Source organism: Rhinopithecus roxellana, chromosome 12 (assembly GCF_007565055.1).
Source record: "Rhinopithecus roxellana isolate Shanxi Qingling chromosome 12, ASM756505v1, whole genome shotgun sequence".
NCBI lineage: Eukaryota > Metazoa > Chordata > Mammalia > Primates > Cercopithecidae > Rhinopithecus > Rhinopithecus roxellana.
The window spans coordinates 117,404,517-117,547,318 of record NC_044560.1 but is presented as its reverse complement, the minus strand read 5'-3'; the positions used below and the strand labels follow the sequence as shown (position 1 = coordinate 117,547,318).

The 142,802-nt window shown below is 45.5% G+C and overlaps 3 protein-coding genes, 1 long non-coding RNA gene and 4 pseudogenes across 10 annotated transcripts; 5 read left to right on the top strand and 3 right to left on the bottom strand.

The window, feature by feature from the left end:
* Nucleotides 1-3,115: 3,115 nt before the first annotated feature.
* Nucleotides 3,116-4,659, bottom strand: LOC104672658 (endogenous retrovirus group V member 2, envelope). The gene has a single exon (XM_010376491.2). The coding sequence runs from the start codon at nucleotides 4,487-4,489 to the stop codon at nucleotides 3,305-3,307; it is 1,185 nt and encodes a 394-aa protein (XP_010374793.2). The 5' UTR covers nucleotides 4,490-4,659; the 3' UTR covers nucleotides 3,116-3,304.
* Nucleotides 4,660-14,479: 9,820 nt separating this feature from the next.
* On the bottom strand, nucleotides 14,480-15,544 carry LOC104672716 (annotated as a pseudogene).
* Nucleotides 15,545-28,527: 12,983 nt separating this feature from the next.
* On the bottom strand, nucleotides 28,528-57,090 carry LOC104672717 (annotated as a pseudogene).
* Nucleotides 57,091-57,937: 847 nt separating this feature from the next.
* On the top strand, nucleotides 57,938-61,418 carry LOC115900703. Its single transcript, XR_004060370.1, has 3 exons — nucleotides 57,938-58,067; nucleotides 58,672-58,779; nucleotides 61,358-61,418. It is a non-coding gene; the product is annotated as an uncharacterized LOC115900703 (long non-coding RNA).
* LOC104672660 (zinc finger protein 888-like) lies at nucleotides 61,409-75,609 on the top strand. Its single transcript, XM_010376492.2, has 4 exons — nucleotides 61,409-61,476; nucleotides 62,335-62,421; nucleotides 66,792-66,918; nucleotides 73,000-75,609. The coding sequence occupies exons 2-4, from the start codon at nucleotides 62,407-62,409 to the stop codon at nucleotides 74,511-74,513; spliced, it is 1,656 nt and encodes a 551-aa protein (XP_010374794.2). The 5' UTR covers nucleotides 61,409-61,476; nucleotides 62,335-62,406; the 3' UTR covers nucleotides 74,514-75,609.
* Nucleotides 75,610-81,771: 6,162 nt separating this feature from the next.
* On the top strand, nucleotides 81,772-95,724 carry LOC104672719 (annotated as a pseudogene).
* Nucleotides 95,725-97,977: 2,253 nt separating this feature from the next.
* LOC104672720 lies at nucleotides 97,978-107,859 on the top strand (annotated as a pseudogene).
* Nucleotides 107,860-109,785: 1,926 nt separating this feature from the next.
* Nucleotides 109,786-133,741, top strand: LOC104672662 (zinc finger protein 816). Of its 7 annotated transcripts, none has more exons than XM_030942051.1 (5): nucleotides 109,812-109,937; nucleotides 123,558-123,824; nucleotides 126,134-126,211; nucleotides 130,294-130,420; nucleotides 131,598-133,741. In XM_030942051.1, exons 2-5 carry the CDS (start codon nucleotides 123,603-123,605, stop codon nucleotides 133,499-133,501), a joined length of 2,331 nt encoding a protein of 776 aa, XP_030797911.1. In that variant the 5' UTR covers nucleotides 109,812-109,937; nucleotides 123,558-123,602; the 3' UTR covers nucleotides 133,502-133,741. The 7 variants fall into 7 exon arrangements, with proteins under 7 accessions (XP_010374802.1, XP_030797911.1, XP_030797912.1 ...); XM_030942052.1 differs by having other exon boundaries at nucleotides 109,812-109,947; XM_030942049.1 differs by lacking the exon at nucleotides 109,812-109,937 and adding an exon at nucleotides 118,355-118,495.
* Nucleotides 133,742-142,802: the final 9,061 nt, after the last annotated feature.

Here is a 142,802-nt window from a genome sequence, read left to right as displayed (position 1 = left end):
AAACTACAAAAAAAAATCTAGCCGGGCGAGATGGTGGGCGCCTGTAGTCCCAGCTACTCGGGAGGCTGAGGCAGGAGAATGGTGTAAACCCGGGAGGCGGAGCTTGCAGTGAGCTGAGATCCAGCCACTGCACTCCAGCCCGGGCAACAGAGCGAGACTCTGTCTCAAAAAAAAAAAAAAGAAAGAAAAGAAAAGAATAAGCTGGTGTGGTGGCCCACACCTGCAATCCCAGCATTTTGGGAGGCCAAGGTGGGTGGATCACTTGTGGCCAGGAGTTCGAGACTAACTGGGGCAACATGGCAAAACACTGTCTCTAGTAAAAATACAAAATTTAGCTGGACGTGGTGGTGTCACCTGTAATCCCAGCTACTTGGGAGGCTGAGGCACCAGAATCGCTTAAACCCACGAGGCAGAGGTTGCAATGAGCCGATATCATGACACTGCACTCCATCTTGGGCAGCTTAGCAAGTCTGAGTTCCACCATATTATGTAATAAACATTAATAGAGGAAATGCTGTTTTCAGAGTCTAACTGTATGGGTATATTCAATTACATTTTTTAAAGCTATATCTCTAACCCATGATGATTAAAGTAAATGAATGAAAACTCCATCAGGTGTAGTGGCTTATGCCTGTAATCCCAGCACCTTGGGAGACCAAGGCAGGTTGATCATCTGAGGTCCAGAGTGCAAGACCACTCTGGCCAACAGAGTGAAATTTCATCTCTGTGAAAAATACAAAAATTAGCCAGGCAAGGTGGTGTACACCTGTAATCCCAGCTACTCAGGAGGCTGAGGCACAAGAGTCACTTGAACCCAGGAAGCAGATGTTGCAGTAAGCTGAGGTCACCCCATGGCACTTTGGCCTGTACGACAGAGCGAGACTGTCAGAAATAGAAAGAAAGGAGAGAGAGAGAGAGAGAGAGAGAGAGAGAAAGATTTATTCTATGTAATTCACACTTATTGTAAAACTGAAAATAACAATGAATTATCAATTTTACAACTACTTATGTAACATTACTTCATCTTTCAATTAGTATTGCTATAACTGTTGGTTATGGAGCAGAAGCTCGGTCTGTTTTAGGTTCAATATGGGAGAGTGGTGTCTCATTTTGTGCTAAGACTCTACAGTGGATGAGTGGAGAAAATTAGTAAATATTGAGCAACACCAAACAATTTATATGTTTCTGATAAGATTAAGAAATTCTCGGTTGGGCGCGGTGGCTCAAGCCTGTAATCCCAGCACTTTGGGAGACCAAGACGGGCAGATCACGAGGTCAGGAGATCGAGACCATCCTGGCTAATACGGTGAAACCCTGGCTCTACTGAAAAATACAAAAAAACTAGCCGGGCGACGAGGCGGGCGCCTGTAGTCCCAGCTACTCGGGAGGCTGAGGCAGGAGAATGGCGTAAACCCGGGAGGCCAAGCTTGCAGTGAGCTGAGATTCGGCCACTGCACTCCAGCCTGGGGGGCAGAGCAAGACTCCGTCTCAAAAAAAAAAAAAAAAAGAAATTCTCTATTCCTTGTCTAGAGGGCAGAGCAAAGACTAGATTCTGTGGAGTCACTTATGAGAAAAAAGAAGCTGACAGCTTCAAAACATGTATTGCTTAAGGTAGAAGCATCCACCAGCCACCAACTGGGATTCTTTATTTATTTATTTTTGTTTTTGGTGAGGATTTCCGGGTTTGGAAAAAATTATTTTGTGTTTAATTATATTTTTCCCAAGGTATAAAAAATGGAGTAAAGAGTGTTTCTTCGGTGATTTCTTGGATAATTGAGTATAGTTTGTATTTACTAGTTTAGATACACTAAATCCTCCATAGCTTCCTCAGGAGGGATTGCACAGAGACCTTTGTTACCAGGAGGGTTGTGGAGGTCCTTCAGTTTGTCTTCCTGAAGGAAAGAATTCATCCAGGAGGCACACGGAAAGAGTTAAATCATTAAGTACCCTTTATTTAAAAACAGGAGCTCGAGAAGAAACAGAACTGGCTGCCGGAGAGTGAGTCAGCTGCTAGTGACTGAGGAGGAATTCCCCGCCCCCTCCCCAGATGGAGTCACTATGTAGCCCAGGCTGGAGTGCAGTGGTGCAATCTTGGCTCACTGCAACCTCTGCCTCCTGGTTTCAAGTGATTCTCCTGCCTCAGCCTCCTGAGTAGCTGGGATTACAGGCATGCGCCACCAGGCCTGGCTAATTTTTTTGTATTTTTAGTAGAGACAGGTTTTCACCATGTTGGTCAGGCTGGTCTCAAACTCCTGACCCGTGATCTGTCTGAGGATCTACCTAAGGAAGTGCTGGGATGACAGGCCTGAGCCACCATGCCAGGCCTGGGAGGAATTTTTATGGGAGCTTTTAAAGAAACGGTACACCCTGAAAGACAGAACAGGCTGGGCTGCTCCAATGAATGAGTCTCACGAATGCTGGGGAGATGCTTCTTTTTGTTTGTTTTTTGAGATGGAGATCCCCTCTTGTTGCCCAGGCTGGAGTGCAATGGCTCGATCTTGGCTCAACACAACCTCTGCCTCCCGGGTTCAAGCGATTCTTCTGCCTCAGCCTCCCAAGTAGGTGGGATTACAGGTATGCACCGCCATGCCTAATTTTGTATTTTTAGTAGAGACAGGGTTTCTCCATGTTGGTCAGGCTGGTCTTGAACTCCCAACCTCAGGTGATCTGCCTGTCTTGTCCTTCCAAAGTGTTGGGATTACAGGCATGAGCCACTGCACCTGGCCGGGGAGATGCTTCTTATGAGAGTCTTATATGATTATTCATGAAGGGGCCTTGCAGGGGCATTACTAGTAAGCATGTTTTGGGAAGTAGTCTGGGCACACACATGCCGTGTCATTTGCATCTAAAATCTAACAAGGAATATCTGGTTAAAAAATAAAATCTCCACACAGGGGTGTTTTTTTTTTATTATTTTAATGAGCAAAATGGTTTATTAGGATGAATTATTAGAGAAGTATACATGCTCCTTAGTGGGGAATAGTTCCTACTTCGGTAACCTCTGGCTAGGCCTTGATAAGTTCCCTTCCGGAACAGAGGAGTGCAGCCACAAGGCCAGGTGTAGCCAGTGTAGCCACACTCCTCTTTTTTGCTGACTCAGCATGCAGTGTTTCCAAGGAGGACATCAGTGGGCTGCATTTCTAAAGATTCCTTTCCCAGGGGCTTCCTTGCCTGCTCATGTCTGGCTACCTGCCTACCCTAAAAATATTCCCCCTCAAGAGATGGAGACCCTGAAAAGCTTTGGGCATAAGGACGTCGTGGGTCTTCCGTAACTACTTCCTGCTGACGTGGGACGAAGAAATCATCAGGGTCTCCCTCTCTTGCTCTCTGTCAGGGAAGGAGCCCCTCCGTAGTTGCAGAATCTTTGCCCACTGGCATCCAAGGGAGAGATGTACTTGTAGGTGCTGGGGCCTCCAAGGAAGATTGGATGATCTATTTCCATTTCTAGGGGCTCTGTGTGAAATTGCCATATCCTGGAAGAGACGTATTTCATCAGTGAATTATAGAGACAAGGGCCAAAGAGGAGAAAGAAGGCTATAAGTGCAGCTGGTCCCAGAAAAGGGACAAACCATATGAGGGAGGGGAGGGCAGACTTCAGAGCCTCCCAGATGGACCCTGCTGAATCATCTTTTCCAAAGTCGTGGAGCCACGTAGCCTGGTCATAGATCCTTTTTATATCCTCCTCTATCTCCCTGCTGTTATTGACATAAACGCAACAGGTTTTATTGATCACCGCACAGACTCCACCCTGCTCTGCTAAGAGGTAATCTAAGGCCAATCTGTTGTCCATGACCACGTTTGCTAGAGAATCTATGGAGGCCTTGAGTTTAGAGATGCTATCTCCGGTACTCTTAGCTATGTTTTCTATTTGTCTGGAGAGATTTCTGAGGGTGACATCATGATAAGCGAACCCTCCCCACAGGGCGATCATTCCTACGGCCGCTCCTATCCCTGCCAGTATTAGACCCAGAGCTCTTTTCTGTCTGGGTTGGGTGGTGTTATAAATGGTCACACCTATCCCCCGTGGTCCCAAAAGTCCCACAGCACATTCCCCCGTATGTTGGATGTTATTAATGCAAGTAAAGAGGTTTGCCACGGGGGGAGTTGAATAGGTTCTCTTAGGACTTCCATCAAAGGGCAGTTTATTTTTTTGTGGTCCACATAAAAACACATAGCCAGGAGGGGTACAGGCCCACCGGGGGATGCGGCTGTCAAACCACTTGTGTAACTGCGATTTCCACACGGCTGGAATAGTTTGATTGCATGTAGGGGATAGAGGCCCTCCCAGGGGAACAGCAGTTTTTGGCCATGTGGGGACAGTGTGTGCCTTGGGAAGCGAATATAGAACCCTCCATGTGATTAGCTCTTTTCCTTCCCAAGCTGCACGGTGGTTTTGGGGTGACTTGTCTTGATAATTGTTCATTTGTTTATGGCTCGCTGGACACCAGTGAGTCAAGTTAGGTTGGCAGCCTGCTGGGGAAAAGCTCATGGGATGGATGGTGGGACTGGGGAATCCCTCCTCAGAGGTGCTCTTCCGGCCACAGCGTCCTTCAGGGCATGGACAACAGGTTTGGTTTAGAGAAGAGCCGTTGTATAAATAGAAGTTTTAGAGCTTTGATTGAAAGGTGGAGTGAGATCCAGGCAGGGGACTTGGTACGCTGAGTTAACAAGCGAAACCTGGAGTGGAACAGGTTTATGTTGCCCTTCAGGGATTCCTGAACCAAATGTTAGGTTTAAAGAAAAATTTCTTAACAAAACATATTGGTAAGATGAGGACCTGGTGATGAAGTTGTGACAGATCCAACAGTTGCTTAGATGGTTTCCCGAAGCAATTATTTTGGAAAAATTGACAAGGGAATTTTCACTCCATTGCGCCTGTGAGAGTAGGGGCGTGGGAAGGAGGGAAAGATAAAGGAACAGGAATTTCTCTGTCATAGCTGATTCTCCCTTAAGCTTTGTGAAAGCAAAAGGAAAGGGGTGAAAATAGGAGAGACAAATAATTAAATGGTTAGATGGAGTGTTTGGTGATAAAACAGGTTATCGGGACTTCAGGTGGCATGCAAGTGTGGGTCCAAATAAGGAGAATAACCAATGCCACCACAACCAAGATTACCAGTACTGAGAGACCTTTTTTTAAGGTGAAAGGAGAGAAGGCTGTACTTATCTTTTCCCTTGAAGAGGAATTGGAAGCCCTCCAGTGGCTGGCTCACAAGACTAAGATGCTGATTCTGTTGTTGGTTCTTCGAGACCTTCTCACAGTTTTACTCGGGAGTGATGTATCCAACTAGAGATTCCAGAAACTTTGATAGCTGTTGGGGTAGAAAGTATTAAAGGGGCCTTTCCATAAAGGAGAGACCCAGGCTAGTTGAGACCCAGGTGACCCATCTCTCCAGGTTTTGATGCGGACCTGTGACCTTGACTAGTGTCAGTGTTGATTCCTGGAAGGGTCAGTGGCAGACAGTGCCTTGGACCAGTGATGTTATGTATTTGGTTAATTGGGTAACTTCTGGATCTCACATTAGGTCTGCATGTGGGAAGGGTCGTCTGAATAAAATTCAGAAGGACAAAGGCATAAGTAATTTTAGGGGCGATGCTCATTCAGAGTTGCCATGGGCAGCAGTTCTAACCATGGTGTGGAGGTTTCCTGGCACACTTTGTTCAGAGTCCTTTTAGTCGTTTGATTAGTCCTTTCTACCTTGCCAGAGGATCGTATTCTCCAGGAGTGCTAGGAGTGCTTTTTTTCTAGGGCTTTTGCCACTAATTAAAGGGTGTGTGAAATGAAAACTGGGCCGTTGTCACTTTGTAAAAACAAACTAAGCCCACACTGAGGGATGACTTTTTTTTTTTTTTTTTTTTTGAGTCGAAGTCTTGCTCTGTGGCCCAGGCTGGAGTGCAGTGGGGCGAACTCAGCTCACTGCAAGCTCCGCCTCCCAGGTTCACGCCATTCTCCTGCCTCAGTCTCCTGAGTAGCTGGGACTACAGGCATCTGCCACCATGCCTGGCTAATTTTTTGTATTTTTAGTAGAGATGGAGTTTCACCGTGTTAGCCAAGATGGTCTCGATCTCCTGACCTCACGATCTGCCCACCTCGGCCTCCCAAAGTGCTGGGATTACAGGCATGAGCCACTGCGCCCGGCCTTTTTTTTTTTTTTTTTTTTTGAGATGGCATCTCGCTCAGTTGCCCAGGCTGCAGTGCAGTGGCCGGATCTCAGCTCACTACAAGCTCCGACTCCCGGGTTCACGCCATTCTCCTGCCTCAGCCTCCCAAGTAGCTGGGACTACAGGCGCCCACCACTATGCCCAGCTAATTTTTTCTATTTTTTTTTTTTTTTTTTTTTTTTTTGAGACGGAGTCTCGCTCTATCACCCAGGCTGGAGTGCAGTGGCCAGATCTCAGCTCACTGCAAGCTCCGCCTCCCTGGGTTCACGCCATTCTCCTGCCTCAGCTTCCCCAGTAGCTGGGACTACAGGCGCCGCTACCTCGCCCGGCTAGTTTTTTTTTTTGTATTTTTAGTAGAGACGGGGTTTCACCGTGTTAGCCAGGATGGTCTCGATTTCCTGAGCTCGTGATCCGCCCGTCTCGGCCTCCCAAAGTGCTGGGATTACAGGCTTGAGCCACCGCGCCCGGCTCTATTTTTTATTAGAGATGGGATTTCACCGTGTTAACCAGGATGGTCTTGATCTCCTGACCTCATGATCCGCCTGCCTCTGCCTCCCAAAGTGCTGGAATTACAGGAATGAGCCACCGTGCCTGGCCAGGATGATTTTTTTTTTTTTTAAAGAAGTACCTTGGCTGCTTCCTGGGCCTTTTCTGTTCTTGTAGGAAAGGATTTAACCCACCCAATAAAGGTGTCCACAAACACCAGAAGGTATTTATAGCCTCTACAGGCTGGCAATTGAGTGAAATGCATCTGTCAGTCTTTCCCTGGGTAAGCTCCCCGATGCTGAACTGGCTGAATTAAGCAGGCCAGGGAGCTGCATTGGCTCCAGCCAGTTGTCGTGGGGCACAAGGAGGCAAGGCTATGCGTTTGAGGCCAACCTGGGCAACATTGAACAACAACAACAAAATTTGGCTGGGCACGGTGTAATCCCAGCACTTTGGGAGGCTGAGGCGGGTGGATCACCTGAGGTTGGGAGTTCGAGACCAGCCTGACCAGCATGGAGAAACCCTGTCTCTACTAAAAATACCAAAAAAAAAAAAAAAAAATTGTTTCTGGTTTTTTTTTGGTGGCGCCTGCCTGTAATCCCAGCCACTCCAGAGGCTGAGGCTGGAGAATTGCTTGAACTTGGGAGGCAGAGATTGTGATGAGCCGAGAGTATGCCATTGCACTCCAGCCTGGGCACCAAGAGCAAAACTTGGTTTCAAAAAAAAAAAAGAAAGAAAAAAAAAAAATGCAGGGTAGCGTAGGGCCCTGGGGGCTATTACAGGCACAGGATGGACAGGCTTTTAAAGACCTAATGAATAGTCTAGTAGAGCCCTTTCCTGGAAAAGAGGTTTTTGCACACGTGCTGGAGATGATGTCTCCCGAAGTGACATGACTCATGGAGTGCTCTTACAAGTTTTTACTGGAGGGCCTAGGAAAGTAGAGAATTCCTCCTGCTGTATACCACACCTCAGGTTCCCGGGTAGATCCATATTTGATAGCCCATTCCTTTTCCTCTTGGGTTTTTGTGGGTGGGAAAGGTGTTGGGTAAAGTTGGGTTAAGGGCCATCAGGAGTTCCCTAGAGAGGGTAGTGGTCCTGGCTGCTTGATCTGCCCTCCTGTTTTGCTGGGCATTTTCTCCCTCGTCCTTTTGGTGTGCCTGGCCATAGACTACAGCTATCTCCTGTTATGGGTGTACGGCCTAGAGCAGGGCCAAGATCTCTGGTCCACATTCCGGAGGGATATCTTTTGCTGTTAAAAATCCCTATTCCTTCCAGATGGCCACATGAGCATGGAGTCCTGAGAAGGCATATTTTGAATCTGTATAAATTGCAACTGTTGGGTTTTTCCATAGTTCTGTGCCTCTAATTAAGGATATGAGCTCTGCTAGCTGTGCCAAGGTTCTTGGAGCAAGGCATTTGGCTTCTATAATGTCAAATAGAGACACTATTGCATAACTGCATGTGTCACTCCTTGTTGGATGAAACTGCCACCATCAGAAAAGCAGAGTCAATCAGGGTTCAGTAGTGGAGAATCCTTTAAATGTTTTCTACCAGTAGAATAGATTTCCTGTGTTGCAGGGAGAGTTACAGACTTTAACAGGCCATGTCTAAGGAATGGGTTAATGATAGGCCCAAGTCCTTCCGTTGCCTCTGGCCATAGCGAGTATTGTTTCTTATGAAAGAAGTGGAAGGTTTTCTTAGCCCCACTTTGACTGGGACTGCAGTTGTTGCCCTTCCTAGCGTACCAGAGGCCCATATCTCAGGGTTATTTGTGATTCCAGATTGAAATAACTCACCAGTGTCATGGGTGAGTCTTCCAAAAAAAAAAAAAAGGTCTTTCAGGGAAGTTCAGGTAAATGTGAAGGTGCCCCTAGTTTGGAGAGTATATCCCTGCCCTAAAGACAGACGTTATCAGGAACTCATAGGAAAAGATTAATTGGTCTTTTGACAATAAAGAAGGTGTAAATCTTAGGAGGAGATGCCATTTATCCTGATTACCTGACACAGGAAAGTTGCCCAGAGAAGGGTGTCAGCACCAAGCAGGCTGCTCCCAAATCCAATAGAAAATGTATTGTCCTACCTGCTATGTCCAGAGTTGCCCTTGGCTCCATCCCTTTGATGATGATGTCACATCTGGGAGCCAGCCAAGGCAGAGGGCACCCTCAGCTCAAAGTCATCATTTGTTTGGGGCCCTTTTGGCTCTTGGGACAGTCCCCTTTCTAGTAGCCGAGCTTACGGCAGAGGGGACAGGCCGTGTAGGGCTTTTCCCCCTTTGGCCCATGGGGGCAGTTTGCCTTCCAGTGGCCTGGCTTCCCGCACTGATAACAGTTCCCTGGGAGCGTATCCTTAGGGCAACCTGGAGGGGGCTGGTGGACTTGCAAAGCAGCTAATAATTGAGCCTGCCTCTCTTCTTTCTGTTTTTCCTTCTTCTCGGCCCTGTCCCTCTCCTCCAGGTCTCGATTATAAAACACTGAGGAAGCTAATTTGAGGATTTCTGACATGGGGGCACTAGTTCCCAAAGCCAGCCTCTGCAGTTTTCTCCTAATGTCTGGGGCAGCTTGTGTTAGGAAGTGATCCTTTAGGACTAGTTGTCCTTCTGGGGATCCCGGGTCTAGGTTGGTATGTTTGATAAGAGTTTCCCGGAGCCTTTCGAGAAAGGCCGTGGGATTCTCATGTGGCCCTTGGTCGATGGTTGCTAACTTATTATAATTGACAGGCTTGACTTGACTCCTTTTCATTCCCTCTATCAGGCATAGGAGCATATGATTTCTGGCGCAGATTCCTGCTGGGGTATCATAGTCCCAGTTGGGGTCCTGCAGGGGGACAGCTGTAGCTCCCACGGGGTAGTTGGCATCTGCCAAGTGGAGCTCATCCCCGCATTGACGTGCTGCCTCCCAAATGGTCTGTCTTTCTTCCAGAGAGAGGGTTTGTCCTAGGAGGATGGCGACATCCTTCCAGGTTAGTTCAAAAGTGAGGGTTAATTTACGGAAGCCCTCCAGGAATTTTCCCGGATTCTCTGAGAATTTTCCCAGGTCTTCCTTAACTTGGGACAAGTCGTGCATGGAAAAGGGGACCTGGACTTGGACTGGTCCTGTCAGTCTGCTCACCACTGGTAGCGGGCAGATTCCAGAGCGGGGGCCTGGGGGCCTAGTGTAGGTTGAGGCTGACCCATCAAGGCTAAGAGTGTGATACAAGGAGGAGGGAGCTGGGGGTGCCTGTTCCTTCTCTTTGGTCTCAGGAAGAGGAGGTTGAGGTGGGTTGACCAGGAAATCGTTGAGACCTCCTGGTTGAGGGCTCTGGAGTGGACGACTGAGGATAGCTAAAAGGGCAGGATCTATCTTGCAGCCTTTACAAAAATCGGGGTTTTCCCTCAAGATCATGAAGGTTTGCACATAAGGGACCTCTGACCATTTGCGCTGTTGTCGGCAATAGAGGTCAAGCTGGAGTATGGTATTAACATTTAAGCTTCCCCCCACTGGCCAGGCTTCCTGCCCTTCTAGTTCATATTTTGGCCAAACTGTATTGCAAAGGAAAACCAATCTTTTTCGTTTCAATGCCTGGGGATCAAACTTATCCCAGTTTCTAAGGATGCATCCAAGAGGGGAATCCTGGGGTACGGAGCTCTGGTTACCCATCTGAAAGAGAAGACAGGAAAGAACATAGGATAGAGAAGGCATCTCTACACCTATTTGGTGCCTCAGGAAGGTGAGGCGTTCCACACCTTGGCCTAGGTGACATGTCCATGCCTCTATTTACAAGGATGACGGGTTCTTCACCCTGGGGCTCCAGAATTAGCTAGCCTTAGCATTTGTACCATCCGTTGTCTCCCTGTATCTCATTTTGCTCAGAAGGGTTTCTTAGATTTCCTAGGATTCATGCCTAGCAGGTATGCCTTTCTCACCTCTGTGTGGGGTGAGGACACATGTAAGAACGTCGGACATGGGAGTAGTTCTCTTGTCTCTCATATTCCCAGTGACCTTCGTTCTGCAAGAAGTCCAGTAGTTCTGCCCCTGCTAAAGTCTGCAGAGAGGGGACTCTATAGTAAGGTCCCCTTAATGCATTATAATATTGGATTAATGCATACAGATGGTTAGAGGAATGGAGGTAAATCTGATATCTTCCCCTTCTCATAGTAGGTTCCTTGGGGATCATACAGAAAAAATGCTTAAACAGGCATGGAAGCCCCCTGGGGCTCAGAGTTAGTGGACTGGGCTGTTGATTCTGGTTTTTTACGTCCCTTATGTGATCACATAAGCAGCAAGGGGAGCGCCGGGGGCATTTTCTATCAGCCTTTTCAACATAATGCAAAAACCACCTGACTGCTGTACAGGTCTGTAACAATGGCTTTAGGAGGCGGATGAAGAACTTCCCATTGACCCACAGGAAACTCCGGTTGTAAAGAGAAACTGGGGATTGAGAAAGAGGCCCATAAATGACCATCCGGAGGAACCTGACAGCTCGCTTGAGGAGCCACAGAATGAGGCATTCTTGAAGAGTAGTCGGGCGGAGAAGGACCCGATAATAAACGAGGGATGCCCGTAAGCGAGCATCCTGCCAGTGCCGATCCCTGCAGTGAGAAAGGAGGCAACTGAAAGGACGAAGCTGGGTCTCATCTCTAGGGAAAAAATAAGTATAAACTTCCTCACAGGCCCGGGCAGGCCTCCGGCGACTGGCACTAAAGCAAATGCAGCAGGTCCCGGACAAGCAGGACATACAAGGCGCTTGCACATGAAGGAGGAATTCCAAGAAGCTCGGCGACGAGGACAGGGACAGCAAAGAGTAAGCAGAGTGACTTGGGGGATTGTTCACCAGTGGCGGCATATTGTGTCCAGGGGAATGGAGTGCCATGAACAGCACGTAGAAGAGCCGACTCAACACGGGAGAGTAGTTTTAGCTAAAAGATGTGAAGCTCCCCAGTCATTGCACAGTTAGGGCATATTCCCTGCCTTTCACAAGCCTCCTGCAGGGAGGGTCACCGAGTCTCAGATCTACTCAGTGTGGAGTTTAAAGTCCTCCCTCCTCTGCTTATCACCCCTCGGGGTAAGCTGAGAAATCAGCCAGAGGGAGCAGAGTCACAGTAGCTGAAGGGAAATGGTATGGGGCAGTTGTTAGTGAACAGAACCTGAGAGGAGAAACCCCTCCCCTTAAAGTTGCAAGAACTGCATTAGGGCAGGAGGTTCTTCAGCGCCAAAAGAAGCACAGGTCGTCAACCAGAGAATCTGGCACCAGCTTTTGGGCACTTACCCAGAAGAACAGTTCACAGGCCACCAGGGGAAGACACCAGATGTTACCAGGAGGGGCGTGGAAGTCCTCTGGGTCTCGGTCTTACCAGGAGGGGCGTGGAAGTCCTCTGGTTCTTGGTCTTCTTGAATTCAGTCAAGAGACACGCAGAAAGATTTAAGCAGGTAAGTGCCCTTTATCTAAAGGCATAGAAGCTCAGCAAGAAGGGACACCCTGAACAGTGGAACAGGGTGGGCTCCTCAAAAGAATGAGTCTGTTCCTACTAGTGCTGGGCGGAGCCTTTTTATGAGAATCTGACATGATTATTCATGAAGGGGCTGTGCAGGGATGTTCCTAGTAAGCATGTTCCGGGAAGTCCTCTGATCAGGAAAGCCCTGTGAGGGTCCATGCTGGTACACACACCACATGTCTCATTAGCATCTCAAATCTCCACCCACGGGTGTGTGTTTTAGTATCATTTTGAGCAGAAGGCTCTTCTAGGGTGAGTTATTACAGAAGTACACATGGTTGTTAATGGGGAAAACCCGCATCTCGATTATGTCCAGCTAGCCCCTGATAAGTCCTTTTCTGGGCCAGAGAAGTGCAGCCCCAAGGCCAAGTGGAGGCAATGTAGCCACTGATCTTTTTTTGCTGTCAGTGGGCAGCATCTTTAAGGAGACTCTCAGTGAGTTGCATTTCTTTTTTTTTTGAGACCGAGTCTTGCTCTGTCACCCAGGTTGGAGTGCAGTGGCGCAATCTTGGCTCACTGCAAGCTCCCCCTCCCAGGTTCACGCCATTCTCCTGCCTCAGCCTCCCGAGTAACTGGGACTACAGGCGCCCGCCACCAGGACAGCTAATTTTTTGTACTTTTAGTAGAGACGGGGTTTCACCATGTTTGCTAGGATGGTCTCAATCTCTTGACCTCGTGATTCGCCTGTCTCAGCCTCCCAAAGTGCTGGGATTACAGGCATGAACCACCGCGCCCCGTCAGTGAGTTGCATTTCTAAAGATTCCAAAATGTCAGAGACGTTTGAACCAGAGCAATTCCACCTGGAATAGGGGCTGGAGAAAATAAGCCTGAGACCTGCTGGGTTACATTCCCAGTAAGTGAAGGCATTCTTGGTGGCAGGATGAGACAGGAGGCTGCTCTGCCTATGGAGTAGCCATTCTTTATTCCTTTCCTCTCTTAATAAACTTACTTTCACTGTATGGTTCTGCATGGATTCACCTTGAATTCTTCCTTGCATGAGATCCAAGAACCCTGTCTTAGATTCTTCTGGATCAGGACCCCTTGCGGGTGACACAGGGGCTTCTTACGTGCTTATGCCTCGCTATCTGCCTACTCCAGTACTTTCTTTCACCTGGTTTGTGGATAGAAAAACTTAATTATACCTAGTTCATCCACATCTGTATGTTGTCTGTTTATAGCCAATCTGAATGGAAATTTACCTTAAGCTTTTTCCCCAGGTCACAGAAAACAACAGAGTTTTCACCTTCACTGAGTTTATTCTCATCAGCTTATTTCTCTGATAGAAAACTTCTATCAAGTGTCTCCATCAGGGCTCCATTGGTATGAAAAGGGATGTCAAGAAAATTTAGATGAATTTGAGAATGTGACGTGAATCTGACATATGAATTAGTGCTTGTATTTTCTTTTCTTTTCTTTTCTTTTTTTTTGAGAGGGAGTCTCGCTCTGTCACCCAGCAATCTCGGCTCACTGTAACCTCTGCCTCCCAGGTTCAAGGGATTCTCCTGCCTTTGTCTCCCAAGTAGCTGGGATTATGGGCACGCACCACCACGCCCAGTTAATTTTTTTTTTTTTAATTTTTGGTAGAGACGGGTTTCACCATGTTGGCCAGGCTGGTCTTGAACTCCTGACCTCAGGTGATTTACCCACCTCAGCCTCCCAAAGTGTTTCCAAAGGCGTGAGCCACAGTGCCCGGCCCCTTTTTTTAAATTTTCTTTTTCCCCGCTCTTGTTGCCCAGGCTGGAGTGCAGTGGCGCGATCTCGGCTCACTGCAACCTCCACCTCCCGGGTTCAAGCGATTCTTTTGCCTCAACCTCCCAAGTAGCTGGGATTACAGGCATGCACCACCATGCCAGGCTAATTTTGTATGTTTAGTACAGACGGGGTTTCTCCATGTTGGTCAGACTGCTCTCAAACTCCCGACCTCAGGTGATCCGCCCGCCTTGGCCTCCCAAAGTGCTGGGATTACAGGCGTGAGCCACTGCACCTGACCTAAGTGCTTGTGTTTTCTTTCTTTTTTTTTTTTTCCACATTTAGTTCTTTTATTTAGTTTTCTAGTGGACAATTTACATATCTCCCACACCCTGTCTTTTAAGTTAGTGTGACGATTTTCCGTAACAAACTGCTTAAAGGGGAGCTTTGGTCAAGAATGGAATGAAATCGCAAATAAATAAATAAATAAAATAAAATTTACTGCTTTTAAAAAACCAACACTTTCACTAATTTTATATTCAAATAAAACCACACAGCATTGGCGTGATATGTGTTTTCAGTATCTCCTTGGGTCTGGCTTCCTCGCCATCGTGCCATGGCACAGCTGCAGTTGACCACAGTTTGTCATTCTGGATGGCAAAGGCTTACTCAGCTTCACGTTATCCGGAGGACCTGGATGGAAAACTTGAGGGTCTTGAAATCCCAAATTGTCATGGCTTCATCAATGCCAGTAGTGCAAAATTTGCGACAATCTTGCTTGTCCACCTCATAGAGACTTGAGTAATGCTCTTCTGGTGCGGCGTCTCCAGGGCCGTGTTGCCGTCCTCAGTCGTGGCCCTCTTGTCCATGTTGCGGGAGCGTTCCATGGCAGACATGTTTCGTTGGATGCTGTTTTGGAATGTCTAACTTGGAGATGAAGGTTGGGCAGCCATGGGCATCATAGTTAAAGAACATTGGGCAGCAGTCATGGCCAGCAGCCACGACGCTGTTGTCCAAGACAAATGACGCACTCAGGAGCAGCAGGAACTCCATCTTCAGAGTTGAGACCTGCACACTTTTTGAGGCATCAGCAACAGACACAGTGCTGTCGTGGCTGACCCAGGCCAGGCAGCTCCTACTGGCAGAGAAGCTGACCCCGTGGACCCAGCCACCAGTGCCACTGCCACCAAACTCTGACATCAGCTGCCCAAAAGGCATCTTGCTGCCCCAGGGCATGCTGACTGGCTTTTCATCCACTTCTCTAATGTAAGCAGAAAACACTCTGCATTTGAAGTCACATGATCCTGCTGCCAGCAAAACACTGTTGGGATGCCAATCCAAGCTGAGGACTGTAAGCGAATCGGCTTTTTAATGTGCTTGCTCGGTCACCAGTCATTTCGGACTCAAAGTAACAAACAGAAATGAGTCGTGCTCCATTTCCCACAGCAAATTTGTTCCCTAGGGGGGACCACTTCACAAAAGCAGCTGCACGATTAATTCTCAGGATCATCAGGGTTGGTTTCCAGACACCATCTTTCTGACTCCAGACATGGGCATCGCGGGCTACCCCACAAGTGACGATGCGGTCGCTCTTGGGAGCCCAGTCAATACCTGTGATGTGTCCATTGTGCTCACTGAGTTCATAAGCTTTCACCCACTGGCTCCCGTACTTCTTATCGATGTGCACTTCGTGATTATTTTGGCTAAGGGCAATCTGGGTACGATCCCTGTTGCAGGCATGACAGGGGATTGACTCTAGTAAAAACCAATGCAGTGACATTAGTCTTAGTGTTTTCAAAGGAGAGAAAGTTGGGATTGGGGAAGTCCGGACGGGCTCAGAGCAGAGAATTCGCAGACCCTGGGCTGTCAACACGAACTAGTGCTTGCATTTTCTAATTGTTACCAAAGAATTGATAAAACTGTGAGAGTGTGCTTGTTCATGGTCAGCAGAGAAATGGAAAAGGGAACACCATTCTTCTTTTTCTTTTTCTTTTTTTTGGAGACAGAGTCTTGCTCTGTCACCCAGGTTGGAGTGCAATGGTGCGATCTTGGCTCACGGCAACCTCTGCCTCCCGGGTTCAAGCAATTCTCCTGCCTCAGCCTCCCGATCAGCTGGGACTACAGCCCATGCCACCACACCTGGCGAATTTTTTGTATTTTTACCTGAGATGGGGTTTCACCATGTTGCTGGGGCTGGTGTCGAGCTCCTGAACTCAGGCAATTCGCCTGCCTCAGTCTCCCAAAGTACTAGGATTACAGGCGTGAGCCATCGCGCCCAGCCCACTATTTTTCTTAATATATCTCTAGGTTTCTGTTCAATTTAACAGTTACACAGACCCCTGAATTTGGAGATTTAGAGCCATATCTTCCAATAATTACTGATGTCTCTTGTATGTGATAGGAATGAATAACACACAGCCACAATGAACACTCAAGGCCCTTTCGTTCCATTCAAAAACTGAGGTATGGGGCAATTTCACTATTGTTCCTATTATTTTCAGTTCTATTTTTCAAATAGTACACATGTATTTATTATTATTATTTTTTCTTTTGGAGACAGAGTTTCACTCTTGTTGCCTAGGCTGGAGTGCAATGGTGCGATCTCGGCTCACCATAACCTCCACCTCCTGGGTTCAAGTGATTCTCCTGCCTCAGCCTCCTGAATAGCTGGGATGACAGGCATGTGCCACCATGCCCAGCTATTTTGTATTTTTTTAGTAGAGATGGAGGTTCTCCATATTGGTGAGGCTGGTCTCGAACTCCTGACTTCCGGTCCTCTGCCCACCTCAGCCTCCCAAAGTGCTGGGATTACAGGTGTGAGCCACCACGCCCAGCCTGTATTTATTTTTTTTTTAATTTTGTTTTATGTTATATGTGGTGACAGTGTTGAAGTTTATTACAACCCTGTAAACCTAGTAAAGGGCTGAGGAAATACCAAAGACTGAAGAAACCACCAGAGGGGCACATGTTCTCCAGGCCTCTTGAGGCCTCTAGGGCAAAAGCAAAAAAATAAAACCCACCGGAAACCACTCCCCTGCCCAGTCCCTTGTTTTTGTTTTCCCTAGACACAGCTTACTTCAAAGCTTACCATCTTTGTTTACATAAGAAAAAGCTCCAAATTCCCACAGTGTGTCTCATCAAGGATTTCTTACTGATCCTGGGAACAATGCTTGTTGACTTACTCAAATCTTAGGCTTCCCTGTTTCTCCAAGCCCCTGACAGTTGGACTACTCTTGGCCATTGAAATTCAGAACAGCCTCTATTTCTCTCTCTCTTTTTTCTTTCTTTTTTGAGGCAGAGTTTCACTCTTGTTGCCCAGGCTAGAGTGCAATGGCACGATCTCGGCTCACTGCAACCTCTGCCTCCCAGGTTCAAACGATTCTCTTGCCTCAGCCTCCCGAGTAGCTGGGATGACAGGCATGCACCACTGTGCCTGGCTAATTTTGTATTTTTAGTAGAGACCGGGTTTCTCCATGTTGGTCAGGCTGGTCTCGAACTCCTGACCTCAGATGATCTACCTGCCTCGGCCTCCCAAAGTGCTGGGATTACAGGTATGAGCCACTGTGCCCAACAGGAAATATTCTTTTAAATTTCTTGTGAATCAGTATGTCCATGTTGCTTCCTTGACATTTCTAGAAGCAAAGAAACTTTACATATACAAAATGGAATAATGACTTTCAGCTATAATCAGCTTCTTGTCTACCGTTCTGAGGTTAACAAGAACTGTCACAATTTATTCTTTTTTTTTTTTTTTTTTTTTTTTTTTTTTTTTTTTGCATGGAAGCATGGAAGTCCAGGCTCAGTGTTCTTTTTTGGCTACTTAGCAATATTGCATAATACAGAATTATAATGATGTGAGAGAAAAACATACTTCCATATTACATGGTAACTTGGAGATTGCCATGGAATTATTGCCTTAAGAAATGAGGCTACTTATAAAAATTTAATAATTGAGCTGTCCTTTCTTTTTTTCTTTTTTATTTGCTCTGTCTCCAGGCCAGAATGCAGTGGTGCAATTTCGACTCACTGCAACCTCTGCCTCCCGGGTTCAAGTGATTCTCCTACCTCAGCTCCTGAGTAGCTGGGACTAGAGTGTGCACCACCATGTCCAGCTAATTTTTAGTGGAAATGGGGTTTCACCATGTTGGCCAGGATGGTCTCGATCCCTTGACCTCATGATCCGCCTGCCTCTGCCTCCCAAAGTGCTGGGATTACAGGCGTGAGCCCCTGTGCCTGGCCGAGTTGTCCTTTCTTGAGAGTTCATATGAAGGAAAATAACCTGCCTGCCATTTATCCTTAGAAATATTGCAAAATTATTTTTTCTCTAAGGGAAAATAAATCTAAATGACTTCTGAAGAGTATTTTATTGGCTTTGTTATCCACACATGACAGAACATTGAGAAACAGAAAACAGAAAATATCTAAAATACGTTACAATTTTAAAATGAAATTTAATTCTTTTATTTCAGAATGCACATGGTGATTTTGAAATTACAATATATTTAGAAATTAATGACATAGCGATATTAGTGTTGATGAAAAGAGTCAAACTCTGTAAAATACTTGAAGAGATTTATTCTCAGCCAAATATGAGTGAGCTGGTCTGTGACATAGTCCTCAGGAGGTCCTGAGAACATGTGCCAGAGGTGGTTGGGGCACAGCATGGTTTTGTACATTTTAGAGAGGCATGAAACATCATTGAAATACATTTAAGAAATACATTGGTTTGGTCCAGAAGGGTGGGGCAACTCAAAGCGGGGTGGGTTGGTTTCAGGCTATTGGTGAATGTAAACATTTTGTGGTTAACAATTGGTTGAGTGGCCGGCATAGTGGCTCACACTTGTAATCCCAACACTTTGGGAGGCCGAGGCAGGAGGATCACAAGGACAGGCATTTGAGACCAGCCAGGTCAACATGGTGAAACCCCATCTCTACTAAAAAAAATACAAAAATTAGCCAGGCATGGTGGCATGCTCCTGTAATTTCAGCTACTCGGGAGGCTGAGGCAGGAGAATTGCTTGAAGCCGGGAGGCAGAGGTTGCAGTGAGCCGAGATCGTACTACTGCACTCCGGCCTGGGCGACAGAGTAAGACTCCATCTCAAAAAAAAAAAAACAAAACAAAATATTTGGTTGAGTTTCTGTAAAGACTGCGATTCATAGAAAGGTAATGTTCAAGTTAAGATAAAAGATTGTCAGCCGGGTGTGGTGGCTGGCTGGGCGCGGTGATTCAAGTCTGTAATCCCAGCACTTTTGGAGGCAGAGGTGGTTGATCACATGAGGTGAGGAGTTCCAGACCAGCCTGACCAACATGGTGAAAACCCGTCTCTACTAAAAATACAAAATTAGCCAGGGGTGGTGGTACATACCTGTAATCCCAGTTATTTGGGAGGCTGAGGCAAGAGAATCGCTTGAACTTGGGAGGCAGAGGTTGCAGTGAGCCGAGATTGCACTCCAGTGTGGGCAACAAAAGCGAGACTCCGTCTCAGAAAAAAATAAAAAATAATAAAATAAAATAAATTAAATTAAAAAATAAAAAGATTGCAGAGACCAAAATTCTTTTTTTTTTTTTTTTTGGAGACAGAGTCTCACTGCGACACACAGGCTGGAGTGCAGCGGCACGATCTCAGCTCACTGCAACCTCTGCTTCCCAGATTCGAGCGATTTTCCTGCCTCAGCCTCCCGAGTAGCTGGGACTACAGGCGGGGGGGCCACCACACCTGGCTAATTTTTTCTTTTCTTTTTTTGAAATGGAGTCTTGCTCTGTCGCCCAGGCTAGAGTGCAGTGGCACAATCTTGGCTCACTGCAACCTCCACCTCCCAAGTTCAAGCGATTCTCCTCCTTCAGCCTCCCAAGTAGCTGGGATTACAGACGCCCACGACTGTGCCCAGCCAATTTTTGTATTTTTAGTAGAGATGGGGTTTCACCATATTGGCCATGCTGGTCTCGAACTCCTGACCTCATGATCCACCTGCCTCAGCTTCCCAAAGTGCTGGGATTACAGGCGTGAGCCACTGCCCTTGGCATAATTTTTGTATTTTTGGTAGAGATGAGGTTTCACCTTGTTGGCCAGGCTGGTCTCGAACTCCTGACCTCAAGTGAGCAGCATCAGCCTCTCAAAATGCTGGTATTACAGGCCTGGGCCACCGGGCCTGGCCCAAAATTCTTTTGAAGTTTTATAGTGGCTGCTCTTTGAGAAAATAGATGATAAATATTTCCTATTCAGAACCTAGTTAATCTCTTTAGGACTGGGAGGCTCTGGAAGAAAAAGATCTAGCTATGTTAATAGAGATTCTTTACAGATGCACATTTTCCCCCACAAAGAACAGCTTTGCAGGGCCATTTCTTTTTTCTTCTTTTTTTTGAGTTTTTTTTTTTTTTTTTTTTTGAGTTTCACTCTTGTTGCCCTGGCTGGAGTACAATGGCACGATCTCGGCTCACGGCAACCTCTACCTCCCAGTTTCAAGTGCTTCTCCTGCCTCAGCCTCCCTAGTAGATGGGATTACAAGCATGTGCCACCACACCTGGCTAATTTTGTATTTTTAGTAGAGACAGGGTTTCTCCATGTTGGTTAGGCTGGTCTCGAACTCCCCACCTCTGGTGATCCTCCCCCCTTGGCCTCCCAAAGTGCTGGGATTACAGGTATGAGCCACTGCACCTGGCCATGGGCCATTTCAAAATATGGCAAAGAAACATGTTTTGGAATAAAATATTTTGATTTTCTTTTTTGTCTCGTAGTGTTATGCCAGAGTCAGGTTGGAAAGTAAGTCACAATATATAGAGTTAAATAAAACCCATCTGATGAGAATTTATGATTTGTAGGGCATGACTCCCCAGACCCCTTTGATAGGAATTTGGGCAAGATAAAAAAAAAATCTGAGTTTAGTTCTCATTAGGATGTCAACAAAGTTCATTTCAGAAGTATTTGAGGTTAACTCATCTTGCATAGAATAAACTAACAAAAGTAACCAGGTGTGGTGGCTCTGGCCTGTAATCTCAGCACTTTGGGAGGCTGAAGTGAGAGGACTGCTTGAGGCCAACAGTTTGATACCAACCTGCCAATCAATACTCGGAGACCCCATCTGTATTTAAGAAAAAGAAAAAATAGCAGGGTGTGATTTCTCATGCCTGTAGTCCCAGCTACTCAGGAGGCTGAGGGGGGAGGATCACCTCAGCCTCTATGTTCCAGGCTGCAGTGAGCCATAATCATGTCACTGCCCTCCAGCCTGGAGGACAGAAGACTGCTTCAAATAAATAAATAGGAACAAATAAATAAATATGACAGGAGAGTGTTTCAAGTAAATAAATATGAATAACAATTACAAGGAAAAACTATGTAATTAATATCTACTTTTAAAAAGATACTGCTTCTTGGCCAGGCATGGTGGTTCACACCTGTAATCCTAGCACTTTGGGAGGCTGAGGTGGGCAGATTGCCTGAGCTCAGGAGTTCAAAACCAGCCTGGGCAACATGGTGAAACTTTGTCTCTACTAAAATACAATAAAAATCAGTGGGGCATGGTGGCATGCACCTGTAGTCCCAGCTACTTGGGAGGCTGAGGCAGGAGAATTACTTGAACCCAAGAGGCAGAGGTTGCAGTGGGCCAAGATTGCACCACTGCACTCAGCCTGGGCAACGGAGCAAGACTCCATCTCTTAAAAAAAAAAAAAAATACAGCTTATTTAAAGCATAAGTTGGTCATCTGGTCATCTAACATATCACTGAACCTGACACTGCCTTTGCAAAAATTGATAGTGAAACAATTGTTTCTAACCACAGAAGCTGTGTTTGCTCATTCTTGGGCATTGGTTTAGCTAACTATGGGAATAATTCAGTTTATAGTTATCACTTGGAAGCAAGGATGGTAATAGTCCCTTCCCAAACTGACCCTCAGGTGACGTGTACCACCTTTGTAAGACGCCTTTTACATGATGAAAGGCCACAAAGTTAGGATTATGGGAGGTACCTGAATTCTGCTAAAATGTAGGTATAAACATTAACCAGTCATATGGAGGTCACAAGATTTGTAATTTCCCTAATTGCTCCTATAGATAACATCACTTTTGTCAAAACCTAAGATTGGTCTTTGAGGTGTTTTTCAGACTTTTCCAATTGGGCAGACCAGCTCAGGCCACCTGGACTTCTTTTTTTCTTTATTATTTTTTAACCTCCAGTATTCAACCACCTGGACCTCTTCACTGGTACCAGAGAACTGGCACCACCCGATCCTGTGACCCCCCCCCCAACCCAAAAACTTATTCAGCTCCGGGATAGTTTTGGATCCTCCTATAATTTCCTCCCCAACCAATCAGCCACACCAATTTCCTAGCCCCTTGCTCCAGATTATCCTCAAAACCCCTAGTCTCCCAGCTTTTCGGGAGACGGATTTGATAATTAACTTCTTCTCTCCCTCTCCCACTTGTTTGACTTGGCTAGGCCTGAGATTATTAAACTCTTTCTTTGCTGCAAAACCCTGCTGTTTTCAGTGCACTGTCTCCTGTGCAGAGGCAAGGTGAAACCGGATGATAACAGACCTAGTTTCCCAGGCCTTGCAGCCCAGGTGTTGTCACTTCGAACGTTTCTGGGCTGGGGGCGGTGACTCACACCTGTAATCTCAGCAGTTTGGGAGGCTGAGGCCAGTGGATCACCTAAGGTCAGGAGTTTGAGACCAGCCTGACCAACATGGAGAAACCCCATCTGTATTAAAAATACAAAAAGAATAGCCAGACATGGTGGTGCCTGCCTGTAATCCCAGCTACTCCAGAGGCTGAGGTAGGAGAAATCGCTTGAACCCGGAAGGCACGCCATTGCACTCCAGCCTGGGCAACAAGAGCGAAACCTCGTCTCAAAAAAAAAATAAAAGTTTCTGGAAATGAGTACAGGGTTGACTCTGGAGTGAATGGAGACCAGAAAATAAAGGGATTTCTATTTGTTCGATGGGGTGTCAGCATGGAATTGGACTATCACTGCATGCAGAGTTTGCATTTCCCCTTCCAGTTGGCATCCCCTTCACAGACAATTCCAGGGCTTTTAAATTAAGTTACTAAACTTAATTTCGATAGCAGGAATTTTCCTGGATCCAATCGCAGACTTTGCTCCGCCCCAGGGAGATCCTGCTGAGTTGCCTCAGCCTCACTGGTAAATATCGCCTCCTTAATCCGGAAAATAGAGATGCGCTGGGAGCCAGAAGAGGAAAGCACAGGCCCCGCCCCCTCTTTTTTTCCTTTCCCAATCCGCAGCTTGCTGGGCGCGCCAAGCCCTGACTTCCGCCCTGCGCGTGCCATTTCCTTCAGACCCGGAAGCAGATCGCACGGAGTTAACCTTGGGCCGCAGCGCGTCTGTAAAGATTAAACGGGCTTCGCAGTCCTCTGGTGCTTCCGTACCCGGGATCTGCAGGTTCGTACACTCCTGAAAATAACCCCTCCCCAAGGAAATCACACATCGCCCTGAGAGCCGGGATTGTGTCAATGATTTGGGGGTAAAATCATTCTGAGTCTGAATCCGTCCTGGATCTTTCTCCCTTCAGGTCACGTAGACACGTCTTTTCGTTCAGTGTTCTCGTTTAAAACCTTTTACTGACCCCTCCTCCTGCCCTGCACCACCTAAAGCCCTCACCCACGAGGTGAATTCAGGGCTATGCGGTTCCCCAGCCTCGCCCTCGTCGGCCCCTGTAGCGCAGGGCCGCAGCAGCAGTCCCGGGGAGGCCGCGTCCTCTGCCTGGTCCTAGGATCCTGCAGACCCCACCCCGGCCTAAGGCGCCGTCGCCCCCCACCTGCCTCCTCCTCGTGCCAGGCCCTGCTCATCCCCAGGTCTCTTCGCAGTCATTGCTTGTGCGTTGGGGAGGTGCCCGGGACCTGTCCGGTTCCTGCCTGCCCAGCTCCACCCCTTGGAAATGTGCTCCTCCGGGATGCAGGCGTCTTACTCCAAACCCTCCTGTGAATGTGTGGGCTAAAAGGATCAGGAGACAGAGAAAGAGACAGAGAACTGAGAGAGAAATAGAAAAACGAGAGGAAAGAATGAAGGAAACCCGTAAACACATGGCAAAGTAGACTATGGGTGAAGAATTTGCAAAAAGAAGTTAGAAGGAAGGAGCTGAGAAAGTAACAGGGAAACAACTGGAGAAATGTAGAGAAAAGCTCGATGTCCAGCAAGATGAAGGACAGCAAGATAAGGAGAGAGCCAGCAAAGGGGAGGCCCCTCAGAGTGGGGAAGAGGAGGGATTTGGAGCCACTGAAGACAGAGCAGGATGATGGTGGGACAGCGAGAGGGGCAGCTGGTGACAAGGAGAGCAGGGGGAGGCCTGGGCATCTGCGGGTGCCAGAGAGTGAGGACAGCGGGTTATAACAGGGAAGAAGGAATTTAACAGGGAGAGCCACGGGGCAGCAGAAATAACATGTAGATTTCGGACAATGGCAAGATAGGGGAGAAAGGCGAGTATGGGGCGAAACAAGTTGCAAGAATGGAGGAGAATATATGGAATTGAAGGATTCGAGGGAAGAAGGGGAGAAAGAGCAGGAGAGGAGAGAGGCACAAAATAAGGAGCAGAAACCTGGGGGGAAACGGAAAAAAAGCTAGAGAGACACAGATGAGAACTAGAGATACCGAGTGAGGGAAGGGAACAGTAATGACGAAAGAGGGGTGCAGATGAGTGGTGGGTTGATTGTATGTGATAATTGTGACATGTTGATTTCTCGCTCATGATAAATTTAAATTTTGTTCAAATTTGAGAATAAGAATTGCAGGCTGGGCGTGGTGGCTTAGGCCTGTAATTCCAGCACTTTGGGAGGCCAAGGGGGATGGATCACAAGGTCAAGAGATCAAAACCATCCTGGCCAACATGGTGAAAAATACTCTCTACTAAAAATACAAAAATTAGCCAGCATGGTGGCAGGCGCCTGTAGTCCCAGCTACTCAGAAGGCTGAGGCAGGAGGCTGGTCTCGAACTCCTGACCTCAGGTGATCTGTCTGGCTCCATCTCCCAAAATGTTGACTTTACAGGTGTGAGCCACCATGCCTGGTCTTGATTCATTTTTTAATTTTTGTTTTTAATTTCTGTTGTTGAATTGTAAGAGTTCCTTATATTCCTAATCACATATGTAATTTCACAGTTTTTCCCTTGGAATCTTTAGTGTTTTCCACATGTAAGATGATATCTTCTGTGAACACAGAGCATTCTACTTTTCTTTTTCTGCTGCTTGGCATTTATTTCTTTTTCTTGTCTAATTTCTTTGGTCAGGATTCCAGTAATATGCTGAATAGAAATAGCAAAAGCAGGCTTCTCTTTCCTGATCTTAGAGGAAGAGATTTCAGGCTTTCACCATCAAGTATGATGGTAACTGTGAGCTATTCCTAAGTGGCCTTTATTATGTTGAGGTAGGTTTCTTGTGTTTTTTTTGTTTTTTTGTTTTTTTTTTTTTTTGAGATGGAGTCTTACTCTGTTGCCCAGGCTGGAGTGCAGTGAGGTGATCTCTGCTCACTGCAACCTCTGCCGCCCAGGTTCAAGCAATTCTCCTGCCTCATCCTCCCAAGTAGCTGGGAATACAGATGCATGCCACCGCGCCTGGCTAATTTTGTAGTTTTAGTAGAGACAGGGTTTCACCATCTTGACCAGGCTGATCTTGAACTGCTGACCTCATGATTCACCTGTCTCAGCCTCCCAAAGTGCTAGGATTACAGGGGTGAGCCACTGCACCTGACCAGATTTCTTGTATTCTTACTGTGTTGAGTGATTTTATCACAAAAGAATGTGTTCATTTTACAAATGTTTGCTGCATCAAATGAGAAAATGATGTTTGTTTACCCCTTTAATTCTCTGAATGTGGAGTATTACATGGATTGATATTCGTGTGTTTTACCATCTTTGCATTCCAGTAATAACTCACATGTCATGGTATACAACCTTTTAATATGCATTTGATTTTAACTTGCTAGTTTGGGGGAAGTGTTCTGAAAATTATTTTCCCCATCCATCGGGGATATTTTTCTATATTTTGTAGTAGCTTTGCCTTGCTTTGATGTCAAAGTAATGCTAGTCTAATAGCATGAGTTTGGAAGTATTCCCTACTTTCCCTCCCTTTCAGGGTTTGTTTGTTTGTTTGTTTGGAGACCAAGTCTTGCTGTGTCACCCAGGCTGGAGTGCAATGACGCGATCTTGGCTCACTGCAATCTCCACCTCCCAGGTTCAAGCAATTCTTCTGCCTCTGCCTCCGGATTAGCTGGGACTGCAGGCACCCACCACTATGCCTGGCTAATGTTTTTGTATTTTTAGGAGAGATGGGGTTTCACTGTGTTAGCCAGGATGGTCTCGATCTCCTGACCTCATGATCTGCCTGCCTCGGCCTCCCAAAGTGCTGGGATTACAGGTGTGAGCCACTGCGCCTGGCTTTTTGAGTTGTTTGTTTTTTTGTTTTTGTTTTTTTTTTTAAGTTTAAGGACGATTAGCTTTAATTCTTCTTAAAATGTATGGTAGACTTGGTAGAGTTCTCCACTGAAGTTACCTGGTACAAGACTTTTCTTTTGAAGAGGTTCTTGATTATTGATTCAATCTTCCTACAAGTTACAGGTCTGTATCTTTTATATTCATACTAAGTATGTGTATGTTATGTGTTTCCAGAAATCTATCCATTTCTTCTTTATTTCCTTTGTATAGAATGAGTTGTGATTCCTTTTTGATTTTAGTTTTTTAAGTCAATTTTTGTCAATTTTCTTGAATTTGTCAAAGTATCACCTGTTACTTTCACAACTTTAGTGCTTTCTATTCTCTATTTTACTTCTTTCTCTTTTAGTCTTTATTTCCTTTTTATGTATGTTTTTGTTTAGTTTTTTCTTTTTCTACTTCCTTGAGGTATAAACTTGGGTCATTGATTGGAAACTCTTATTCTGTTCTTATGTAGTCATTTTTAGTTATAAATTTCCTTATTAGGAGTGTTTTTGTTGCATCCCATGAGGTTTGGTGTGTTGTGTTTCCTTTTTCTCCACCCTCCAAGCTGATTTACAAACTATGTCACTGTTTATTTCTTTTTTTTTTTTTTCTGAGACAGCGTCTCACCCTGTCACCCAGGCTGGACTGCACTCGCATGATCAGCTCACTGCAACTTCCGCCTCCGGGGTTCAAGTGATTCTCCTGCACAACCTCCCGAGTGGCTGGGATTACAGGCACACGCCACCACGCCCGGCTAATTTTTATATTTTTAGTAGAGACGGGGTTTCACCATGTTGGCCAGGCTGGCCTCGAACTCCTAACCTCGTGATCTGCCTGCCTTGGCCTCCCAAAGTGCTGGGATTACAGGCGTGAGCCACTGCTCCTGGGCTTCACTTTTTCTTTCAATAATCCCAGTCAAAAGAGACAGAATGCAGTCTGTCATGCAAATGCCCGACAAGCCAGAACAGTGGATTTAAGTTTTATTCTTTTCTTTTGTCCCTAGAAGAAAATAATGAGAGAAGCATGCTGCCCTGTACCAGGGAGGCAGTGGGATGGAGATGAACAAATTTCCACAAACTTTCCCACCCATTCAGTCCAGTTTTGCATTGGTGTTCATTGAATACTATGGCTCCCTTACTGGTTTCCAGACCTTTTTCACGAAGATATTTTTGATGAAAAATTATTTGTTAAGTTGGTGTCTCCATGAGGATATGAGGGCCCAGCATTTGCTAGTCTGTCAACTTGCTGGCTTTACTTTTTATGTCTTATTTATTCCACAGACTGTGTTTACAGGTCCAGGGATTTATTTCAAATCATATAGGAATTAGCAAAAAAGACACCATTACTTTTATATAAGAAACAAGATTTACCCTCACATTTTTATATGGCATTGTTATTCATATTTAGCACATTATTGTTTTTCTTCACTAATAGGACCATGCACAGAACTAGGCAGCAATCTCTATCTGGCTTTGTTTTCAGAACACACATTTCTGGCTCAGCACGGTTGCTCATGTTTGTAATCCCAGCACTTTGGGAGGCTGAGATGGGTAGATCACTTGGGGCCAGGAGTTCAAGACCAGCCTGGCCAACATGGTGAAACCCCCTCTCTACTAAAACTACAAAAATTAGCCAGGTGGTGCGCGCCTATAGTCCTAGCTGCTTGGGAGGCTGAGGCATGAGAATTGCTGGAACCTGGGGGTGGAGGTTGTGCTGAGTCGAGATCACGCCCTTTCTTTCTCTTTCTCTTTTTTTTTTTTTTTTCCTCCTTCAGGAGCATGTTTATTGTGTTTGAGATGATACATCAGGTGCTCTCTGAGCTACAAAGGGTAAAAGGAAATCCTCTTATTACAGACAGACAAAGGTAAAAGGTAAAACACTTTTCACAACAGCATGAACCACATACTCAGAAATAGATCTGGGTTTAATACAAATGACATAATTCCTAGTCATCTACAGCTACTTTTATAACTTCATGTAGATAATGAATTAGGCTAAAATGCACTATAATATTTGGTAGACTTCAGGACCAGTATCCTTAGTACATCATAAAATACATTTTGATATCCCAGAGAAGCAAGACTTGCAAGTAGGCATTTTAAATATAACTAATCTATAGCTGCAAAGTTCTACTCTTGATCGCATTTACCTTTTTGGGCAGTCTCCCAGGCTCCAAAGGATAAAAGCAGAGTAGAATCACTGTAACATATACACAGAAGTTCATATCGTAAAGGCTATAAAGTTTTGCAGCACAGTGAGAAGATGCCTTCTGCTCCTTCACACTGCATACAAATTATGTGAATTATGTTGTGTATCTCTTGGTCCGCTGTCTGGCTATCCTGTCGTGTTCTGTGCTGTTAGTCAAATACTGAGTGGCTGTGCTTCCACCCGAGGATCTGCAGGGTTGCAATCTGTCAAAAGGGAACAAATGGACAGCAAAACCTTTGAAATAGTCAAAGCGGGACTCCAGTTGTCTTTAAGGATGTCCAGACAGATGACTCCCTGACTGTTGATGTTGCAGTGATAGATTCTGATGTAGAAAGTAACCTTTGGTGGCTTAAATGGATAATCTGATGAAAATGTGATATCCAGAAAAAACACACCACCTTCATATACAGAACCCGGTGGACTAAGTATAGTTGATCTCCATTCATAAATGTTATCTCCTTAGGCCCAGCACTGCAATTAGGAGAAGGATCAGGGGTTATTTGAGCTAGCTCCTTCTGAATTCTTTTAGCACCAGTGGATAACTTAGGAGTGGTTTTGCTAGAGAGTTTGGTGTTTTTCTTCTGCTGGGTGGCAGAAGGTTTTCTTTCCTCATGTTCTTCAGCCTCTGGAGCGGCTGGGTCTTGCTGGTCCGCATCTGCCACTGCTGGTGCTGGGGCTGTCACCATCGGACCTTTGCCTATCACTGGACTTCTTGGTGAAATTATTGCTTGGAAGACTCGGCCGCCCGCCTGGCCTGTTCACATGCCACTATGGTGTGGGGGAGGGAAAGAGAAAAAACCTCTTCCTTAAGGAAATGGAGGCAGCTGTGGCGGGGGAAGGGGAGAGAGGGAAAAAAGAAGCCGAGGAGGCTCTGGCCGGGGTATATGGAACACTGAAAGTCAGAGGGGGTTGTGCAGTCAGATCACACCCATTCTTTCTTAAATAATTGTACTCCTTTTGTATTCTTAAACTTTAAAGATCATGTTTGGGAAGTTTAAGTATTTTTGTGTAATATTTACACATTTCAATATTATTTACCATCTGTACTTAATTGGAAACCTATTGGTCATTATATTTTGTAGATATCTCTTCGAAAAGCATGATGGAATTCTTGTCAACAGAGCAAGGTAATACAGGAGAAGGTTTCTACATAGGGACGTTAGAAAGACATAAAAGTCATCACATTGGAGATTTTTGCTTCCCAGAAATTAAGAAAGATAATCATGACTGAGTTTTAGTGGAAAGAAGATGAAATAAATGGCCACGAAACATCCATAACAAAAACCAAAACGTTTACTGATAGTACAGAGTGATATGATCGAAGGCATGCTAGAAACAAGCCTATTAAAGATCACTTGGAGTAAGCTTTCATTCACATCTGCCTGAACCGCACATATTTCAGACCAAAAGGAAAATTGGTAATCGAGTGGAGAAGTCTATCAACAATGCCTCCTCAGTTTCAACAGCCCGAAGAATTTCTTGTAGGCTCCAAACATATTTCTAATAAGTATGGGAATAATTTCCTCCATTCTTCATTATTCACACAAAAACAGAAAGTACACGTAAGAGAAAAACCTTGCCAATGTAATGAGTTTGGCAAAGCCTTTAATTGTAGGTCACTTTGTAAATACTTCTAATGATTAGTGTTTGGCTTATTGGACACGCCTTTGAAAAACATGAGTTTATTCCTCCCATCATAACCTACCTAAAAGGTAGGTACAATAAACACATTTGATAGGTTGTTGGGAACAAGCCCCCCCCCCCAAAATCTGGCCATAAACTGGCCCCAAAACTGACCATAAACAAAATCTCTGCAGCACTGTGGCATGTTCATGATGGCCGTAACGCCCACGCTGGAAGGTTGTGGGTTTAGCGGAATGAGGGCAAGGAACACCTGGCCCACCCAGGGCAGAAAACCGCTTAAAGGCATTCTTAAATCACAAACAATAGCATGGGTGATCTGTGCCTTATGGACATGCTCCTGCTGCAGTTAACTAGCCCAACCTATTCCTTTAATTTGGCCCATCCCTTCGTTTCCCATAAGGGATACTTTTAGTTAATCGAATATCTATAGAAGCAATGCTAATGACTGGCTTGCTGTTAGTAAATACGTGGGTAAATCTCTGTTCAGGGTTCTCAGCTCTGAAGGCTGTGAGACCCCTGATTTCCCACTTCACACCTCTATATTTCTGTGTGTGTGTCTTTAATTCCTCCAGCACCGCTGGGTTAGGGTCTCCCTGACTGAGCTGGTCTCGACTATAGGTGAAATTAAAAGATGAAATTATATCAAGACAAAGAAAATTGTGGTTGAAATTCTTTGTATACTGGGAGAGGAAAAACTGGCCGTTCCATGGCACGAATCAAGAAATATTGATAAAGTAAAGATCATTAAATTGGTCTATGTAAAATTAAAAATATCAGTCAGGCACGGTGGCTCATGCCTGTAATCCCAGCACTTTGGGAGGCCAAGGTGGGTGGATCACCAGAGGTCAGGAGTTCAAATCCAGCCTTGACCAATATGGTGAAACCCCATCTCTACTAAAAATACAAAAATTAGCTGGGTATTTTGGCATCCACCTGTAATCTCAGGATTACAGAGTCAGGCAGGAGAATCAGGCAGGAGAATCGCTTGAACCCTGGAGGCAGAGGTTGCAGCGAGCCAGGATCATGCCATGGCACTCTAGTCTGGGAAACGAGAGTGAAACTCCTTCTAAAAAAGAAAAAAGAGAGAGAGATATAATGGACAGTGTTGCGGAATGAATGTGTCCATCCCAGAACATATATGTTGAAATTCTAACCCTCAATGTGATGGGATTAGGAGTTGAAGACTGTGGGAGGTGATTAGATCACTAGAAGGGAACCCTCAGGAATGGATGCACGCCCTTAACACAAGAGGCACCGAGAACTTGGTTCCTTGTCTCCCTGCTCTCTGTCTGCTTGAGGCCACAGCAGAAGATATATAACCCAGCAACATCTGGACCACATCGGCTGCAAAACACGTCGTTAACCTTGGCAAAGTAAACTTTCTTTTTTTTTTTTTTTTTTTTTTTTTGAGATGGAGTCTCGCTCTGTGGCCCGGGCTGGAGTGCAGTGGCCGGTTCTCAGCTCACTGCAAGCTCCGCCTCCCCGGTTTATGCCATTCTCCCTCCTCAGCCTCCGAGTAGCTGGGACTACAGGCGCCCGCCACCTCACCCGGCTAGTTTTTTGTGTTTTTTAGTAGAGACGGGGTTTCACCGTGTTAGCCAGGATGGTCTTGATCTCCTGACCTCGTGATCCACCCGTCTCGGCCTCCCAAAGTGCTGGGATTACAGGCTTGAGCCACCGCGCCTGGCCGGCAAAGTAAACTTTCTAAATTGAGACCTATTAGATACTTTTGGTTCACAAGCTCATGAACACAGAAGAAATCAAGATAGAAAACAAACGATCTAATGAAAAGCATAAAATAAGTTCATCAATCTGAACTCCATATATATTGAACATAGAGGAAATGGTCTTCTCAAGCTGTGTGTGTTTATGTTAGATCGCATTTTTGAAAGATATTTCTAATATTTGATTAACCATCCTATGTAGTTTTAGCCAATATAAAACTGAAAATAATGATCAATTGTATACATACATTTAACTTCCTAATATTTCCCATAGCATTGCTATTACTATTTATGTTATTGGAGTAGGTTCTCAGTCTGTCTTTGATATATTACTGGAGTGGTGTCTTCCACAATGGTGCTCAGACTTTGTGGTATACAAGTGGATAAACTATTAAGCAGGAACCTCGGAGAGCCAGGATGTCAAAGCTCAAGTCCTTTAAAACTAGGAAGACATACTCCTTACTGCACAAGTCAAGGTCATAAGATGTTAATGGTTAAGGAAAGCAGCTTATGGTATCTGCAAGGACAAACTCCTACAGAAACACAATGTCCACATGACCCAATATCCCATGACAATGTATGCTTCTAAGATAATTACAGTCATGCTTTCAAGTACTTGCACACTAAAATACCAAGGATCGCTTTGAATCAACAAAGTAGTAAGTTTTGTCACACTATCAGCCCATCGGCAGTTAGCTTAGCTTTTACGTAAACCCCTAAACAAGAAAAACTTGAAACAAGAGGCGTTCCCCCTGCTTTCTGAGGAGCCCTACTGTGTAACTAGTAGCAGTTTTTTTTTTTTTTTTTTTTTTTTGTAAAATCACTCCTGATTTTGTAAAAAAAAAAAAAAAAAAGTTTCGCTCTTGTTGCCCAGGCAGGAGTGTGATGGTGCGCTCTGGGCTCACCACAACCTTCACCTCCCGAGTTCAAGCCATTCTCCTGCCTCCGCCTCCCGAGTAGCTGGGATTACAGGTGCCCGGCTAATTTTTGTACTTTTAGTAGAAAAATGCAAAATTAGAGACCAGCCTGTTGGCCAGGCTGGTCTCTAAGTCGACCTCAGGTGCTCTGCCCTCCTCGGCCTGCGGAAGTGCTGGAATGACCTGTTTTTCTTCTTAATTTGAAAGTGGTTTAAATGCAAAGCGCCTTTTGTGAGTAGGTAAAGACGCCTGCGGCGGGGCGAGCTCCCCACAGCCTGGGGTAGCTGGGGTAGGGGGAGGGCGAGGTGGCAAGGACCTCGGTAAGGGGGTGGAGTGCGGCGCTGGTTGCAGCCAGGACCGAGATTTAGAAGGGCTTGTTTAGGTGCCAGGAGCGGTGGCTCAAGCCTGTAATCCCAGAACTTTGGGAGACCGAGGCAGGTGGATCATGAGGTCAGGAGATGGAGACCATCTTGGCTAACACGGTGAAAACCCGTTTCTACTAAAAATATAAAAAACTAGCCAGGCGCGGTGGCGGGTGCCTGTAGTCCCAGCTACTCGAGAGACTGAGGCGGGAGAATGGCTTGAACCCGGGAAGCAGAGCTTGCAGTGAGCGGGAGATCGCCCCACTGCACTCCAGCCTGGGCGACAGAGCGAGACCCGTCTCAAAAAAAAAAAAAAGAAAAAGAAAAAGAAAAAGATATACTTGTTTAAGCAAGGACCTGTGTTGTTTGAGTGGATAATGGAAAATGGAGGGTGACATGCATGTGGAACTGCCGATTGCACACTGGAGGTGAAGGACAACTTTCCCGTCCTTTCTTTTCTCAGGATATTTATTTAGAAAACTTGTAACTGTATTTTCTCTGTCTTGTTTTTTTTGTTTGTTTGTTTTTGTTTTGTTTTGTTTGTTTGTTTGTTTTTAGACGGAGTCTCGCTCTATGGCATAGGCTGGAGTGTAGTGGGGCGATCTCTGCTCACTGCAACCTCCTCCTCCCTGGTTCAAGCGATTCTCCTGTCTCAGCCTCCTGAGTAATTGGGACTACAGGCGCAAGCCACCACGGTCAGCTGATTTTTGTATTTTTAGTAGAGACGGGGTTTCACCATGATGGCCAGGTTGCTGTTGATCTCCTGACCTCGTGATCCGCCCACCTCTGCCTCCGCCTCCCAAAGTGCTGGGATTACAGGGTTGAGCCACCAGGCCCGGCCTCCTATAATTCTTAAACCGGAAATTACCCAGATAGCTAATGTCAAATAATAATCTTAGATCCTAAATTATGACAAGTTTGTTTACAAGCATGTATTCCTTTACATTTACCCGGCTAATTTTGTAGTTTACCTGGATTATTTATACTCAGAAAAAACCCTGTGCTAGCTGATGTTTAAAGTTATTGGTTTTCTTTTTTGGCCGGGCGCCGTGGCTCACGCCTGTAATCCCAGCGCTTTGGGAGGCTGAGGCCGGCGGATCAGGAGGTCAGGAGATGGAAACATGGTGAAACCCCGTCTCTACTAAAAATACAAAAAATTAGCCGGGCGTGGTGGCGCGCGCCTGTAGTCCCACCTACTGGGGAGGCTGAGGCAGGAGAATTGCTTGAATCTGGGAGGTGGAGGTTGCAGTGAGCCGAGATCTCGCCAGTGCACTCCAGCCTGGGTGACAGAGCAAGACTCCGTCTCAAAAAAAAAAAAAAAGTTGTTTCGTTTTTGCAGGAACTCTGATGAAGCAGGCATTTAGGTAAAAATGATAATTCTGACATCAGAGCAGAACTTATTGTTAGAGAAGATGGAGCCATATTCTTCTACCTATTATTAAATTGTTTTTAAATTTTAAACACCACACAATGTATATATGTGTTGTGTAGTAAAAGTCTAAAGAAAAGTGCACTTATGCGTTCCCTTTCCTGTCCAGCCTTCCACCCGTTCCCATGGCTCAATGGGCAATCACTGCTGAGAGTTCTGTGGCAAGTCAGCATAAGTCCTGCAGAAATATATTCGGACATCATTTTGAGATTTTAGAAAAAATTCTTTGATGAATGCGCCTGTCGCCCAGACTGGAGTGCAGTGGCGCAATCTCAGCACACTGCAGACTCTGGCCCCCAGGTTCAAGCGATTCTCGTGCCTCAGCGTCCCGAGTAGTTGGGGTAATTGGGACTACAGATGTGCACCACCAAGCCTGGCTAAGTTTTTTTATTTTTAGTAGAGATGGGGTTTCACCATGTTGGCCAGGGTGGTCTGGGACTCCTGGCTTCAAGTGATCCTCCCTCCTCAGCCTCCCTCCCAAAGTGCTGGGATTACAGGCGTGAGCCACTGAGCTCAGCATGAGAAATGTTTTGTTGCGGTATTTTATCCCACAAGTTTTGAAAATTTCCATGTTTTGAAGGTAGGAGACAAGAGAGCTTGCTGTTTTTCATCTTTTTTGGCGCATTCTCTGAATGAAGACACGTGAGTCCTTCCCAGTTTTTCGCTGTTACCTTGGACGCCACGCTGGCTGCCTGTGAGTGTGCTGATTTCGCTACATGTATCTGGAGGGTTCCTGCAGGGGGCGCTATTGAGAAACTGATGGCTGCTTCTAGGATGTGGCATTTCCTCTTTTCTTAGATCTGGGAAGATTCCATCCCTACTCCCAGCTGTAAAAGCGCCCTCTCTGAGAACACAGAGAGCACCATGTGTCCTGCAGCCTCTGCATTTCAGGCTCAAGCGATTCTCCCAGCTCAGCCTCCCAAGTAACTAAGACTACAGGTGTGCACCACCATGTCCAGCTAATTTTTGTATTTTTGGTAGGAACAGGTTTTCAACATGTTGCCCAGGCTTATTTTGAATTTTTGGTCTGATTATTTCTAAGTCTCTGTTTTGTTAATTTGTGTTTAATTCCTTGAGATCATCCATGTTATCTCTTTGTATATCTGGTTAAGGTCTGTTGGAACTTCAGCAGTTCAGAAATCAGCCAGCTTTCATGGTTTTTGGTGCTGACTTCAGTGAGGAAGGACACTCTCCAGTCAGGCTGGCTAGAGATTCCTGAGACCTCTCCAGATTTTTCTGTATTTTCATTTTTTAATTAATTAATTTGAGACAGAGTCTCTGTATGTCACCCAGGCTGGGGTGCAGTGGCACAATCTCAGCTCACCACAATTTCTGCCTCACAGGTTCAAGTGATTCTTCTCTCTCAGCCTCTTGAGTAGCTGGGATTACAGGTGAGCGCCACCACACCTGGCTAAGTTTTGTATCTTTAGTAGAGATGGGCTTTTACCATGTTGGCCAGGCTGGTTTCACACTCCTGACCTCAGGTGATCTGCCCACCTCGGCCTCCCAGAGTGTTGAGATTACAGGCATGAGCAACTGCACCCAGCCTTATGTTTATTTTCTTTTTTTAATTTGTTTTAATTTTTTTTTTTTTTGTTTTTGGGGACAGTCTCACTCTGTCACCCCGGTTAGAGTGCAATGGCGTGATCTCGGGTCATTGCAACTCCGCCTCCTGGGTTCATGCCATTCTCCTGCCTCAGCCTCCCGAGTAGCTGGGACTACAGGTGCCTGCCACCATGTCCGGCTAATTTTTTGTATTTTTAGTAGAGACGGTTTCACCGTGTTAGCCAGGATGGTTTTGATTCCTCAGGTAAGTGATATTCCTCAGTGGATTATTCTGTCTCTTTGCTTTCTGAAATGCCAAGTATTGTAGCCAGTCTTCTCTGAGCCTGAAGCATCCTGCCTCAGTGGCGCACACCTGCAATCCCAGCTACTCAGGAGGCTGAGGTAGGAGAATTGCTTGAATCCGGCAGGTGGAGGTTGCAGTGATCCAAGATCACAACACTGCACTCCAGCCTGGGTGACAGAGTGAGACTCTGTCTCAAAAAATAAAAAAAAAGAAATGTTTTATTTTTATAATAATTGAAATGATGTTAGGTATTTTCCATTGTCGTCAGCTATCACAATAGTGACTTAAAAGTAAGAAGAATTGGGCCAGGCATGGTGGCTCACACCTGTAATCCCAGCACTTTGGGAGGCTGAAGCGGGCAGATTACTTGAGGTCAGAAGTTCGAGACCAGCCTGGACAACATGGTAAAACCTCCTGTCTACTAAAAACAGAAATTATCTGTGGTGGCAGGCACCTGTTATCCCAACTACTGGGAAGCTGAGGCAAGAGAATCGTTGGAACCCAGGAGGCACTGGTTGCTGTGAGCTGAGATCGCATCACCACAGTCCAGCCTGGGTAACAGAGCAAGACTCTGCTTCTACCCTTGGAATTCTCTCATGTTCTCTCCACTAGGTAAAACCCTGTCAGTTTAGTTTTGAAGCTGTATCTATTATTTAGGTGGTTATATTCAAAGCTGAATCCCAGACATCTGGATTCAGGTGCTTAGGTTGACATTTTTAGCTATTTGATATGTGGCCACTTTCCCAGAGTGTATGTGAGGCCGTTCTCTCCCAGTACAAATCTTGTCTCATGGGACAGTTGTTAGTTTTCGGCTGACGACATGGGAAGCGCTTAGAAGAGTGTATATAGCACATGGGAAGCATTCACAAATGCTCGTCATGGCTATTGCTGTGATCATGACAGTTTTCCGATTTGGACATTCCTTTCTTTTTCTTTTTCCTTTTTTTTTTCTGTCTTTTTCTGCCTCCCAAAGTGCTGGGATTACAGGCACGAGCCACTGCATCCAGCCCTGACTTTCCTTTCTTTAAACCCACCGAACTTTGTTGTCTCTGAGACAGCACTTGTATTTTAGCTCATCCAGATAATGAATATCACGTGTTATGTTGAACATAGTATCTAACATATCTATAGACCCTTCGGATTGCTGCGGCTAACAGGTCGATGATTCGCCAGGCCTGGCGTTCATTCTGTTTGTGGTTTTCCTTATGGCTAACTGCGTCCCTGTTTACAAACACCTGGTTATCTATCTATCTATCTATCTATCTATCTATCTATCTATCTATCTATCTTATCTATCTATCATCTATCTATCTATCTTATCTATCATCTATCTATCTATCATCTATCTATCTATCTATCTATCTATCTATCTATTTATTTTTGAGATAGAGTCTCGCTCTGTCACCCAGGCTGGAGTGCAGTGGCATGATCTCGGCTCACTGCAAGCTCCGCCTCCCAGGTTCCCGCCATTCTCCCGCCTCAGCCTCCCGAGTAGCTGGGACTACACACGCCCGCCACCTCGCCCGGCTAGTTTTTTGTATTTTTAGCAGAGACGGGGTTTCACCGTGTTAGCCAGGACGGTCTCAATCTCCTGACCTCGTGATCCGCCCGCCTCGGCCTCTGAAAGTGCTGGGATTACAGGCGTGAACTACCGCACCTGGTCTCTGGTTAGCTATTTCTACTAACTGTGACGTATTCATCCCTGCAAACCCGGCCTGTTTCTGCAGTTTTCTTTTAATGTTTTCTGAGCTTTGACTAAAGTCATGTTAATCATGTGCTGATTTTCAGGGCTATCGGGATGGAAGGGAGTAGACATACAATAGGCCTCACACAGCCTGTCGTAGAATTGTGCTGGACTTTCTTCTTTTCCCTGGATGACCTCAGAGACCTTGTTAACATTGTGGCCTTCTGGGCTCCCTCTTTAATCCTTCCAGGAGAGCTGCCCTGTGTCGGTTCAGCCTTTGCACACCCTCTCTTTCATTTGGGTCCCAGCGGGGGTCAGTTCCTGGGAACTGGGTCCTTACATACTCTTGGGGGTTTTGGTAACCAGCCGGTGCCTGTTCCTCCAGCCACTTAGTCGCTGCTTGGAGCTCTCTCCACCTTTCATCTGTGTTAGAGAGGAACGTGAGCGTGTTCTTCCTGATGAGGTAGCGTCAGCCTGAGTGGGGTTATAGGTCAGGATGATAGTTTGGAGCAGAACAGGTAGAGCTTGTGGCTTTTCAGTATAGGACAAAGTGTTTTTCCAGTTGAGAAGGTCGGCAGAGGTAAATGGCTGGTACACAAAACACACCTCTCCACCATGTGACCATCCTCATCTATCCCAGTACACCACTGCTCTCTCAGGGGCATTTGTATCCCGGTTTTGGGTTGTAAAGGAGCTGCCAAGGGAGGGGTTTCTCCTGAGGCTTCACATCCTCTCTTGTCTACTCTGGGTGGCCTAGAGGTGTGTGTGTCTTGTGGAGGCACAAGCACTGTGGGCTCAGGAGTGGGGAGCCTCTCTCCCTGGTAAGGGGAAGGCACCACTGGGATCACTGGTGCCATCTCCTGCAATGGGTCTTCTGGTGTTGGGTCAGACAGAACTTTAGGAGTTTTTTTCCTTCAGCGGGTGGAGCAGGATCTTTCCTTGGCTATCTGTCCCTTTGCTGCTGGCACTGCTGCTGCCTGCCTTCTTAGCCACTGTGGGGGTCTAGTACCAGCTGTAACCAAGTGTCTATGTACAGGAACTGGTCTAGGTGTCCTGGCTTTCCAGTTACCTTGTGCCATTTGAAACAAGAGATCTGTCCAGGCTTCCTTCTGAGGGCCAACCCACTTCTAATGCTGGCCAATCTATCTCACACAAAGTTCTAAGTGTCTCTGGTGTCATAGTAACTCCATAGTCTCTGTTAAATCGTTTCTTGAAATTTTTCAACATAGTTCGTAGTGGAGTGGGCTTACTTTGTGTCTGACCCATTTATCCTCAAGCAAAACAACACTCACACTACAAGAACGAAAGGGTAAAAGGTCACTCACTCATCTAATTCACACTAAATCAAAATCAAAACCAAAGCCAAAGTGTCATTAAAGGCACGCCTGTTCATCAAGCAATTCAAGCCAAGTTAAAATCAAAACCAAAACCAAAGTGCCAATAAAGGCACGCCGTGGGTGATCAAGCCACACTTCCACTCAAATGGAGTGGGCAAGTTCCCAAGACCAGTCTTACTGTGTTTCAGATGACTGGGTTCCAAGTGCCAGTTCCTTCCCAGTGTTCAGCCACTGTGTTGATCCTCCACGGGGACCTGCCAGGCACTGCTCTGATGAGGTGTTCCACTGGGGCAAATGCCTACCCAGGAGCGCTCTCAGGATCCACGTCGCTCAAGCTGGCCAGAGTCCCCTGGAGGGATGCTCCACAGGGCAGGCCTAAGCTGCCTAAGGGGTTGCCTCAACCATCCGTTAATCACCTTGCTTCCCAGTCAGGGAACCAAGAAATATAGCAGGACGAGCAGAAGACAAAACCCCTCAGACACTGGGTTAAAGAAAGATGTGGCTTTATTCAGCCGGGAACATCGGTGGACTCACGTCTGAAGAACCGAGCTCTCCGAAAAAGAAATTCCTGGCACTTTTAAGGGCTTACAACTCTAAGAGGTCTACATGAAAGGGTTGTGATAGATCGAGCAAGCATGGGGAACGTGACTGGGGGCTACACGCATCAGCTAACAGAACAGAAAGTTTTGCAATGCTTCTTCACACAATGTCTAGAATTTACAGGTAACATAATAAGTAGTTTAGGTCAGGGGTTGATATTATTATTACTATTATTTTTAACCACCAGGGCCGAATGGTGGTGCCAAGGTTGTCTGGCTATTTATCTTACTTCTGTTTCTTTCTAACTTTTTGCTTTCTTCCTTTCCTCCTGTCTTGAGAACTAGGCAAGGGGGAAGGAGGAGGGCCTTCTCCTATCTCAGAATATTCTCCTATCTCAGAATAGAAAGAATGGGAATGGTCGACTTTACACCAAGACATTCCATTCCCAGGGACGAGCAGGAGACAGAAGCCTTCCCCTTATCTCAACCTCAAAGAGGCCTCCCTCTTTCACTCCTCCTCCTCAGCACAGACCCTTTATGGGTGACGGGCTGGGGGATGTAAAGTCTTTCCTTTCCCACGAGGCCATATCTCAGGCTGTCTCAGTGGGGGGAAACCTTGGACAATACCCAGACTTTCTTGAGCAAAGGTCCCTGTGGCCTTCCGCAGTGCATTGTGCCCTGGTTAATCGAGAATGGAGAATGGCGATGACCAAGCATACTGCCTGCAAACATGTTGTGAACAAGGGGCATCCTGCACAGCCCTAAATCCATTAAACTTTGATTCGATACAGCACATGTTTCTGTGAGCACAGGGTTGGGGCTAAAGTTACAGGTTAACGGCATCTCAAAACAGAAACAATTTTTCTTAGTACAGATCAAAATGAAGTTTCTTATGTCTTCCTTTTTTACATAGACACAGTAATAATCTGATCTCTCTTTCTTTTCCCCACACAGGAAATTGAGAAAGATATTCATGACTTTGAGTTTCAGTGGCAAGAAGTTGAAAGACATGCCCATGGAGCACCCATGACAAAAATAAAAAAGTTGGCTGGTAGTACAGACTGATATGATCAAAGGCATGCTGGAAACAAGCCTATTAAAGACCAGCTGGGATCAAGCTTTTATTCACATTGGTCTGAACTCCACATATTTCAGACCGAAAGGAAAATTGGTAATCAAGTTGAGAAGTCTACAAATGATGGTTCTTCAGTTTCAACGTCCCAAAGAATTTATTGTAGGCCCCAAACCCATATTTCTTATAACTATGGAAATAATTTCCTCAATTCTTCATTACTCACACAAAAACAGGAAGTACACATGAGAGAAAAGTCTTTCCAATGTAATGAAAGTGGCAAAGCCTTTCATTGTAGCTCATTGTTAAGAAAACATCGGGTGCTGACGAGTTGATGGGTGCAGCACACCAACATGGCATAAGTATACATATGTAACAAACCTGCACGTTATGCACATGTACCCTAGAACTTAAAGTATAATAAAAATAAATAAATAAATAAATAAATAAAAGAAAACATCAGATAATCCATTTAGAAGAGAAACAGTATGAAAGTGATGTATGTGGCAAGGTCTTGTTATTGCGGTGGAGATGGTATCTCACTTAGGGGAATATATTTTTGTTTGTTTTCAATTATATTTTCTCAACATTTAAAAAGTGAAGTAAAGAGTATTTCTTGGCCAGGTGCGGTGGCTCACACCTGTAATCCCAGCACTTTGGGAGGCCAAGGCGGGCAGATTATGAGGTCAAGAGTTCAAGAACAACCTGGCCAACAGTGAAACCTGGTCACTACTAAAAATACAAAAAATTATCCAGGCATGGTGGCAGGTGCCTATAATCCTAGCTACTTGGGATGTTGAGGCAGGAGAATAGCTTGAACCCGGGAGGCGGAAGTTGCAGCAAGCCAAGATCGTGCCACTGCACGGCAGCCGGGGTGACAGTGCGAGACTGTGTCTCAAAAAATAAAAAAGAGTATTTCTTGGGCCAGGCACGGTAGCTCATGCCTGTAATCTCAGCACTTTGGGAGGCTGAGGTAGGCGGATAACTTAAAGTCAGGAGTTCAAGACCAGCCTGGCCAACATGGCGAAACCCCGTCTCTACTAAAAATACAAAAAATAGCTGGGTGTGGTGGCTGGTGCCTGCAATCCCAGCTACTCAGGAGGGTGAGGAAGGAGAATCGCTTGAACCCAGAAGGCAGAGGTTGCAGTGAGTTGAGATTGCGTCACTGCACTCCAGCCTGGGTGACAGAGCGAGACTCCATCTCAAAAAAATAAATAGCTACTTCTCAAATAAGCTTTGGTGGAATTTTATGAGCTCACATCGTTTTGTTTTTGTTGTTATTGTTTTTTGTTTTTGTTTTTTTTGAGATGGAGTCTTAATCTGTTGCCCAGGCTGGAGTACAATGGCACGATCTCGGCTCACTGAAACCTCCACCTCTTGGGTTCAAGTGATTCTCCTGCCTCAGCCTCCCGAGTAGCTGGGACTACAGGTGCCCGCCACCACGCCCGGCGATTTTTTGTGTTTTTAGTAGAGACAGGGTTTCACCATATTATCCAGGCTGGTCTTAAACTCCTGACCTTGTGATCTGCCGACCTTGACTTCCCAAAGTGCTGGGATTACAGCTGTGAGCCACTGCGCCCCAGCCTCACATCATTGTTTTTTAACTATGTGTTCAAAATTTTCTCCTTTGACCCCACATTTCAAGATATATATATTTTTAACTATTTTAATATAGTTTCTCTGAAATTTATTGTGTTCAGTTTACATCGAAGACTGCATGCTTTCTAGTCTGTATCATATATTGGAAACTTTTTCTGGTACCTGATACATGATTTTAGGTTGTTTCAATGTGTACTTGATAAAGATGTCAAGGACCTACTTTCTTTCTCTCTCTCTTTTTTTTTTTGATGGAGTTTCACTCTTGTTGCCCAGGCTGGAGTGCAATGGCGTGATCTTGGCTCACCGCAACTTCCACCTCCGGGATTCAAGCAGTTCTCCTGCCTCAGCCTCCTGAGTAGTTGGGATTACAGGCACCCACCACCATGCCTGGCTAATTTTGTAATTTTAGTAGAGATGGGGTTTCTCCACGTTGGTCAGGCTGGTCTCGAATTCCTGACCTCAGGAGATCCGCCTGCCCCGGCCTCCCAAAGTGCTGAGATTTCAGGTATGAGCCACTGCACCTGGCCCTAGGACCTGTTTTCTTTACACTAACATAAAAATTTAGTTCAAGTAGCCTGTCACTCTGCTTTCTTTCCTTATGTCATCTGATAAAATGGTGAACTGTGAGCTTCTAAGTAAACGTTCCCCTCAAGTTCCTCTGGTCCATAGTATTCTTTGCAGATGTTGAAGGATGGGCTGGATTGACCTGAGACCTTCTTTCAGCAGAGCCCATGTGTTCATGAAGAAAACATTTGCTCACAGCTTAGTTCTACCGCTACCTCTATTTCAGTGTTTTAAAAACCTATAGCTATGTGTTCACAACGGTGTTTATTTTGAACGTTATTACTGTCATTTTTCTGGGAAAATAATTACATGTTTAGGATTCGTGCCAATAGAATCTTGGATGTTGAAAGGGACATTTCTTTTATATAAATGATGGTCCTGGAATTTTTTTTTCCTTTTTCTGAGACGGAGTGTCACTCTGTCACCCACGCTTGAGTGCAGTGACATGATCTTGCCTCACTGCAATCTCTGCCTCTGAGGCCCAAGTGATCCCCCCCAGTCAGCCTCCCAAATAGCTGAGACCACAGATGCATACCACCATGCGTGGCTAATTTTCTGTACTTATGTTAGAGATGGGGTTTCACCATGTTGCCAGGTTAGTCTCAAACTCCTGGGCTCAATTGATCCACTTGCTTCAGCCTTCCAAAGTGCTGGGACTACAGGAGTGAGCCACCACACATGGCCAGTCCTGGAATTTTCTAGAGGAGGATGACCCCTCCTGGCCATCACATGAAAACCAGCAACTCCTCCTTCCAAAACTCAGAGCTTCTCAGGATGACTTGGTGAAACGTCCCCTGCTGTGAACCTCAGTGAGCCCGCCTGTAACATACAGGTGAGGGAGAAGATCAGAAAAGCTCAGTCAGAGTGACACTGACCCCTGAAATGATGAGCACAATGGAGTGTGTGGCTTTTCCTGTAGGAGAGGGAGGTGCTTAGTTGTAATTTGAATTTTAAGTGGATTCTAGTCCTCCAAAAATGTAAAAAACAAAAGCACAAGAATGGGAAAAACAGGGGATTAGATTCAAATCACCTTGAACTTTATCATCTCATGGCTTCAACCCACCTACACGGCTCCATGTCCCCTGCAGGCCTCTCCCCTGAGCTCTACAATTCTGTATCCAGTTGCCTCCTCTTCTCTCTGCTGGGACATCAAACAGTCACCTCCACTTTCAGGTGTCCATAAGTGACTTCTTAAACCCCCAAACACATTCCCTTGCAGTCTTACACGTCTCAGATGAGGATGACAGTGCACTTCTGGGAGCTTAGCTGAAATTGACAGCATGTATTTTAAATATGGGAAATAAATTCCATTATTTGTAAGTGTTGTAATTTATAATGTAAAGAGAAAGTTGCGTGTATACATGAAAGGAGTGAGAAAATACATCATTTCCAAAATTCTTTTGAGATGTGAGGGAAAAATGTTTCAAGATGTCATCCTTAGGGATCTGTGCTCCCAGGACCCCTCTGACTTCATCTCCTGCCTGTGTCCTCCTCACTCCCTCTGCTCCAGCCACGCAGGCCTCTTTCCTTTTTCTGGGGCTGAGGTTGCTCCTGTCTCAGTGCCTTCACCTGGGCTGTCCCTCTGCCTGGGACTCTCTGCCCCTCAGCTGCAAGTGACAAGCAGCCTTTCTTCCCTAAGTCTTTGTTCTGACGTTACTTTCTCTATGGAAACCTTTGTGATCTCCCACAGCCCCCCATTTGACATGGCAGCCCCACCTTCACCCCCACCTCTGGTCCATGTTGCCTGTTCTGTGTGATTCTTTTTGCTCCTTCGCTGTTCACTGGATCCTGGTGGGAACAAGTCCCCAAGCAGAGAGCAGAGCCAGAAGGTGGGGCTGCGCTGGGCTGGCGCCGTCTGAATAGAGCAAAACCCTGGCTTCACATTAGGGTTCTCAAGCATTTTGCAAATACATCTTTTATGCTGTTTTATCGGAGATGGCTGTTATCATAGGATTAAACCCACCCTCAATAATTCTTACAATGACGCTGGTGATTCTCATCTGTGTCCAGCATGGAACATCATGGAAATTTCTTTCATCTTGAGAACTGAGATTAGCCTGTGATTGATCCACAGGGAGGTGAGGGGGCTGTGCTCTGCATGGGGTTTGGTTAGGGCCAGATCTGTGCCCTGAAGATCTGTGTCCTGCTTCAGCGTGTTTGTGAACTTTTCCAGGAGGGGAGCAAGATCTGAAAACGGGTCAAAATTACCCTTGTAGATCTTCCTGTGGGACTTTCTTATCTCTGCATGATCTCTGGTGCAGTGGGCAGCAGAGGACCATCTTTCTCCGGGGTGAGGTCTCCCCTGTGTGTGTGTTTTGTCACAGGAAAGGAGTGAGTGATTTCTAAACATTAAATCTCTTATTTATTTATTTATTTTTTCACATACAGGATTGATTTCCAAAGAGTCATGTTACTTGGCTTGGTGGAAGCCACCAAGAAGAGCAAAGAAAAGGATCCAGGGATGGCTCTTCCTCAGGTGAGTGATATTCCTCGGTGGATTCTGCTGTCTCTTTCCTTTCTGAAATGCCAGGCATTGTAGTAGCCAGTCTTCTCTGAGTCTGAAGCGTCCTGCCTCACACATTTGCTCGCACTCACCCAAGACTTTTCTCAGTCCTTGTCATCTTCACTTAAATTCCATCTCCTATAATCTAGTGAATGAGCTTGGGAAGAGGCGGCACTGGGCATGGGCCTGGGAAGGGCTCACACCAGACATGGATGGAGACGGGGTGAGGGTCCCGTGCTGTCAGTGATGTTGGGCGGCAGGGATTGTTCAGGGGCCACATCTGGATGCACGTTCAGTACTTTGTGGACCAGATCAGAGAAACTGTGACCAGATCGGAGAAACTGTATATGAAAGTCATACATTAATGTGCAGTAATATCTGGTAAATTCTGGAAATGGAGACAAGTTAGGGGAGATATTTTGTGTCTGATTTTGTAATGCATTTGAAGCTACACTAGTGAGTCAATATGTCTGACTTGAAACTTTCTTTTTTTTTTTTTTTTGAGACAGAGTCTCGCTGGGCTCACTGCAAGCCCCACCTCCCAGGTTCACGCCATTCTCCTGCCTCAGCCTCCTGAGTAGCTGGGGCTACGGGCGCCCGCCACCATGCCCAAGTAATCTTTCATATTTTTAGTAGAGGTGGGGTTTCACGTGTTAGCCAGGATGGTCTCGATCTCCTGACCTCATGATCCGCCCTCCTCAGCCTCCCAAAGTGCTGGGATTACAGGCATGAGCCACTGCGCCCAGCCGAAACTTTTTTTTTTAAGAGACAGGGTGTTACTCCTGGGCCCAGTCTGGAGTGCAATGGCACAATTCTAGTTTACAGCAGCCTCAGATTTGTGGACTCAAGTGATATCCACATTAGCCTCCTAAGGAGCTAGGATGACAGGCATGTGCCACCACACCTGGCTAATTCTAATTTTGGAGAAGGTGAGAATGAGAGCTACATACAGAATGAGGGAGGAAAACAGTAATGAAGACAAAGGGGGACCCTGGGTGCAGATGGATGGTGAGTTGATTGGATGTGATGATGAAGTGATGACATGTTGCTTTCTCTGTTTAGAAGGTATAAAATTTAAAATTAGTTTAAATTATACAGATGAGAATGAGAGTTGCCAAACCCCTGTGTCTAAGTGTGGTGCATTTTATAATTATGGCGGCAGAGGCGAGCTTCCCTTTGCAACCCCTCTTCAGCAAGAGGACAGTGACTTGACTCATTAGTTGTGGATCCCCCCTTCCCTTTTCGTGGATGGGGTGGGGAGTGGGGGAGTGAAGTAGGATAAGAAGTGACGGAGTCTCTGTTACTACATCGAACCTGATAAAAGAAATATTAGGCCGGGCGCGGTGGCTCAAGCCTGTAATCCCAGCACTTTGGGAGGCCGAGACGGGCGGATCACGAGGTCAGGAGATCGAGACCATCCTGGCTAACACGGTGAAACCCCGTCTCTACTAAAAATACAAAAAAACTAGCCGGGCGAGGTGGCGGGCGCCTGTAGTCCCAGTTACTCGGGAGGCTGAGGCAGGAGAATGGCGTAAACCCGGGAGGCGGAGCTTGCAGTGAGCTGAGATCTGGCCACTGCACTCCAGCCTGGGCGACAGAGTGAGACTCTGCCTCAAAAAAAAAAAAAAAAAAGAAATATTAAAAGTGTTTTTGTTCTCTTTTTGTGCTGGGTTTTCTTTTTTTCTAGTTCCTCCTCATTAGTTTTTTTTTTTTTTTTTTTTAATTTTAATTTTAATTCTTACTCTTGCCCAGGCTGGAGTGCAGTGGCAGGATCACTCCTGACTTCAGCTGTAACCTCCTGGGCTCAAGTGATTTTCCCACCTCAGCCTGCTGAGTAGCTGAGACCACAAATGTGCCCCACCATGCCTGCCTAATGTTTGTTTCGTTACTATTATGATTTTTTGAGACTCTCTTTGTCACCCAGGCTGGAGTGCAGTGGAAGGATCCAGGCTCACTGCAACTTCTGCCTCCTGGGGTCAAGCGATTCTCCTTCCTCAGCCTCTCAAGTTGCTGGGATTACAGGTGTGCACCACCATGCCTGGCTAATTTTTGTATTTTTAGTAGAGATTGGGGTTTCTCCACGTTGGCCAGGCTCGTGTCAAACTCCTGACCTGAAGTGATCTGCCCACCTTGACCTCCCAGAGTGCTGAGATTATAGGTGTGAGCCATTTAGCCCGGCCAGATATTTGTATTTTTTTGTAGATACTAGATTTTGCCATGTTGTCCATGCTGGTCTCAAACACCTAGGCTCAAAAGATCCAGCTGTATAGGTCTCTTAAACTGATGCAATTACAGGCATGAGCCACCACGTGCAGCCTGTTTTTTAATTTAAAAAAAAAATTACTTATGAAGTAAGTTTTGGTAGAATCGTTTTTTTGAGATGGAGTCGTGCTCTGTCACTCAGGCTGGGGTGTAGTTTTGCGATCTCGGCTCACTGCAACCTCCACCTCCCGGGTTCAAGCAATTCTCCTTCCTCCACCTCCTGAGTAGCTGGGACCACAGGTGCATGTCACCACGCCCAGCTAATTTTTGTATTTTTAGTAGAGACTGAGTTTCACTGTGTTGGTCAGGCTGGTCTCGACCTCATGATTTGCCCACCTCAGGCTCCCAAAGTGCTGGGATTACAGGTGTGAGCCACCGTGCCCGGCCTCTTTTTTTTTTTTTTTTTTTTTTTTTTGAGACGGAGTTTTGCTCTTGTTGCTCAGGCTGATCACGAGGTCAAGAGATCAAGACCATTCTGGCCAACATGGTGAAAACCTGTCTCTACTGAAAAAATGTAAAAATTAGTTGGGCTTGGTAGCACACGCCTGTAGTTGCAGCTACTCAAGAGGCTGAGGCAGGAGAATCGCTTGAACTCAGGAGGCAGTGGTTGCAGTGAGCCGAGATCGTGCCACTGCGTTCCAGCCTGGCAAGTTAGTGAGACTCCATCTCAACATAAATACATAAATAAATAAATAAGATGCTATAATCTAAATGTGGAGCACCGATGTTTTTCCCACAAAGAGGGAACACTGGGTCCTGGGAAGGGAGTTTGAGGGTTACAGCTCTAGTCATGGCCTGGAGATTCAGGAACTGGAGGAAGGAAAAGCCGTATTTATCCTCACAGGATGCCCCTGTGCTCAGCAGTGGGTAGAATAGATGAGCTAAGCTAATGGAGTCCCATTTAGGGAAAGGAGTTTTTCTTCAAACAGTACACACACCGTCACCCACCCTATGCACACTCCCTCCTTTCCCATTGTCTTCTCCACGATGGCAAAGTTGGTGCTTCCCCAGGTGGGTGTCTGAGGGAGAGGAGTGGTTTCTCTGCCTGTTCTTGACCCCCTCCCTCAAGTCTTCTACCTTCCTGTCCACTGGTCTATTCTGATGCTCATTGCCTACAATTCTATCAGTTTGCATCATCCCACGACCCAACCTAAGACCCAAGGATTTGAGTCTGGAAATATTTAATCCAATGTCATTGCCAAGTGAGAAGTCTTAGACCCCAGGAATTTTTCTTCATTAAGAGTCTGGTCAGCAAGAGAGCCTCTCCTCTTTCTGCAGAGTTTAGGGTCTTTAATTGCCAATGTAAGTTTGCTCAGAGTCCAGCAGTTACCCCTTGGGTCAGCCAGATGTGTTTCAGAGTGAACATACACTTGTCCTTCTTACTGATTGGGCAAGCAGAGTGGTCTGCCTGAGGGACCCTGGGCTCTCCTGCTCAGCTGTTCCTGCTCAGCTCCCTCATCACAATGAAGACCATTCCAAGGTCAAATAGGGCCCCGGCACACATGAGACCCCAGAGAGGACATACTAGTATCACTCTGTCATTCTCATTCATTCACTGACTCAGTAGCTATGGAGCCTATACTGTATGCCAGGGGACACGAATAGAGGAGCTGTCTGTATCAGGGATAAAAATGGTAAACCAGCAGACTATACCCTGCTTTCTTCAGGTTATCTTTCATTTTTATGCTGTGTTGTTGAAGTTGGTCTTGATCTCCTGGGCTCAAGAGATCCTCTTTGTCCTCCTGAGTAGCTGGAATTACAGGCCCCAACCCCCATACCTAATTATTGGTTTTTACTTTTTAAATTTTAGCGTATGTGTGTCCTTAGGGCTAATACGAGTCTTCTGTGGGCAACATGTAGTTGGTTCCTGTTGATTGAGGCAGTCTTTGCCTTCTGAATGTAGAGGTAAATATTTACATTTTAATAATTACTGATGGAGAAGACCTTACCATTGTGTTTTTGTTCTGTATTTCTTCTAGGATTTTTTTGTTCTTCATTTCTCGTTTCCTACTTTTTGGGTTTAATTGCATTTTTGTGTAGACATACGTTGATTCCCTTCTTACTTACTTTTTTTTTTTTTTTTTGACAGAGTCTCACTCTGTTGCTCAGGCTACAGTGCAGTGGTGCAATCTTGTCTAACCATAGCCTCCGTCTCCCAGGCTCAAACGATTCTTGTGCCCCAGCTTCCAAGTAGCTGCGACTACAGGTGCCCACTACCACACCTAGCTAATTTTTGTGTTTTTAATAGAGATGGGGTTTCATCATATTGGCCAGGCTGTTCTCAAACTCCTGATCTCAAGTGATCCACCTGTCTCGATTTCCCAAAGCACTGGCATTACAAGCGCGAGTCACCATGCCCAGCCATTATCATTATTTTAAATAGTTTTGTCTTTTAGTTTTTAGTAAACTTAGAAGTGGTTGAAGCATGATTCCAGTGTGAATATAACAACCACGTTAGTGTCCATCCCTTTCAGTATGAAGAACCAAAGTGTGGGCCGGGCACGGTGGCTAACATCTATAATCCCAGCACTTTGGGAGGCCGAGGCAGGCAGATCACAAGGTCAGGAGATTGAGACCATCCTGGCCAACATGGTGAAATCCCGTCTCTACTAAAATACAAAAAATTAGCCAGGCGTGGTGGTGCATGCCTGTAGTCCCAGCTAGTCGGGAGGCTGAGGCAGTGGAATTGCTTAAACCCAGAAGGCAGAGGTTGCAGTGAGCCAGATGGTGCCACTGCACTCCAGCCTGGAGACAGAGCAAGATTCTATCTCAAAAAAAAAAAAAAAAAAAAAAAAAAAAAACCAAAGCATGTTGTATAGATATTTGAGGGGAGGTTATTGTTGTAGGTATGTTAAATATCTTAAAGTTATAGCATAAAAATGAAACTTGAAATTTCCATTACCTGGCTGGGTGCAGTGGCTCACTCCTGTAACCTCAGCACCTGGGGAGGCCGAGGCAGGGCAAATCACCTGAGGTAAGGAGTTCAACACCCACCTGGCTAACATGGCAAAATTCCATCTCTACTGAAAATACGAAGCGCGATGGTGGGCACCTGTAATCGCACCTACTCAAGAGGCTAAGTTCTTTGAATTCAAGAAGTGAAGAATGCAGAAGCCGAAATGGCACCATTACACTCCAGCCTAGGCGACAGAGCAAGACTCCATCTCAAAAAAACAAAGAAAGAAAGTAACAAACAAAAATTTCCATAACCCGCAAAAACTACTGTTTCTCCAGTAGAACTCTTTGTTATTTATGTCAGAATTACTTCTGTGTATGTTGCATTTTCATTAACACATGTATAGTGTTTTTTCATGCTTTTTTCTGCTAAATAATTGGAAAAAACATTGTGTTATAAAGAAAAGATACACTTATACCGGTTTCTGTATCTGTCTGTCTATTTATTTATTTATGAGACAAAGTTTTGCTCCTGTTGCCCAGGCTGGAGTGCAATGGCGCAATCTCGGCTCATTGCAACCTCCGCCTCCTGGGTTCAAGGAATTCTTTTGCCACAGCCTCCCGAGTAGCTGGGATTACAGGTATGCACCACCACACCCGGCTAATTTTGTATTTTTAGTAGAATCAACGTTTCTCCTTGTTGGTCAAGCTGGTCTCGAACTCCCAAACTCAGGTGATCTGCCTGTCTTGGCCTCCCAAAGTGCTGAGATTTCGGGCGTGAACCACCTTTGGTGGGTGCACGGCAACATAATCAAGCTTATGTACAAGGCATTTGAGATTGAGGCATGGAAAAATACTGAGGCACTGTGTGTATGTTGTTTGTGTATGAGACTGTAACTCCTTGACCCTGAAATCAGGACAAGGAGTAGACTGTGTGATAAGGAACGCTGAAAACAGTCTCCTGTGAATGTGGTCTGAGTGCTTTTACAAGGCCATATGTGCCTCACAATCCGCCTGCAAAGAGCTCCATGGTGGACATCTCTTGTTTGTCTGAAGTGTAGTTTAAACAAGCCCTTTCAATAAACACTTGGAGGACGGATTCTGGGGCGGCACTCTCTCAGAAGTGTTGCTTCCTGCCCCACTCAGTTGGAATTATCTGAGTACTTCATTCTCTGCATTCACTGCAAGCTGTAAGCTGCATCACTGCACCCAGCCTATCTGTCCTTTTATCTACCTTTTCTGGAGAACTTTATATATGTTTTTGGGTTGGAGTTACTCTTTAGCCTTCTTTCATTTCTTTATTTTTATTTTTATTTTTATTTCGAGATGGAGTCTTGATCTGTCACCCAGGCTGGAGTGTAGTGATGCGATCTTGGCTCACTGCAACCTCTGTCTCCTGATTTTAAGGGATTCTCCTGCCTCAGCCTCCCAAGTAGCTGGGACCTCAGGCGCGTGTCACCACATCCGGCTAATTTTTTGTATTTTTTTTTTAGTAAAGACACGGTTTCCCCGTGTTAAGCAGGATGGTCTCAATCTCCTGACCTCATGATCCTCCCGCCTCAGCCTCCCAAAGTGCTGGGATTACAAGCGTGAGCCACCATGCCCTGCTTGCCTTAAGGTTTTGAAAACTTGTTAGTGCTATTAGATGGCTTCAAGTATTGCAAGTTTCATAGTACAGACTGTTAACTTCGTTTGTTTTTTTGTTTGTTTTTTTTTCTGAAACGGAGTCTCGCTCTGTTACCCAGGCTGGAGCGCAGTGGCCAGATCTCAGCTCACTGCAAGCTCTGCTCCCCGGTTTATGCCATTCTCCTGCCTCAGCCTCCCGAGTAGCTGGGACTACAGGCACCTGCCACCTCGCCCAGCATTTTTTTTTTTTTTTTTTTTTTTTTTGTATTTTTTTAGTAGAGACTGGGTTTCACCGTGTTAGCCAGGATGGTCTCGATCTCCTGACCTCGTGATCCGCCCGTCTCCGCCTCCCAAAGTGCTGCGATTACAGGCTTGAGCCACCGCGCCCGGCCATCTTCCTTTGTTTAATAAGATTTGTAAGTCTTTGGTGAGGCTGATGATGAGATGCTCCTTTTCCTGTCTCAGTCATTTCACTGTCCTGTCAAAATTAGCTTAGACTGGCCGGCCCTGGTGTCTCACGCCTCTAACCCCAGCACTTTGGGAGGCCAAGGTGGGTGGATCTCTTGAGGTCAGGAGTTTGAGACCAGTCTGGCCAATGTGAAGAAACCTTGAATCTACTAAATACAAAAAATTGGCCAGGTGTGGTGGCTCACACCTGTAATCCCTGCACTTTGGGAGGCCAAGACGGACAAATCACCTGAATTCAGGAGTTCGAGACCAGCCTGGCCAACATGGTGACTCCCTGAAAACTGCACAAACTCGCGTGGGGATTTCAACAATCCGAAACACCCAGATTCCTGGTGTGGCTGGACTCGGTGCTGGGGTCCTGCGAAGGACAGGTTTGAAGCGGAAACACACAAAAAAACACTCATTTGAGTCAGCCCCGGGCGCTGCAAAACAACCGTGGGTGGGCCCTCGACCCTGTCTGGGCCGGTTCTGGACAGTGGGCGGGGACGGAACGGGAAGGGGAAAAAAAATGTCTCCTAGGGGGCGGGGCCAGAACAGGTGCTTGGGCGGGGCAAGAGGGTGGAAGCCGCTTTGGGGACGGGGCCTGGAAGGGGACTGGGGCAGAGCAAGAGGGAGGAGGCTGCCTGGGGGCCGGGCCGGACAGCGGGAGGGGGCGGGGCCGGAGGGGGCGGTCCGGGCTCTCTCATCAGCTTGGCCCCAGATGTCGCCTGCTGTCATCCTCTTGCCCCCCAGGACTGGATCCTCCGGGTTCTGATTGGTGGATTGTTTCTGATGTGCCGTGTTATTACCCCTAATATCACAGGATGCTTCCTGCCCGTTTTAAGTTAATATTTCATATGAAGTTAATATTTCAATGGAAGGTAAAGCAACATATTGTAGTGGGCCACCGGTACCGAACGCTGAATTGTTTTTCCTTTTAAGTTGAAAATGGTTTTAATGCAAAGCGCTTTTTTTGGAGCAGGTAGAGTCCTGCAGGCGGGGCGAGCTCCCCTCAGTCTGAGGCAGGGCGGGGGGAAAAGGGCAGGAACCTCCGTAAAGGGGTGAAGTGAGGCGCTGGTTGCAGTGGGGACTGACAATTAGAACGGCTTATTAAACTAATCAAAATCATGAGTTGAGTGGATAATGGAAACTGAAAGGTGACATGCAAAACTCTCTATTACACATAGGAGGTGGAGGACAATTTTATATTTTGTTGAAATAAAGCCAGAACCCGGAGGGGTGGCTCACATCTATAATCTCAGCACTTTGAGAGGCCAATACGGGAGGACTGCTTGAGCCCAGGAGTTCGTGATCAGCCTGGGCAACATAGTGAGACCTTGACTCTACTAAAAATCAAAAAACTCAGCCAGGTGTGGTGGTGCACACCTGTGGTCCCAGCTAGCTGCTCAGGGTGCTGATGTGGGAGGATCACTTAAGCCATAGAATTGGAGGCTGCAGTCAGCCTTCTTCTCACCACCACACTCCAGTCTGAATGACAGAGCTAGACTCTGTCTCAAACAAACAAGCAAATAAATAAGAGGTATAAGTCCTCCTCTGAAAATAAGGGAAGACTTTTTTTTTCCTTTCATTTCTTTTATTAGGACATTTATTTAGAAAATTCGTAAATGCATTTTCTCTCTCTTCCAAAGTGGGTTTTTTTTATTTTTTATTTATTTATTTATTTTTTTGAGGCAGAGTCTCGCTCTGTCGCCCAGACTGGAGTGCAGTGGCACGATCTCGGCTCCCTGCAAGCTCCGCCTCCCAGGTTCAAGCCATTCTCCTGCCTCAGCCTCCCGAGGAGCTGGGACTACAGGCGCCCACCACCACGCCCGGCTAATTTTTTTGTATTTTTAGTAGAGATGGGGTTTCACCATGTTAGCCAGGATGGTCTCGATCTCCTGACCTCGTGATCCACCCACCTCGGCCTCCCAAAGTGCTGGGATTACAGGCTTGAGCCACCGCGCCCGGCCTTTTATTTTTATTTTTTTGGACAGAGTTTTGTTCTTGTTTCCCAAGCTCTAGTGCAATGGCGTGATCTCAGCCCACCACAACCTCCGTCTCCAGGGTTCAAGCAATTCTCCCTGGGATTACAGGCATGCAGCATCGTGCCCGGCTTATTTTGTATTTTTAGTAGAGACAGGGTTTCTCCATATTGGTGAGGCTGGTATTGAACTCCTGACCTCAGGCGATCCGCCTGCCTCCACTTCCCAAAGTGCGGGGATTACAGGCGTGAGTCACTGTGCCCGGCCTAAAGTACTATATTTTAGAAAGCACATATATTTTTTCAGCATAGTGACCCAGTGTGTGTGTGTGTGTGTGTGTGTGTATGTATATGTGTGTGTGTATATATATATATAAAAGTTTGAAGATGGAGTCTCACTCTGTCACCCAGGTTGGAGAGCAGTGCCACGATCTTGGTTCACTGCAGCCTTTGCCTCCCGTGTTCATGCAATTCTCCTGCTTCAGCCTCCCAAGTAGCTTGGACTACAGGTACACGCTGCCACGCCAGGCTAATTTTTTTGTATTTTAGTAGAGACAGGACTGTGTTGCTCAGGATGGTCGCGAACTCCTGAGCTCAGGCAATCCTCCTACCTCAGCCTTTCAAAGTGCTAGGATGACAGGCGTGAGTCACCCTGCCCGGCCCAGGGATGTATTTCTTAAGGATTTGGGAGCTCTCTTCGAAAGGTAAACAACAAGGAAGATACTACCTGTATCTCAGTAGGAAATTAAATAATTCAAACCTCAAAGAATTCAAATTTAAAACTATCGACTTTTAAATATTTCTGAGCCTTGAGAGGAATGTGGTCATGCAACCTGAGTCCAGTGGTATGCAGGCGCAACTTCTAAGAGTTTTCCTGTAAATAATTAGGAAGACTAAGCAGCCCCAGAGATAAGACTTCCTCGGGTCATTGTCCTTTTCTGTGGAGTGATAAAGTAACCTTCCTGGAAGTGTATCAATCCGTAATCAATCAAGTTGCAGCAACCTATGCACTGGTCTTGAAAATGTGGTGATTCTTCTCTGTCTTACCCTATGTGTGTGAAACCTTAAGGTCTCTACTTTGGAACGCTGATCCCATTCATTTGGAGTTGAAGTTTCCAGGTGGCTTTCTTCAAGCTTTGTGTTCAAATAAATTCTATACTTAATCATATATTCTAAATTGTATTGTTTACTGCTGACATCAGTTTCTGTCGGATTGTAGGAGCCTCACCAGAGAGGGCGCCTGTTGCCATGTTGTAAAACTCACACTTGTCAAAATGACATGGGTTAGGGTTTTTCCCCCTTCCTCTGCATAAAAATAATTGGCTGACAAAGATGGTCACCTCCATTACCAAGTAGAGCCATGATGAACTATGTGTCACCAAGGGTGTCGTCAAGTCCTCTTCCCTGAGGACTGATTAGTGTTGATCTTGAAAACATGTACTTAATGCATAGTATAGAACAGCGAAGTTTCTTTCTCTGTTTTCAACCTCTTAGCTGTTTGCCTCTTTTTCCCATCGCATTCTGGTCTAAGGCTTATGTATAAATAAAATTGTTTTTATTTCTCTGTTATTGTCGTGGAGATGATTTCTCATTTGGGGGAATTTTTTTGTTTTCAATTATATTTTCTCAACATTTAAAGAGTGTAGTAAACAGTATTTCTTGGGCCAGTCACGGTGGCTCACACCTGTAATCCCAGCACTTTGGGAGGCCGAGGCAGGTGGATCACTTGAAGTCAGGAGTTTGAGACCAGCCTGGCCAACATGATGAAAGCCCCTCTCAGCCAAATATACAAAAATAAGCAGGGCATGGTGGCGCCCACCTGAAATGCCTGTTGCTCCGGAGACTGAAGCAGGAGAATCACTATAACCCAGCGGGGAGGGGTTGCAGTGAGCCGAGATCTTGCCACTGAACTCCAGCCTGGGTGACAGCGAAATACTCTGTCTCAAAAAAGAAGAAAAGAAAAATATATATATAATGAAAGAAAGTAATAGATCTCTTCCACAAATGTGCTGGGACAACTAACTGGATATTCACATGGAAAAAAACGTTGCATCCCTATGTCACACCATCAAAAATTTTATTTAAAAAAGTTTTAAAAAAAGACTAGTAAGGGTAAGGGAGCCCAGCGGGAGGGGGTGTTACTTTGTCGCCCAGGCTGAACTGGACCCCCAGGCTCGGAGATCCTCGGGCCACCCGGAAGCAGATCGCCTCAGTGAAGGTCATACCGCAGGGCGTGAGTTTCGCTCTGTCTCTAGTTAAGTCGGCCCTTCGCAGGCCCCCGGCTCTGCTATACTGGAGAGGTGGGGTCCCCAGAGACCTGGACATTCCCACCTTCCTTCCTCCACACAGACCATATTGAGACATCCTTGTAGAGTCCGGGGGTCGCTTCCTTTTGAGTTTGTTTGTTTGAGACTGAGTCTCAGTCTGTCGCCCAGGCTGGAGTGCAGTGGCAGCAATCTCGGCTCACTGCGACCTCTGCCGCCCGGGTTCAAGCGATTCTCCTGCCTCAGCCTCCCGAATACCGGGATTACAGGCGCCTGCCACTTTGCCTGGTTAATTTTTGTAGTTTTTAGTGTAGATAGGGTTTCGCCATCTTGGCCAGACAGGTCTTGAAGTCCTGACCTCCTTCTCCGCCCGCCTTGGCCTCCCCAAGTGCTGGGATTACAGGCCTGAGCCACTGCGCCCAGCCTCCTTTAGGGTTTAACGTCAGTCTGAGGCTGGTCCAGTCCCCGCGCCTTCTATCGCGTAGTTCTCCTGCTCAAAACCGTTTCCTGACCCCTCCTCCTGCCCGCGCTTTTTAAAGTCCTCATCCCGGAGGTGGATTCCCGCCCTAGGCGCCTCCCAGCTTCTCCCTTGCTGGCCTCTGGAGCGCAGCGTCGCAACTCCAGTCCCCGGGAGGCCGTTCCACATAATTCCAGCGCTTTCGAATCACGCCTTAGCCTTCCTGGCGGGTCTCGCCTCCAAAGCCGGAAAAACACCGGCGCAGGGAAAAAGGCTGAGAGACGCACAGGTATCGCCCCGGCCCCGCCCTGGGCCGGTTCTAAACGGTGAGGTCTCTCCGCCTCGCGCCCAGCCTCTACCTCGCCCAGGCCCCGCCCACCTCCTCGGGGGTCCCGCCCAGGTCAGGCTTCTGCCCTGCGCGCGCAGTTTCGCGCAAACCCGGAAGCGGATCGCGTGGAGTAAAGGTCCTACAACCGCGCGTGAGTTTCGCTCTGCTTTTATCAAGTCTGCGTTTCCCAGGCCCCCGGCGCTCTTTTTTGTTTGTTTGTTTGTTTTTGTTGTTGTTTGAGGCAGAGTCTAGCTCTGTCGCCCAGGCTGGAGTGCATTGGCTCGATCTCGGCTCACTGCAAGCTCCGCCTCCTGGATTCACGCCATTCTCCTGCCTCAGCCTCCGGAGTAGCTGGGACTACCGGCGCCCGCCAGCATGCCCAGCTAATCTATTTCTGTTTTTAGTAGAGACGGGGTTTCACCATGTTAGCCAGGATGGTCTCGATCTCCTGACCTCGTGATCCGCCCTCCTCAGCCTTCCAAAGTGCTGGGATTACTGGCGTGAGCCACCGCGCCCGGCCTCCCCAGCGCTTCTTTACCTGGAATGTCAGGTCCCCCACAAACCTGGAAATTCTCGCCCGTCTTCTTTCACCGACAGCAAATTGAGACGTCCCCGTGAGAGTCCGGAGGTCTTTTCGTTTTGGGTTTAAAGTCGCCCTGAGGCTGGTCCTGTCCCTGGTCTTTCTGCTGTAGTACAAGATATACACTTCCTATCGCATAGTTTTCCTGCTCAAAACCGTTTTTTGACTCCTCCAGCCCCACACTTTTTAAAGTCCTCACCTGAGAGGTGGATTTCCGCCCTGGGCGTCTCCCAGCCTCACCCTCGCCGGACCCTGGAACGCAGCCCCGCGACCCCAGTCCCAGGTAGGCTGGGTTTTCTGCCTGGTGCTGGGATCCTGCGGACCCCACCCTTTTCCGAAGGCATCGTTGTCCCCCACCTCCCTCCTACTCAGGCTGGGCCCTGCTGCTCTCCATGTCTCCCCTCTGCTCTCCATGTCTCCCCTCTGCAGTCACCGCTTCCCCTGAGCCCGCGCTGGGGAGAGGTGCCCGGGGCCTGTCCTGTGACACGGAGGTGTTCTTGTCTGCCCAGCTCCAGTCCCTGGAAAATGCGCTTCTTCCGGTTGCAGGCGTCTTCCTCCAAACCCTCCTGTGATTGTGTGGGCCAAAGGGATCAGGAGACAGAGAGAGGGACTGAGAGAGCAGTAGAAAACCTGAGACAGAGAAAAGCAGAATGAGAAAGACCCATAACAGACGGCAAAGTAGAGGATGGGTGAGGGATTTGCCAAGAGACAGCAAAAGTGATTAAACTAAAGATAAGAAAGCAGGAGGAGAAGAGCAACTGGAGAAATGTAGAGAAAAGCTAGATGTACAGAGAGATGAAGGACAGCAAGGTAGGGAGAGGGGCAGCAAAGAGGGAGGCTCATCAGAGTGAGGGAAAGAAGGAGGAGGGATTTGGAGCCAGGGCGGACAGAGCACATTGGTGCTGGTGGCAAAGAGAACAGAGGGGGAAGGACAGCAGGGAGGACACCTGGGGATCTTAGGTGCCAGAGAGTGAGGACATGGGGGTATAACATGGAAGAGAGAATTGAACAGGGAAAGCAGAGGAGGCGCAGAGATGGGAGAAGAGGTGGAAATCTATGGAGATTGAACACGATCTAAAGATTGGGGAGAAGGAGTAAAAAGAGGTCAATGAGTTGGGAGGATGGAGTCTGGCTCATTTTTGTATTTTTAGTAGAGACAGGGTTTCACCATGTTGGCCAGGCTGGTCTCGAGCTCCTGACCTCAGGTGATCCACCTGCCTCGACCTCCCAAAGTGCTGGGATTACAGGCGCGAGCCACCGTACCTGGCCACCCATGTATTCTTTTTTTTTTTTTTTTTTTTTTTGAGACAGTCTCGCTCTGTCACACAGGCTGGAGTGCAGTGGCCGGATCTCAGCTCACTGCAAGCTCCGCCTCCTGGGCTCACGCCATTCTCCTGCCTCAGCCTCCCGAGTAGCTGGGACTACAGGCGCCCGCCACCTCGCCCGGCTAGTTTTTTGTATTTTTTAGTAGAGACAGGGTTTCACCGTGTTAGCCAGGATGGTCTCGATCTCCTGACCTCGTGATCCGCCCGTCTCGGCCTCCCAAAGTGCTGGGATTACAGGCTTGAGCCACCGCGCCCGGCCCCATGTATTCTTGATTGAAAAAATTTGCTTATGTCTTAGTTCTACAACTGACCTTCTTTTCCTGTTTTCAAGGTCAATAGCTGTGTGTTCACACTTCTGCATTTTATGAATGTTACTCTGATTTTCTTGTAAGAAATAATTGAATGTTGGGAATTAATGGCATCAGAACCTTGCAAAAGAAGTTTCTTTTTTTTTTTTCTTTTTTTTTTTTTTTTTTGAGACAGAGTCTCGCTGTGTCGCCCAGGCTGGGGTGCAGTGGCCGGATCTCAGCTCACTGCAAGCTCCGCCTCCCGGGTTTACGCCATTCTGCCTCAGCCTCCCAAGTAGCTGGGGCTACAGGCGCCGCCACCTCGCCCGGCTAGTTTTTTGTATTTTTTAGTAGAGACGGGGTTTCACCGTGTTAGCCAGGATGGTCTCGATCTCCTGACCTCGTGATCCGCCCATCTCGGCCTCCCAAAGTGCTGGGATTACAGGCTTGAGCCACCGCGCCCGGCCGCAAAAGAAGTTTCTTTAGCCCAGGTGTGTGAAAGATGCTTCCCTAATTTTCAAGGATGGGGTGATAAAGACCAACCCTTCCCATTTGCCCTTCCAGGCCCCCATGTAAGAATTCAGGCACCTTCTCACTCATCTCAGACCTTCTCAGTGTAACTCAGTGAAAATGTCCCTCCTCTGAGCCCAGTGAGCCTCCCTGCAACTTGGCGATGAGGAGCTTGACCAGAAAAGCTCAACCCGAGTGACCTTGGCCCTTGAAATGATTGGCAAAATAGAGTGTGTGTCTGGGTGTGGCTTTTCCTCTGGGAGAGGGGAGTGCCTAGTTGTAATTAGAATTTTCAATGGGATGCAGGACATCCACAGCTACATCTAAAGCAGGTTGTGTCAGTCCCTGGCAGGGAACCCTCCACCGGCTTCCCGTGTTCCCCGGGACAAAAGCTGAACTCCTCACTGTGGCTCCACAGCCCTGTGTCCAGGGCCCCTGCCAGTGTCCAGCCTCCTCCTGGGAGCTTGCCCTCATCTCCTGACTCCCTCTGCCCCAGTCACATTTGCTTTTCTCTTTTCCCAAACATCAAAACCCTTCCTGTCTCGAGTCGTTGTCCCTGCTCTTACCCTATGTCCCCTGCCCTTTCTCCTCCTTCAGGTCTGGGCTCAGAGCTGTCTCCCATGCCCTCCCACCCCCATCTGAAGTTCCCTCTGCCTGTCAGTCTCTGTCACATTACTCAGGTTTTATTATCTCTGCATCAATCACATCAGAAACGGGCTTTTTTTGTTTTTCCAAACAGGTTCTCACTCTGTCCTCCAGACTGTGAGTGCAGTCTCGTGATCTTGGCTCACTGCAACCTCTGTCTCCTGAGTTGAAGCAATTCTTATGTCTCAACTTCCCAAGCAGCTGAGATTACAGGTGTGTGCCACCACACCCGGCTAATTTTTGTATTTGTATTTCCTTTTATTTTTGAGTCTTACTCTGTTGCCCAGGCTGGAGTGCAGTGGCACAATCTCGGCTCACTGCAACCTCCACTTCCCAGGTTCAAGCGATTCTCCTACCTCAGCCTCTCGAGTAGCTGGGATTACAGATGCCCACCAAGCCCAGTTACTTTTTGTATTTTTACTGCAGATGGGGTTTCACCATGTTGTTCAGGCTGGTATCAAACTCCTGACCTCAAGTAATCCAACCCCCTTTGCCTTCCAGAGTCCTAGCATTACAGGCATGAGCCAACGTGCCTGGTCTACTTTTTGTATTTTTAGTAGAGACAGGGTCTCACCATGTTGGCCACACTGGTCTCAAACTCCTGAGCTCAAGTGATTTTCCCACCTCAGCTTCCTAAGTAGCTGGTACAACAGACACACAGGCGAGCACCACCAGACCTGGCTAAGTTTTTGTATTTTTGGTCGAGATTGGGTTTCACTGTGTTGCCCAGGCTGGTCTCAAACTCCTGAGCTCAAGCGATGTACTCACCTCGGCCTCCCAGAATGCTGGGATGACAGGCATGAGCCACTGCACCCAACCTCTGCATGGGGTTTGGTCAGGGCTGGGTCTGTGCCCTGGAGGAGAGCTCATTCCAGCCCAGCTCCCCAATCCTGCAGCGTGTGTGGAGGCTTTTCCAGGAGAGCTGGAGTTTTCCTGTAGGAGTTTATCATCCTTGCTGCAGTGGGCAGCAGAGGGGACTGTATTTCCTCAGGGTGAGGTCGCCTTTGTATGTGTCCTGCAGGGAGGGGGCGTGTTGATTCTGAGCAATAAACAACATATTCTGACATTCAGGATTGACTTCAAAGACTCTTAGTCTGTGAGGAAGAAACCCAGAAGAAAAAGAGGAAAGCAAAGGAGTCAGGGATGGCTCTTCCTCAGGTGAGATGATATTCTCGGTGGATTGTTCTGTCTCCTTCCTTTCAGAAACCCTGGGCCTTGGAGTTGGGAATCTTCTCTGAGTCTGAAGCGTCCTGCCTGACAGATTTGCTCACACTCACCCGTGCCTTCCCTCAGTCCCTCTCATCTCGCTTAGATTCTGTCTCTCCTGACCCAGTGACATGAACTTGGGAAGAGGCGGCACTGGGCATGGGCCTGGGAAGGGCTCACACCAGACATGGATGGAGACGGGGTGAGGGTCCCGTGGTGTGAGTGCTGTTGGGCAGCAGGGATTGTTTAGGGGCCACATCTGGATGCACTGTGAGCTCTCTGTAGACAAGGATTAGAGCAGCTGCTAATAGAAGTCACATATTAATGTGCACAAAGTACGTGGAATATTCTAGAATAGAACAATAACGGGAAATCTTCGGCTTAATTTCTTTTTTTAGTTTTATTTTTTCTTGAGACGGAGTTTTGCTCTTGTTTCCCAGGCTGGAGTGCAGTGGCGCGATCTTGGCTCACTGCCACTTCCACCGCCCGGGTTCAAGCGATTCTACTATTTCAGTCTCCCCAGTAGCTGGGATTACGGGCATGCGCCACCACCCCTGGCTAATTTTGTGTTTTTAGTAGAGAGGCGGTTTCTCCATGTTGGTCAGTCTGGTCTCGAACTCCTGACCTCAGGTGATCCGCCTGCCTCAGCCTCCCAAAGTGCTGGGATTACAGGTATGAGTCACTGCGCCCAGCCGATTTCTACCTGATTTTATACTACATTTTTAGGTAATTGAATGAGTTACTGTGTTTCTGACTAAGAAACTTACTAATTGGAATAGAAAGTTCTTAGATTGACATGAATGACACATGAATGATTCCGTCAGTTTTTGTTTGTTTAGTTTTTTGTGTTTTTTTTTTTTGAGACAATTTTGCTTTTGTTGCCTATGCTGGAGGACAATAGCGCAATCGTGGCTCACCACAACCTCCACCTCCCACTTTCAAGCAATTCTCCTGACTCAGCTTCCCAAGTAGCTGGGATTACAGGCATGCGCCACCACGCCCAGCTAATTTTGTATTTTTAGTAGAGACAGGTTTCTCCATGTTAATTAGACTGGTCTCGAACTCTTGATCTTAGGTGATCCACCCACCTTGGCCTCCTGAAGTGCTGGGATTACCTGCATGCACCACCGCACTCAGCTGATTCCATTATTATTTTAAGAATATGAACTCAACCTCAGTAATAGCAGGAGATTCATTCAACCATTCTTAGCCCATTTAGCTCATGGAGACTGTGGAATTGCTGTGGAGAGCCTTGTGAAACAGGTGTTTTTCATAAAAATGGTTACAATTTTTCTCAAATATGGGAGCAGTACTTTTTTGTCCTATGGGATAAAGCCATATTCTCATTCCACCTATTATTATTATTATTATTATTATTATTATTATTATTATTTCTGAAACAGAGTCTTGCTCTCTTGCCCCGGTTGGAGTACAGTGGCATCTCGGCTTACTGCAACCTCCACTTTTCGGGTTTAAATGATTCTCCTGCCTTAGCCTCCCAAGTAGCTAGGATTATAGGTGTGTGCCTGCATGCCGGGCTAATTTTTTTTTGTATTTTTAGTAAAAACGGGGTCTCACCATGTTGATCAGGCTGGCCTCGAACTCCTGACATCAGGTGATCTGCCCACCTCAGCCTCCCAGAGTGCTGGGATTGCAGGTGCACCAATTGTTATTAAATATATATTGTTATATTTAAACATCACATGATGCATGTATTTGTTTTGTGGTAAAACTCCAAGCAAAGCTGCAGCTTAGGCTCTTAGCTATAAAGCATCTCCTTTCCTTGTCACGTCCTCCACCCTCCTTCCAGCCTCACTGGGGAGCCGCTACTGTCAGTTCTGTGCCAGGTGTCAGAGCAAGTCTCGTACACGTGTATTTCTGCATTTTTATGAGACTTAAAAAAAAAAAACTGTACTAAATTTAAAAAAGAAAATTTTATATATATATATATTTTACTTTAGGTTTGAGGCTACATGTGAAGGTTTGTTACAGAGGTAAACTCATGTCATCAGGGTTTGTTGTACACATTATTTCATTACTTCAGCGTCAAGCCTAGTACCCAATAACTTTTTTTTAATTTATTTTTTTTTGAGACTGAGTTTTGCTCTTGTTGCTCAGTCTGGAGTATGATGGCATGATCTCAGCTCACTGCAACCTCCATCTCCAGGGTTCAAGTTAGTCTTCTGCCTCAGCTGGGATTACAAAAAACCTGCCACCACGCCTGGCTAATTTTTGTATTTTTAGTAGAGACAGGGTTTCAACATGTTGGCCAGGCTGATCTTGAACTCTTGACCTAAGGTGATTCACCCTCCTCAGCCTCCCAAAGTGCTGGGATTACAGGCGTGAGCCACCACGCCCGGCCCCCAATAGTTATCTTTTCTGCTCCTCTCCTTCCTCCCACTCTCCACCTTCAAGTAGACCCCAGTGTCTGTTGTTTTCTTCTTTGTGTTCCAGGACATATTTTACTTTGATATTTGATCCTGCTAGTTGTGAAAATTTACATGTTGTCATGTTAGTAAACATGGATAACTTGCTCTTTGGCATTGGAAATTGGCTGAGTGACAACCTGTGGGTCATTTGCGATTTTTCTGTGTATAAAGAGTGCCATAGTGGTGGCCTCTGTGCACGCCTGCATTCCTACAGGTATCTGAAGATTCCTCCAGGTCAGGCAGTTGAAGGAGTGATTGCTTCCTCTAGGATGAAGCATTTCCTGTTTTCTTAGATCCCACAAGATTCCCCCCTGCCCCCAACTGCCAAAGTGTCCTTTTCCAGCAAGATGAGATTCCTCTTCAGTTAAACAAAACTTGCTACTTTTTGTATTTTTAAAACTCATATATATACACACACACACAAACACATGCACATATATATACACACACACGTATATACATATATACACACACACGTATACACACACATATGTATATATATACACACACACATCCCCACACATATACACATGTATGACATACACGTACTTTAATAAACACACACGTATGTGTTTTGAAAATCTGGGACAAAGGATATAGCAGGAGGAGCCGCTGACAAAACCTTTCAGACACCGAGTTGTAGAAGGAAGGGCTTTATTCAGCTGGGAGCTTCGGCAAGCTACCGTCTTAAAATCTGAGCTCCCCGAGTGCACAATTTCTGTCCCTTTTAAGGGCTCATGACACTAAAGATTTCATATGAAAGCGTCGTGATTGAGCAATCTAGGGGATACCTGACAGGAGTTTCATGCACCGGTGGTCAGAGAGAAACAGAACAGGGCAGGGAGTTTCACAGTGTTCTTCTATACAGTGTCAGGAGTCTATGAATAACATGGGTTTCTAAGTTATGAGTTGATTTTTAACTACTGGGTTTAGGCCAGGCAGGCCCAGGCCTGGTTCCGGGCCTGGCGCGGGGCTGCCTGTCTTTGGTTTTACTTCCTTGTTTTTTTCTTAAAACAGGTGCTGAGTATAAAACAATGTACAACAATGTGAGAGGGTCTCTCTCTTTCCTCATTGATAGTGCTTTGTATTAACATCTAGTTTTTTGTCAGTCTGAGTAGGTTTTATTATTTTATAAACATATATATATATAAATGGATTTTTGTACTTTGAATAATTTTGTTTTCATGTATTTTATTTTATCCTGAGATGGGGTCTCGCTTTGTTGCCCAGGCTGGAGTGCCCTGGCACGATCGTGGCTCACTGCAACCTCCACCCTCAGGGTCAAGCTGTCCTCCCACCCCAGCCTTCCAAGTAGCTGGCACCACAGGTACCTGCCACCATGCCCGGCTAATGTTTTTTTTTCTTTTTTTTTTTTTTTGAGACCGAGTTTCTGTTGCTTAGGTTAGAGTGCAGTGAGGCGATCTGGGATCACTGCAACTTCTGCCTTCTGGAATCAAGCGATTCTCCTGCCTCAGCTTCTGGCATAGCTGGGATTACAGGCATGTTTCACCGCACCTGGCTGATCTTTTACTGCGGATGTTGTCATCTCTGAAGATATCACTCATGCTATGTCTCATCTAGATACTGAATGTCACTTGGTGTGTCAATATAAGTTTCAGACATTTCTTTAACAGGAACCCTGCTTTCATTTTTTATTTATTTCTTGTATTTTTCACAAACATAAGAAATTCATACTGAGAGGGTGCCATGACCTCTTCAAAAAGTGTAATCAAACACAACTGGGAGGACATCATGTGGTGAAAAGTCCCTTATTCGGATGTCAGAACATTCACTACAGTGAAATGCATGCTTTCCCCTCTCTCCTCTTCTCATTTTCTGTAAGGATAAGAGCTCCTCCCATAACCATTTGGTATAAATGTGTTTTCATTTCAGGGTCTGTTGACATTCAGGGATGTGGCCATAGAATTCTCTCAGGAGGAGTGGAAATGCCTGGACGCTGCTCAGAGGACTGTATACAGAGACGTGATGCTGGAGAATTATAGGAACCTGGTCTCCCTGGGTGAGGAGAACTTCCCTCCTGGAGATGTGCCCTTGTGTATCTTTGCATTTTCTCTTGTTTCTTTTGGGAGCCCCATTCTTGCTTGACTAAAATGGACACTGTGTTGAGTTTGAAGTGAAAAGCTTTATGATGTAGCATCTAGACTTTCACTGTCCCCTTTGTTTAGATGTTCTGCATTTTTCATGGTACCTCAGTGTGGGTTCCAGAACTAAAGTAGGCACAAAACCTTATGGCAGGCTGGGCGTGGTGACTCACACCTGTCATCCCAGCACCTTGGAAGGCCTAGGTGTGTGGATCACTTCAGGTCTGGAGTTCGAGACCAGCCTGGCCAACATGTAGAAACCCCATTTCTACTAAAAATAGAAAAGTTAGCCTGGCATGGTGGCATGTGCCTGGCGTGGTGCATGCCTCTAACCCCAGCTCCTAGAAAGGCTGAGGAAAGAGAATCACTTGAATCCAGGAGGCGAAGGTTCCAGTGAGCTGAAAACACTCCACTGTACTCCAGCCTGGGCGACAGACTGTCTGAAGAAACAAAAATAAAACCTTCTGGCCGACTTTAAAGATACCCAGTTCCCTGTCTGCTTCTCTTGTACTTTCGATTCAGTAGTTCTTGGAAGAGAGCTCCATGTCCACGTATTACATATTACAAGGCTCCTCAAGCATTCAGAAGGAGGCAGTCAGTGGAGCAATTAGTGAAATATTTTCCCAGATCCATCTGTAATGTCTTCTTTCCTACTGAAACGTAGGGCTGGGACTCTAGAAAAGCGCCAGCATGTTATGGTTCTTTCTTTTTATAAGCAGAAGTCTCTTTCTCACCTGTTATCTCTGTGTTGGAGCAAGGGAAAGAGCCCTGGACTGTGGAGTGTGAAGTGAAAATAGCAAAAAAAATTCAGGGCTAGGCACAGTGGCTCATGCCTATAATCCCAGCAGTTTTTCAGTCCGAGGTGGGTGGATCACCGGATGTTGGAAGTTTGAGAACAGCCTGACCAACATGGAGAAACTCTGTCTCTACTAAGAATACAAACTTAGCTGGGCATGGTGGTGCATGCCTGTAATCCCAGCTACTCAGGAGGCGGAGGCAGGAGAATCGCTTAAATCCAGGAGGCGGAGGTTGCGGTGAACCAAGATCGCACCATTGCACTCCAGCCTGGGCAACAAGAGCAAAACTCTGCCTCAAGATAAATAAATAAATAAATAAATCCAGCTGGGTGGGAATGTATTACAGGTGTAAAGGCAGGTAAGAGCTCAGATGGGCAGAGTGGAAGCTCCACCTTCCAATAGTGTGTGGGGAAACTCTGCAAGTCGGAGAATTCTGTGGGAAAATGGAAGGTTCAATCCTGAGATCTCTGAATAGACATCTTTTTCCCCCCGCTTATTTCTCTGTTCTTTTTTTCTTGTCTTTCTTCTCTTTCTTTCTTTTCCTTTTCTGTCTTTTCTTTGTCTCACACTGTCGCCCAGGTTACAGTGCATTGGCGCAATCTTGACTAACCGTAGACTCTGTCTCCCGGGCTCAAAGGATTCTTGTGCCCAGCTTTCCGTACAGCTGGGACTGCAGGCGCTCACCACAATGCCCAGCTAATTTTTGTGTTTTTAGTAGAGACTGGGTTTCACTATGTTGGCCAGGGTGGTCTCAAACTCCTGATCTCGAATGATCCACCTTCTTCGGCTTCCCAAAGCAGTGGGATTACAGGCGTGAGCTGCCATGGCCCAACCATTGTTATTATTTGAGATAGTTTTGTCTTTTAGTTCTTAGTAAACATGTAAGTGGCTGAAGCATGATTCCAGGGTGAATAACAACCACGTTAGTGTCCATCCCTTTCAGTATGCAGAAGTGAAGTGTGTTGTATAGATACTTGGGCAGAGGTTATTGTTGCAGGTATCTTAAACATCTTAAATTATAGCATAATGATGAAACTTAAAATTTTCGTAACCTGGCCGAGTGCAGTGGCTCACGCCTGTAATCCCAACACTTTGGGAGACCAAGGTGAGTGGATCACCTGAGGTCAAGAGTTAAAAACCAGCCTGGCTAACATGTCAAAACTTTGTCTCTACTAAAATTACAAAAATTAGTGAGGCACGGCAGTGCGTGACTATAATCCCAGCGGAGGCAGGCAGGTCACCTGAAGTCTGGAGTTTGAGACCAACCTGGCAAATGTGGTGAACTCCGTTTCTACTAAAAATAGAAAACTTAGCCAGGCATGGTGCCAGGTGCCTATAATCCCAGCTACTCGGAAGGCTGACACAGGAGAATTGCTTGAACCCGTGAGGTAGAGGTTGCAGTGAGCCGAGATTGCACCATTGCACTCTAGCCTGGGATCTAGGGCAAGACTCCATCTCTAAAACAAACAAACAAACAAAAACAGAAGAATTTGATAACCTGCAAAAACTATTCCCTCTCCACTAGAACTTGTTTTAATTTATGCCAACATTATTTCTGTGTATGTTCCATTTCGGTTGACATATATGTACAGTGTTTTTTCATGCCTTTTTATTTTAAATAATATGAAAAAAGTTTAGTTGTGAAGAAAAGGTACATGTGTGCCAGTTTCTATATTTGTCCTTTTATTAATTAATTAATATATGTATTTATGAGACAGTTTTACTCTTGCCGCTCAGACTGAAGTGCAAGGCTACAACCTCAGCTCACCGCAGCCTCTGCTTTTTGGGTTCAAGTGATCCTTCTGCCTCAGACTCCCAAGTAGCTGGGATTACAGGCATGGGCCACCATGCCCGGCTAATTTTGTATTTTTAGTAGAGACAGGGTTTCTCCTTGTTGGTCAGGTTGGTCTCGAACTTCCGACCTCAGGTGATCCGCCTGCCTTGGCCTCCCAAAGTGCTGGGATTACAGGCATGAACCACCATGCCCGGCCTATCTGTTTTTTTAATTTACCTTTACTGGAGAACTTTATGTGTGTTAGAGTTACTCTGTAGCCTTCTTCCATTTCCTCTTTGTTTTTCTTTGAGATGGAGTCTCGCTTTGATGCCCAGGCTAAAGTGCAGTGGTGTGATCTCATCTCACTGCAACCTCCACCTCCCATGTTCAAGCAATTCTCCTGCCTCAGCCTCCCAAGTAGCTGGGAGTACAGGTGGGTGTCAACACGCCAGGCTAATTTTTTGTATTTTTTTTTGGTAAAGACAGGGTTTCACCTTGTTAGCCAGGATGGTCTCGATCTCCTGACCTTGTGATCCTTCTGCCTCAGCCTCCCAAAATGCTGGGATCACTGGCATGAGCCACTGCACCCAGCCTGTCTCAAGGTTTTTAACATGTTAGTGCTATTAGATGGCTTCAAGGATTGCAATTTTTACAGTACAGACTCTTAACTTCCTTTGTTTAATAAGATTTGTAAGCCGTCAGTGATGTTGATGATGAGATTCTCCTGTTCCTGCCTCAGTCATTACACTGTCCTGTCAGAAATAGCTTAGAATCGCCAGCCATGGTGGCTCACCCCTCTAATCCCAGCACTTTCAGAGGCCAAGGTGGGTAGATCACTTGAGGTCAGGAGTTTGAGACCAGACTGGCCAACATGGTGAAACCTCGAATGTACTAAATGGCAAAAATGTGCCAGGCGCAGTGGCTCACACCTGTAATTCCAGCAATTTGGAAGGCTGACAGGCTGGTCACTTGAGGTCAAGAGTTTGAGACAAGCCTAGTCAACATGCTGAAACCTCGTCTCTACTAAAAATAAAAAATATTAGTTGTACATAGTGGCATGCACCTGTAATCCCAGCTACTTAGGAGGCTGAGGCAGGAGAATCACTTGAACCCGGGAGGTGTAGGTTGCACTGAGCCAAGATCATGCCACTGCACTCCAGCCCGTGTGACAGAGTGACTCTGCGCTGAGGTGGGAGAATCACTTGAGGTAGGAGAATCATGCCACTACATTCCAGCCTGGGTGATAGAGCGTGACTGAATCTGAAAAAAAGGAAATAGCTTAAACTGGGAGGCTTAAGATGCAGAAATTTATTTCTCATGAATTTGGAAAGTGGGAAATCCAAGAGCGAGGTGCCAGCCAAATTGGTTCCTGGTGAGAGCCTTCTTCATGGTTTAGCTCAGCCATCTTCCTGCCATGTCCTGACACAGTGGAAAGAAGAGGCAGTGAGCCCTTCAATATCTCTTTTTATAAATGCACTGGTCCTATTCATGAGTAGTCAACACCCATGACTGAATTCTCTCAAAGTCCGCATCTGCAGGAACATCCTATTAGAGAATACCAAAACTGCCAAAGCGAATTTGAGAAGTAGTTGTGTAGTTTGAGTCTTATCCTGTCGCCCAAGCTGGAGTGCAGTGGCCTGATCTCAGCTCACTGACACCTCCACCTCCTGGGTTCAAAGGATTCCTGCCTCAGCCTCCCAAGTAGCCGGGATTACAGGCACCCTCCGCCGTGCCCAGCTAATTTTTTTTTTGTATTTTTAGTAAAGATGGGGTTTCAGAATGTTGGCCAGGCTGGTCTCGAACACCTGACGTCATGATCCGCCTGCCTCAGCCTCCCAAAGTGCTGGGATTACAGGCATGTGCCACCGCACCTGGCCATTAGTCAATTCTTATTCGTTATGATGCTGTGTATTTCCTTGACCTCATCAGAGGTCAATCTGTTAAAATCAGAAGGTAGTGATCTTAACATGTAATTCAGTTCTTATATTGTGTGCTGGTGGTAAGTAGAAATTGTGGCTTTTTTCTTACGTGGAAATTGTTTACAATTCTGCAGAATGTATGAATGTACGTATTATTTTCTTGTTTTATCATTGGTTACAATATTTTATTAATTGAATTTTATGATTTTACATGTGAGTATTCAGTATGTGGCATGCAATATAACTGACACACTTCTCTCATTAATGTCACAAAGTGCCACCGGGCACAGTGGCTTACGCCTGTAATCCCAAATGGCCAACATGGTGAAACCCCATTCTCTACTAAAAATACAAAAATTAGCCAGGCATGCTGGCTCTTGCCTGTAATCCAAGGTACTCAGGAGGCTGAGGCAAGACACTCACTGGAACCCAGGAGGTGAAGGTTGCAGTGAGCCAAGATCATGCCATTGTACTCCAGCCTGGGTGACAGAGCAAGACTCCGCCTCAAAAATATAAAAGTAATAAAATATTTTTTAAAAAGTCACAAAGTGCCTGTTCTACATGGATATAGGAAATATTTCACAGTTATTCAGAAAAATGTATTAACATTTTCTTTTTTTGAGATGGAGTCTCACTCTTTCGCCCAGGGTGAAGTACAGTGGCACAATCTCAGCTCCCCACAGTCTTCGCCTCTCGGATTCAAGCAATTCCTCAGCCTCCGAGGTATCTGGGATTACAGGTTCACACCACCACGCCCAGCTACTTTTTGTATTGAGGTGATCTGCCTGTGTCGGCGTCCCAAAATAGTGGAATTACAGGTGTGAGCCACCATGCCCTGCCTTTTTTTTTTTTTTGAGATGGAGTCTCACTTTGTCATCCAGGCTGGAGTGCAGTGGTGCAATATTGACTCACTGCAGCCTTTGCCTCTTGGCAATTCTTGTGCCTCAGCCTCTCACGTGGCTGGGACTACAGGCACGGGCCGCCATGCCTGGCAAATTTTTGTAATCTTTTCTTACCTTCTCAGTGCTATGATTGTTTGACAATACAGAATTTCCATTGATTTTGATTATCATTACAAGAGCTTGTTGTGGATTATTTACCAATATAGTATGTTGTCTGGTCCTTTAACACTTATTTGTATACTCTGAATACACTGTAAATATAAAGAATATATATTTTTTCCTTCTTTGATGTGACAGTCTTTTTTTTGCAAATTATGATACACTTTAGGGTCACAGTGGAAAAACACTCCTTACTTCAGGCTTACACGTTTGTACCCTGTCAGTGTTTCGTCGTGATATTGGGAATAGGCTTCCGTAGAAATGATTTGAAGTACATGTAATTGCCCTTTATTTATTAAAGAATCTTAGTTCTTTTGTGTTCCTAAACTTTGAAGATGATGTTTGGGAAGTTTAAAATAAGTATTGTTATTTGTGCCCTATTTACACATTTCAGTATGATTGACCATCTGCACTTAATTGGAAACCTATTGGTGTTTATATTTTGTAGCTATCTCTTCCAAATGCATGACAAGGAAGTTCTCATCAACAGGGCAAGGCAATACGGAAGTGATCCACACTGGGACATTGCAAAGACAAGCAAGTCATCACATTGGAGATTTTTCCCTCCAGGAAATTGAGAAAGATTTTCAGGACTTTGAGTTTCAGTGGCAAGAAGATGAAAGAAATGGCCGTGAAGCACTCATGACAGAAATCAGAAAGTTGACTGGTAGTACAGACCGACATGATCAAAGTCATGCTGGAAACAAGCCTATTAAAGATGAGGTTGGATCAAGCTTTCATTTGCATCTGCCTGAACTGGATGTATTTCAGAGCAAAGGGGAAATTGATAGTCAAGTTGAGAAGTCTATCAATGATGCTTCCTCAGTTTCAACATCCCAAAGAATTTCTTGTATTCCTAAAACTCATATTTCTAATAAGTATGGGAATAATTTCCTCCATTCTTCATTACTCACACAAAAACAGGAAGTACACATGAGAGAAAAATCTTTCCAATGTAATGAGAGTGACAAAGCGTTTAATTGTAGCTCACTGTTAAAAAAACGTCAGATAATCCATTTAGGAGAGAAACAATATAAATGTGATGTATGTGGCAAGGTCTTTAATCAGAAGCGATACCTTGCATGCCATAGTAGATGTCACACTGGTGAGAAACCTTACAAGTGTAATGAGTGTGGCAAGACCTTCAGTTACACGTCGTCCCTTGTAATTCATAAGGCAATTCATACTGGAGAGAAACCTTTCAAGTGTAATGAATGTGGCAAGGTTTTTAATCAGAAAGCACACCTTGCACGTCATCATAGACTTCATACTGGAGAAAAACCTTACAAATGTGAAGAATGTGACAAAGTTTTTAGTCGCAAATCACACCTTGAAAGACATAGCAGAATTCATACTGGAGAGAAACCATACAAATGTAAGATTTGTGACAAGGCTTTTGGACGTGATTCACACCTGGCACAACATATTATAATTCACACTGGAGAGAAACCTTACAAGTGTAATGACTGTGGCAAGACCTTCGTTCAAAATTCATCTCTTGTAATGCATAAGGTCATTCATACTGGAGAGAAACGTTACAAGTGTAATGAATGTGGCAAAAGTTTTAATCACAAATCAAGTCTTGCATATCATCATAGACTTCATACTGGAGAGAAACCTTACAAGTGTAATGATTGTGGCAAGGTTTTTAATCGAAAATCAAACCTTGCACGTCATCATAGACTTCATACTGGAGAAAAACCTTACAAATGTGAAGAATGTGACAAAGTTTTTAATTTCAAGTCACTCCTTGAAATACATAGGACAGTTCATACTGGAGAGAAACCATACAAATGTAAGGTTTGTGACAAGGCATTCAGGTATGATTCACACCTGGCACAACATACTGGAATTCACATTGGAGAGAAACCGTACAAGTGTAATAAGTGTGGCAAAGCCTTCTGTGGCCAATCAACACTTATTCACCATCAGGCAATCCATGGCGTAGGGAAACTTTACTAATGTAATGATTGTCGCAAAGTCTTCAGTAACGCTACAACCATTGCAAATCATTGGAGAACCATAATGAAGTGAGATCTTACAAGTGTAATAAATGTGGCAAGTTTTTCAGGCATCATTCTTACCTTGCAGTTTATCAGCGAACTCATACTGGAGAGAAACCTTACAAAGGTGATGATTGTGGCAAGGTCTTCAGTCAAGTTTCATCTTAGGCAAAACATAGGAGAATTCATACAGGAAAGAAACCTCACAAGTGTGATGATTGTGTCAAAGCCTTTATTTCACGTTCATGCCCCATTACACATCAGAGAATCCATACTGGACAGAGATCTTACAAGTGTCATATGTGTGGCAAGGTCTTTAGTCTGAGGTCACTCCTTGCAGGACATTAGGAAATTCATTTTTGAGGTAATAGTTCCAAATGCAGTGAGTATAGCAAACCATCAACCATTAATTGACATTAGATTCAAATCAGCATTGACCTGAGTTTGAGTTGACTTAACATTGAGTTCAAGCATTAATTGAGATTAAAGTGTTTATGTTCAGAGGATTAGGCCAGGTGCGGTGGCTCACACCTGCAATCCTAGCACTTTGGGAGGCCAAGTTGAGTAGATCACTTGAGGTCAGGAGTTTGAGAGCAGCCTGGCCAACAGATGTGAGCCGTTTTCCCAGCCTGTTTTTTTGTTTCTTCAACAAAAACTGATAGGGATTTTTATGGGTATCATGTTGAATCTAAATCACATTGGGTTACATAAACATTTAACAATATTAATTTTTCCAAAACATCAATATGGGTTGTATGTTTATATATGTTTTTAATCATTTCAATCAATGTTTGTAAATGTCAGTGCATGAATTTCTCACGTCTTTCTGTTTATTCCTAGGTATTTCTTACTTTAAGTTCTCTAGCAAATGGAAATGTTTTTAAATTTTCATTTAAAATTGTTTATTGTTAATGTATGAAAATTCAACTAATTTTTGGTGTTGATATTGTATTGTGCAAATCTACTGATGTGTTTATTAGTCTCAGTAGTACTTTGACTCTGATTTTCTACACAGAAGATGTCATCTACAAACAAATAAAATTTTATTTTTCTGATTGCGAAGCATTTCATTTCTTTTGCTATTTCATTGCTCTGGCTAGGACAGCCTGTATTAATTGAATAGAAAAAGTGAGAGCATTCTTGAATCATTTGAGATCCTACCGGAAAAGCATTCCGTTTTCCCTGCTTGGTTATGGTTATTTCCACGTTGGTCACTTCATCAATGGTCTTTCTATTGGTGAGGTAAATTTCCTTCTCTATTTTGTTTAAGATTTCTTTGTTTTTCTTTTTTTTTGAGAAGGAGTCTCGCTTTGTTGCCCAGGCTGGAGTGCAGTGGTGTGATCTCAGCTCACTGCAAGCTCCGCCTCCCGGGTTCACGCCATTCTCCTGCCTCAGCCTCCGAGTAGCTGGAACTACAGGCGCGCACCACCACGCCCGGCTAATTTTTTGTATTTTTAGTAGAGACGGGGTTTCACCATGTTAGCCAGGATGGTCTCGATCTCCTGACCTCGTGATCCGCCCACCTTGGCTTCCCAAAGTGCTGGGATTACAGGCGTGAGCCGCCGCACCCAGCTGTTTTAAGATTTCTATGATGATCAGACGTTGAATTTTGTGAAATGATTTTTCTCCATCTATTGAGATGATGTGGTTTTCATCTGTCATTCTGTTCAAGTGGTATATCACATTGATTTGCTTGAATATGTTGAACCATCCTTGGATGTCAGAAGTAAATGGCACTTACATATCTACGATCCTTTTATATATCCTCTTGAATACAGTTTTCTAGTACAAGAGGTCTTCAAGAAGCTCATGGAAAAATACATATTATGAGAAAATTGTGCATGAATTTCACAGTTTTTGCACCAAAATAAACTGGTACAAATCTGTTATGTCTGAATAGGCTGTAGTTTGAGGCACTAAGAAGGATAAGGCATGAGTTTGAAAAGAGACTCTTATCAAAGCAATATAAATTCTACTAAAATTGAAATAAGAAGAAACATCAAATTTACGATGAGACCAGATGCAGTGTCTCAGGTCTCTAATCCCAGCACTTTCAGAGGCTGAGACAGGTGTGTCACATGAGCCCGGGTATTCAGGACCAGCCTGGGTAACATGGTGAAAATCCCTTCTATACAAAAAACACAAAAATTCGCTGGGCATGGTGGCACATACCTGCAGGGCAAGCTACTGTGGAGTCTGCAGCCCAAGGATGGCATGAGCCTGGGAGGTTGAGGCTGCAGTGAACTGTGATCTTGCCACTGCTCTCCATCTTGTCTCAAAAAAAAAATACTTATGGTAAAGTTTGGGTAGACGAATAATGATATCATTGATGCTTTATGAAAAGGTTATGGGGACGATGCCCAAAAGAAATCAGCAGTTTGTAAATGGATAACTCATTTTGAGTTGTGAGAAGACAATGTTGAAGGTTATGTATGGAACAGCAGGCAGACCATCCACATCAGTTTCACAGAAAACAACAATCTTGTTTGTGCTGCAATGAAGAGGACTGATAGCTAACAGCAGAAACAATAGTCAAGAGGTTGAGAACAGGCTGGTTAACATGGTGAAGTGCCATCTCTACTAAAAATACAAAAATTAGCTAGGTATGGTGGCGGGCACCTGTAATCCCAGCTTCTCGGAAGGCTGAGGTGGGAGAATCGCTTGAACCCAGGAGGCGGAAGTTGTAGTGAACCGAGATGATGCCATTGCACTCCAGCCTGGGCAACAAGAATGACTTTCTCTCATAATAATAATAATAATAATGATAATAATAATAATAATAAATATCAAGCCCCTTCTCTTCCTTTCTCCGCCATCGTGGTGTATACTTGACTCCACTTCTAGCCATATCTTCTCATAAGACTTTCAGGATTAAGCGATTCCTGGCCAAGAAAAAAAGCAAAATCGTTCCATTCCCCAGTGGATTCAGATGAAAACTGGTAATAAAATCAGGCACAACTTTTAAAGGAGACATTGGAGAAGAACCAAGCTGGGTCTGTAAGGAATTGCACATGAGGTGGCACACATATTTATGCTGTCTGAGCATTACAGTCACGTTACCATATCAAGCAGAAAATGTCACCACTATCTTAAGAGTGGGACATGTTTTATTGGGAATACATTTTTTTCTCTCTGAATCTGTTATGAACACGTTGGTTGACTGGGTTCAGTAATAAATACGTCAGACTTTTCATTTCCAAAAAAAAAGTCAAATGATGTAATTCCATAGAGTACCTTAATTCCTGTATTGCTTTTTGTTTTTTTTTTTTTTTGAGATGGAGACTCCACTGGGTTCAGTGGATCACACCTGTGTTCGTCACACATTGGGAGGCTGAGATGTGAGGTTTGCTTGAGACCAGGAGTCTTCTGGGAATCTTCTTGCCTCCGCTAACCCAGTTCATGACAGACCCCTGGACTTTACTGTTTTGGAAAATCTATATAAAGCAATATCAGTGTGTCGAAGCATTATGTTTGTCAGAAGCTTATGAAAGAAACTTAAAAATTACTAAGTCAAAGAGAAAAGTCAAGCTGGAAACAGCGTCAGACAAACCTTCCTCCAATTTTATTCCTAAACAAGATAGCGACAAGGATTTTTTAAAAAGCTACATAGAGGCTGGGTACGATGGCTCAGGCCTCTAATCCCAGCACTTTGGGAGGCCTCAGTGGGCAGATCACCTGAGATCGGGAGTTCGAGACCAGCCTGACTAACATAGAGATACCCCTTCTCTAGTAAAAGTAGAGAATTAGTCAGACATGGTGGCATATGCCTGTAATACCTGCTACTCGGGAGGCTGAGACAGGATAGTCGCGTGAACCCAGGAGGCAGAGGTTGTGGTCAGCCGAGACCACACCATTGCACTCCAGCCTAAGCAATAAGAACAAAACTCCATCTCCAAGATGAATGAATAAATAAATATTTAAAATATAAAGATGAGGTTTCACCATGTTGCCTGGGCTGGCCTCCAACTCTTGGCCACTAACTATCTTTCTGCTTTAGCCTCCCATCATGCTGGAATTAACATGCACGAGCCGCCACGCCTGGCCACATTATGCTTTTTTAAACTTGCTAATATTTTAGGTATGCTAATTTCTTCCTAAACGTAATTATGTTTTAGCTAATTACTAGTGTTTGATAAATGAAACCTTCGATAACTAGGGATATGAGTGAAAAATATAGTACATAGTACATGTTAACTTACAGATATTGCCATAAAATTATTGCATGCAGAAATGAGGTGATTTAAAAGTTTATAATTTTTTTTCTTTTTTTGAGATGCAGTCTCTGTTGCCCAGGCTGGAGTGCAGTGGTGAGATCTCAGCTCACTGCAACCTCCGCTGCCTGGGCTCAAGCGATTCTCCTGCTTCAACCTCTTGAGTATCTGGGATTATAGGCGCGTGCCACCATGCCCAGCTAATTTTTGTATTTTTAGTACAGATGGGGTTTCGCCGTGTTGGCCAGGCTGATCTCGAACTCCTGACCTCAGGGTGATCCATTCGCCTAGGCTTGCCACAGCTGGGAATACAGGCAGGAGGCACTGCGCCCAGCCAATTTTGTAATTTAGTTGTATTTTCTTCAGGGCCCACGTAAAACAGAATAACCTGACTGGGATGTATCCTTAGTAATATCTCATAATTATTCTCTATATGAAAATAAATCCCAATGTTTGAAGACTGCCTGTTTTACTGCCTTTGTTATTCGAACCTGATAGAACACTCAGGAAAGAACAATGAAGAAAACACCTAAAATAGATTACAATTGGATGGGGGGGGGGTTCACCTGTAATCCCAGCACTTTGGGAAGCAAAGGTGGGAGGATTGCTTGAGTCTAGGAGTTCAAGGCTAGCCTGAGCCTCATAGTGGAACCCTGACTCTAAAAAATGTCAAAAAATTATCCAGGCCTGGTGGTGAGGGCCTGTGGCCCTAGCTAGTTGGGAGGTGCAGTGGGAGGATTGCCTGATCCCCAGAGCTTGAGGTTGCAGTGAGCAGCGTTCCCGCCACTGCATTCCATCCTGGGTGACAGAACTAGGTCCTGTTTCTAAGGAAAAACAAAAAACAAACAAAAACACTACAGAAGCCAGGCGCGGTGGCTCATGCCTGTAATCCCAGCACTTTGGGAGGCCGAGGCGGGTGGATCACGAGGTCAGGAGATCGAGACCATCCTGGCTAACACGGTGAAACCCCGTCTCTAATAAAAATACAAAAAATTAGCCGGGCATGGTGGTGGGCGCCTGTAGTCCCAGCTACTTGGGAGGCTGAGGCAGGAGAATGGCGTAAACCCGGGAGGCGGAGCTTGCAGTGAGCCGAGATCGTGCCACTGCACTCCAGCCTGGGAGACACAGTGAGACTCTGTCTCAAAAAACAAAAACAAAAACAAAAACAAACAAAAAAAAAAACACTACAGCTTGAAGATAAAAAGTACATTTTCTACTTATTTTCAGAAGGCACGTAAAGTGAATATTACAATACATTTAGGAATTATTGATATGTTGTCAATTTTTATCACTTAAATATATTGCAGGAAGAAATGTAAAAAAAAAAAAAAAAAAAGGATTTGAGAATGAGGACTAAGGTCTGTTTTTTTTTTAATCTTGCCTAAATTCCTATCTGAGGAGTCTGGGGAGTCATGCCCTACAAACCATAAATACTCGTCAGATGGTTTTATTTAGTCCTATATATCCTGTCTTACTCTGGAATAACATGTGACAAAGAAGAAAGTCAAAATATTTTACCCCAAAACATGTTTCTTTGCCATATTTTGAAATGGTCCTGCAAAGCTGTCCTTTGTGAGGGGTACATGTGCATCTGTAAAGAATCTCTGTTAACATAGCTAGATCTTTTTCTTCGAGGTCCTCCCAATCCTGAAGAGATTAAGTAAGAAGCTAGCACCTTTTACAGGTCTGAATAGAAAACATTTGTCATCTATTATCTTTCAGGGCAGCCAATAGAAGACTTCAAAACAACCTTTGTCTCCACAATCTTCTATCTTAACCTGAACATTTCTGCTACTGATCCCAGGTATTTAGACAAACTCAACCAATTGTCAATTAGAAAATGTTTCAATTTACCTATAGCCTGGAAGACCTTCTTTGAGTTGTCCCACTTCTCTGAGCCAAAGCAATGTATTTCTTAAATGTGTTTGATTGATGTCTAATGCCTCCCTAAAATGTCTAAGAACAATCTGTTCCCCATTACCTTGGACACATGTTCTCAGGACCTCCTGATTGTCATTCATATTTAGCTCAGAATAAACCTCTCAAAATATTTTACTGAGTTTGACTCTTTTCCACGACAAGAATAATTCATTTTAAGTGCAGCGTGAAATAACAAATGTAAGGAACAACTGGGCAATTTATATGCACTGTTTCAATGTCAGTGCTTTTTTTTTTTTTTTTTTTTTTTTTTTAATCACCTTTTTTCTTATTGAGACGAAGGAGGGCGCTCTGGGATAGAGGGTCTTTGGCCAGGCTGGACCTCTGCGCTCAGCGATCTTCTTGCTCCTGCTTCCTGAGTAGCTGGGACCCCACACTCCCGCCACGTCGCCCGCATCCCTGCTGTGTTTAAGCAGCAGGTGGTGACCTCACTCTTCCTAGGCCTGGGCCGTCCGCTCCGCACCCCCTGGGGTGGCCCTAGGGAAGTCTCTGGAGCTGAGCACAGGGTGGAGTCTCCCACTTCAGTAAATAGAGAATAGAAAGGAGGAGCATTTCTATTCTGTTCTGCGGACCATTGGCATGAAATTGTACGTTTCGCTCAGGGAAGCCTTTGCATTTCGCATTCTACCTTGCCTTCCTGCCCTAGACAACTTAAAGGCTTTGAAATTAAATTGGTAAAATTAATTTCAATAGCAAGGAACTTTCCTGGATCCAATTACCGCCCCACGTCGACTTCTCAGAGAAGTACTATTTCCATGACTGCTGAGCTGCTCCAGCCTTACTGGAGCATCAGTTTTCCAAAACCCGGAAAACTGATGCGCGGGGAGCAAGATGTAGAAAAGCTCAGGCCCCGCCCCCTTCCCGCCCCCGCGGACCCCTCACAACCCAGGACTCTTCTCTCCCGCGCCAGGCCCCTTGTCACTCTCCCTCGCCCCCTCCTCAATCATACCCCGTCCACCTCCTGGGGGTTCCGCCCAGGTCTGGCTTCTGTCCTGCGCTGATTGGCACAGACCCGGAAGCGGATGGCGTGGACTGAAGGTTGTACCGCGGCGTTGCCCTTCCCAGGTCTGTGGTGCTGCTATACCAGGGAGGTGGGGTTCCCACTAGACCTGGAAATTCCGGCGCGACTTTCTCAACCCAGAGCAAGTTGAGACGTCCAAGTGGGAGTCCGTGAGTCCCTTCCTTCTGAGTTTAAAGTCGCCCTGAGGCTGGTCCCATCCCCGGTCTTTCTGCAGTGGGGGCGTGAAGACACCACCTACCGCGAAAATTTCCTCCGCAAAACCCTTCCTGATCCGTCCTCCCTCCTCGCGCTGTTTCAAGTCCTCACCCGCGAGCTGAATTCCCGCCCCGGGCGCCTCTCAGCCTCGCTCTTGTCGGCGCCTGGAGCGCACCGCGGCAGCCCCAGTCCCGGGGAAGCTGCGTTCTCTGCCTGGTCCTGGGGTCCTGCAGACCCCACCGTGGTCTGAAGGCGCCGTCGTCCTCCACCTCCCCCCTCGTGCCGGGCCCTGCTGCTCCCCAATTCCAACCCTTGGAAAACATGCTCTTCTTGGAGGCAACCCTCTTATCCCATTCTGTCCCTGTTGTTACCGGAAGGCGGGCTTGGACTTTGAGGTTTCCAGGTTCTTCGCTGTTGAACATACAATTAAAAAAAAAAAAAAAAAAAAACCCGCACAAAGTCACAAAAGAACGAAGCGGCGATAGCAGGAATCTATTCAACCAAGAGAGCACTCCACAGGGAGGAGTGGGCCCGAGCGAGCGTCTCCAGGGCCCTGTTTACAAAGTTTTTGGGGGTTAAAGTATTTCTTTTGAGGTCTCTATGGGCTACCCCTTATCTATGCCCTATGCCCTATGCAGATGGCGGGGTGGCCGGTGCTTGGCCTTGGCCACTCCTGGGCTCTTTCCCCTTTCCATCTGAGACGTGGTTGACGCGGCAGGGCGGTAGGGAGAGCAGCCTTTGATTCTTTTTGATGGGGTTTTTCCTTTTGGCCTAGTTTTGGAAAGTTCACGTTAATTGGCCTTAGATTCCCTGCCCCCCAACCCAGGACCCATGTGTTTCCTTTTTCTTCTTTTTTATTGGAGGGGTCTCTGTTGCCCAGGCGGGAGAGCGGTGACAGGATCACAGCTCACTGCATCGTCAACATCCTGCGCTAGAGGGATTCTCCCACCTTAGCCACCAAAGTAGCTGGGACCACAGCCGCGCACCACCACACCGCGCTAATTTTTGTATTCTTGATTAGAGACGGGCTTTCGTCTTGTTGCCCAGGTTGGTCTCCAACTCCAGGGCTCAAGCGATCCAGCCGCACCGGCCTCCCATTGGGAGGCCGAGGTGGGAGGATCACCAGAGGTCAGGAGTTCGAGGTCAGACTAGCCAACATGGTGAAACCTCGTCTCGACTAAAATACAGAAATTAGCTCGGTGTGGTGGCGGGCGCCTGTAATCTTACTCCCAGCTACTCAGGAGGTTGAGACAGGAGAATCCCTTGAACCCGGGAGGTGCAGGTTGCAGTAGGCTGAGATCGCGCCACTGCGTTTCAACCTGGGCAACAGAGCGAGACTCCATCTCAAAATAAAATAAAATAAATAAAATAAGATATAAAATAAATCTTCTCAAGCTTTGGTAGAATCTTATGAGCTCACATCATTGTTTTGTAACTATGATATGTGTTCAAAATTTTCTCCTTTGTCCCCACAATTCATTAGATGTATTTTTTAACCATTTTAAAATAGCTTATGAAATTTATTGTATTCAGTTTACACTGGGGACTGCATGCTTCTAGTCTGTATCATATATTGAAAACATTTTCTAGTACCTGATACATGATTTTAGGTTGTTTCAATGTGTACTTGATAAATATATCAAGGAACTATTTTATGTATGTATGTATGTATGTATTTTGACATGGAGTTTTGCTCTTGTTGCCCAGGCTGGAGTGCAATGGCATGAACTCTGCTAACCGCAACCTCTGCTTCTCGGGTTCAAGCGGTTCTCCTCCCTCAGTCTCCCGAGTAGCTGGGATTACAGGCATGCACCACCACACCTGGCTAATTTTGTATCTTTAGTAGAGATGGGGTTTCTGCATGTTGGTCAGGCTGGTCTTGAACTCCTGACCTCAGGTGATCCACCTGCCTCAACCTCTTAAAGTGTTGAAATTTTAGGCATGAGCTACTGCACCCAGCCCCAGAAAGGTTTTTAATTTAGGGGCTTTAATTGCCAATGTGGGTTCGCTCAGGGTCAGGCAGCGACCCCTTAGATCAGCCAGATGTGTTTCTGAGTTAACATACACTTGTTCTTCCCACCTGTTGGGCAAGCAGACTGGTCTGGGTGAGGGACCCTGGGCTGTCCCCCTCAGTTGTTCCTGCTCATCTCCCCCATCAAGATGAAGACCATTCCAAAGTCAAACAGGACCCTGGTACACATGAGACCCCAGAGAGGACATACTAGTATCACTCATATTCATTCACTCACTCAGTAGCTATTAAGCGTATACTATATGACTGGGGGCAAAAATAGAGGAACTGTCTGTGCCAGGGATCAAAATGGTAAACCAGCAGGCTATCTTTCCCTGCTTTCTCCAGATTATTTTTCATTTTTATTTTTTTGAGATGGAGTCTCACTCTGTCACCCAGGCTGGAATGCAATGGCATGATCTCAGCTCACTGCAGCCTCCCCTGCCAGGGTTCAAGTGATTCTCCTACCTCAGCCTTCCGAGTAGCTGGTTCTACAGGCACACACCAGCACACCCATCTTATTTTTGTATTTTTAGTGCAGATGGAGTTTTGCCATGTTGGCCAGGCTGGTTTCCAACTCCTGACCTCAAGTGATCTGCCCGCCTGGGTCTCCCAAAGTGTTGAAATTACAGGCGTGAGCCACCACACCTGGGCTTTTTTGTTTTTAAGATAAATCTGACTCTTGTCACCAGGCTGGAGTGCAGTGATGCAATCTTGGCTCACTGCAACCTCCGTCCCTGGACTCAAGCGATCCTCTCACATCAGACTCCTAAGTAGCTGGGCCCAGAGACCCACAGACGTGCACCACCACACCTGGCAAAATTTATGTAGTTTTAGTACAGATGGGATTTTACCATATTACCCAGGCTGGTTTCGAACTCCTGAGCTCAAGCAATCCACCTGCCTTGGCCTCTGAGTGCTGTGATAACAGGCATGAACCACCACACCCAGCCTCTGCGTGGGGTTTGGTCAGGGCTGGGTCTGTGTCCTGAAGGGGAGCTCATTCCAACCCAGCTCCCCACTGCTACAGCATGTGTGTGGGCTTCTCCAGAAGGGAAGCGAGTTCTGAAGAAAGGGCTCAAAATTCATGTAGTTTTCCTGTCATCCCTGCTGCAGTGGGCAGCAGAGAGGACCATATTTCCTCAGGGTGAAGTCTCCTTTGTATGTGTGGTTGTGTTACAGGGAGGGGGTGTGTTGATTCTGAGCAATCAACAACATATTTTTAACATTCAGGATTGACTTCTGAAGACTCTTGGTACGTGAGGAAGAAATCCTGAGGAAGAAACCCGGAAAAGGAAGAGGAAAGCAAAGAAGTCAGGGATGGCTCCTCCTCAGGTGAGATGATATTCTCGGTGGATTGTTCTGTCTCCTTCCTTTTTGAAATGCTGGGCCTTGGAGTTGGGAATCTTCTCTGAATCTGAAGCGTCCTGCCTGTCAGGTTTGCTCACACTCACCCATGCCTTCCCTCAGTCCCTCTCATCTCGCTTAGATTCCGTCTCTCCTGACCCAGTGACATGAACTTGGGAAGAGGTGGCACTGGGCATGGGCCTGGGAAGGGCTCACACCCAGACATGGATGGAGACGGGGTGAGGGTCCCGTGGTGTGAGTGCTGTTGGGCAGCAGGGATTGTTCAGGGGCCACATCTGGATGCATTGTCAGCTCTCTGTGGACCAGGATTAGAGCAGCTGCCAATGGAAGTCCTGTATTCATGTGCACAGAGTACATTGTAAATTCTAGAAAAGGAGACCAATAATGGGAAATCTTTTCTCCCTGATTTTGTACTACATTTTTAGGTAATTGAGTGAGTTACTGTGTTTCTGACTCCAAAAATCTTACTAATTAGAATGGAAAGTTCATACACAGAAATAAATGATACAAGATGTTTTATTCCATCATTATTTTAAGCATATGAAGTCAACCTAAATAATAGCAGGAGATTCATTATTCTTAGCACATTAGGGCTCATGGAGACTGTGGTGTTACTGTGGAGAGGCTTGTGAAACTGTTGTCTTTGGTAAAAATGGTTATAATTTTCTCAAGTATGAGAGCATGAGAGCAATACTTCTTTTTTTTTTTTTTTTTTTTTTTTTGAGACGGAGTCTCGCTCTGTCGCCCAGGCTGGAGTGCAGTGGCCGGATCTCAGCTCACTGCAAGCTCCGCCTCCCTGGTTTACGCCATTCTCCTGCCTCAGCCTCCTGAGTAGCTGGGACTACAGGCGCCCGCCACCTCGCCCGGGTAGTTTTTTGTATTTTTTAGTAGAGACAGGGTTTCACTGTGTTATCCAGGATGGTCTCGATCTCCTGACCTCGTGATCCACCCGTCTCGGCCTCCCAAAGTGCTGGGATTACAGGCATGAGCCACCGCGCCCGGCCATCAATACTTCTTTTTTATCTTAGAGGATGGAGCCATATTCTCATTCCACTTATAGTTATTATTATAATATTATTAGAATATTATTATATTTTAAATATACGAAATCCTTCTCTGTCACCCAGGCTGGAGTGCAGTGTCATGATCTTAGCTCACGACAACCTCCAACTCGCAGGTTCAAGAGATTCTCCTGCCTCAGCCTCCAGAGTGGCTGGGATTAGAGGCACGCACCACCACGCCCGGCTAATGTTGTTGTGTATTTAGTAGTGAGGGAGTCTCACCATGTTGCCCAGATTTGTCTTGAACTTCTGATCTCAGATAATCTGCCCACCTAAGCCTCCTGGAGTGCTGGGTTTACAGGCATGAGCCAAAGTGCCCAGCCCCACCAACTATACACACACACACACACACATAATTTATTTTTTCTTTTTTCTTTTTTTTTTTTTTTTTTTTTTTTTTTTTTTTTTTTTTTTTTTTTGAGAGCGGAGTCTCGCTGTGTCGCCCAGGCTGGAGTGCAGTGGCGCGATCTCGGCTCCCTGCAAGCTCCGCCTCCCGGGTTCCCGCCATTCTCCCGCCTCAGCCTCCGAGTAGCTGGGACTACAGGCGCCCGCCACCGCGCCCGGCTAGTTTTTTGTATTTTTAGTAGAGACGGGGTTTCACCAAGTTAGCCAGGAGGGTCTCGATCTCCTGACCTCGTGATCCACCCGCCTCGGCCTCCCAAAGTGCTGGGATTACAGGCTTGAGCCACCGCGCCCGGCCAATTTATTTTTTCTTGAGACGGAACCTTGCTCTATTGCCCAGGCTGGAGTGCCGTGATGGGATCTCGGCTAACTGCAACCTTTGCCTCCTGGGTTCAAGCGATTCTCCTGCCTCAGCCTCCCGAGTAGCTGGGATTACAGGAGTGCACCACCACACACGGCAAATTTTTTTATTTTTAGTAGAGACGGGGTTTCTCCATGTTGGCCAAGCTGGTCTCGAACTCCTGACCTCAGGTGATCCGCCTGCCTCGGCCTCCCAAAATGCTGGGATTACAGGCATGATCTACCACCCCCGGCCTTAAATATATCATTACATGATATATATATGTTTTGTGGTAAAACTGAAAGCAAAGCTGCAGCTTAGACCCTTGGCCATAAAGCATCTTCTTTCCCTGTTACATCCTCCATTCTTTTTCTAATTTCACTGGGGAGCCACTACTGGCAGTTCTGTGCCATGTGTCAGAGCAAGTTTCTGCATTGTTATGAGACTTCAGAAAAAATTCTGCAGTAAATTAAAAAAAAAATGTTTTTATTTTTGTGTTTTTACTTTAGGTTTGCGGCTACATGTGAAGGTTTGTTACACAGGTAAACTAGTGTCATCGGGGTTTGTTGTACAGATTATTTCATCACTCTGATATTAAGCCCCATACCCAATAGTTATTTTTTATTTATGTATTTTTTGGAGACTGAGTTTTGCTCTTGTTGCCCAGGCTGGAGTATAATGGCATGATCTCAGCTCACTGCAACCTCCACCTCCCAGGTTCAAGCTATTCTTCTGCCTCAGCTTCCCAAGTAGCTGAAATTACAGGTGCCTGCCACCACACTTGGCTAATTTTTGTATTTTTAGTAGAGACAGGGTTTCACCATGTTGGCCAGGCTGGTCTTGAACTCCTGACCTCTGGTGATCTACCCGCCTCGGCCTCCCAAAGTGCTGGGATTACAGGCATGAGTCACCGCACCCAACCTCCAGTAGTTATTTTTTCAGCTTCTCTTTTTCCTCCCACCCTCCACCCTCAAGTAGACCCCAGTGTCTGTTGTTTTCTTCTTTGTGTTCCAGTAAATATTTTAGTTTAATATTTGATCCTACTGGTTGTGAAAATGTACTTGTTGTCACGTTAGTAAACATGGCTGCCTTGCTCTTTGGTATCGGCATTGGCAATTGGCTGAGTGACGATGTGTGGGCCCTTTGTGATTTTTCCTCATATAAGGAGTGCCGTAGAGGCTGCCTCTGCGCCACCTGCATTACTACAAATATCTGACCATTCCTGTAGGTCAGGCAGTTGAAAGGGTGATTATTGGGGCCCGTGCCGGGGGTGGTGGAGAATGAACAGACACAAGAGACAAAGACAAACAGAGAACATGGCGGCCGCGCCTAGAGCCTCCGCCTCACTTTATTTATACTCCATAAATCCCACGTCGGCAAAAATAACACAATGCAAAACAAACTTTCTGCACCCAGATGTAACCTTCTGCTTAGTTCCTTGTCTCTAAGCTCTTTCTTATTTGTCTGCCTTCTTGGCGCCTACTAGAGTTCATTAAAAGTTCAACTAGAGATACTGTCCTTGACTACTGGAGTTCATGGAAAGTGCAACCAGCTAGAGATACTGTCCTTGACTACTGGAGTTCATGGAAAGTGCAACCAGCTAGAGATACTGTCCTTGACTACTGGAGTTCATGGAAAGTGCAACCAGCTAGAAATACTGTCCTTGAGCCTTATCTATTCTTAGCATATTATTTTCAATGGCCCCTGCAGGTGATTGCTTCTTTTAGGATGGGGCATTCCCTGTTCTCTTAGATCTGACAAGATTCCCCCCGACTCCAACTGCCAGTGTATCCTCTTTCACCAAGGTGAGATTCCTCTTCAGTTAAACAAAACTTGGTACTTTTTATGTTTTTATTTTTATTTTTATTTTTTATTTTTTTTATTTTTTTTATTTTTGAGACGGAGTCTCGCTCTGTCGCCCGGGCTGGAGTGCAGTGGCCGGATCTCAGCTCACTGCAAGCTCCGCCTCCCGGGTTCACGCCATTCTCCTGCCTCAGCCTCCCGAGTAGCTGGGACTACAGGCGCCCGCCAGGTCGCCCGGCTAGTTTTTTGTATTTTTTTAGTAGAGACGGGGTTTCACCATGTTAGCCAGGATGGTCTCGATCTCCTGACCTCGTGATCCGCCCGTCTCGGCCTCCCAAAGTGCTGGGATTACAGGCTTGAGCCACCGCTCCCGGCCAACTTTTTATGTTTTTAAAACCTTTCTATATATACACACCCACACACAAGCATACACACACACATATACATATACATACATATATATGCACACAAATGTATATATTTTGAACATCTTTTATATTTGAGAAATCTAGGGGAAGTGACAAGCTTTGTATTCTCTGTCACCCAGGTGAGAGTTTAATGGTATAGTCTTGGCTTTCTGCAACCTCTGCCTCCCGAATTCAAGTGATTCTCCTGCCTCAGCCTCCTGAGTAGCTGGGACTACAGGCATGTGCCACCACACCTGGCTAATTTTTGGTTTTTGTGGTAGAGACAGAGTTTTACTATGTTGGCCAGGCTGGTCTCAAACTCCTGACCTTGTGATCTGCCCACCTCGGCCTCCTACAGTGCTGGGATTACAGGCATGAGCCCCCACACGTGGCAACATCTAGTTTTTTTGTGAATTTGTATAGGTTTTATTATTTTGTGGACATATATATATATATATATATAATGAATTTCTGTGCTTTGAGTCATTTAGTTTTCATGTATTTTATTTGACTTTGACACTAGGTCTCACTGTGTTGCCCAGGCTGGAGCACAGTGGCGCGATCTTAGCTCACTGCAACTTCCACCCTCGGGCTCAAGCCATTCTACTACATCAGGCTCCCAAGTAGCTGGAACCACAGGTGCCTGCCACCATGCCCGGCTAATTTTCTTTTTTTTGAGATGGAGTCTCTGTTGCCCAGGCTGGAGTGCAGTGGCGTGATTTCGGATCACTGCAACCTCTGCCTCCCAGGATCAAGCAATTCTCCTGCCTCAGCCTCCCGGGTAGCTAGGATAACAGGATTGTGCCACCGTGCCTGGCTGAATTTCAGCTTCTGATCTTTCACTGTGGATGTTGTCATTTCTGAAGACATCACTCATACTCTGTGTCATCTACATACTGAATGTCATTTGGTGTGTCAATAAAAGCTTCTGGCCGGGCGCGGTGGCTCAAGCCTGTAATCCCAGCACTTTGGGAGGCCGAGACGGGCGGATCACGAGGTCAGGAGATCGAGACCATCCTGGCTAACACGGTGAAACCCCGTCCCTACTAAAAATACAGAAAACTAGCCGGGCAACGTGGCGGGCGCCTGTAGTCCCAGCTACTTGGGAGGCTGAGGCAGGAGAATGGCGTGAACCCGGGAGGCGGAGCTCGCAGTGAGCTGAGATCCGGCCACTGCACTCCAGCCTGGGCGGCAGAGCGAGACTCCGTCTCAAAAAAAAAAAAAAAAGCTTCTGGTCTGCGCTATGTGGGTCATGCCTGTAATCCTACCACTTTGAGAGGCTGAGTCAGGTGGATCACGAAGTCAGGAGTTTGAGACCAACTTGCCAGTATGGTGAAACCCCGTTTCTCTAAAAAACACAGAAATTAGTTGGGTGTGGTGACATGTGCCTGTAATCTCACGTACTCAGGAGGCTAAGGCAGGAGAATTGCTTTAACCTGAAAGGTGGAGGTTACAGTGAGCTGAGGTTGGGCTATTGCACTCCAGCCTCGGTGACAGAGTGATATTCCATCTCACACACACACACACACACATACAAAAAATGTTTCTAACATTTCTGTAACGGGAAGCCTCCGTTGATTTTTTTTTTTTTGAGATACAGTTTCACTCCTGTTACCCAGGCTGCAGTGCAATGGCATGATCTCGGCTCACTGCAACGTCTGCCTCCCAGCCGCAAGCCGTTCTCCTGCCTCAGTCACGCGAGTAGCTGGGATTACTGGCATGTGCCACCACGCCTGGCTAATTTCTTTTGGTGGTTGTGGTTTGCTTTTTAGTAGAGACGGACTTTCTCCAATTTGTCAGGTGGGTCTTGAACCCCTGACCTCAGGTGATCTGCCCACCTTGGCCTCCCAAAGTGCTGGGATTACAGGCATGAGCCACCGTTCCCAGTCTCTGTTGATTTTTTTGTTTGTTTGTTTGTATTTCTAGTATTATACACAAACATTAGAAATTCATACCGAGAGGGTATCATGAATTCTCAAAAGGTATAATAAGGCTGGGTGCAGTGGCTCCTGCCTGTAATCCCAGCACTTTGAGATGCTGAGACAGATGGATCACAAGGTGAGGCATTTGAGACAAGCCTGACCAACATGGTGAAACCCCATCTTTACTAATAATATGAAAATTACCCGGGCATGGTGGTGCCTGCTGCAATTCCAGCTACTCAAGAGGCTGAGGCAAGAGAATCACTTGAACCTAGGAGGCGGAGGTTGCAGTGAGCTGAGAATGCGCTACAGTACTCCAGCCTGGGCGACAGAGCGAGACTCCATCTCAAAAAAACAAAAACAAAAAACAAAAAAAGGAAAAGTGTAACAAAACACACTGGTAAGATAAAATGTGGTGGAAAATCCCTCACTCGGATTTGTCAGAACATTCACTGCAATTAAATCCATGCTTTCACCTCTCTCTTCTCATTTTTTCTAAAGATAAGAGCTCCTCCCATAACCATTTGGTTAAAATGTGTTTTCATTTCAGGGTCTGTTGACATTCAGGGATGTGGCCATAGAATTCTCTCAGGAGGAGTGGAAATGCCTGGACCCTGCTCAGAGGACTTTATACAGAAGCGTGATGGTGGAGAATTATAGGAACCTGGTTTCCCTGGTTGAGGATAACTTCCCTCCAGAAGTGGGGATGCGCCCTTGCATGTTTGTATTTTCTCATTTTTTCTTTTTGATAGAGTGTCTTGCTCTGTCACCCAGGGTGACATTAGCCTGTTATTATTTACCAATATAGTACATTGTGTGGTCCTTTAGCATTTATTTGTATACAGTAGATATGCTATAAATATGAAGAATATATATTTTTCTCTTTCTTGATGTGACAGTGATATGTTTTTTGCAAACTGTTTTACACTTTAGGCTCACAGTGGAAAAATACTCCTTTTAAACTTGTTTGTGCCCTGTCAGTGTTTCATCATGATATTGGGAATAGGCTTCAGTTAAAAATAATTTGAAGTACATGTAATTGCCCTTTATTTATTAAAGAATCTTACCCTTTTGTGTTCCTAAACTTTGAAGATCATGTTTGGGAAGTTTAAAATAAGTATTATTTTTAGTGTCATATTTACACAGTTCAGTATGATTTACCATCTATACTTAAGTGGAAACCTATTGGTGTTTATATTTTGTAGATATCCATTCCAGATGCGTGATGAAGGAGTTCTCATCAACAGCACAAGGCAATCACACAGGGACAATGCAAAGACATAAAATTCATCCCACTGGAGATTTTTGCTTCCAGGAAATGGAGAAAGATATTCATAACTTTGAGTTTCAGTGGCAAGAAGATGAAAGAAATAGCCATGAAACACCCATGACAAAAATAAAATGGTTGACTGGTAGTACAGACCGACATAATCGAAGGCATGCTGGAAAGAAGCCTACTAAAAATCAGCTTGAATTAAGCTTTCATTCACATCTGCCTGAACTACACACATTTCAGAGCAAAGGGGAAATTGGCAATCAAGTTGAGAAGTCTATCAATGATGCTTCCTCAGTTTCAACATCCCAAATAATTTCTTGTAGGCCCAAAACCCATATTTCTAACAACTATGGAAATAATTTCCTCCATTCATCATTACCCACACAAAAACAGGAAGTACACATGAGAGAAAAATCTTTCCAATGCAATGAGAGTCACAACGCCTTTACTTATAGATCACTCTTTTTTTTTTTTTTTTTTTTTGAGACGGAGTCTGGCTCTGTCGCCCAGGCTGGAGTGCAGTGGTGGGATCTCAGCTCACTGCAACCTCCGCCTCCTGGGTTTACGCCATTCTCCTGCCTCAGCCTCCCGAGTAGCTGGGACTACAGGCGCCCACCACCTCGCCAAGCTAGTTTTTTGTATTTTTTAGTGGAGACGGGGTTTCACCATGTTAGCCAGGATGGTCTCGATCTCCTGACCTCGTGATCCGCCCGTCTCGGCCTCCCAAAGTGCTGGGATTACAGGTTTGAGCCACTGCGCCCGGCCTTATAGATCACTCTTAAGGAAACATCAGATAATCCATTTAGGAGAGAAACAATATAAATGTGATGTATGTGGCAAGGTCTTTAATCGGAAGCAAAACCTTCATCGTAGATGTCACAATGGTGAGAAACCTTACAAGTGTAATGAGTGTGGCAAAACCTTCAGTCAGACGTCATTCCTTGTATACCACCGTAGACTTCATACTGGAGAGAAACCTTACAAATGTGAAGAATGTGATGAAGCTTTCAGTTTCAAAGCAAACCTTGAAAGACATAGGAGAATTCACACTGGAGAAAAACCTTATAAGTGTAATGATTGTGGCAAGACATTCAGTCAGATGTCATCCCTTGTATACCATTATAGACTTCACACTGGAGAGAAACCTTACAAATGTGAAGAATGTGATAAAACTTTTCATTTCAAATCAAACCTTGAAAATCACAGGATAATTCATACTGGAGAGAAACCTTACAAGTGTAATTAATGTGGCAAGGTTTTTAATAGAAAACCACACCTTACACGTCATCATAGAATTCATACTGGAGAGAAACCTTTCAAGTGTAATGAGTGTGGCAAGACCTTCAGTCAAAATTCAGTCCTTGTAATTCATAAGGCAATTCATACTGGAGAGAAATCTTGCAAGTGTAAGGAATGTGGCAAGTCCTTCAGTCAGAAGTCATCCATTACATGCCATCATAGACTTCATACTGGAAAGAAACCTTACAGATGTGAAGAATGTGACAAAGTTTTCAGTTGCAAATCAAGCCTTGAAAAGCATAGGAGAAATCATACTGGAGAGAAACCAGACAAATGTAAGGTTTGTGACAAAGCTTTTGGGCGTGATTCACACCTGGCATGACATACTAGAATTCACACTGGAGAGAAACCTTACAAGTGTAATGAATGTGGTAAAGTTTTTAGTCAAAAAGCAAAGCTTGCACGGCATCATTGAATTCATACTGGAGAGAAACCTTACAAATGTGAAGAATGTGACAAAGTTTACAGTCACAATCAAGCCTCGAAAGACAGAATTCATACTGGAGAGAAAGCATACAAATGTAAGAGTTTGTGACAGGGCTTTCAGGAGTGATTCACACCTGGCAGAACACACTAGGATTCACACTGGAGAGAAAACTTAAAAGTGTAATGAGTGTGACAGAGCCTTTAATAGGCAGTCAACACTTATTCACCATTAAGCAATCCATGGTGTAGGGAAACTTTACTAATGTAATGATTGTCACAAAGTCTTCAGTAACGCTACAACCATTGCAAATCATTGCAGAATCCATAATGAAGTGAGATGTTACAAGTGTGACAAATGTGGGAAATTTTTCAGACATCGTTCATACCTTGCAGTTCATTGGTGAACTCATACTAGAGAGAAACCTTACAAATGTCATGATTGTGGCAAGGTCTTCAGTCAAGCTTCATCATATGCAAAACATAGGAGAATTCATACAGGAAAGAAACCTCACAAGTGTGATGATTGTGGCAAAGCCTTTCCTTCACGTTCACAGCTCATTACACATCAGAAAATCTATACTGAAAAGAAATCTTACAAATACTGTAAGTGTAAAATATCTTCACTCTGAGGTCACTCCTTGAAGAACATCAGGAAATTCATTCTTGAGATAATTGTTGCAAATGCCATGAGTATAGCAAACCATTACACGTTAATTGATATTAGAGTCAATTCAGCATTGATTTCAGTTTGAGTTGACTTAACTTTGAGTTCAAGCATTAATTGATATTAAAGTGTTCATGTTAAGAAGATTGGACTGGGCAAGGTGGCTCACGCCTGTAATCCCAGCACTTCGGGAGGCCAAGGCAGATAGATCACTTGAGGTCAGGAATTTGAGAGCAGCCTGACTAGCAGACGTGAGTTACTTTTTCCAGCCTGTTTTTTGTTTAACGAAAACTGATAGGGATTTTTATGGGTATTGTGTTGAATCTGAATCACACTGGTTTGTATAATTATCAAATAATATTAATACTTCTAATCCATCAATATGGGTCATATCTCTAGTTTTTTTGATCAGTGTTTGTAGATTTTAATGTAAAAGCTTCTCACCTCCTTAATTAAGCTTATTTGTAATTATTTCTTTAAGTTCCATAGCAAATGGTAGTGTGTTCTTAATTTTCTGTATGCCCTATGTAAATGAAGTGGATGAAGGAAAGATACGAGGTCATTTGCTCAGCGTGGGCCATATGGAGAGGATATTTTCTGTCTTGAATGAAGTGTGAATCGGCCTTATGTTCCCTGTCTCCAGATCCTATTCTCTTGCCTCAGGGACAAGGGGGAGATTGGGGACAGTGAAAAGATTGGTCAGAAAGAGGAACAAGAGGTGAAACAAGTTTTAAGAATGGGGTAGGAGAGAAGAGGGACACAAAATGAGCAGAAAGGGGAAATGCAGAGAAGAAACAGAGAAGGTGAGAAAGAGCTATGTACAGAATGAGGGAGGGAAACAGTAAGGAAGACGAAGAGGGACCCTGGGTGCAGATGGATGGTGAGCTGATTGGATGTGATGATGAAGTGATGACATGTTGCTTTCTCTGTTTAGAAGGTAACAAATTTAAAATTTGTTTAAATTATACAGATGAGAAGGAAAGTTGCAAAACGGCTGTCTCTAAATGTCGTTCATTTTATAACGATGGTGTCAGAGACCAGAGGACAGTGACTTGACTCATTAGTTGTGGATCACCCTCTTCCCTTTTCATGGATGGGTTGGAGAGTTGGGGAGGGAAGTGACTGAGTCTCGGCCAGGCGCGGTGGCTCACGCCTGTAATCCCAGCACTTTGGGAGTCCAAGGCGGGCGGATCACGAGGTCAGGAGATCCAGACCATCCTGGCCAAAATGGTGAAACCTTGTCTCTACTAAAAATACAAAAAAAAAGTGACTGAGTCTCTGTTACTACATGAAACCTGACAAAAGGAATATTAAAAATGCTTTTGTTCTCTTTTTGTAATGAGTTTCCTTTTTTTTTCTAGTTCATCTTCATTTCATTAGTTGCTTTTTATTTTTCTTTCTTTCTTTTTTTTTTTGAGACGGAGTCTAGCTCTGTCGCCCAGGCTGGAGTGCAGTGGCGCGATCTCGGCGCACTGCAAGCTCCGCCTCCCGGGTTTAAGCCATTCTCCTGCCTCAGCCTCCCGAGTAGCTGGGACTACAGGCGCCCGCCACCTCGCCTGGCTAGTTTTTTTGTACTTTTTAGTAGAGACGGGGTTTCACCGTGTTAGCCAGGATGGTCTCGATCTCCTGACCTCGTGATCCGCCCGTCTCGGCCTCCCAAAATGGTGGGATTGCAGGCTTGACCCACTGCGCCCGGCCCTTCATTTTAATTATATTGAGACACTCTTACTGTTGCCCAGGCTGGAGTGCAGTGATAGGTTCACAGCTCATTGCAGGTGCAACCTCCTGGGCTCAAGTGATTTTCCCACCTCTGCCTTTGGAGAGCAGCTGGGACCACAGGCGTGCCCCACCAGGCCTGGCTAATGTTTGAGTTTTTTTTTTTTTTTTTTTTTTTTGAGACTCTTTTTGTCACCTAGTCTGGAGTGAAGTGGCATGATCTTACCTGACTGCAACCTCCATCTCCCAGGGTCAAGTGATTCTCCTGTCTCAGCCTCCTGAGTAGCTGAGACTACAGTTGTGCACCACCATGCCCGGTTAATTTTGTATTTTCAGCAGAGATGCGTTTCTCTATGTTGGATAGGCTGGTCTTGAACTCCTGACCTCAAGCGATCTGCCCACCTTGGCCTCCCAGAGTGGTAGGATTACAGGCATGGGCCACCTCGCCTGGCCAGATGTCTTTGTTTTTTGTAGAGACCGGGTTTTGCCATGTGGTCCAGGCTGGTGTTGAACTCCTGGACTCAAGTGACCCAGCCACATCGGCCTCCCAAAGTGATGGGATTACAGGTAAGAGCCACCACATGAGCCTGTTTTTTAACAAAACAAAAAAGAAATACTTCTGAAATAAGTTTTGGTAGTATTTTATCAGCTCACATCTTTTTTTTTTTTTTTTTGACAGAGTCTTGCTCTGTCGCCCAGCCTGGAGTGCAATCGCATGATCCCGAAGTGATGGGATAACAGGCATGGGCCACCATACCCGGCCCAGTGTTTTCTTTCTATTTGTATATTTTTATATTGTCCATAAAACCAAGACTTCCACAGTGACTTAGAGAATCTGATAATCTTTCATGAAAAAGTACTATAAAATGCAACAATAGAGAAAAAATGTTCAAAAATACCTTCACGTGGGTTTGTGAACACAGTCTTTGATCAGATCGATACTTAATTTCTTTTTTCTCATTTCGTGTGAGGGTGATAACTCACTCCTTCATAATGTTTTGTTGAAACGTCTTTTTCTTTTTTCTTTTTTGAGACAGAGTCTCGCTCTGTCACCCAGGCTGGAGTGCAGTGGCGTGATCTCGGCTCACGGCAAGCTCCGCCCCCCGGGGTTCACACCATTCTCCTGCCTCAGCCTCCCTAGTAGCTGGGACTACAGGCACCTGTCACCACGCCCGGCTGTTTTTTTTTTTTTTTTTTTTTTTTTTGTATTTTTAGTAGAGACGAGGTTTCACCATGCTGGCCAGGATGGTCGCGATCTCTTGACCTCGTGATCTGCCCACCTCAGCCTCCCAAAGTGCTGGGATTGCAGGCGTGAGCCACTGTGCCCAACCCTGAAATGTGTTTTTCATTTTTGTGACGCTTGACTTTCAGGGATGTGGCTATAGAATTCTCTTTGGCGGAGTGGAAATGTCTGAACCCTGCACAGAGGGCTTAATACAGGGCCATGATGTTGGAGAACTACAGGAACCTGGAGTCTGTGGGTGAGGAAAATGTCCCTGCAGACATGAGGAGTCTGCCTTTGTCTATCTTGGCTCTTCCTGGTTTTGTATTCTCTTTAGTGACTTTGTTCCATACATGGTTTTTTTTTGTAAGATGGTTTCTCTCTTGTTGCCCAGGGTAGAGTGCAGAGACGGGGTTTCTCCGTGTTGGTCAGACTGGTCTCGAACTGCTGACCTCAGGTGATCTGCCCACCTCAGCCTACCAAAGTGCTGGGATTACAGGTGTGAGCCACTATGCCCGGTGCTTATACATGCTTTTGATGTACATGTCATTATTTTCTTCAGTGATGACCCTGCTATTGGTCATGGATAGCTTCTTAGGGACTCTTCTATAGAGTGGGTTTACATAAAAACAGAAAATTCATGAAGAACACTTTGACTATTATGATTGAACATCATCCTGCTCTAGGCGGAGATGCCCCTGGAAACCCTGAGCAGAATTGTCAACATGGCCCAGGATATGAAAGAGAAAACATGACACTGACTGACAAGTGTTTCTGTCATGCTGATTTTTTTTTTTTTTTCCCTGATAGAGTCTCCCTCTGTTGCCCAGTCTGGAGTGCAGGGGTACAATCTTGGCTCATTGCAACCCCTGCCTCCTGTGTTCAAGTAAGTCTCCTGCCTCAGCCTCCCTTGTAGCTAGGATTACAATCGTGCACCACCACACCCAGCCAATTATTGTATTTTTAGTAGAGATGGGGTTTTACCTTGTTGCCCATGCTGGTCTCGAAATCTTGACCTCAGGCGATCCACCCTCCTTGGCCTCCTAAAGTGCTGGGCTTACAGGCATGAGTCACCATGCCCGGCCCATTCTGGTTTTTGAGGAGCATCACAGAAGCATCTCTCACTGGCACTGTGACAATGTTCATCCCATAAACTAATGATCATCTTCTCTAAGCAGCAGTCAGTGGTGTTGAAATTCTTCCTAGCGAGGATGTCATTCGGGCTGACAGCCTCCTATGTATGAGGCTCTTGACTGAACTCTTGTTCATTTCACATTTTTTATGCTAATATGTGTCATTGTTCATTTTTAACATGAAAACCTATGTTCAGTTTGTTGTGGGATCAACACTGTAACAGATATGGTTTTCATCAATCTTATTGAGGGAGCTTGTGAGGTTGAATGAAGTCTCCATATTTTTGTTCTACTGTAATTTGTTTAAGACACAGTGGCTTTCAACTTGTTCTTTACTATATATATATATTTTTTAATTTTTGAATTGGAGTTTCCTCTGTTGCCCATGCGTGAGTGCAGTGGTGCAATCTCGGACCTCTGCAAACTCTGCCTCCCTGGTTTAAGCGATTCTCCTGCCTCAGCTGCCCGAGCAGCTGGGATTACAGGCATGCACCATTATGCCTGCCTACTTTTTTTTTTTTTGAGACGGAGTCTTGCTCTGTGGCCCAGGCTGGACTGCAGTGGCTGGATCTCAGCTCACTGCAAGCTCCGCCTCCCGGGTTCACGCCATTCTCCTGCCTCAGCCTCCTGCGTAGCTGGGACTACAGGCACCCGCCACCTCGCCCGGCTAGTTTTTTGTATTTTTTAGTAGAGACGGGGTTTCACCGTGTTAGCCAGGGTGGTCTCGATCTCCTGACCTCGTGATCCGCCCGTCTCGGCCTCCCAAAGTGCTGGGATTACAGGCTTGAGCCACCGCGCCCGGCCACCCCTGCATCTTTCAAGTCCTTAATGGTAGCACTAATTTCTGCAGTCCCTCCAGGGATGTGATGTTGTTGTTTTTGTTTGTTTGTTTTTGAGATTTAGTCTTGCTCTATCGCCCAGGCTGGAGTGCAGTGGTGCGACCTCGGCTCACTGCAACCTCTGCCTCCCAGGTTCAAGCGATTCTTCTGCCTCAGCCTCCCAAGTAGTTGGGACTACAGGGGCGCGCCACCCCGCCTAGCTAATTTTTGTGGGGTTTTTTGTCTTTTTTTTTTTTTTGAGATGGAGTCTTGCTCTGTCACCCAGGCTGGAGTGCAGTGGTGCCATCTCACCTCACTCCAACCTTCACCTCCCAGATTCAAGTGATTCTCCTGCCTCTGCCTCCCAAGTAGCTGGGACTACAGGCACGTGACACTGTGCCCAGCTAATTTTTGTATTTTTAGTAGAGATGGGGTTTTACTATATTGGCCAGGCTGGTCTCGAACTCCTGATCTCGTGATCCGACTGCCTCAGCCTCCCAAAGTGCTGGGATTACAGGCTTGAGCCACCGCGCCCAGCTTGCCTGCCTAATTTTGTATTGCTAGTAAAAATGGGGTTTTTCCATGTTGACCAGAGTGGTCTTGAACCCCTGACCGCTGGTGATATGCCTGGCCACGCCTCCCAATGTGCTGGAATTACAGGCGTGAGCCACTATGCCCGGCCCATTTCTATATATTATAAATGCATTTTTATTTAATTTTCAGTTCCCTATTCTTGGTGATAGTCTTCATATTTTTCTTTTATAACTGCAGGGTGAGTATTGTATCAGGGAGTGACTCTTGATTTACTTTTTTCTTTTTTCTTTCTCCTTTTTTTTTTTTTTTGAGACTGAGTCTTACTTCATCACCCAGGGTGAAGTGTAGTGGTGCGATCTCAGCTCACTGCAACGTCTGCCTTCTGGGTTCAAGTGATCCTGTTGCCTCAGCCTCCCAAGTAGCGGGGATTACAGGCATGTGTCACCAAGCCTGGCTAATTTTTGCTAATTCTATTACAGATGGAGGTTTTACTATGTTGGCCAGGCTGTTTTCGAACACCTGGCCTCATGTGATCCACTTGCCTCGGATTCCCAAACTGCTAGGAATATGGGCATGAGCCCCTGGCCGCATTCGAGTTTGTTTTTAAGGCTGAATAATATTCCATTGTATGTATATACCACATTTTGTTCATATATTTTTCTGTCGATGGACATCTGGGTTAGTTCCTTCTCTTTACTATTATAAATAATACTGCTAGGCCGGGTGCAGTGGCTGACACCTGTTATCCCAGCACTTTGGAAGGCTGAGGCAGGCGGATCACCTGAGGTCAGGGGGTCCAGACCAGCCTAGCCAATGTGGTGAAACTCTATCTCTACTCAAAATACAAAAAAAAAAAAACAAAAACAAAAACAAAAAAAACTAGCTGGGCATGGTGGCGGGCACCTCTAATCCTAGCTACTCAGGAGTCTTAGGTAGGTGAATCGCTTGAGCTGGGAGGGAGAGGTTGCAGTGAGCCAAGATCGAGCTATTGTCCTTTAGCCTGTGTGACAGAGTGAGACTCCGTCTCAACAACAACATCAACAAAATACTGCTAGAGATATTCTTGAAGATCCTATTTTCAATTCTTTTGGGGCATGCAGTTATTCAATTATGAAATATTTGAATTCAATTATGAATTATATAGGGGTATTCAATTATGAATTATTTGAGGAACTGTGATAAATTTTTTTCAAAGAGTCTATTTCATTATACATTCCCAGCAACAGTGCAAAAGGTTTTTCCATCTCCGCATTTTTACCAACACTTTTTATTATCTATTTTGGATAGTAAATATTTTACTGTACTTGAAGTGATATTTCATTGTAATTTTGATTAGTTTTTCCCTACATGCTCTGTTTTTCACTTTTTTTGTGCTTATTGGTTCTATGCTTATTGGTCATTCATCTATGACTTCTGCAGAAATGTGTATTCGGTTCCTGGACTCATTTTCTTAATTTTTTATTTTTATTTTTTTGAGATGGAGTCTTGCTCTATTGGCAGGCTAGAGTGCAGTGGCGCGATCTCTCACTGCAACCTCCACCAACTGGATTCAAGCAATTCTGCCTCAGGCTCCCGAGTAGCTGGGACTACAGGTGCACGCCACCATGCCTGGCTAATTTTTTTGTATTTTTAGTAGAGACGGGGTTTCACCATGTTGGCCAGGATGGTCTTGATCTCTTGACCTCGTGATCTGCCCACCTCGGCCTCCCAAAGTGCTGGGATTACAGGCGTGAGCCACTGTGCCCAGCCCCTGGACTCATTTTCTAATTGTGCTTTTTGATTGCTGTTGTCAAATTGTAGTAATTCCTTATGTATTCTAGATACTAATCCCTGATCAAGTATGTAATTTTCACAGTTTTTCCATGGAATCTTTAGTGTTTTCCACATATCAAGTGACATCTTCTGTGAACACAGAGCATTGCACTTTTCCTTTTCTGCTGCTTGGCATTTATTTCTTTTTCTTGTCTAATTTCTCTGGTCAGGATTCCAGTAGTATGCTGAATAGAAATAGCGGAAGCAGGCTTCTTAGTCTCTTTCCTGATCTTAGAGGAAAAGATCTCAGTCTTTCACCACCCGATGTGATGGTAACTGTGGGTTTCTCCTAAATGGCCTTTATTATGTTGAGGTAGGTTTCTTGTATTCTTTGCGTGTTGAGTGTTTTTATTTCAAAATAATGTTGTGTTTTTTTTTTGATTTTCAATAGTTTGTTCATAATGTGTCTCTTCAATGGCGTGTTGGGGTTCATTCTAGTTGGAGTTTATTGAACTTCAAGGCATGGTAAATCCATTATTTTCTTTAAAAGTGGGATGTTGTCACTGTCATTTCTTCAAATGAGCATTCTGAATATGTGTGTTCTCCTTGTGGAGATGCTGTGATGTGTATGTTCTCCTGCCTCTCAGTGAAGCAAAAGTCTGTGAGGCTCCACTGGGCTGTCTCCCTATCTGTTCATTTTGCTCCTCAGACACAGCCATTTTCAAGAACCTGTCTTGAAGTCTGCTCATTCTTTCTTCTGCCTAATTAGCTCTACTTTTAAATTATTCTAGTAAAACTTTCACTTTATTTCTTATATTGCTGATCCAGAATTTTCATTTTTTATTACAGTTTGTCTGTTGATATTCACGTTTTGTTCATGTATTTGTTTCTTGATTTTGTTTAGTTTACTACTTCTGTTTCTCTTTGGTTTCCTGAGTGTCTTTAAGACAGTTCTTTCAAGTTTTATTCTTGCTTCTCAGAAGCTTCAGTTTGTGCTATGCTTCAGTGTCCATAATTTCTCTCTCCCTCCACCCTCCCAACCCTGCTGGCAGTGCAGAATATGTGCTTCTCTAACCTGCTGCAGAACCTGGTAGTATTTTTGGCAACCTCCAAGCTGATTTACAAACTGTACCAGTGTTTCTTTCAATAATCCCAGTCAAAAAAGAAAGAATCCAGTTCTTCATGCCAATGCCAGACAAGCCAGAACAGTGAATGCAAGTTTTAATTTTCTTTTTTCCCAAAAAGAGAATAATGAGGGGAGGATACTGCCCTGTGCTGGGGAGGAGGGTGGGCAGAGATGAGCAAATTTCCACAACCTGGCCTTCCCATTCAGTTCAATTTTGTATTGGTGTTCGTTGGATACTGCAGTTTCCTTACTGGTTTCTAGACATTTCCCAAAGATTTAAATATATATATTTTGAGATGGAGTCTTGTTTTGTCATCCAGACTGGAGTGAAGTGATGCGATCTTGGCTCACTGCAGCCTCCGCCTCCTGGGTTCAAGCGATTCTTCTTCCTCAGTCTCCTAAGTAGCTGGGATTACAGGCATGCACCACCACACCTAGCTAATTTTTGTATTTTTAGTAGAGACAGGGATTCACCATATTAGCCAGACTAGTCTCGAACTCCTGACCTCAGGTGATTTACCCACCTCAGCCTTCAAAAGTACTGGGATTACAGGCATGAGCCACCATACCCGGCCTACAAAGATTTTTTTTTATGAAACATTTGGTTGAGTTGGTGTTTCCATGAGGATATGAGGGCCTGGCATTTGCTAGTCTGTCATCTTCACTTTTCATGTCTCATTTATTCCAGAGACTGTGTTTAAAAGCCCAGGGATATGATTTCAAATAATACAGGAACCAGGAAAAGAAACACCATTGTTTTTGTATAAGAAACAAGATTTACCCTCAAATTTTCATATGGCAAATATTTTAGTTAGCATATTATTGTTTTTCTTCACTAATGTGACCAATGACATACGTAGGCAACAATCTCCATCTCGCTGTTTCTTTCCTTTTTCTTTTTCTTTTCTTTTCTTTTCTTTTTTTTTTTTTTTGAGACAGAGTCTCGCTCTGTCGCCCAGGATGGAATCCAGTGGCGCGATCTCAGCTCACTGCAAGCTCCACCTCCCGGGTTCATGCCATTCTCCTGTCTCAGCCTCCTGAGTAACTGGGACTACAGGCACCTGCCACCACGCCCAGCTAATTTTTTTGTATTTTGTTTAGTAGAGATGGGGTTTCACCATCTTAGCCAGGCTAGTCTCAAACTCCTGACCTCGTGATCTGCCCACCTTGGCCTTCCAAAGTGCTGGGATCACAGGTGTGAGCCACAGCACCTGGCCTCTTTTTCTTTTTTTTTTTTTTTGAGGTGGAGTCTTGCTCTGTCACCCAGACTGGAGTGCCGTGGTGTGATCTCGACTCACAGTAACCTCCAGTTCCCAGGTTCAAGCAACTCTCCTGCCTTAGCCTCTCAAGTAGCTGGGATTACAGGCACATGCCACCATGCCGGGCAATGTATTGTATTTTTTTAGTAGAGATAGTGTTTCACCATGCTGGCCAGCCTGGTCTCGAACTCCTGACCTCGTCATCTGCCCGGTTTGGCCTCTGAAGTGCTGAAATTACAGGCATGAGCCACTGCACTTGGCCTGGCTCTGTTTTCACAAACACATCTCTACCTACTCAGCAAGGGAATCATTGTTCATTCCCATGGTCTCCTACACTGCTATACTCTTCATAGGGTTTACTCACTTTTTCTTGTGTGTATGCAATTCTGGAATCTACACAGGTTATATTGTTGAGTATATTCTTGAACTAGAAATCAGAGGCATTGAATTTAAGAGATGTCAAACTGCTTTCACCTCAGGCCACCATACTACTCCTTCTTGGGTCTCTTTCATTCTTGTCACTTGCACATATTGTAATTTGAATATTTAACCTTGGGTCAATATTTTACCATTTGCTAAATTAGTTCCACTTTCCTCCAAGCTCAAAATTTGGTCTATCGTTGTGGAATTATATTGCCACAGATGTGCATACACAAAGTTCACTCCTATATGCCCATTACTTCGGGCCCTCCACACTTGCCCTCCCTTTCCAGGCCTTGCGTCACTTGATACCGTGATCTGGATACAAATACTGTTGCTTTCCAGCCTATTGATTTGTAATGCTGAGCACCCCAATTTCCCCATGAGCCCCTCCCTTCCAACACTACTCTGAGTAAGTCAAGACCTTATTCATCCACTGGACAAAATTATAGGAGGCTCTCTGAATCAATGTGTGCAGGGCATGATGACTCAGCACATGGTCCATGAGGGATGACTTAGCACCACTGTCAGCAGCACAGCTCAGCCCTTGTGTCCCCCTTGATGTGCTTCTTTCTGTTCTCTTTGTATTTTCTGTGACTGGTCATTTTCTGTACTGCCTGGGCTGACTATTGTGCTTAAGAAGATGTCATGGAATCATTCAGGCCGAGGATCAAGTCTTGTCCCTCACCTACCATACATTCAAGTTAAGGTCATATACATGAACACTGTGGGCCTGGTGTCCTTATTTGAGAAGTAATGTTAATTTGCCTCCAGATTTTTTTTTTTTTTTTGAGACGGAGTTTTGCTCTTGTTGCCCAGTCTGGAGTGCAATGGCGCAATCTCGGCTCACCACAACCTCGCTCCCCAGGTTCCAGTGATTCTCTTGCCTGAGGCTTCCAAGTAGCTGGGATTACAGGCACGCACCTACATGTCTGGCTAATTTTGCATTTTTAGTAGAGACAGTGTTTCTCCGTGTTGGTTAGCCTGGTCTCCAACTTCTGACCTCAGGTGTCCACCCCTCTCAGCCTCCCAAAGTGCTGAGATTACAGGAGTGAGCCACCAAGCCCAGCTACCTTCAGGGTTTTAAAACACATTAATGCTATTAGATGGCTTCACATTTTGCAGTTTTTATAGTACAGACTCTAAACTTCCTTTGTGTAATAAGAGTTGTCAACCTTCGGTGATGATGATGACATTCTCCTTTTCCTGTTTCAGTCATTTCACTGTCGTGTCAGAAATAGCTTAGGCTGGCTGGCTGTGGTTGCTCAGGCCTCAAATCCCAGCAATCTGAGATACCATGATGGGTAGATCTGTTGAGGTCAGGAGTTTGACACCAGTCAGGCCAACATGATAAAACTTCAAATTTACTAAATACAAAAAATTGGCCAGGTTCGGTGGGTCACCCTGTTACCCAGGCTGGAGTGCAATGGTGTGATCTTGGCTCACTGCATCCTCCACCTCCTGGGTTCAAATGTTTTTTCTGCCTCACCTTCCTGAGTAGCTGAAATTACAGGTGCCTGCCCCAATGTCCAGCTAATTTTTTTGTATTTTTAGTAGAGATGGGGCTTCACCATGTTGGCCAGGCTAGTCCCGAACTCCTGACCTCGTGATCTGCCTGCCTCGGCCTCCCAAAGTGCTGGGATTACAGGTGTGAGCCACCATGCCCGGCCATTAGTCAATTCTTATACTTTATAATGCTGTGTATTTTCTTGACCTCATACGTCAGAAGGTAAGTGGTCTTGACATGTATTTCAGTTTTTATGTTGTGTGCTCCTGGTAAGTGGAAGTTGTGACTTTTCTTAAGAGGGAATTGTTTAGAATTCTGCAGGCTGTATAAATGTACTTATTATTTGTTTGCGGGTTTTATCATGAGTTACAAAATTTCATTAATTGATTTTTATGATTTTACATATGGTTTTTCGGTATGTGGTATGCAATATAACTGACACACTCTACTCGTTAATGTCACAAAGTGTCACCGGGCGCTGTGGCTCTTGTCTGTAATCCTCGGACTTTGGGAGGCGGAAGTGGGTGGATCACTAGAGGTCAGGAGTTCTCTGCGCGGATATAGATAATTTTATGACATTTATTCAGAAAAATATTGATGAACATTTTCTTTTTCTCGTTTTTTTCTTTTTTCTTGTTTTCTTTGGTATTATTTATTATTTGTTTTTTTTTTTTTTTTGAGATGGAGTCTAATTTTGCCATCCGGACTGAAGTGCAGTGGTGTGACCTCAGCTAACTGCAGCCTCTGCCTCCCAGGTGGAAGTGAGTCTTGTGCCTCCACCTTCCGAGTAGCTGGGACCTCTGTCGCGGGCTTCCATGCCTGGCTAATTTTTGTAATCTTTTCTTATCTTGTCAGTGCTATGATTGTTTGACAATCTAGAATTTCCATTGATTTTGATTATCCTTACATGAGGTGGTTGTTGATTATTTACCAAAATAGTATATTTTGTGGTACTTTAGCATTTATTTGTATAGAGTAAATATGCTATAAATATGAAGAGTATATATTGTTTGCTTCATTGATGTGACATTAATTTTTTTTTTTTTTTTTTTTTTGCAAACTGTGATGCGCTTTAGGGTCACAGTGGAAAACACTCCTGACTTTAGGCTTACATGTTTGTACCCTGTCAGTGTTTTGTCATGATATTGAAAATAGGCTTCCATAGTAATGATTTGAAGGACATGTAATCGCCCTGTATTTATTACAGAATCTTACTCCTTTTGTGTTCCTAAACTTTGAAGATCATGTTTGGGAAGTTTAAAGTAAGTATTTTTTGTGTCATATTTACACATTTCAGTATATTGACCATCTGTGCTTAATTGGAAACCTATTGGTGTTTATATTTTGTAGATATCTCTTCCAAATGCATGATGAAGGAGGTCTTGTCAACAGGGCAAGGCAATACAGAAGTGTTCCACACAGGGACATTGCAAAGACATGAAAGTCATTGCACTGGAGATTTTTGTTTCCATAAAATTGAGAAAGATATTTATGAGTTTGAGTTTCAGGGGCAAGAAAATGAAAGAAATAGCCATGAAGCACCCATGACAAAAATCAAAAAGTTTACTGGTAGTACATACCAATATGATCAAAGGCATTCTGGAAGCAAACCTATTAAAGACAAGCTTGGATTAAGCTTTTATTCATATCTTCCAGAACTGTATATATTTCAGACCATGTCCGGCTAATTTTGTATTTTTAGTAGAGACAGGGTTTCTCCATGTTGGTTGGGCTGGTCTCAAACTCTCAACCTCAGGCGATCTGACCGCCTCGGCCTAACAAAGTGCTGTTTTATGGCATTTGCTAATTCTAGGACGCAAAGCCGGAATAAGAGCAGTCACCGGCCGGGCGCGGTGGCTCAAGCCTGTAATCCCAGCACTTTGGGAGGCCGAGACGGGCGGATCACGAGGTCAGGAGATCGAGACCATCCTGGCGAACATGGTGAAACCTCGTCTCTACTAAAAAATACAAAAAACTAGCCGGGCGAGGTGGCGGGCGCCTGTAGTCCCAGCTACTCGGGAGGCTGAGGCAGGAGAATGGCGTAAACCCGGGAGGCGGAGCTTGCAGTGAGCTGAGATCCGACCACTGCACTCCAGCCTGGGCGACAGAGCGAGACTCCGTCTCAAAAAAAAAAAAAAAAATACAAAAAATTAGCCGGGCGAGATGGCGGCGCCTGTAGTCCCAGCTACTCGGGAGGCTGAGGCAGGAGAATGGCGTGGACCCGGGAGGCGGAGCTTGCAGTGAGCTGAGATCCGGCCACTGCACTCCAGCCTGGGCGACAGAGCGAGACTCTGTCTCAAAAAAAAAAAAAAAAGTAGTCACCACCTTGCCTAACAAACCTGTGGCTGCACATATCTGTGCTCTCCAATAAAAACTTAATTTTAAAAACAAAAAAGGGGGAGATGTTGGGATTCACTCAGGATGGTGGCAGAAGTATTAAAGGGAAATGTCACGCACGTCCATGTGAAGAGGCCGCCAAACAGGCTATGTGTGAGCAACAAGGCTGTTTGTTTCACCTGGGTGCAGCCAGGCTGAGTCTGAGAAAGGAGTCAGCAAAGGGTGGTGGGATTATCGTTAGTTCTTATAGGTTTGGGATAGGTGGTGAGGTTAGGAGCTAATTTTTTGCCGGCAGGGGGTGGATCTCACAAAGTACATTCTCAAGGGCAGGGAGAATATTACAAAGAAACTTCTCAACGGTGGGGAGGGTGTATCGTACAAAGTATATTCACAAGGGCGGGGGAATATTACAAACTACAATATCGCAAGGGCAGGGAGGGTGTATTGTCACAAAGTCAACTGATCAGTTAGGGTGGGGAAGGAACAAATCACCTGGCCTGAGCCCTCCGCTCCGCACCCCAGGCGGTGGCCCTAGGGAAGTCTCTGGAGCTGAGCACAGGGTGGACTCTCCCACCCCAGTGAATGGAGAATTGAAAGGGAGAGGATTTCTATTCTGTTCTGTGGGTCGTCAGCATGAAATTGTACGTTTCGCTCAGGCAAGGCTTTGCATTTCGCATTCTAGTTTGCATTCCTGCCCTAGACAGTTTCCAGGCTTTGGAATTAAATTGCTATAATTAATTTCAATAACAAGGAACTTTCCTGGATCCAATTACCGCCACACTGGCCACTTCTCAGGGAGGTACTAGTTCCCTGACTGCTGAGCTGCTCCAGCCTCACTGGTGGGTTTCACCTGCAAAACCGGGAAAACAGAGGCGCGGAGAGGGAGATAGAGGGAAGCTCAGGCCCCGCCCCTTTCCCGCCCCCTCGGACCCCTCACAACCCAAGACTCTTCTCTCCCGCTCCAGGCCCCTTGTCCTTCACGCCCCGCCCTGGCCTCGCCCAGGCCCCGCCCATCTCTTCGGGGGTCTTGCGCAGGTCCGGCTCCTGTCCTGCGTTGATTGACACAGGCCCGGAAGTGGACAGCGTGGACTGAGAGTTGTACTAGTGTGTGCGCTTCCCAGTTCTCTGGTGCTGCTACACGAGGGACGTGGGGTCCCCACAGACCTGCAAATTCCAGCCCGTCTTTCTCAACCCAGAGCAAATTGAGACGTCCCGGTGAGAGTCCGTGAGTCGCTTCCCTTTGAGTTTAAAGTCGCCCCAAGGCTGGTCCTGTACCCGGTCTTTCTGCAGTGGGGCCGTGCAGACACCTCCTGTCGCGAAACTTTCCTTTCCTAAAATCCTTCCTGACTGTCCTCCTGCCTCGCGCTGTTTCAAATCCCCACCCGCGAGCTGGATTCTCGCCATGCTCGAGAGCGCCCGCCAGCCTCGCTCTCGGCGGCCCCTGGAGCGCAGCGCTGCAGCCCCAGTGCCGGGGGTCAGGAAAGCACTCCACACGGTGGGAGGGGGCCCGAGCGAGCGTCTCCAGGGCACCGTTTACAACGTGTTGGGGGATTAAAATATTTCTTTTGAGGTCCCTATGGGCTACCCCTTATCTGGATGAAGGATCTGGCCTTTGGCCAATGAAATGCTGAGGTGAATTGGCCCGAGGCCAGAGCAGATGGGTGCGCTATGCGGATGGAGGGGTGGCCGGTGCTTGGCCCTGGCCACTCCTGGGCTCTTTCCCTTTCCATCTGAGACGTGGTGGAAATGGAAGGGCTACAGGAGAGTAGCCTTTGTTCCTTTGTTACTCCGGGTGGGGAGATGGGGTTTTTACCTTTGGTCTAGTTTTGCAAAGTTCACGTTAATTGGCCTTAGAGTCCCAGAGCCAGGACCCAGGTGTTTCCTTTTCTTCTTTGTTATTGGAGATGGTCTCTGTGCCTACGTATCCAGTACAGTCCAGCGGGGGCCGTCCAGTCTCAGTGAAATTCTGGATGAGCCCAGGCAGTCTGTAATTTAGAAAATGTACTTAATGGGTCCTTTTCAGTACGGTTTAGACCTCACCAAGTGGCTGTCCTTGTGCTGTTGTACAACTTCCGTCCTAGACAATTGAGCTTTCTTACGGGGATGGTGAAGTTTTTTCTTTCCTTAGCTACATAGCACTGTCTGATAATTGAGGTTTTCAGGACCCAGAAGTTGCTAGCTTGGGCTTTCTGAACTGGAATCGTGTCAGGAACTGGATCAGTGCGCACGGACTCTGGGGCTTCCTAAGGCCATCGGTCTCTGACAGTGGTTCCTCCACATACATAACAAGAAGTAACATTGAGGGAATGAGGTACATTTTCTGCTAAGTACAGAAACAAGTTCCTTGTCTTTTTTTGGAAGCTCTGGTGCTGGCAGATTTAGCTCATTATAAAAGGCTTGAAACACTGGTTTGGGAGAGCGCATGTGGACCTCCCCTCGGACTAAAATGGCAGCTTGGGGGTTTAGCTTTGTCCTGTTGATCCTCAGGGTTACACGTTCTTTTTTCTAATGGGAGTGTAGGAGATCAGTGATTATTAGTTCTAGTGGGTTACAGTGACGGGTAGCACAGGAGGGGTTGGCTTCTTTTTTTTTTTTGAAGGCGAACCGGGTCTTTTTTGTCCTTTTTCTAAGTAGCCTGAATAACACATGGCCAATAGGCACAATTTTCACACACCTCTGCATCATGACAAACGTATTTATTTCTACTGTGTAGCTCCTTTCTTCGTTAAGAGATCCACATCTTAATCTTAGCTTGTTACTATTAATGGCTGCACAAGCATCAAATTTAAAGTTTCTTGTTTGAGGATTCTTTTTCTTCTGTTCTCATTATTATTTTACTTGAATCACCTAGGAAAAGACCAGTTCTTAACGTTATTTGAAAAACGGGGCCGGGCGCGGTGGCTCAAGCCTGTAATCCCAGCACTTTGGGAGGCTGAGGCGGGCGGATCACGAGGTCAGGAGATCGAGACCATCCTGGCTAACACGGTGAAACCCCGTCTCTACTAAAAAATACAAAAAAACTAGCCGGGCGAGGTGGCGGGCGCCTGTAGTCCCAGCTACTCGGGAGGCTGAGGCAGGAGAATGGCGTGAACCTGGGGGTGCGGAGCTTGCAGTGAGCGGAGATCGTGCCACTGCACTCCAGCCTGGGCGACAGAGCAAGACTCCGTCTCAAAAAAAAAGAAAAAAGAAAAACGGTGGTAGCCGGGCACGGTGGCTCATGCCTGTAATCCCAGCACTTTGGGAGGCTGAGGCGGGCGGATCACGAGGTCAGGAGATCAAGACCATCCTGGCTAGCACGATGAAACCCTGTCTCTACTAAAAATACAAAAAAAATTAGCTGGGCGTGGTGGCGGGTGCCTGTAGTCCCAGCTACTCGGGAGGCTGAGGCAGGAGAATGGGTAAACCCAAGAGGCAAGGCGGAGGTTGTAGTGAGCTGAGATCACACCACTGCACTCCATCTTGGGTGTTTTTGAGACTCCGTCTCAAAAAAATAAAAAATAAAAATAAATGAAATAAAATGGTAGTTGCAGGGAGCTTAGATGGGTGACAACACATATCAGGTTGGTCATTTCGTGGGGTACATACCTTGTCCTGAGTGGCATTGTACAAATAAGTTCCTTTTAACATTCCTGTACATTCATAATAACTATAGAACAGAAAGATTGTTTTAATTTGCTGTCCTAGCTCAGTGACCTGATGAATACACTGGGAACAGTCCTTAGTTTGAGGAAGGTCAGATGAAGCCTTTACTGTACAAGTCTAAAATTTAAGAAAAGCGAGTCCCATGATGAGCCTCCTCATGCTTCGGCCGTGTGTAGACCAGTCAGCTTCCGGGTGTGACTGGAGCAGGGCTTGTCATCTTCTTCAGGGTCACTTTCAGGGGTTATGTGGGCTTGGTCTTGCCTCCCAGGTTTCAGGTGCAGGTTTTACACAGCAGTGGTGGATCCAGGCTGGGATTCCTTCTACCTTCACGGCGGTGGGTGTGGTCAGGATGACGGTCTGGGGTCCTTTCCCCTGTGGGCGCAAAGGGGCTACCTTCCAGTCCTTGATCCACACTCATCACCTGCGGAAAAAGAGTGAACGGGGGAGAATAAGCTAACGGGGCGTCTCTCATTTACCTAGGCTGAAGTTGTTTGTGTCATTTTCCTAAGGCCTGCAGCTGTCTCTGTAACTCAGTTTCACCTAACTCTCGGAGTGCCCGGGAGTCCCCGTGGTATGGGAGGGGGTCTATGGTATAATATTTCATAAGGGGAATAGCCTGTTCTCTCAGAGGGAGGGAGTACATCTAGTCTTCAGCAATACCATAGGGAGAACCTGTATCTATTTTAATCCTGTTTCCTGACACACTTTCCTTAAGCTATTTTGATAGTCCCATTTATCCGCTTCACCTTTCTGGAACTCTGAGGTTGGTAGGCAGCACGTAGTTTCCGTGTGATCTTTAATATCTTTGCCATCTTCTGTACTAAGTCAGCCACAAACGCCGGCCTGTTATCTGAGCCAATTCATAAGGGCAGTCCAAATCTAGGAATAAGATCTCGAAGAAGCACACGGGTTACTTCACAAGCTTTCTCAGTTCATACGGGATAAGCCTCCACCTTCCTCGAGTAGGTACACAGGGGAATGAGTAAATACTTGTTACTTCTACACTTTGGCATTTCTGGGAAGTCCACCTGGAGATCTTCAAAGGGGGCTGCTTCATGAGCTTGTATGCCGGCGGAACGGCTGAACCCTGCCTCGCATTGTGCTGTCGGCAGGTAACACACCGCTGCGCCACGGTTTTGACAAGGGCTGACAAATGCTAGATGTAGAAGTACCAGCCTAACAACTTTTCAAGTGATTCCTGACCTAGATGGGTGGTTTCATGCACCCCCAGTACAACTGCGGCTCCTAGCAGCGGTGGCACAGCTACTCTCCTATTTGGTAACCGGATCCTTCCTTCTTCCATGACCTGTCCTCCCTCTGCCTGGAGAAAGTCTTTTTCTTCTTTAGAATAAGTAGGTACCGGCCGGGCGCGGTGGCTCAAGCCTGTAATCCCAGCACTTTGGGAGGCCGAGACGGGCGGATCACGAGGTCAGGAGATCGAGACCATCCTGGCTAACACGGTGAAACCCCGTCTCTACTAAAAAATACAAAAAACTAGCCGGGCGAGGTGGCAGGCGCCTGTAGTCCCAGCTACTCGGGAGGCTGAGGCAGGAGAATGGCGTGAACCCGGGAGGCGGAGCTTGCCGTGAGCTGAGATCTGGCCACTGCACTCCAGCCTGGGCGACAGAGCGAGACTCCGTCTCAAAAAAAAAAAAAAAAAAAAAAAAAATAGAATAAGTAGGTACCAGGTCAGGTGCTTGAGGGAGCAGGGGGGCTGTGACTGATGCCCAGTGGGGGGGATGCTGCTTTTAGAGCTTCTGAGTCAGCTCTGGCGTTCCCTAAGGTAGCCGAGGTGGAGACTACCACCTTGTGGGCTTTCTATACTGCTTCTAATAATTGCAAGATTTTATGTCTGTTTCTCCAGATTTCAACAGGCCCTTTTCTTTATATAATGCTCCGTGCACTTGGAAGGTTAAAAAGGCATACTGAGAGTCAGTGTAAATGTTTTCAGCCTTACTTTCACTGAGTTCTAAGGCCTGAATTAAAGCAATGAGCTTGACTTTCTGGGCTGAAGTGCCCTGGGGCAATGATCTGGTGTCAACGGCAGTGTCCAGGGTTACCACCGCATATCCTGCACATCTGTCTCCTTGTGGGTTGACGAAGCTGCTCCTGTCCATGTATGGCTTTCAGTCTACTGATGCCCAAGGCTGGTCCCGGAGGTCAGGCCTGCTAGAGTAAACTGAGTCCAACACTTCTACACAGTTATGCTCGACAGGGCTCTCTGATACCGGGAGCAAGGTGGCGGGTTCAGGGTGTTACAAACTTCAATGGTTATGTGGGGATTTATCACAGAGCAAGCTTTGGTACTTGGTTAGTCTAGCATTCGTTAGCCAATGATGTCCTTTGATAGTCATTAAAGTCACCACAGCATGGGGGCCTTTATGTTCAGGTTTTGCCTAAGAGTTAGTTTTTGTGCTTCTTGTGCTAGCAGGGCAGTTGCTGCCAAGGCCCTCAAACACAGGGGCTAACCTTTAGAAACCCCATCTAGTTGTTTAGAGTGGTAGGCCACTGGCCTCAGCCAGGGCCCCACAGTTTGGGTCAAAACTTTACCTGCTATCTTTTCTCTCTCTGACACATATGGTGTAAAAGGCTTTGTCAGATCAGGTAACCCCAGGGCTGGGGCTTACGTAAGATTTTCTTTTTTTTTTTCTTTGAGACGGAGTCTCGCTCTGCCGCCCAGGCTGGAGTGCAGTGGCCGGATCTCCACTCACTGCAAGCTCCGCCTCCCGGGTTCACGCCATTCTCCTGCCTCAGCCTCCCGTGTAGCTGGGACTACAGGCGCCGGCCACCGCACGTGGCTAGTTTTTTTTTTTTTTTTTTTAGTAGAGACGGGGTTTCACCGTGTTAGCCAGGATGGTCTCGATCTCCTGACCTCGTGATCCACCCATCTCGGCCTCCCAAAGTGCTGGGATTACAGGCTTGAGCCACCGCGCCCGGCCAAGATTTTCTTTTAACTCATGAAAGGCTTGCTGTTGTTGGGATCCCCATTCAGAAGGCTCCTGGTCCTCCACGTTTGTGACTCCTTACAGAGGCTTGGCAAGTACTGCAAAGTTTTTGATCCACGATCTGCAGAACCTCAGAGCTCCTAAGAATTCTTTCACCTGCCTTCTGGTTTTAGGCTTCAGTAGGTTGCAAAGGACCCGCTTTCTTTCTGACCCCAGGCTGCGCTCCCGCTGTTGGATCGTAAATCCTAGGTTACGTACCTGCTGTTAGCAGATCTGGACTTGCTTCTTGGACACCTTATACCTACGGTCCTCCAGGGGCCGGAGTAGGGCATCCGTTCCCTTGGCACACCCGACTGCCATGGGGTGTCCGAGCAGAATGTCGTCAATGTACTGGAGCAGCATGCAGCCTAGGCCCCTGGTGGGAAACTTCTGGAGGTCCCGAGCCAGTGCTTCCCCAAAGATGGTGGGGAAGTTCTTGAACCCTTGCAGAAGCCAGGTCCAAGTGTACTGAGTGGTGACACCTGACCCCAGATCTTCCTACTGAAAGGCAAAGAGCTTCTGGCTCTCAGGGGCTAGTCTAAAAAATGCATCTTTCAGGTCTAAGGAGGAGAACCAGCTGTCCTCAGCTGACAGCAACCTTAACAACACGTACGGGTTAGGTACTGTTGGGTGTAAAGTCACTGTAGCTTGACTGACTAAGCGCAAGTCCTGTACCGGCCTGTAGTCCTTGGTCCCTGGCTTGGGAACAGGCAGGAGGGGAGGGTTCCGTGGAGACTGACAAGGGACTATAATTCTAAAGGCTCTCAGGCTCTTGAGATGGACCTGGATACTTTCAAGAGCTTCTCTGGAGACCGGGTACTGTTTTTGCTTGACTGGCTTGGCCCTACACGGAACTTTTGTAAGTACTGGGGATTGGTTAACTGCCAACCCTGGAGGGTTGTCTTCTGTCTACACCCTTGGCCACTGCTTAACCAGAGTTGGTCTTATCTCTTGGCCTGGCTCAGTTAAGAAAAGGCTCCACTCCTCCTCCCAGGGGACCATAAGGGCCGTAATGACTCCGGTTCTGGGTAACCTTGGCTGTAAAGAGCCATGCTCTGTAGAAGAGATGGTAGCTTTCAGCTTGCTAAGCAAGTTCTTTCCTAGCAAAGGCAAGGAGTCAGACATGTACAAGAACTGGTGAATCACTTTATGTTTTCCTACAGTACAATTCCAGGGCAAGCAGAAAGCTTGCTTTGCTGAGACTCCCATGGCTCCGATTATATCAATACTCTTTTTGGATAAGGGGCAACTGAGGTGGTTACTACTGAATGTTCAGCATCGATATCGATAAGAAAATCAATGTCTTTGCCCCTAACTGTCATCTTGACCGTGGGCTCTTTGGGGGCACTTGAGCCCAGTCCTCCTCAGTTCAGCAACTCTTCTGCTATATTGCACAGGCCTCCTTCTGGGGCCTCCTGCTCTGAGCCACCTTGTTTTCCTTTTAGCTGAGGGCACTTGTCCTTCTAATATTCTTCTTATATCCTATTTCTTTACAATAAGCACACTGGTTGCACTGCAAGTTCAGGCGGCCAGGCTAGGTATCTTTCTGGGGCACATGCCTACCCAGGAGTGTTCTCAGAATCCATGTTGCTCAAGCTGGCTGGAGTACCCCACAGGGATGCTCCACAGGGCAGGCCTAAGCCACCTAAGGGGCTGCCTTGACCTTCTGTTAATCACCTCACTTCCCAATCAGGGAACCAAGAAATGTGGCATGATGAGCCACAGACAATACCTCTCAGACAACGGGTTGAAGAAGAAAGTGGCTTTATTTGGCCCATAGCATTCGTGGACTCGTGTCTCAAGAACCGACCTCCCCAAAAAAGAAATTCCTGGCCCTTTTAAGGGCTTACAATTCTAAGGGGTCCACATGAAAGGGTCATGATAGATCTAGCAAGCGTGGGGAACGTGACTGGGGGCTACATGCATCAGCTAACAGAACAGAAAGTTTTGCAATGCTTCTTCACACAATGTCTAGAATTTACAAGTAACATAAGTAGTTTAGGTCAGGGGTTGATATTATTATTATTATTATTATTATTATTAACCACTGGGGCTGGGTGGTGGCGCCAAGGTCGTCTGGCTATTTATCTTACTTGTTTCTTTCTGACTTTTTGCTTTCTTCATTTCCTCCTGTCTTATAAACCAGGCAAGGGGGAGGGAGGAGGGCAGCAGGAGAAGTGGTGGTGTCCTTCCTACCTCAGCCTCCAGAATAGCTGGGACCACAGCCGCGCGCCACCACACCACACTAATTTTTGTGTTCTTGGTAGAGATGGGCTTTCGCCATGTTGCTCAGGCTGGTCTCCAACCCCAGGGCTCAAGGGATCCAGCCACATCGGCATCTCAAAGTGCTGGGATCACTGGCATTTTGTTCTATCGAAGATTGCTATTATCATAGGATGGGACTTACGCTCAATAATACTTACAATGGCGCTGGTGGTCCTCATCTGTGTCCAGCATTAAACATCAAGGCAGTTTCCTCCATGTTGAGAGCTGATATCAGCCTGTGATCCACAGGGAGGTGAGGGGGCTGTGCTCTACATGGGGTTTGGTTAGGGCCAGATCTGTGGCCTGAAGATCTGTATCCTGCTGCACTGTGTGTGTGAACTTTTCCAGGAGGGGAGCAAGATCTGAAAGGTCAAAATTACCCTTGTAGATCTTGCTGTGGAACTTTCTTATCTCTGCATGATCTCTGGTGCAGTGGGTAGCAGAGGACCGTCTTCCTCTCGGGTGAGGTGTCCCCCGTGTGTGTGTTTTGTCACAGGAAAGGAGTGAATTGTAGAGGACTGCGTGCTCACAAAAGAGATGTTCCCGATAAGCCCTGCTCTTGCAAACAAAGCAGGACGTTCCTTCTCTGCAAACAGGAAGGACAAAGGAGCCAGCTGCAACAGCGGGCTCTGGGAACTGGTCAATGTTTACTGATCTTGCAGTCAAGGAAAGGTCAGAGAAGCAACACATGTCCCGTGACTTGGCAACATTCCACAAACGGCTGTATAAAATAAAGCAGAGTGTGTCAGTCGGGGCGGCCACCATGTATGTCTTGTCCTGTGCTGTCTTGTGTGTTCATTCCTTTGTTTAGGAAACATGCGGACCCTAACAACTGGCGCAGCGAGCAGGGTCCGTGGCTCCAAGAAAGCAAGGAACTGGAGGGTGAGAACCCCGGGTTTGTAAGTAAACAGGGGGACCCATGGGAAAATGATGGGGAATTCCACCTCTCTGGCCTCAGAATATTTGCAGCTGCTTCAAGGACTGTTGCTGTCTATAGGAGTAGAAGTGAAAGAAAAGACTTTGAAGCGATTGTTTGCCCATGTTGAACCACATTGTTACTGGTTTCAGTATCAGACTAAAGTGCAGCTGAATGGGAGAGAATGCTTACAGGTAGCAAAAGCTCTGCGTAGAGCTCACCAGTTAGGGGATACTATGCCTCTCAATTTGTGGACCTTGTGTAACTCTATCACTCAGGCACTAGAGTTACTTGACACTGATTCAGAGCATGGTGATGTAGCCACAGGAGGAAAGGCATCTGAGGATTTGGGAAAAAATGAATCTGAAATGGAGCCCATTTATGCCAGGTTAACAGAGGATGGGGGGGTAGCAAAAGGGGGAGAAGAGGAAGAGCCAACTCTTCCTTCTTCTAAGGGGAATTCTGACATGCAGCATATTATGGGAATGCTTCAACAGATATTACAGATACATTCTTCTAATTGACCTTTGCGAGCTTTCCCTGTTTCTCTTCCTTCTGCCCCGTTAGAAGGGGATTTTCCAGTTCCTCCACCCCCCCCCCAGCTTCCTTACCTTTGTCTGGCAAAGTTTTCTCAGTGCCTTTCCCGCCACTGGGGGAGGGAGAAAAGGAAAAGATAAGAGGATTTGAGGAGCCGGATCTGTTTCCAATTATTCATGCTCCTTTTGCTCCTAATGCTCAGTATCCAAATGGTGGCAATGATGTCCAATTTACTGCCTTACAATTTAAATTTTTGAAAGAAATGAAAGCCGCCATTTCTAACTATGGACCTCAATCTCCTTTTGTCCTTGGTGTTCTTGATGCTTTTGCATCAGAAAATTTGATGATTCCTATAGACTGGGAGACTTTGGGGAAGGCTGTCCTTGAACCTTCTCAGTGGTTACAATTGCGCAGCTGGTGGATGGACGAGGCGCATGTGCAGGCTAGGAAAAATGCTACGCGTGATCCCCCAGGACCCACTGAGGAACAACTCACAGGCACGGGCCAATATGCTACTCTTAATGCTCGGGCTGGCCTAGATGATGTCGCCCTTACTCAAATCAAGACTTTGTTTTTAAGGGCCTGGAATAAGGTAGAGATAGCAGGAAAATCTTCCCTCTCCTTTGTGAAGATTTTACAGGGTGCAAATGAACCATATCCGGATTTTGTAGCCCGTCTTCAGGATGCTGTCTTGAAAACTGTGGGTGTTGGCCCTGCTTCAAAAATTTTGTTACAAACATTGTCTTTTGAAAATGCTAATGCTGACTGTCAAAAATTGTTGAGACCATTAAAGGCCAGTGGGGCCAATTTAGATGAATATATTAGAGCTTGTGCTGGTGTTGGGGGGGCTATTTATAATGCTCAATTATTTGCTGGAGCCCTATCTAAAGCCTTAAAAGGAAATAACAAACAAGGTGTTTGCTTTCAATGTGGTAAACCTGGGCATTTCAAGAAAGAATGTCATAAAAAATTGAACACTTCTATCCCTCAAGGCAGAAAGCTGCCTTCAGAGGTGTGCAAAGGTTGTGGCAAAGGTCGACATTGGACAAATGAATGTCATTCCAAAACTGATAAAAGTGGAAATGTACTGTCTCCTCTCCCAGGAAACGGGAGCTGGGGCCCCAACAATTACAATGCAAGCCTACCACAATACCCAGTGAGCAATGGCCTACAACATCAAGGAATGAATTCAAGGCCTCCTTAAGGATAGCACACCTTACCCCAGTTTCCCAGCTTTATGCGGCAACTAAGCAGAGTGCCGCTGCTGACTTAGCTACCTTGTCTCCTAATGGAGGAGTATATAAATTAGCTACTGGAGTGTGTGGCCCTTTGCCAAAAGGACGTGTAGGACTTTTGTTAGGTCGAAGCAGCAGTGCTATACGGGGGTTAATGGTGATTGCCAGAATCATTGATCCTGATTTTACTAATGAAATTCTTATTATGGTACAAGTCTCACAATTTATGCACCTAGAGGCAGGGGAGAGTATTGCACAATTACTTTTATTGCCTTTTTTTCCGTTCCTATCTAGAGAGGTATCTCGACAAGGAGAGTTCGGTAGCACAGGAAAAACTGTTTTTTTGGGAAACTTTAGTTTCTGATCAAAAGCCCTTATGTTCATTGCACATTAATGGAATCGTTTTTGAAGGGTTAATTGACATGGGGGCGGATGTGTCTATCATTTGTTTAGATCAGTGGCCTATGCAATGGGAAAAAAGACAAGTTTCAGTTACACTCACTGGCTTGGGTGCTGCTTCTGTGGTTTATCAAAGCGTAGAACCTTTAACCTGTGTCAGTCCTGAAGGTCAACAAGGTCAAGTGTTTTTTTATATTGTTCCTATCAATACTAATCTTTGAGGATGGGATCTTTTACAACAATTTGGTGCTTTTTAAAGCATTCCTCATATTTCTTCAGCTGCCAAAAATATGATGTTCAAAATGGGCTACAACCTTTTAAACGCATAGCCACTGTTCACCAGCCTCAAGCTTTGCAATTACAGTGGAAAACTACCACTCCTGTTTGGGTGGAACAGTGGCCATTATCTAAAGAAAAACTTGGGGCTTTAAAAGAGTTAGTCAAAGAACAATTGGCTGAGGGACATATAGAGCCAAGTACTTCTGCATGGAATTCCCCTGTCTTTGTTATTAAAAAGAAAAGTGGAAAATGGTGTTTATTAACTGATCTTAGAGCTGTAAATGCTTGCATTCAACCTATGGGGAGTTTACAGCCTGGTCTTCCTAATCCCGCCCTTATCCCACAAAGTTGGAAATTAATGGTCATAGATCTCAAAGATTGTTTTTTCTCTATTCCATTGCAACCTCAAGATTGTGAGAAGTTTGCCTTTACTATTCCTGAATATAATAATGAGCAGCCCACACAAAGATATCAGTGGAAGGTTCTTCCCCAGGGTGTGCTTAATAGCCCTACTTTATGTCAAGAATTCATACATAGGGCTTTAAATCCTGTGAGAAATCAGTTTCCAACTGTGTTGATTTATCATTATATGGATGATATTTTATTGGCTACCCCTGATGTAACCCTCCAAAATCAAGCTTTTAAGGTTTTACAACAGTTAATTCATTATAATTTACAAATGTCTCCTGAAAAGGTACAAACTCAGTTCCCCATTCAGTATTTGGGGTATCTATTGGCTGAAAAACAAATCCGCCCACAAAAGGTTCAAATTAGGAGAGATCAACTTGTGACCCTTAATGATTGTCAAAAATTGTTGGGGCATATTAATTGGCTTCGTCCCATCTTAGGTATTCCTACTTATAAATTACAACATTTGTTTGCTACCTTGGAAGGGGATTCGGATTTAAACAGTTCTTGGCAATTATCCCCTGCTGCAGAAGAGGAATTGTCTTTTGTGGAAAACAGAATTAGTGAAGCTCACCTTGATTATATTATACCCGATCTTCCACTCTCTTTCTTTATGTCTTTTTCATACTCCTCATTCACCAATAGCCATCTTACATCAGGATAATAACATTCTGGAGTGGCTATTTTTGGCTAATAAAGCCATTAAAAAAATTTACACATATTGATAAATTGGCTGAATTGATTATTAAAAGGCGACATAGAGCTCGTCAATTGCTTGGAACTGACCCTGTAAAAATTATTACCCGATTATCTAATCAATACATTGAATCTTTACTGGAAACTCATGAAGGATGGCAAGTGGCTTGCACTAGGTATACTGCTTCCTTTTCTCAGCACTATCCCAGTCATAGATTATTTGTTTTTCTACAACAATATTCTTTCCTGCCCTACAATCCTATTTCTTATACTCTGGTTAAAGGTCCCACCTTTTTTACTGATGCTTCTAGCAATGGAAAAGCTGGATACTGGGCATCAGATAATTCAAGAATTTCTCACTATCCTTTTGAATCTGTACAACAGGGAGAACTTTTTGCCATTCTTATGGTACTGCAAGATTGGCCTCAAACCCCTTGTAATATAGTTAGTGATTCCCAATATGCTGTATATGTGACTAAGTATATTTCTCAAACTTCTTTACCATTACTCCCAAAAACCCCTTTACAAAAACTATTTTCCTTATTGTTCTTGACTCTTACTTCCCGTACAACCCCCCTTTTTATCACTCATATTCATTCACATTCAGCTTTACTGGGACCTTTAACTTTTGGCAATAGCCAAATTGATTCTTTACTTGTTGGCAATGTCCAACAGGCTCAGGATGAACATCAATTACATCATACTAACAGTTTAGGATTACAACGGCGATTTTCTATAACACGCCGTCAAACCCGAGCTATTGTCAGAGCCTGTCCATCTTGTGCTCCTATTATTGCACCCTTTTTAAGTCCAGGTATGAATCCCCGAGGCACTCAACAAAATCATATTTGGCAAATGGATGTAACTTATGTTTCTTCTTTTGGTCATTTGAAATATGTTCATCATACAGTTGATACTTGGTCACACTTCCAATGGGCTACACCATTACCCTCTGAAAAAGCTGATTCTGTTATTACTCATTTGCTTACTTTTTTTTTTTTTTTTGAGATGGAGTCTCGCTCTGTCGCCCGGGCTGGAGTGCAGTGGCCGGATCTCAGCTCACTGCAAGCTCCACCTCCCGGGTTCCCGCTATTCTCCTGCCTCAGCCTCCCGAGTAGCTGGGACTACAGGCACCCGCCACCTCGCCCGGCTAGTTTTTTTGTATTTTTAGTAGAGACGGGGTTTCACCATGTTAGCCAGGATGGTCTTGATCTCCTGACCTCGTGATCCGCCCGTCTCGGCCTCCCAAAGTGCTGGGATTACAGGCTTGAGCCACCGCGCCCGGCCGTTTTTTGTATTCTTTAGTAGAGACGGGGTTTCACCGTATTAGCCAGGATGGTCTCGATCTCCTGACCTTGTGATCCGCCCGTCTCGGCCTCCCAAAGTGCTGGGATTACAGGCTTGAGCCACCGCGCCCGGCCGTTAAAACAAAAAGTTTTACAATGGAGTCGAGGTTATGCTCTCATTCGTACAGGTGCCAGAGACAAATGGTTCCCATCCCGACAGTTGAAGCAGTGCCATGGCGAAGAGGAGCCGGCTGGAGGACTTCCTGGCGGCATTTCAGGAGTTGAATTTGAGTGCTCAGAGAACCTTCACCTTTGGAACTTGTCGAGTGGAACCCCCGACATGGGATCAGCTGAAAAAGCTTACTAAAGAAGCTGAAGGGGTTGTTCAACAAGCTGGACAGCCCAAAACCTCACTGACCTTATTTCTGGCTATGCTAGCTGTAGTGAATTGCCAGGTAACAGCTGGAGAATTCACATATTGGGCTTATATTCCCTTTCCACCCTTATATCAAGGTGTGGCCTGGGGAGACAAAGAAGTCTTAGTATTTACTAATGATACTGCTTGGATGCCATCACCTTTTTAAAATCAGGATCCTGAGTTAGACACGGGTGCAGTAAACAGTTCATATCAATTTGGGGTGGAAGGGTTACCTATATGTCTTGGGAACAGTCCACATTGTTTACATCCTTCTCATGAGGCTTGGGCTGTGCGCTATAATCATAGTCACACTGCTGCCTTTACTATGATTGTTGTTACTGAGAGTTTTAAATATAATCATACTGCTCTGCTTAATGAAACCTTGCCTACTACATTATCCTTATGTCCTATTCCTGACGTGTCCGGAGGTGTTTCCCAATTAGAGTAGACTAGATGTAAAAAAAGTAGACCACGATTATTATTAGAGGTAAAAGGAATTACAGATACCTTGTCACTGACTGGAGTGTGCATGGGGATTTTCAGACTAAGTTTAGCCACATTCGCCTATGATGGCATAGAAATAATCACAGCACTTATGCTGATGGTAACGAAACTATTATTTGGCATGATGGTAGCTTTTCACTCCCTATGCCACATTTGGCCAACACCTCACAAATACAAAGTCATGTGGAAGTTACTAGCTGCTGGCAAACCAATGTCTACTTTTACGGGAAACATGTCCTTAAATACCACTAATCTTTCTAATCCTTTCCATATATCTTTACATCAAAACAGATCTAGATATGTCATTGCTTGTGTTAAAAAACCTTACTACCATCCTGGCTAACATGGTGAAACCCCATCTCTACTAAAAAATACAAAAAAAACTACCCGGGCGAGGTGGCGGGCGCCTGTAGTCCCAGCTACTCGGGAGGCTGAGGCAGGAGAATGGCGTAAACCCGGGAGGCGGAGCTTGCAGTGAGCCGAGATCTGGCCACTGCACTCCAGCCTGGGCAACAGAGCAAGACTCCGTCTCAAAAAAAAAAAAAAAACCTTACTTGTTGTTAGCGGGAATCTTTAAATGGGATAATAATACAGGAGTAGTTAACTGTACGGGCAATTGCACATTTTTAAGCTGTATAAACACTACTTGGTGGCATAATAATTGGAATGAGATTCACTCCAATATATGTATTTTAAGAGCTAGAAAAGAAACCTGGTTACCTGTGAACTTGACATGCTCCTGGAGTGAATCTGCTGGGGTTACTCAAATTTACAAAGTAGTGCAGGATCTTGTCCACCACAGCCGGAGAGCAGTTGGGATCGTCATAACAGCAGTAGTGGGACTTGTGGCCATTGCTTCCACCGCCACTGTTGCTGGACTGGTGTTACATCAGAGTATCCAAAATGCAGAGTTCGTGCAACAATGGCATGAACAATCTCACTTGTTGTGGCAACAACAATGAGACATCGATGCTCATTTGACTGAACGAGTAGATAACTTAGAACAAGTGGTTTCTTGGATAGGGGATCAGCTGACAGTGTTAAATACTCGAGCCTTGTTAAAATGTGACTGGAATACTACTCAATTTTGTATTACCCCTGTTCCTTTTAATGGCACTGTACATAATTGGACAGAGATAAAAAGGCTTTTAATTGGCAATAATAATCTTTCCCTGGAAATACAAGAATTAACGCACAATATTTCTGAAACATTTCATAATCAGTTACCATTGCTGACCAGCGCAGATTTAATGACTGGTATTGCGCAAAGCTTGAAATCTTTAAACCCTATGAGTCCTGTAAAAACTTTACTGACTTCTGTTTCTAGTAATGTATTGATTGTTGTTTTTGCCTTTGTCATTTTCACAGTCTGCTGGAAACGGTGCCAAAGGGCAAACACCGAATCCCAGCGAGCCCAACATGTGATGATGGTTTTGAAAGAAATTCAAACCAGTAAATAAAGAAGGGGGAGATGTAGAGGACTGCGTGCTCACAAACGAGATGTTCCCGATAAGCCCTGCTCTTGCAAACAAAGCAGGACATTCCTTCTCTGCAAACAGGAAGGACAAAGGAGCCAGCTGCAACAGCGGGCTCTGGGAACTGGTCAATGTTTACTGATCTTGCGAGTCAAGGAAAGGTCAGAGAAGCAACACATGTCCCGTGACTTGGCAACATTCCACAAACGGCTGTATAAAATAAAGCAGAGTGTGTCAGTCGGGGCGGCCGCCATGTATATCTTGTCATGTGTTGTCTTGTGTGTTCATTCCTTTGTTTAGGAAACACATGGACCCTAACAGTGAATGGTTTCTAAATATTAAATCTCTTATTTTTTTTCACATACAGGATTTGCAAAGACTCATGTTACATGAGGAAGCCACCAAGAAGAGCAAAGAAAAGGATCCAGGGATGGCTCTTCCTCAGGTGAGTGATATTCCTCGGTGGATTCTTCTGTCTGCTTTCTAAAGTGCCAGGTATTGTAGTAGCCAATCTTCTCTGAGTGTGAAGCATTCTACCTCACAGGTTTGCTCACACTCACCCATGCCTTTTCTCTGTTCCTCTCATCTTCACTTAAATTCTATCTCCTATAAACTAGTGACATGAGCTTGGGAAGAGGCTCCACTAGGCGTGGCCCTGGGAAGGGCTCACACCAGACATGGATGGAGATGGGCTGTTGACCCTGTGCTGTCAGTGATGTTGGGCAGCAGGGATTGTTCAGGGCCCACATCTGGATGCACATTTAGCTCTTTCTGGACCATATTAGAGAAACTGTATATGAAAGTCATATATTGACAAGTGCGGTGGCTCACGCCTGTAATGCCAGCACTTTGGGAGGCCTAGGAGGGCAGATCATGAGGTCAGCAGATTGAGACCATCCTGGCTAACATGGTGAAACCCCATCTCTACTAAAAATACAAAAAAATTAGCCAAACGTGGTGGCGGGTGCCTGTCATCCCAGCTACTCAGGAGGCTGAGGCAGGAGAATGGCATGACCCCTGGAGGCAGATCTTGCAGTGAGCTGAGATCACACCACTGCACTCCAGCCTGGGTGACAGAGCGAAACTTCCTCTCAAAAAAAAAAAAAAAAAAAGTCATACATTAATGTTCACTGGTATCTGGTAAATTCTGGAAAAGGAGGCAAACTAGAGGAGATATTTTGTGTCTGATTTTGTAATGCATTTGAAGCTACACTAGTGAGTCAATATGTCTCTGACACCAAACTTTTGTTTTAAGAGAGAGGGTGTCACTCTGGGGCCCAGTCTGGAGTGCAATGGCACAATCCTAGTTTACAGCAGCCTCGAGCTCCTGGGCTCAAGTGCTCCTCCCACCTGAGCCTCCCAAATTGCTGGGATTGCAGGTGTGAGACAGCCCAGCAAGACTCTGTACTTCCAATGTCTTGGAATAGAATGGAAAGCAGATATAGGTATCAGTGATAGAGTTAGCTTTATTCCATCATTGACTTCAAATTATTTAATCAATATAAATATCTAACTGCAGGGAATTCTTTAAATCATTCTCAGCATTTTGACCCCACAGAGACTTTTTTTTTAACAGGGACTCTGATGAAGCAAGCATTTTGGGTAAAAATGATTATAAGTTTGCTGTGACATAACAGTACAACTTATGTCGTTAGAGAGGATGGAGTCATTCTTTTTCTACCCATTATTATTAAATGATTCTTTTCTTTTATTTATTTATTTATTTATTTATTTATTTATTTATTTATTTATTGAGATGGAGTCTCGCTCTGTCACCCAGGCTGGAGTGCAGTTGCCGGATCTCAGCTCATTGCAAGCTCCACCTCCCGGATTTATGCCATTCTCCTGCCTCAGCCTCCCGAGTAGCTGGGACTACAGGTGCCTGCCACCTTGCCCAGCTAGTTTTTTTTGTATTTTTTTAGTAGAGACAGGGTTTCACTGTGTTAGCCAGGACGGTCTCGATCTCCTGACCTCGTGATCCGTCTGTCTCGGCCTCTCAAAGTGCTGGGATTACAGGCTTGAGCCACCGCGCCTGGCTGATTCTTTTATTTTAAACACCACATGATGTATATATGCATTGTGTAGTAAAAGTCCAAAGAAAAATACACTTATGCATCCCCTTTCTGGTCCAGCTTTCCACCCGTTCCCATGTCTCAGTGGAGAATCACTGTTGAGGGTTCTGTGGCAAGTCAGCACAAACCTTTAGAAATGTATTCATACACCGTTATGAGATTTTAGAAAAAATTATTTGATGAATGGGGTTTTTTTTTTTTTTGCGTGTTTTTTGAGACAGGGCCTCACTCTGTCAGCCGCATGTAGTGTAGAGGCACATTGCAACCTCTGACTCTCAGGTTCAAATGAGTCTTATGCTTCAACCAACTAAGTAGCTGCAGTTACAGATGCGTGCTACACTCCTGGCTAATTGTTGTGTTATTAGTACAGATGAGGTTTCACCATGTTGGCCAGGCTGGTCTTGAACTCTTGGCCTCAAGTGATCCTTCTGCCTTGGCCTCCCAAAGTTCTGGGATTTCAGGTGTGAGCCCTGCTCCCGGCCTGATGAATGTTTTGTTATGGTATTTTATCCTGCAAGTTCTGAAAATGTTCATGTTTCCAAGGTAGAAAATAAGATAGCTCGCCTTTTAAATCCTCCTTGGAGCTTTCTCTGAATGAAGACACGTGAGTCCTTGACAGTTTTGTTTCGTTTCTTTTTTGTTGTTGTTGTTTTTGTTTTTTTTGAGATGGAGTTTCATTCTTGTGGCCCAGGCTGGTGTGCAGTGATACAGTATCAGCTCACTGCAACTTCCACTTCCCAGGTTCAAGTGATTTTCCTGCCACAGACTCCCAAGTAGCTAGGATTATAGGCGTGCGCCACCATTCCCAGCTAACTTTGTATTTTTACTTGAGACAGAATTTGTCCATATTCTTCAGGCTGGTATCAAACTCCCGACCTGAGGTTATCCACCTGCCTCAGCCTCCCAAAGTGCTGGGATTACAGGTGTGACCTACCGTGTGCAGCCAATCCCACAGTTTATGTAGATAATACATAATTTGCCATATATATATACTTTTTTTTTTTTTTGAGAAAGCGTCTCAGTCTGTTGCCCAGGCAGGATTGCAGTGGTGTGATCTTGGCTTACTGCAATCTCTGTCTCCAGAGTTCAAGTGATTCTCCTGCTTCAGCTTCCTAGATAGCTGGGATTACTGGCACCTCCCTACGATGCCCAGCCAATTTTTTTTTTTTTTTTTTTTTTTTTTTTTTTTTTTTTTTTTTTTTTTTTTGAGGCGGAGTCTCGCTCTGTCGCCCGGACTGGAGTGCAGTGGCCAGATCTCAGCTCACTGCAAGCTCCGCCTCCCGAGTTTACGCCATTCTCCTGCCTCAGCCTCCCGAGTAGCTGGGACTACAGGCGCCCGCCACTTCGCCCGGCTAGTTTTTGTATTTTTAGTAGAGACGGGGTTTCACCGTGTTAGCCAGGATGGTCTCGATCTCCTGACCTCATGATCCGCCCGTCTCGGCCTCCCAAAGTGCTGGGATTACAGGCTTGAGCCACCGCGCCCGGCCTCCCAGCCAATTTTTTAATTTTTAGTAGATATGGAGTTTTGCCATGTTGGAGAGGTTAGTCTCAAACTCCTGACCTTAAGTGGTCCACTCACCTCGGTCTCCCAAATTGATGGGATTGCAGGTGTGAGCCACCATGCCTAGACTTATTTTATATATGTGTATATATATAACATGTATAATATATATTTAATTATTTAATGATATATTTAATATATATTTATATAGAAATACATATATAGATATATATAAAAATCTATATTATATATAGATATATATAAAAATCTATATTATATATAGATATATATAAAAATCTATATTATATATAGATATATATAAAAATCTATATTATATATAGATATATATAAAAATCTATATTATATATAGATATATATAAAAATCTATATTATATATAGATATATATATTGTTTGAGATGGAGTCTTACTCTGCAGCCCAAGCTGGAGTGCAATGGCACAATCTTGGCTCACTGCAAACTTCGCCTCTTGTTCTCAAGTTATTCTCCTGCATCAGCCTCCCAAGTAGCTGGGACTAGAGGCCTGCACCACCACACCTGTTTTTTTTTTTTTTTTTTTTTTGTATTTTTAGTAGAGACAGTGTTTCGACATGTTTTCCTGGGTGGTCTTGAACTTCTCAGCTCAGGCAATCCACCTGCCTCAGTCTCCCAAAGTGCTGGGATTTTAGGCATGGGCCACCATGCCAGGCCATATATTTTTTTATATTGTCCATAAAACTGAGACTTCCACAGTGACTTAAGGGATTTTAAAAGCTATCCTGAAAAAGTACAATAAAATGCAACTATACAGAAAAATTGTTCAAAAATACCTTAATGTGAATTTTTCAGAACACAGTCTTGGATCAAATCAATACTTATTTTCTCTTTTCTCATTTCACGTGAGGGCGATAACAGACTCCTTCACAATGTTTTGTTGAAATGTGTTTTTTATTTTAGGGACGCTTGACTTTCAGGGATGTGGCTATAGAGTTCTCTTTCATGGAGTGGAAATGCCTGAACCCTGCACAGAGGGCTTTATACAGGGAAGTGATGTTGGAGAACTACAGGAACCTGGAGTTTGTGGGTGAGGAGAATTTCCCTTCAGACATGAGGAATCTGCTCTTGTCTATCTTGGCTCTTTCTGGTTTTATATGCTCTTTTGTGATTTTGCCCCATACATGCTTTTGATGTATATGTCATTGTTTTCTGCAGTGATGACCCTCCTATCTGTCATGGGTAGCTTCTTAGAGACTGTCCTGTGGAGTGGTTTTACATAAAAACAGAAAATTCGTGAACACTTTGACTAATGCAGTTGAACATCATCCTGCTCTAGGAAGAGATGTCCCTGGAAGCCCTGAGCAGAATTGTCAGCATGGCCCAGGATACGAGATAGAAAGCATGACACTGACACTGACTGACAAGTGTTTCCAGCTGTGGTTCTGGTTTTGTTTTCTTTTTCTTTGTTTGTTTTCAGACAGAGTCTCCCTCTGTTGAACAGGCTGGAGTGCAGAGTCTGATCTCAGCTTATTGCAACCTCTGCCTCCTGAGTTCAAGCAGTGCTTGTACCTCAGTCTCTCAACCTAACTAGAATTACAGGCACCTGCCTTCATACCTGGATGATTTTTGTATTTTTATTAGACATAGGGTATCACCATGTTGATCAGGCTGGTCTTGAATTGCTGGCCTCAAGCAATTCGCTCACCTCAGCTTCGAAGTGTTGGGATTACAGGCATGAGCCACCATACTTGGCCTTTCATTCTGGCTTTTGAGAACCATCACAGAAGTGTCTCTCACTGGCACTGTGACAGTGTTCATCACATAAACTAATGGTCATCTTCTGTAAGTAGCAGTCACTGCTGTAGAAATTCCTCCTAGCGAGGAAATAATTCAGGCTTACTGCCTCATATATATGAGGCTCTTGACTGAATTCTTTTTTTTTTTTAATTCTAAACAGAATTTTGCTCTTGTTGCCCAGGCTGGAGTGCAATGTCGTGATCTCCACACGCTGCAACCTCTGCCTCCTGGGTTCAAGCAATTCTGCTGCCTAAGCCTCCTGAGTAGCTGGGATTACAGGCACCAACCACCACGCCTGGCTAATTTTTTTATGTTCAGTTGAGACAAGGTGTTCTTCAACTTTGAAGATCACATGTGGGAAGTTTAAAATAAGTATTGCTTTTTGTGTAATTTTTACACATTTCAATATTAACTATTATTTACCATCTGTACTTAATTGGAAAACTATTGGTCTTTATATTTTTTAGATAGCTCTTTAAAATCCATGATGGAGTTCTCATCACATGAGCACAGTAATACAGGAGAAGGGTTCTACACAGGGACATTGGAAAGACGTAAAAGTTATCACATTGGAGATTTTTGCTTCCCAGAAATCAAGAAAGATATTCATCACTTTGAGTTTCAGTGGCAAGAAGTTGAAAGAAATGGCCATGAAGCACCTGTGACAGAAAATAAAGAGTTGACTGGTATTACAGACCGACATACTCAAAGGCATGCTGGAAACAAGCCTATTAAAGATCAGCTCGGATCAAGCTTTCATTCGCATCTGCCTGAACTGTGCATATTTCAGACACAAGGGAAAATTAGTAACCAAGTAGACAAGTCTGTCAGTGGTGCTTCCTCAGCTTCAACATCCCAGAGAATTTCTGGTAGGCTCAAAACTCATATTTCTAATAAGTATGGGAAGAATTTCCTCCATTCCTCATTATCCACACAAATACAGGAAATACTCATGAGAGAAAAACCTTGCCAAAATAATGGGTGTGGCAAAGCTTTTAATTATAGCTCACTCTTAAGGAGACATCACATAATCCATTCAAGAGAGAAACAATATAAATGTGATGTCTGTGGCAAGATCTTTAATCAGAAGCAATACCTTGCATGTCATCGTAGATGTCACACTGGTGAGAAAACTTACAAGTGTGATGAGTGTGGGAAGACCTTCACTCAGATGTCATCCCTTGTATGCCATCGTAGACTTCATACTGGAGAGAAACCTTACAAGTGTAATGAGTGTGGCAAGACCTTTGGTCGACATTCCGCCCTTATAATTCATAAGGCAAATCATACTGGAGAGAAACCTTACAAGTGTAATGAGTGTGACAAGACCTTTGGTCGACATTCAGCCCTTATAATTCATAAGGCAAATCATACTGGAGAGAAACCTTACAAGTGTAATGAGTGTGGCAAGACCTTCAGTCAAAAGACATCCCTTCAGTGCCATCATATACTTCACACTGGAGAGAAACCTTACAAATGTGAAGAATGTGGCAATGTTTACATTCGCAGATCACACCTTGAAAGACATAGGAGAATTCATACTGGAAAGGGATCATACAAATGTAAGGCTTGTGACAAGGTTTTCCGGAGTGATTCATACCTTGCAGAACATCAGAGAGTTCATACTGGAGAGAAACCGTACAAGTGTAATAAATGTGGCAGGAGTTTCAGTCGGAAGTCATCCCTTCAATACCATCATACACTTCATACTGGAGAGAAACCTTACACATGTAATGAATGTGGCAAGGTTTTTAGTAGAAGAGAAAACCTTGCACGTCATCATAGACTTCATACTGGAGAGAAAGCTTACAAATGTGAAGAATGCGACAAAGTTTTCAGTCGCAGATCACACCTTGAAAGACATAGGAGAATTCATACTGGAGAAAAACCATACAAATGTAAGGTTTGTGACAAGGCTTTCCGGAGTGATTCATGCCTTGCAAACCATATGAGAGTTCATACTGGAGAGAAACCTTACAAGTGTAATAAATGTGGGAAGGTTTTTAATCAAAAAGGAATCCTTGCACAACATCAGAGAGTTCATACTGGAGAGAAACCTTACAAGTGTAATGAATGTGGCAAGGCTTTTAATCAAAAAACAAGCCTTGCACAACATCAGAGAGTTCACACTGGAGAGAAACCTTATAAGTGTAGTGAATGTGACAAGGTTTTTAATCAAAAAGCAAACCTTGCAAAACATCAGAGAGTTCATACTGGCGAGAAACCTTACAAGTGTAATGAATGTGGCAAAGCCTTTACAGCGCAGTCAACACTTATTCACCATCAAGCAATCCATGGTGTAGGGAAACTTTACAAATATAATGATTCTCACAAAGTCCTCAATAATGCTACAGTCATTGCAAATCATTAGAGAATCCATAATGAAGTGAGATCTACAAATGTAACAAATGTGGCAAATTTTTCAGACATCGTTCATAACTTGTAGTTCATCAGCGAATCCATGATGTAGACATCAGAGAATTCATACTGGACAGAAATCTTACCAATGTCATAAGGGTGGCAAGGTCTTCAGTCTGTGGTCATTCCCTGTAGAACATCAGAAAATTCATTTTTGAGATAATTATTCCAAATAAAATGAATATGAAAAATCATAAAGCTTTAACTGACATTAGAGTCAATTCAACTTTGACTTGACTTTGAGTTGACTTAACATTGAGTTCAAGCATTAATTGACATAAAAAGTGTTAATGTTAAGAAGAATGGGCCAGGCACAGTGGCTCATGCCTGTTATCCCAGCACTTTGGGAGACCAAGGCAGGTAGATCACTTGAGGTCAGCAGTTTGAGATCAGCCTGGCCAATAGACTTGAGCCACTTTACCCAGCCTGTTTTTTATTTTTATCTTTATTTTTTGAGATGGAGTCTTGCTCTTATCCCCCAGGCTGTAATGCAATGACATGATCTCAGCTCACTGGAACCTCCTCCTCCTGCATTCAAGCAATTCTCCTGCCTCAGCTTCCTGGGTATCTCTGAATAGTGATGCATGCCACCACACCACGCTAATTTTTGTATTTTTATTTATTTATTTTTATTTTATTTTATTTTATTTTTTTGTTTGGAGATGGAGTCTTGCTCTTGTCACCCAGGCTGGAGTGCAGAGGTGTGATCTCGGCTCATTGCAATTTTTGTCTCTTGGGTTCAAGGAATTCTCCTACCTCAGCCTCCTGAGTAGCTGGAATTACAGGTGACCGCCACCATGCCTGGCTAATTTTTGTATTTTTAGTAGAGAGGGGGTTTCTCCATGTTGTTCAGGCTGGTCTTGAACTCCTAACCTCAGCTGATCCACCTGCCTCATCCTCCCAAGGTGGTGGAATTACAGGCATGAGCCACTGCAACTGGCCCTTTTAACATTTTATTTATTTATTTATTTTTGAGCCTATTTTGCAGCCTTTACAAAAATCAGGGTTTTCCCACAAGATCATGAAGATCTTCACATAAGGGACCTCTGACCATTTGTGTTGGCATTGGCAGTAAAGGTCAAGCAGGAATATGGTAATAACACTCATGCTCCCCACCTTTGGCCACGTTCCTGCCTTTCTAGTTTATATTTTGACCAAACCCAGCTACTCACGAGGCTGAGGCAAAAGAATCACTTGAACCCGGGAGGTGGAAGTTGCAGTGAGCCAAGATCGCACCACTGCATTCCAGCCTGGGAACAAAGAAAGAAACTTAGTCTGAAAAAAAGAAAAAGTCAAGCCCCTTCTCCTCTCTCCGTCATCATAGTGTGTGCTTGATTTCGCTTCTTGCCATGTCTTCTCACAAGACTTTCAGAATTAAGTGAGTCCTGGCCAAGAAACAAAAGCAAAATTGTTCCATTCCCCAGTGGATTCGCATAAAAACTGCTAATAAGGTCACAGTCACGTTACCATATCAAGCTGAAAATGTCATCCCTATCTGAAGAGTTGGACATGTTTTATTGGGAATATATTTTTTAATCTCCGAATCTGTTATGAGTGCATTGGTTGGCTGGGTTTGGTAATATGTGAAATATTTTATTAAAAAAAAAAGTCAGGCGCGGTGACTCACGCCTGTAATCCTAGCACTTTGGGAGGTTGGGGCAGGTGGATCCCAAGGTCAGGAGATGGAGACCATCCTGGCTAACACGGTGAAACCCCCTCTCTACTAAGAATGCAAAAAATTAGCCGGTCATGGCTGCGGTAGCCTGTAGTCCCAGCTATTCAAGAGGCTGAGGCAGCAGAATGGAGTGAGCCCGGTAGGTGGAGCATGCAGTGAGCCGAGATCGCGCCACTGCACTCCAGCCTGGGCGACAGAGCCAGACTCCATCTCAAACAAAGAAGGAAATAAATATCCCGACGCACCCAAATTCCTGGTGTGGCTGGACCGGGGGCTAGGGTGCTACGAAAGGCAGGTTTGAAACAGAAACAAACGCTCACCTGAGTCAGTCCTGGGCTCTCCGTGCAGAACAACCTTGGGCTGGTAGTGGATCCTGTCTGGGAGGGTTCTGGACACCAAGCGGGGACAGGGCAGGAGGGGAAAATGTTGCTGAGGGGGCGGGGCCTGAACAGATGCTGGGGCGGGGTGAGAGAGTGGAGGCCACTGTGGGTGCGGGGCCTGGTTAGAGGCTGGGGACAGGGCAAGAAGGAGGAGGTTGCCAGGGTGCCGGGCCGGTCCGGGCCGGACAGCGGGCTAGGCTAGAGGGTTATCGCCATCAACGGGGAGGGCTCTGGAAGGTGGGTGGTTATAAAGGGCCAGGCCTGGAGGAGGCGGGTTCGGGCTTTCTCCTCAGTTGGGCCATGGACTTCGCCAGCTGTCATCCTCTCCCTCTAGGACCGGATCCTCCGGGTTCTGATTGGTGGATTCATTCTCTTGTGCCCTGATGATACCCTAATGTCACATGGATTCTTCCTGCCTGTTTTAACATTTCAAACAATGGAAGGTAAAACTACTTATGTAGTAGACCACGTGTACTGAACGCTGAACACTTTTTCCTCTTAAATTGAAAATGGTTTTAATGCAAAGCGCCTTTTTTGAGCAGGTAGAGTCGCGCGTCCTGCAGGTGGCGGAGCTCCCCTCAGTCTGGGGCAGGGCGGGGGAGAGGGGCGGGGACATCGGTAAAGGGGTGGAGTGGGGCGCGGGTTGCAGCGAGGACTGACAGAACGGCTTATTAAACTAAGCAAGGTCCTGGGTTAAGTGGATAATGGAAACTGAAAGGTGACGTGCAGAACTGCCTATTACACCCAGGAGGTGGAGGATAATTTCATATTTCGTGGAAATAAAGTCAGGGCCCGGAGCTGTGGCTCACACCTGTAATCCCAGCAATTTGAGAGGCCGAGGCGGGAGGATCACTTGAACCCAGGAGTTCGAGATCAGCCTGGGCAACGTAGTGAGACGTCGTCTCTATTAAAAATCAAAAAATGCGTCAGGTGTGGTGGTGCACGCCTGTGGTCCCAGCTGCTTGGGGCGCTGAGGTGGGAGGATCACGTGAGCCAGGGATTTCACAGCTGCAGTGAGCTGTAATCTCTCCAGCCTGGGTGACAGAGCTAGACCCTGTCTCAAACAAAGAAGGAAATAAATGAGAGGCATAATTTGCTTTGAAAATTAAAAACAACTTTTTTTTTTTCTCTTTCCTTAGGACTTTTATTTAGAAAATTTGTAAATACATTTTCTCTGTCTTCTGTGTAGGGAAAAGAAAGAGAGATCAGACTGTTACTATGTCTATGTAGAAAAAGGAAGACATGGCCAGGCGCAGTGGCTCACGCCTGTAATCCCAGCACTTTGGGAGGCCGAGGCGGGTGGATCACGAGTTCAGGAGATCGAGACCATCCTGGCAAACACGGTGAAACCCTGTCTCTACTAAAAATACAAAGAAAAAAAAAAAAAAGAATTAGCCAGGCGTGGTGGTGGGCGCCTGTAGTCCCAGCTTCTTGGGAAGCTGAGGCAGGAGAATGGCGTGAACCCGGGAGGTGGCGGAGCTTGCAGTGAGCAGATGGCGCCACTGCACTCCATCCTGGGCGACAGAGCGAGACTCCATCTCAAAAAAAAAAAAGAAAGAAAGAAAAAGGAAGACATAAGAAACTCCATTTTGATCTGTACTAAGAAAAATTCTTCTGCTTTGAGATACTATTAACCTGTAACCTTAGCCCCAACACTGTGCTCACAGAAACGTGCTATATTGACTCAAGGTTTAATGGATTTAAGGCTGTGCAGGATGTGTTTTGTTAAATATGTGTTTGCAGGCAGTATTCTTGGTAAAAGTCATTGCCATTCTCCATTTTCGGTTATCCAGGGACACAATGCACTGCAGATGGCCACAGGGACTTCTGCCCAAGAAAGCCTGGGTATTGTCCAGGTTTCCCCCCGACTGAGACAGCCTGAGATATGGCCTTGTGGGAAGGGAAAGACCTTACAGTCCCCCAGCCCGACACCCATAAACAGTTTGTACTGAGGAGAATTAGTGTAAGATAAAGGCCTCTTTGCAGTTGACATAGGAGGAAAGCATCTGTCTCCTGCTCGTACCTGGGAATGGAATGTCTCCATGTAAAACCCGATCATACGTTCTATTTACTGAGATAGGAGAAAACCTCCTTATGGCTGGAGGTGAGACATGCTGGCGGCAATACTGCTCTTTACTGCACTGAGATGTTTGTGTAAAGTCAAACATAAATCTGGCCTACATGCACATCCAGGCACAGCACCTTTCCTTAAACTTATTTATGACACAGAGTCTTTGCTCACACGTTTTCTTGCTGACCCTCTCCCCACCATTACCCTATAGTCCTGCCACATCCCCCTTTCCGAGATGGTAGAGATAGTGATCAATAAACACTGAGAGAACTCAGAGAGCAGTGCCGGGGCGGGTCCTCCGTATGCTGAGCGCTGTACCCTGGGCCCACTTTTCTTCCTCTATACTTTGTCTCCATGTCTTATTTCTTTTCTCAGTCTCTCGTCTCCACCTTGCGAGAAATACCCACAGGTGTAGTGGGGCTGGCCTCCTTCACTTCTGAGGTTTTTTTTTTTTTTTTTTTTTGAGACAGAGTTTTGTTCTTGTTGTCGGTGCTGGAGTGCAATGGCGTGATTTCAGCTCACCACAACCTCTGTCTCCCAGGTTCAAACAATTCTCCTGCCTCAGCCACCACAGTAGCTAGGATTACAGGCATGCAGTAGCAGGCCCAGCTAATCTTGTATTTTTACAAGAGATGGGGTTTCTCCATGTTGGTCAGGCTGGTCTCGAACTCCTGATCTCAGGTGGTCCACCCGCCTCAGTGGTTTGACACTGGGATTACAGGCGTGAGCCACCGCACCCGGCCTGAAGTGGTATTTTTAAGAAACAACCTAAACTTGTTTCAGTTTAAGAACCCAGGGATGTATTTCTGAAGGACTTGGGGTCTCTCTTTGAAAGGCAAACAACAAAAGAGACAGTACCTGTACCTCGGTAGGAAATTAAATATTTCAAACATCAAATAATTCCAATTTAAAAGTATAAACCTTTAAATAGTTCTGAGCCTAGAAAAAATATGGTCATGCAACCTGAGTCCAGTGGTATGCAGACACAACTTCCTTTTTTTTTTTTTTTGGAGACAGAGTCTTATTATGTAACCCAGGCTGGAGTGCAGTGGCCTGATCTCAGCTCACTGCAACCTCCGCCTCTTGGGTTCAAGCGATTCTCCTGCCTCAGCCTCCTGAATAGTTGGGATGACAGTCAGGCACCACCATGCCTGGCTAATATTTGTATTTTTTAGTAGAGACAGGGTTTCACGATATTGGCCAGGCTGGCATCAAACTCCTGACCTCGTGATCCGCCCGCCTCAGCCTCCCAAAGTGCTGGGATTACAGGCGTGAGCCACAGGCGCCTGGCTGCAGACGCAACTTCTAACAGTTTTCCTGGCCAGACGCGGTGGTTAACGCCTGTAATCTCAACACTTTGGGAGGCCAAGGAGGCTGGATCACTTGAGGTCAGGAGTTTGAATCCAGCCTGGCCAACGTGGTGAAACTCCAGTCTCTACTAAAAATACAAAACAATTAGCTAGGCTTGGTGACGCGCGTCTGTAATCCCAGCTGGTTGGGAGGCTGAGGCAAGAGAACTACTTTAACACGGGAGGTGAAGTTTGCAGTGAGCCGAGATCTCGCCACTGCACTCTAGCCTGTTCAACAGATAAATAGTCTGTCTCAAAAAAGAAAAGAAAAAATGTAAATACAAAAATAAAAGTAATAGATCTCTTACACAAGTGTGCTAGGACAACTAACTGGATATCCACATGAAAAAGAATAATGTTGGATCCCTGTCTCACACAATCAAAAATTTAACAAAAAGTTAAAAAAAAAAAAAAAAAGAGAGACAAGGAAGGGAGCGCTGCGGGAGGAGGTGTTACTTTGTCGCCCAGGCTGGCTTGGACCCCCAGACTCAGCGATCCTCCCGCCACTGCTTCCTGAGTAACTGGGAATTCAGGCTTTCGCCCCCACACCCACATCCCTGCTGTGTTTAAGCTACAGGTGGTGACCTCACTCCTCCCTGGCCTGAGCACTCAGTCCTGCATCCTAGGCGGTGGCCCTATGGAAGTCTCTGAGCACAGGGTGGACTCTTTTCCTAGTGAATGGAGAATAGAAAGGGAGAGGATTTCTATTCTATTCTTTGGGCCATCAGCATGAAATCCTACGTTCCTTCCAGGCAGGGCTTTGCATTTCACATTCTAGTTTGCATCCCCGTTGCAGACAATTCCAGGGCTTTTGAATCATGCTTCAGTCTTCCTGGCTGCTCTTGTCTCCAAAACCCGAAAACAGAGGCGATGGGAACCAGGCTGAGTTACTCACAGGTCCCGCCCCGGCCCCACCCTCTGTCGGTTTTGAAGGGCAAGGTCTCTGGGTCTCACGCCCCGCCCCTACCTCACCCAGGCCCCGCCCACCTCCTCGAGGGTCCCACCCAGGCCTATCTTCCGTCCTGCGCGCGCAGATTCTCTCAAACCCGGAAACGGATCGCGTGGAGTGGCGGTCCCACCGCGGTGGTGAGTTCTGCTCTGTGTTGTGTTAAGTCTGCGCTTCCCAGGTCCCCAGCGCTTCTGTACCGGGCACGTGGGGTCCTCATAGACCTGGGAATTCTCGCCCGTCTTTCTTCACCCAGACAGCCCCGTGAGAGTCCGGGGGTCGCTTCCTTTTGGGTTGAAAGTCACCTTAGGCTCGCCCCGTCCCGAATCTTTCTGCTAGAGGGCAATGTATACACTTCCTATAGCGTAGTTTTCCTGCTCAAAACCTTTTTCTGACTCCTCCCGACCCGCACTTTTTAAACTCCTTACCGCGAAGCGGATTCCCGCCCTGGGCGCCTCCCAGTTTTGTCTTAAGGCGCCGTCGCCCCCCACCTCCCTCCTCGTGCTGGGCCCTAATGCTCCCCAGGTCTTCCCTCCGTAATCACCGTTTCTCCTGAGCCCGCGTTGGGGAGGTGCCCGGGGCCTGTACTATGACACCGGGTATTCTTGCTTGCCCAGCTCCAGCCCCTGGAAAATGCGCTCCTTCGGGATGCGGGCGTCTTACTCCAAAGCCCCCTGTGATTGTATGGGCCAAAGGGATCAGGAGACTGAGAGAGAGCAGTAGAAAACCTGAGACAGAGAAAAGAAGAATGAGAAAGACTCTAATAGATGGCAACGCAGAGGATGGGTCAGGGATTTGCTGAGAGACAGCAAAAAAAAAAAAAAAAAAACAAACAAAAAAAGAAAAACAAGAGGAGAAAAACAACTGGAGAAATGTAGAGAAAAGGTAGATGTACAAAGAGATGAAGGACAGCAAGGTAGGGAGAAGGGCAGCAAAGAGGGAGGCTCATCAGAGTGAGGGAGAGGAGGAGGGATTTGGAGCCAGGGCAGACACAGTAGAGTGGTGCTGGTGGTGAGGAGAACAGAGGGGGAACCACAGCAGGGAGGACACCTGGGGATCTGGGGTGCTGGAGAGTGGGGACAGGGGGGTTTAACAGGGAAGATACAATTTAATAGGGAGAGCAGAAGAGGTGCAGAGATGGGAGAAGAGGCAGAAATACATGGAGATTGAGGATGATCGAAAGATTGGGGAGAAGGAGCAACAAGAGGTTAAATAAGTTGCGAGGATGGAGCAGAAGAGGTGGAAGAGAAGGAATAGAGGGAAGAAGGGGATAAACAGCAGAAGAGGAGAAGGGTACAAAATGAGGAAATGAGGAGCAGAATTCCAGGGAAAAAGAAAACACGAGCTAGAGAGAGAAGGGGCGAATGAGAGATAGGTACAGAATTAGGGAGGGAACCACAGTAATGAAGACAGAGGGGCTGAGCACAGTGTCTCACGCCTGTAATCCCAGCAATTTAGGAGACCGAGGCAAGGGGATTGCTTGAGTCCAGGAGTTCGAGGCCAGCCTGGCCAACATAGTGAGAACCCCATCTCTGCCAAAAGAAAAAAAAAATTAACCGGGTGTGATGGTGCACACCTGTAATCCCAGCTACTCTGGAGGCTGAGGCAGGAGGATCACTTCAGCCCAGGAGGTCCAGGCTGCAGTTAGCCGAGATCCTGCCACTGCACTCCAGCCTGGTCAACAGAGCAAGACGCTGTCTCAAAAGAAAAAAAGGGGTGGGGGACTTCATTGGATATGATTAGTTGTGACATGTTGACTTCTATGTATATAATCTAATAACTTAAAATTTGTTTAAATTATATAGATGAGATTGAGAATTTTAAAATTCCTATCTATAAGGCATGTACATTCTATAAATCTTGGCATCAGAGGTCAGCTTCCACTTGGAATCCCTATTCAGGCCGAGGGTTCTGTCTTTATTCACTTGTTAGACATTCTCTTTCCTTTTCCCAGGGTGGAATAGGAAGTGGGGCAGTGAAGTGAGAGAAAAAAATCACTTTCTGTTATCATGCAATAGTTTTAATTTAATTAATTAATTGATATTTTGAGACAGAGTCTGGCTGTATCGCCCAGACTAGAGTGCAGTGGCGTGGTCTCCTCCAACTGCAGCCTTGCCCTCCTAGGCTTAAGTGATCCTCCTACCTTAGCCACCCGAGTAGCTGGGACCACAGGTATCAGCCATCAAGCCTGGCTAGCTTTTGTATTTTTCTTTTTTTGTAATAAAGGGGTTTCACTATGTTTCCCAGGCTGGTCTCAAAATTTTGGGCTCAAAGAATCCTTCTGCCTTGACCTCCCAAATTACTGGGGTTACAGTTGGGATTCCATAGAGGAGCCACTGCACCTGACCTACATAGTCGTTTTTTGTTTGTTTGTTTTTGAGATGGAATCTCGCTCTCATCCAGGATAGAGTGCAATGGCACAGTCTCAGCTCACCGCAATTTCTGCTTCCCGAGTTCAAACGATTCTACTGCCTCAGCCTCCTGAGTAGCTGGGATTACAGGCATGAGCCACCACATTCAGCTAAATTTGTGTTTTCAGTAGAGATGGGGTTTCTCCATGTTGGTCAGGCTGGTCTCGAACTCAGATGATCCTGACCTCAGGTGATCCGCCCACCTCAGTCTCCCAGATGCTGGGATTACAGGTGTGAGCCACCACGCCCAGCCCATAGTACTTTTTAAAAGGGACATCAGGGTGCAGTGGCTCACGCCTGTAATCCCAGCACTTTGGGAGGCTGAGGCGGGTGGATCACAAGGATCACAAGGTCAGGAGTTTGAGACCAGTTTGCCCAACATGATGAAATCCTGTCTTTCCTAAAAATTCAAAAATTAGCTG

Excerpts from the sequence above, each read along its gene's own strand:
- LOC104672658 (XM_010376491.2), bottom strand. The coding sequence starts at position 4,489 with ATGAGCTTTTCCCCAGCAGGCTGCCAACCTAACTTGACTCACTGGTGT.
- LOC104672662 (XM_030942051.1), top strand. The coding sequence starts at position 123,603 with ATGGCGAAGAGGAGCCGGCTGGAGGACTTCCTGGCGGCATTTCAGGAG. Across the intron at positions 123,825-126,133 it reads TAGCTGTAGTGAATTGCCAG|GATTTGCAAAGACTCATGTT; the intron begins GTAACAGCTGGA and ends TTTCACATACAG. Across the intron at positions 126,212-130,293 it reads CAGGGATGGCTCTTCCTCAG|GGACGCTTGACTTTCAGGGA; the intron begins GTGAGTGATATT and ends TTTTTATTTTAG.
- LOC104672660 (XM_010376492.2), top strand. Across the intron at positions 66,919-72,999 it reads TAGGAACCTGGTCTCCCTGG|CTATCTCTTCCAAATGCATG; the intron begins GTGAGGAGAACT and ends TATATTTTGTAG.